The sequence below is a fragment of the Sebastes fasciatus genome, chromosome 1 (genome assembly GCF_043250625.1).
Source record: "Sebastes fasciatus isolate fSebFas1 chromosome 1, fSebFas1.pri, whole genome shotgun sequence".
NCBI lineage: Eukaryota > Metazoa > Chordata > Actinopteri > Perciformes > Sebastidae > Sebastes > Sebastes fasciatus.
Genome location: NC_133795.1, coordinates 11,733,707 through 11,844,367, shown reverse-complemented (window position 1 = coordinate 11,844,367; position 110,661 = coordinate 11,733,707). Strand labels below are relative to the sequence as shown.

The following is a 110,661-nucleotide window of genomic DNA, read 5'->3' as shown; positions in this document are numbered from 1 at the left end:
AGCATTTAAATAAGACACTAAATTAAACCAAGGCAAGGCAGCTTTATTTATATAGCACATTTCAACAACAGGGCAATTCAAAGTGCTTTACAGAAACATTCAAGAACATTGCGACAAAGTGCAAAAGATCATTAAGACATAATTAAAACAGTTATAAAAACATAAAAACATTAAAACATTACACAGAGCCTCGAACCTGCAGCTCTAATACAGAACATGATTTTCTCTTGGATGAGATCACACAGTTTTTCATTGCTCCTACTTAATACACTTTTAAACTCATCCTTTACTGTTTTGGCTTAACATGAGATATGTATCTTTGCTAATGTCAAGTAAACAAGCCTCGCCATCTGACTTGCAAGCTGTTCACTGTGTTTTAAAAGGTCAAGGTAGGAGAGTTAATATACTTTGAAAAGGGAAATATGGTGAACACCTACAGAACATGTACAGAACAAGATTACAAAGCGAGTGGCAGTATTAATCAAGTGTACACGTTAAACGCCCACTGGTGTAATTTTATATGCCTGTCATTAGTCATATATCTATGCGGAACATTTTATGGATTCCTCGTCCGTTTCTATTTCTCTCTATGGACGTCATTGGCAGTGGAGGCTTTTTATCTTTTGGCTAGTTAGAGCGTTACACTTCTCTGGTCCACTTCCACCTACAATGTGGCACCCTCTATGTTTATCAAATCTGACTCTGAAGAAAAAGAAATTGGAAAGTCTCTGGGAGGATGTGCAAGAGGCCGTTAGCTACTCTGTAAAGCTGAATATGTCTTGAGGTGCTGTGGTAGTGTTGTTGCCCCGGGGTGCATGAGGTCCTGGTTGGTGTGTAGTCCCTACGGGCTAAATGTTTTTCTGACATGAAAAGATGAATTTCCTGCCACAGGAAATTGTTAGAATATGTACAGTAAAAAAGCAGAGGAGTCAGGTCAATGATGTTTTTACACATTTCTTTATTGTAGAAATCATCAGTTACTGTGTGGGACAATGTGACAAAACAGAGATCATTAGGCATCATACTGCAGGCATGACTCCATTGACATCCACCATTGTATCAGGACGTATGGTAATTATAAGGAACTCTAAAAGATAAAAATAATAAAATAAAAAAGAGAGAGGAAAAAAGATGATAATATAAATTATATAACTAATAACTTAACAGAGAAGGTAGGTAATAAATCACATTTCTCCCCAAAATGCCTGTAGCAAATTTATTTTTGTTTATAATTTGGATGGACTCATATTACTTTTTTAATTCAATCCTGAAGGGTTCAAATGATGGGCGAGACCTCGAGAACTTGGCTTTATGGATGTGAAATTTCCCTCAATAAAACAAATTAAATGATGGTCGGCTGAATTTACTGTTTTTTGTTTTCATAGTTTAATATTACATCCTTGGCTTCCAACTTAATTGAATGATTGGTTTGAATGTCAAAATAGTCCTCAGTTTTCTTCCAGAATCCTAATGTGTACTGACATTCATAAAATATATGTTTCTTCTTTATTTTTACAGAATTAGAATGAATTTAAAATGAATTAGAGTGGAGCCTCGACATCATTTCTCTAAGTAGGGAGCGGGTCCACCATGTTGCTCCGCCATGTTTCTACAGTAGCCCAGAACGGACAAACCAAACACTGGCTCTAGAGAAAGCCTTTCCACGTTTTTACGTTACCTGAAGGCCACCGTAGTTCTCCGACGCGTTTGTGAAACTGCGGTAACGTGAGCCGCGGAGTGGAAAACCGTGGTACCGCCAGCCGTCGTCTGACTTCTGTTGCTCCTAAAGTAGTGTTATTATGGTAAGGATGCTCTCTGAGCAAGATGAATGGCGTTACCACAGTTTTACACTGTGTGGCTCACATTACCACAGTCTTTGAAAGGGAGGAGTGAGCGGAGGGGGACTCAGTTGGTTGCAATCTGCAACCACACCACTAGATGTCACCAAATCCTACACACTGTACCTTTAAGGCCTGGTGATGATGGCTTAGGAGTTTAGAGAGGCAGTCAGTCATGTTACCTTCTAAACACTCAAGAGTCAAATCTTGCAGCAAAAATGAGTTTCTCAGATGTAGTCTGGTTAAAAAAAACTTTAAATATGACAGTTACTTGTGTCTGACTGTCATGTAAAACATTTTTGACATTCTTGACTTGCACACAGAAAGTGTCATTCCCCAAGTTTGAATCCATGTCTGTTGTTTTTCTTACTTTTTCTTCTTTTTGTACATGCTTAGTGTTCTGACAACAATGTCATGGCCAGACTACAGGTAAGTGCATCCATTAGCCTGCCAGCATCAAGTACATTTACCAGAAAAAGTTTGTGTTGCTGCATCTTGGAAACATTAGTTGCAAAAAAATGAAAGTTAAGTTGAAGGAGCGTGCAGAAAAGATGAGCATAAAAACAAAGTTTGTAGAGAATGCTTTGTGTCAGCGCAATGTTTTTCATTTTCCCAGGGTGGGACCTCGGTGTTTTGGTGGTGTCACATTCTTTGACATCTGCCTTGATTGTTTTCCTTCTTGGCAGATATGATGTTTCTTCCTCCCCATCCAGCCCCCCACGCAATCTCTTTCTAGAAAGTTTGTTATGTATGCTTTTGTTCAGTTGGAAAGAAAAAAGAAAGAAAAAACACTTGTCAGAATGATTTTGAAAAAAGTTTTTTTTTTTGCTTTTTCTTTCCCTGCAGAAGAGAGTTTGTGACTGAAGAGAGTAAAGAGAGCGTGAGAAAAGCAGCCGTGTGATGGATGGTAAGGCACAGGCAATTACAGACAACATGCCAGACACTGTGCACATAGAAGATATCACACACACTCGACAACATATGCACATACGTTGAAGACACTGGCAATGTGAGATAATCTGGAGTTTCTTTCTTTCAGGAAGAGGCGAAACATTCCAGCTGAAATCCGTTTAAGGCTCTCTGCTTGGCATACTGATAAACATACTGTACAGAAAGTGCACAAACACACCAATCACCTCCAACAAACTGGCTCCCACATGCAAACACGGATGAGGCACAGCCAAGTCCAGTGCACTTGTTGTACTAGCACACAAAGGCCGGCTTCCTCATCACTCCAAGGTTTCAATTACAAACACTTACATTCAACACACACAAATGAGGCCACGCATGGCGAGGTGGCAGCCGCACTATTGGTTTTTCAGAGGTGCTCCTGAGCTGCAGAAGGGAGGGGCTGTAATGCAAAGAGACAGATTCGGGTCACTCAACTCATTGCTGGGATGAATATAGAAGGAGAAGGCGAGAAGATGCTGCATGTTGGAGAGATAGAAGAATGTGTGGGATGAAGGCGAAGGACGATGAGAAGGCAGAAGCGTCCTGCAGGAAGATGAAATGAATATGGGATGCTCTTATAGGAGAAGAGAGAGAATGCAGAAACAGGAAGACGACGAAGGGGAGCGGCATGATGGATGAAGAAGAAGCGAGTAACAGAAATGAAGTGTCAATAAAGTGAATGGATGAGAAAGGGGGGGAGACAAAAGATGAACATGAGGGCGCTTTGCATGCAGAGAGGAAGACTGTGGAATTAAAGGAAAGGAGGAGGGAGGGGAGCATGAGAAGGAGAGATGAGGAAATAGTGGGAGAAGGTGTTAGAGAGGGCGGGCGGTGCCAGAGAAAGGAGTAATGGAGGGAGATGGTAATTGACATGAAGGGAAAGTGACAAGCGAAAAGATGAGTATGTAGGGAGGAGGAGAGAAAGAGAGAATTACTATTGAATGAGGAATGTGGGGGAGAAAAAAGACTTTGGAAGACGATGCAGACAAGAGGGAGAGAACAAGCTGTCATACAGGCTGACATTCGATATTCCCGAGTATCTTGAATCATTGAACAAAATGGCCTGTGTAATAACAAGGGATTGTACTCCGCTTGCACATAATTCATGTTGCTGTCACATTTAGAGGAGCAGCCACACCCATTTAAAGTTCAGTTTTTGTGCTTCAGTTTGAGACATTTTTATGTTACAATAAAGTTGATGTGACGATCTCTCCGAGATGCCCCTCAAATATGCAGTTTATCTTTAGTGGTTGTTTTTGAAGGGCTAGAGATGTTTGCAAACGAACGAAACTTGGCACAAGCATTAAAAGTGGTAAAATATGTTATCTGATATGGTTCTTGTGCTTTAGTGTGGCACGGTGGCTCGATAGCGCCCCCTAAAACTATTCAACGAAGCAGCCCTCACGGTATGTTTCACCTAGATCTACAAAATTTGGTAAGCACATGTATCACACGTAGACTTTTAAAAGAGTCTCTTGGGGCCATGCTCTAAACCCAACAGGAAGTCGGCCATTTTTAATTTTTTGTGATTTTTTTGCATTTTTTTCGCCATTTCCAGGCTTTGTACTTTAACAAACTCCTCCTACAGATTTAACTCCATTTACTTCAGATTTGATCAGTGCAATCTGAAGACCTTTGCGATGAAAAATAATTAACAGTTTGAGCTTTCGTGAAACGGCGTTGCAGTGGCGTGTCGGAGAATTACATGATTCGCCATTAAACATCAAGCTTCTGTATTTCAACTGTACTTGGTCAAATCTGCCCCAAACTTGACCTACTTCAGAGCAGTACAGGCCTGAGGACATCTACATGACAATATTAACTCATAGTCATAACGCCCCCTACTGGTAACAGGAAGTCAGCGTTACGACAAACATCATTAGATTTACATGAAATTTACATTGTGTGGTCTACACTTGATATAGAGCAACATAATGTGCGTTTGGTGTGTGTTCTCTAGTGCCACATGGTGGAAACAGGAAGTGGTACACATTTCCAATGACATGCACTCCACGCAGTAATAACGTCTGATGGTATATGTCCACAGGGGCATTTTTTTATCGCGAGGGATCGCCTCGCTTCCAAGCATCAGACGCTTGATGGGCTGCCACTACACACAAGGCATCAGTTACCTGATTTCGCTCGTGGGCTGCTGCTCCCAACTTTCAAACTGGAAACAATATGGCGGCTCGTTTGGAAACTTTCTTCTCTTATTTCACGAAAATAGTTCATCGAAATGTGTTTCTGAAATCATTTGAGGCGAGAAATAAGCCATGCAGTTGCTGAATCAGTCTTTATTTTGGATCGACAACGCTGGGTTTAAAAGTTTCCAGAGGCGGCAAGTTGTGGCGGGCGCCCGTGATTTGCAAATTTGCACCAGATTGTATTGCACCGCTGCTTACATAGACAATGAATGGGAAGTGTGGAAAAGACGGAGCCTGTGGACACGTACTGTACCTTCACTCGTGCGCACAGAATCCAATGATCGCGGAAATGCACGGTCGCGCCAACCAGCGTCCCGCCAGTACCCCCCGATGTGCGGGAAGGTGCGAGGGCCCGTTCATCGCTGCTTGCAGCTTTAGTCTTTACTTGAGTTTTGATCTTTAGTATTCTTTTAGTTTAGACGACTTTTCAAAAGATTCACAGAGTTGGTGCACAGACGAGGCTGCACATTATTAGCTCCTCAAGTGCCTTTCCTTCCCTCTGCTCTTTTGTCTTCTGAGATGCGAGCGAGCAGAGACGATGTGCAGAGGAAACAATACAGGCCAAAGTCTCTCTCTCTGTTGCACTCACTCCCACACACTGAATATTTAAGTCAGAGAGCTTTTATGAGGATACCGCAGGTGTGCCACGCAGGGGGTCTTTGTTCAGTGGGGGGTGCATAGCAAGGCAGGTGGGCAGGAAACTCAAACACACTTTCCCATCCCAGCTAGACCAGAGTATGACTTAATAATAAGTCCCGCAGCTTGTGATCAGAGCAAAGACCTCCGATACGCACGGCGATGAGCTAACTCCTGGTGAGTTTGTGTGAGGGACGTGTTTTACAGAACAGCTCAAATGGGCAGAAGGTCACTGCTCCTTACTGATAAAACAAATGGAAAGGGATGTTTGAAATACTGGAAGCTGTGTTCATTTTGGCACCTGATTTTGTTTTATGTCTCTCGTCTCTATGACTAAAGACGTTTCAGTCTGGGTTTTGTTTCAGTGAAATTCTCACACGGTGCTCATTTCTCTCTTCTCTGCAATAATACAACAGACTGTCCTCAGAAAATACAGATGTCATTCCAAACAGGCTGTTTGAACAGAGACACTCACTTACTCTCATTCCTGCTCATTTTTTATTGCAGCTATCTGTGCTCTCTATACTGCAGAGCAGAAACTGGGTCCAGTTTTAAACTTGCTGTAATTGGAACCATTAACTTCACGATGATAACGCGGAGAAATAGGTTATTTTTTATTTGCGTTACTGAAAGGAAATGGTGTGAAGGCAGCAGGTAAGCTGACAACAAGTGATGTTAATAAATGATGACTGATTGCTGGTTATAACTAATAACCTGTTTAGCTAACAGGTCAATGCTGTTGAGATAGCAATTAGCAATGACTTTGACTTACCACTCAGCTGGTCTGTTGCTAGGTAACTAACAGTAAAGAGTTAGCTAGCTAGCTAGTTCAGTGGTTACTAAACTCTTCCATGCCAAGGCTCCTCAAATAGCATTACGTTATGGCTGGGGTCCCCCTTTGGCAAGATGTTAAAAACCCATTGATAATATTATGGCAAATATTAGAAAAATAACTAAATAAAATAAAATAAAATAAAACATGGCATAGCAAATAGTATATATTAATAAACTATATGTATTAAATATTATTATTAATACTACTATTTCTACTACTAATGATAATAATTCTATTTATATATATATATATATATATATATACTGTATATATAAATGAAAAAATATATATATAATCTATTTATTTTTTTAATTATTATTTTTAATTTTTTGTATTATTTTTTTTGTATTTTTCCCTCATCTCTCTAATTTGCTGATATACTGTATATATATATGTATATATATATACATATATATATATGTATATATGTATATATATATGTATATATATGTATATATATATATACATATATATATGTATATATGTATATATATATGTATATATATGTATATATATGTATATATACATATGTATATATATGTATGTATATATATGTATATGTATACATATATACATATATATACATATATATATGTATATATATGTATATGTATACATATATACATATATGTATATGTATACATATATACATATATATATATATACATATATATATATATATATGTATATATATATATATGTATATATATATATATGTATATATATACATATATGTGTATATATACACATATATATATATATATACATATATATATGTATATATGTATGTATATATATATATACATATATATATGTATATATATATGTATATATATATATATATATATGTATATATATACATATATATGTATATATGTATATATATATATATATACATATATATATGTATATATATATATTATTGTAAATTTTTTTATTATTATTCTTTTGCATTTTTCCCTCATCTTCTCTTCAATTTGCTGATTGACCAGCGGTGATTTCTGGAGACTGCAGCTCAAAACTTTTTGAATTTCAGGAGCTCAGTGGGACCAGAGAGGCTGAGAAGTTGAACCTAGAGCAGATTGAGGAGGACTTCGCAGTGCTTAAGACTCACACGATGGTATTCAGACAGGTGAGTACAACAACACACTACTGAACTCATGTTGTATGCATAGGCTGCAAAAGTGCCATCTATAGATGAAATTATAACCGTCAGTGTCTAGGCGTGCACAAGCGTACTTTGACGCAATTGTTTTTACACTCGCTCCCTGCTTGTACATCCCGACTCCCATAGCAGCTCCTCTTCTCTGCTCCTGTGGCAGCGTGACTCTCCTCACATCTCTCACATGTCTCTCGTGTGTGATATACAGAGATAGATACATTCAACAACCAACAATTTAAAGTAATTCCATTCAGCACTGATCCAGTACTTTACAATACATTCTGGATGCTATATTTGATTTAAATACTTGTGTACTATTTGGTAAATACTTTTTTAGATTTTCACAGCGGTTGCAGTTAGAAATTCTTAACCGGCAAGCAAACAAGTTATGTGAGAAACAAAGATGTACCTTAAAAATGATCTTGACTTTGAAGGACAAAGTTTTATTTAATCTTGTAAACTGAAAACCAGCCACACAGCCTCGAGATGATTACAGTGAAGTACTACCTGCATGGTATGATATACTGTGATTCAGCACTAGCAGGTGTATTAATCCTTCACTCTCTACCTATACGTACACAGTCATAGATCAGACAGAGTGCAAAGGCTTCAGCCATTGATTGTGACTGCGCAGAGCTGTTGGTAATTCTTTTTTCATTGCTGGATCTACCACCGGCTGCAGGTGAAGACAGAAAACAAAATCGGGCAGATACTGACTCAAATAGCTGGATCCTTTAAGTTTGATTTTATGGTCATATACTATATACACTATATACTGGAATTTGAATTCCTGTCAATTTTGAAGATCTTTTTACCAAGTTGTTGGTGTACAATTTATTTTAATAACAATTCACTAAATGTATTTATTTGTTAGAATTTGTTTTACAAAGTTGGGAAAGTAATTTTTAGGTCGAGCCTGATGTCGCCTTACACATAAAAGAATGATCCCAGTCACTTCCACACAGTGAGGCATACAGCTCATTAATTAAACACTGGTATCGGATCGGTACTCGGTATCGGATGATATCCGAAGCCCCTGGGTATCGGCACTGATATCGCCATCAGTATCGGGACTGAAAAAGTCGGATTGGTCTGATCCCTACTTGAAACAGTTGAAATGCTGTATCTGTAAATTTCACTTTAAATAGACTAAATTCTATTAATTTACATCACGTCAGCACAGGTATATACAAACTTGTACAAGTATATGCATAAAAATACACAATCTCATATACACACACATAAAGACCCTCGTATAGAGTAGCAAGTTCACAACCAATCTTCAGGTCTTTCAACGTAAAGAGAAGCATAACAAAGAAACCTGGAATTAATATGACAACAGCTCCTCTCCTGAAGAATCTCATTAATTTTAGTTGAAAAGGAAACTTTAAAAAGTTGAAAAGTCATCTTTCTTTGTCCAAAACCTTTATTTAGGCTGACGGTGCTTAATTTTTACACGACCTCTCCCGTCGCTGAATGGCACCGAGGCAGCTTTTGATCGCGACACAGGTGAACTCCCGATGAAGTGTTGTTTTAATAGAAATTATTTTTCTATTTAAGTCCGTGACATCTGCCTCCACGCAGCGTGTTTTTCCTGTGACAAGCAGACACACACACACCAACACACACACATTTCACAGACACATACCCCTGCACTTCCTCCTTTGTGTGTGTGTGTGTTCCTGTCTGTTTGGATGAAGGTGTGACCTCTGGCTTCTTCGACAGAGAGGAGGGAGAATTAGAGGAAAAGAGAGGGAGCGAGGGATGGAGAGACAGATAGAGGGCTTGATGAATAGAGCGGTGTGGAAGAAAGTGTCTCGGCAAAAGAGAAGAGGAATGAGGTCATTATCTCTGTCCTCACCTGTGGCCTCCAGTCCACACACACAAACACACACACACAGTCCACATTTCATCAGCAACGGCAACAACTCTTCCCCCCAGTCCACCGTTTTTCTTTCTTTCTCTTTCCGAGACTCTACTTTGTCCTAACTCTTCTTACTCGTATGCGGATTTCTTCTTCTCCTCGTAAGTCATGCATAATTTCTGAGTTTCTAAACTCCCTCCTGCCTGATCCATCTCTCTTTTTTCCTCCCACATGTGGAATCCAACTATCACATTCATCACAGTGATTTCTCTGCTCCTCACATCACTATTACAATCGCTCGCGCCAATTCCCCTCCCTGCCCTATTACTGTTCAATTTCTGTGCCTCCCACCCTGCCCCCCCCCCCGCCCTCTTTACAGCACAGCAGGCTGTAATCACATCCACTGGACCATGATCACCCCTCTCCTCCTCTTCCTCTTCTTCCTCCTCTTTGTCTTCTTTCCACACACACCCCCTCTTCCTCCCTCACTTTCGCGAGGCGGGTCACGCCTCTTGAGGCAGCGGAGCAGAGAAATTGCCTGTTATCGAGGGTCGATTTTTCATGCGCTTGTAAATTGCTTTGTATTGACACTCTGTCAGAGCGGGGTCGTCACACCGGCCCGGGCCACTCGCCTCCCCGCGGTCGCGCCGCTGATCTCGGGGAGCTTCCACCGGGATTGAGGGGGTCAGGAGGGGTGCCGCCTGGTGTGTGTGTGTGTGTGTGTGTGTGTGTGTTGGGGTGCTGGCTGTAATCTTTCTGAGTGCATATTGAGTGTGTGTTGGAGTGTGCACCTAGCATTCATGATTTCTCTTGGGATGGGACGAGGCGTTCATTCTGGGTCGGTGAGGAGACCTCGGGGTGGAAATTATAATACTAACGGATGGTCGCTGCCTCGTCCATGTGCTGATAATGGTTCCGATGGTGCATTTATCTTTTAAGTTTGTTGCCAACTAAGCTTCTGCAAGTGGTTGTAAGATAAAATATTCAAATATATCTCATGAATACAGTATGATTTATGTCTTTTTTCACTTCTGTACGAGTTCATCAACTTGGATATTGTTGTTGCTGGTTAAAAATGTTTGGCTCCACTACCTTTTCTGTCAATGACTTTGGCAGCGGTCCTAATGTCTTTTCCTAACCACTTTTCCTTGACCCTCGATGGAAAACGTTATGATGTCAAGGAAAGATGTGAAGGAAAATTCCAAGGAAAAGACAAGCGTGGTGTTAAGAGAATCTGACTGCACTTACGCTAGGCTCCGTAATTATGATGCGACGGTGGCAGATGTTATGACGCAGGACTGCCGTGGTGAAACCACAATGTTCCAAAGGTGGACTACAAAAGGCGTTGCTTCCCCCCGTGCGTTGTTAAATAGCTCTTTCAGTGACAGGCGCCTTCACCCACGTTGTGAGATACCGCAGGTCCTTCTGCTACTGTAACACTCCACATCAACATATAATAAAGGATGATCTTACCTAATGTGGACAACCGGTGAAAAATATCACTTCATTACCAAGGCTGGAATTGAAATTCAAAAAGGAATATATGATAAATATTGATTTAATTGTTTGAGTTATGGAGAAGGGTGTGTAGGCTGTACTTCTTCCCACTCCTTTTCGGACATGATTTATTTATTATGTTGATTAATTGTTTATTGACAGTTTGCTATACGTTTACTTTTCATTTTATTCGTTATTCTTTTTTGGGTTTTTACTTAGATATTTGTTACATGTTCGAAATAAATAAATAAATAAAAACAAAGGAAACTAAATGATTGTCACGGTCCACTCATACTTAATCAACATGAATCCCAATTAGTATATGACTGTATGAAAATACATATAATCGGCATAACGGCAGAATGGTGCGTCGCTTTAAATGTTGCGGACGCAAGGAATTGTGGGATGTCATTATCTCCTTTCCTTTCGTAAAGGATGCCCCGGGTGTATCCTACGCTAAAGGAGATAATCAAGGAAGCATTGAAGCACCCTTCCTTAGCATTTAGAGAATCCAAACAGCTCTTATCATGGCTTCTACTTCCGGGTCATTTCACTCGGTTAGGAACCTTCCTCGGCAAAAAATACTTTTTGACCGCAGCCTTTGACTCCCAGTTCTCTGTTTTGACTCTGTGGTGACCTCTTTCAGAACTGAAAAGAAGTTACATCAGTCACAAGACTTGCACTCGCTTGATCTGTTTCTAAATGAGTTGATCACGGTGTTACTAAAAAGCCTTTTTCACAACGAACAGAGTTCACAAGACGTACATCAGCAGTACCTGCTGCTTCAAGATCCTTTGTCTTTATTGCATCACTTTCACCTCTCCGTGTTTTTCTGTGTTGGCGTAAAGTTCTTCCCAAACACTTTCTCACCCATCTTATGTCTTAAGTCTCTCACCTCTCCCTTGTCATTCACGTCGTCTTCCCTTTCATCCTTCGCACCTCTTTCTCTAAGTTTTCTACTCGTTTGTTGTCACACAAACTCCTGAACCGCAACGCTGACATTTAACACGTTGCCTCTGACTGTTTCAAAACATGCTGTGAATTTTGGCTGCTAATAAGGGAACTAATGTATGTATTTTTACTTTGAGTTACCTTTCGTGTTTTCGGCGGTATTCTTGTTTGTGAGCGAGCTCTTTGGTCGCTTTCCACAATAAGGCTCGATATAGAATCAAAAAAGAGCGAGCTATGAATAAAACGCCGTCTCTGTGCACAGCGGCTCTGCACACAGGTAGAAGCTGAGCAGAGATGACTTAAAGGAATATTCCACTCAATCTATCTTTTAAGCAGGCGCAGCTCTAGACTGCTTTGAATGGGGGGGATGGTGGGGGGACAGTAAGAGATGTTGGACTAGTGTTAATATGTGTGTTCTTTAGCACTGAACAATAATCAAGTGCAGGGCTTTCCACAAGGATACGGAGTAGCCAGCCAGTGGGAAAAAGTAGTCGAAAAATGTGTTGGCCTCTGGCGCTAATGCCACTATTCCATCATAAAACACTGATCTTAATTATTGTGAATATAATATTCACAGGTTTTTTTGGGCATTTTGAGATTAATTTACAAGCCTACATGTGACAAATATCTGGTGATAGGACAACCAGCAGTATTAATGTCAGTACTTGTACGTGGGAGGCATAAAAACAGACACTAATTATTGCATATTTTAACGAGTTTGCCTACCTGATTGTAAATGTCATGAATTATAGTAAACTAGAATTAGGCTTCTTGGGGATTTTTCGCCCACACAGTCTGCAAATAGCTATTAACATTTAAAACCACTCCTATTCTTGAATTATCAGAACTTTTGTAATTGGAATCATTAATTTATTACTTTTTATTTATTTATTGTCACCTTCACTTTCCCTTTTCTTCTCTGTCGATATACTTCACAGCTGTGGGCAGTAAGCAGATTTAAGAATGAACATTACTCAATGACAGGATAGTGAAAAATGTAAACCATGGATAAAATGTATGATGTGGGGAAACATATATACTTGATCATATGCTGTATATTACTGCAGGAAGTTCCATTACATCATATTTTATAACTATGAATTTTATAACTATTTTAAACATGATTTGGGGCATCTGACATTAGTTTGTATAATTGGTCAAGGCAAAAAATACAAAGGCGTTCTTGGACATTTTAAACTATAAAATGGCAGTGTGAGGCTGAGGCATAGCCGACATATTCCTCATTACTTTGACAACATTGCCTGTTTTAGTGCGTGTTTTTGTGTGTGTGTGTGTGTATGTGTGTGTGTGTGTGTGTGTGTGTGTGTGTGTGTGTGTGTGTGTGTGTGTGTGTGTGTGTGTGTGTGTGTGTGTGTGTGTGTGTGTGTGTGTGTGTGTGTGTGTGTGTGTGTGTGTGTGTGTGTGTGTGTGTGTGGCGTATATGGAAAATGCAGTGTTTGTAGTGGACTTTTTTAATGCTTACTGCACGATCGTCAAGTTGCTGCAATTCTGTTTGACATCAATTCTTTTGCTAATATTCGTCAAACACTGCATCTCTCCGCTCTCTATCAGCAGGACACAACCTCTCAACTGAACGCGCACACACATTCATATAGAGCATGTGGGGGCGGGACTGATGTTTCTCTATAATCATGCTCTCGTTGTTTTGAAGCAGAGGATAGTGGTTGTAAAATGTATTATAATAAATTAGCCAGCTGGACGCTTATGGAAAGCTGATCAGAAAAGTGATGCTGCTCTCTCACTGCGTCTCTGTGTTTTATAGGGCCAAACCAACCAATCGGATATTAGTAAAACATATTAATTAGATGTGGCATTTTTATGATTGAATCGATGATGGCAACATAAAATACTTTTAATTTTCTAACTTTGGGGTGAAGGGAGGATAGTTGGCGTTGGTGGGGCATTGCCCTCTTGTGCCCATGCTTTGAACCAGCCTCGCTTTTAAATATGAAATACTCCCTACCTGTAGGCTTAAAGTGTCCAGCTTTCTCCTTTGCAAAGGATGGCAGCTGCAGTCGGTCTGGATTCACCGCAGGTGCAAAGGGTTACAATGGCGACCCAGAGTCACGGCAGAAATAAATGTTCTAACAATAGTTTCTCAAGTTCGTTTTTAAAGAATTGTGACCAAGATATGTACTGAGAGGGACATTTCATAGTTGAAAACAACTTGTCAGTGCTCTCTGGTGGATAAACTATGTAATGGTGTCAATGTTATGACCTCAGACACACCTTTGGCATCTCTATACTGCAATCTTATACAACTTATTGGCCAGTTTATATGCTAATACTGGTGCATTGTATCTGCTATAAGCTAAAGTACACCTGCAGCATAAATGAGCAGCTGAGGGATCCACCCTCTACTGTTGATCCTCACTACGTAACTGTAACATTACATATGCTACTTAACTATGCAATGAGGAGGTTATAGTGTGACACAAAAGCATTGTAGTTTGCTGTATTGCGGGCAGTAGTGCCTACAGTATATGATGTCATCACTTAACAGACAAGTTGACCCACCAAGTCTGACCATCTCCTGCTGTGTTATTGTGGCAGAAATGAGGACAGAACATCAGAAGGTTGGATGTGAAATAGAGTTATTCCTTCAGATTGAAGTGAACCAAAGGGATCAGGTCTTGGTTGAGTGGGTGGCAGCAGACATATATTCGTGTTTCTCTGCAGCCATTGGCTTCAATGCGGTGCCATCTCCCTGGCAAGCTGTGCCGATGTCTGTGTTTGACACCCACTCTCTTGGTAGGGTGGCACAATCTAGACTGCACTGGCACAGATCTCACGCCAAGCTCTTTCCCTGGGAAAAGATGGTTAAAACACACACAAAGAGGCGAAAAGTGGAAAGAAGGTGCCGAGGAGAGATACAGAACCATGAAAAGAATGAAAGAAAAGGATGAAGGGACTGGAGGACATATAGAGCCTGGACAGGAAGGAGAAAGAAAGGCAATGTGAGGAATCCAGCAGTGGTGTTGAAAAGGGAAAAAAAGACAGAGTGAGTCCAGATGCGGTGTGAAAACGGGAAAGAGGAAAAGGCAGAGACAGATAAATTGGTAGAGAGGAATGAGGAATGCCTGAGAGACTTTCTTTCTTCCTTCTGTTCCCTCCGATGTAGAGCCAAGCCAGCCCTCCTGGCAGACGTCTCCTCCTCCACCCCGTCCGCCCCACCTGCTTCCCCTCCCTTTATCCTCCTCCTCTGTCCTGTATGGCACACAGCTGCTCATCCACTCCCCGTGCATTAGGACTCATCTGCCACGAGTGTGTCCTGAAAGAACCCTTCAATCTGCAACTTGTCTCAAAGTGAATTAGAACTGCACCGGGCAAGACACTCTGTCACATGAAAATGCACCCCGTTTATTAATCTAACTCATAAATTAGGGCTGTAGCGGACGTCCTGTAGTCCTGGGGAAGGGGGGTGCTGAGGGGAATGCAGCCCCACCTTCTGGCACATTGAGAGACACAGTGGAAATATCATTTTACCTTTTTAAATAATCTCTGATAAATAGTTTTACAAACTTCAAGTGCTTGTGGATGCATTATTCTTTTGTGTTCAAGTATGAAAAACTTGGTAAACCTGGTAAGGAAACATATATTTGGGTCATCTACGGCAATTCTGTGACAGTGGAGAGTGGAGGCTCGTTTCTCAGTGGATTTGTCATCTATGAAACATTAAAACAGCATCATTAATGAATTCCTCGACCCAAAGAGTCCCAGAAACCATGTACTGTTCAGCATCATAGGCCAAACCATTGAAAAGATCATTTCCAACATGGCTGATGATAGCCAATTTGGATTTGGAGCTCCTACAAAGTTAGCCCGCATTTTTATGATGGGCATGGGGGCTAAATTTGTTTTTTAAACTTCATAGATGAGAAATCCACTGAGAAATGCTGTTGATGACCCAACTATATGTGGTTTCCTACTGTAGTATCCTGCCGAGTTGCTGAACATAACTGGCCATAGCAAATTAATGGTGCATATTTCTTCACTTTAAACAACCCAACTAAAAAAGGGCTGGACATATAGCCAGTTGTCCAGTAGTAGTAGGAGGGGATGTCAGCGGTTACACTCACCGGCGCGATTGCTCCTCTCTTATTGTTTCATACATAGCTTGTTGTGATATGCTACTGCAGTACATTTAAGAAAAACTCACTGGATTTAACATTATAGACATGATAGACACTGACTATCTGTGGAACAATTTAGCCACAAATTTGCAGACTGACTGTACACGGTCCAGATTTTTACTCGGTTTGGACCAATTCTTGATCTTTTCAGTTTTGCAGTTTTGAGTCAGCAGCAGCTGAGCTGGTTGTAGGTTTGAATATCCTCCATCAAGGATTTGATGCAAGTTTCAAATTTAACTACACAAAGTGTACATCTGTCAGTAGTGTTTATTCTAAACATGATTACGCGCATGCACGTTAGCTGTCGGATGGAAATACTGAAAATAGGTTACCATGTGCACGTCTGTAAATCAACCTACAATAGCCTGCATAACTGCATTAATCTCATACATGCTTGTGCCAATTCCGTCGCCATTTTTCTGTCAATATTTATCATAAATGTGGCTAGGTAGCTATATGTATGTAGGCCAATGACGTCCCCTTTCTTAATCCCACCTATCTCCTGTTGGTCGGCTATTTCTTCAGCCGGGGGAAACAGCCGTCAATGGACACAACACCCAACTCACTTATAACAATAAGCTAAAATACGTAGATTTGCAAGTGACAAATCGGACGATAATTATCTGTGGGTTCGTCGCTAGTCACCAGTTTCACTTTACATTGTTAATGTAAAAATATTGATTAGAGTAGCTTTCATTATTTTGAAATTGCATAAAAAAACAATAAATCTTTAATCTTTTTTTAATAATTTAAGAAACCAAACATTTGTTTTTATGTATCTACATCTATTGAATGTTGCTGCCAGTTATATCTGAGTGTTCTCAATGTAATTATTTTCAAATTTTCAGCTTATATCTTGCCTGTACTCAGATCCAGGTTCCAAGTGACGAACGGAAACTTCAACAGCAGAATACTTTCCCAACATTAGAGTCTGAGTGTTCGGTCTGTAGAGGGCTGCTCTCACTAACAGCTAAACATGCTGCCATGGGGATTTTTGCATAGCCAGCCTTATCAGACACTAAAATAGAGGGAATTTATTTCTGAGAGTTTAACAACACCATATTACATCATTCTTGAGTAATGAAGATATTCGAACTTTTGAGAAATTCAAACTGTTATCTCTCGCTGCCACTCGGGACTACACAATTAGGCGTGTTGAGTGTTTAAATGTATAAAAGTCACATGTTGTTTCTGTAATTCCAGAGATAAGGAACATTTTGTTACTGTGAGTTAGAAAAACGATGTCTGTTTTAGATTCTATTACCCGTGGGAAAACAAAAACATCTATCTCAAAAACTGGCAAAATACTTAACGGTGTACAAGAGTGTGTTTTTGTAATAACATGGGTCATTCTGCTGTTTGGGGCCACTGAGAGTAGAAGCTGCTGCCAGAAATGTAAAGTAGAACGTGGATGTTTCCTCTATAAGACGTGAATGCCATTTGTAAATGCAGTTTGCTCTGATTTGTTGAAAGAAACACAGTAGACACGATTGGAGAATTGAAAGTTCTACTTTAAAATGTCAAAGACATCGTCAGCAATAGACCACAAGCTCCATTTCCTGCGTGTGTGAGAGCAAAAGAAAAAGGAGGTTGTTGAAAGTCTGTAAGCGATGTCATTATTCACTCTCCACAGCAGAGTGTGCACTGTTCTGCAGCTTCCCATTACTTGTCAGTGTTATATAATACAAGAGTTAAATCTTTTAACAGATAGACGTGAGTTAAGAGACGAAACACAGAGTGGAGGTCGTATAAGGACCGAGATGAAAGGGAGACCTGAAACCGGGAAGGTTAAGAGCTTTAGTGCCACATACTGGACACTGGAAAAGAAAACATGGAAATGAATATTCTTACTTTTAATATGATGTTTTTATTAATCATAGAAGTACATGCTGTTGTCCCACTGTAGGCCTGGATTATGGTGCTACAGCTGTGATTGAAGAAAGAGAGATTGAAAAAATTTATAAGTATTGGCAGTATAGGCAAGTTATTTCCCTGGCCTTTCCTCACAGACATGTGTTCATGTTTTATTTGCGCCTCCCATGCACAATGACCAACATTTTAAACATCTGAAAACAGATCTTTAACTACCCACAGTGGATAACTTAAAAGAAAAATGTCTGTTCTTGCCTACATCAAACATTCAGCATGTAGACAGCCTTTTTTTCAATCTTGCTTAAAGTGCTATGAAGTACATTTATTTAGCTTTTTTCTAAAAGTGTTATTAAAGGACCAGTGTGTAACATTTAGGGGGATCTATTGGCAGAAATAGAATATAATATGAATAAGTGTGTTTTCTTTAGTGTATTATCACCTGAAAATTAGAATCGCTGTGTTTTCATTACCTTAGAATGAACCGTTTATATCTACATAGGGAGCGGGTCCTCTTCACGGAGCCGTCATGTTTGTACAGTAGCCCAGAACGGACAAACCAAACACTCTGTTAACTTTTCCTGCTTGGGCCAGAGTCGATAATGTTACTCTGTCTGGAGTTAACCTCCGTCACTCCACTCGGCTACTTGATATTCCCAGAGCTAAACTAACTCTTGTCTTCTGCTCTGCTAGCTCACTTGTTCGCTCACACACATTCACCACTGTTCTCTCTCTCTCGCTTCACCACTCACTTCCCAGGTACTGTACACACACACACACTGGCTCTGCTATTCTCCAAATTACCTACATTACTCTTACAACAACTGGCTCTAGATGGGGCCATTTACTTCTCCGACACGCTTAGCATACGGGAGACTGCAACCTCACTGCTAGATGCTACCAGATGTCACACACTGTACTTTTAATGCAAACACAAAATTTCAGTTGGAGGTTGTGCCCACAGAAATGACTGCGCTGCAAATTAAACCCGGGATCTTCTTGCTGAGAGGCGAGAGAGCTAATAACTGAGCCACCTGATGTTGATTAACAGGATAAATCCATGTTATATGCACACAGTACTGTAGTCATAATCTTACTTTGATTATGAGAATGCTTTGATAAAGTTGTTAACATGCATAACAAAGGAGGCTTTGATGATATGCACAATTTCATGCATGGATGAACATGCACAAAGGCGGCAGATATAGTAACAAGGCGAGCTCTGTTGGGGAAGATGCACCTTGTGAAACTTATGACGAGCCGGTTTATCAGCTCGGAGCACCCCACCAGGAGCAGCATGAGAGCCTCTGCTAGTCTTTGAGGTTGTCCATCACCTGACGGAGCCAGGTTCATTATCCTGTTCCCACAAATATGCCGAGGTGTCCTTCAGTCAGATACTTGACCTCATCCTGTTCTGTGGGTTTCAAACGTCCTGGCTGGCTATGTGTCCCAACCAGAGGAAAGAGAAAATGTTTAAATATATTCAATCAAAACAGGTGAACTTCCAAAAATGTTACAATCGTGCGCCATTGCTATCTGCATATTGTGATCTGCATAGTAATTTATTGCTCCAGAATAGATTTAAGGCCTAAAGTAAAATATTAAATATGTATTTATACTGATTATTTCAGAGATTAATTGTAGCAGCATTGTAAAAATCAATAAAAATAATGAATGTGGCAGGAGAAATCTACAGAATGTACCCCGTGGGAATTCCTATTATACAATTGCCATCCTTCTCACCTTCCTATCCCTTAAAAATATAATGCAAATTCTCATTTAGCACCGTAAAATAGCTAACAAATGGGGAGAAATCCATAATTCATGGGATGATCCACCAACAGGCCTTCTGATTGCTGTGAAAATTTGATTGAATTTAACCTATAAATCATACATAATTGTCGTGCATGTGTTGTGTTGACCTTTATTCCACCTTTTTCATTCATCAGCTCTACCACGATTTCACCGGTATTAGTTGTAATTATTGCAGATCAGTTGGATACTTTTTGCAGAAGTACCCAGAACTAATCATGATATGTCAAAAAAAATACTAAAAATAATCTTTAAATGTTAAGTGCCCAACGTTTTCTTTTGGTAGGTAAACATATGCAGTTTGTAAGCATTCCTGTTGCAGCCAATAGTCTGCAGATAGCAGGTGGTTGAACATTTTGCCTTGATATTACCAGTTTTTGCCTTTTATGAATACTGGACACAGTTGCAGGCTCTCTAAATAATGCTGGGACTTTTTGTGTTTGCAGTTCCCGCAGGGACTGATTTATCTGCAGCGGTATTGTAGCTGCATGGAGCATCAATCCAATACAACCACACAAGCGTATATTTAGGCTGGCTGATAAATTGTTCACAAGTCACCAAAATTTCCACTTTGTTTTTTAAAGGGGATATAGCATGAAAAACTAAATTTTTCAGTGCACATACAATTGGGTATGTGGAGTGCATACCAACCCACAAACTGTGAAATAAGACAACCCAGTCAGTTTTTTGTGGGCTGTCTAGATCAGAAAACATGTGATTCAACAAGCCATTCAGATTTGGCTCCCCTTCCTATGTCACATGCAGGCTCATTAGAATATACCACAGATTGAGAGGTACCTTTGCAAAGGTGCACCATATTTTTCTCGCAAGCCAATCAGAGCAGACTGAGCTTTTTCAGGAGGGGGGCACTGATTTCAGTCAAATGCGCATAAAAATTTGGGAATGGAAACACGTCTATTGAGGCAGTCTTTTTTTTCTCTCTGCCCCTGTTTGCAGAGTCACACATTGAAATTCAAAGGTTGAGTTAATTTCATTAGCCGAAGGCTAATTAACCGTGTTGTTATCAATCAAATACATCTAGAATTCTCATCATACAACAAGCTTTTATTTTTGTCTGACCTAACGAACTGCCCATCGACCGTTTTGTTTTTAATTCAAGACAGCAATAACTTCTAACTTTGCAGCCTACTGCTGCCTGTGAGAAACACTCTCTTTAGGTTGTTTCAGGTGAGCGCTCTGACATCACAATTTAGAAAATGAATGTGTCCGTGTTTGGGTCTCAAAGTGTCGAAAGATTGTGCTTTGGTCAAGCATTGCAGTTAATCAGATATACTGATGAGCAGAGAGTCACAGGTTCATCACATATTTATCTCCGCCAGGAGGTATTGAGATCGGTTATCTGTGTGCATGTGTGCATCTCTGTACTATATTAGTACTCTCTGTCTCTGTGTCTGACCACGGCTATCTTGCATTCTGCTGCACCAAACTGCATCATATTTTGGGGGCTCATTTATGGCTGCATGTTCAATAACCTCTCGCGGTTGCAATGACTTACACTTTCTCAAAACACCTTTTTATTGCTTGCTTGATACTGCCATTGATTGACTGCTGATTCCTCACTCACTACTCTTAACCGGCTCCCGGCCGGTAGGGGTAGCAGGTGAACAATAACATCGTGAAAAACACGTCTGATATACTTGCAGGTTAGCAAATTGTGGTTTGTATTCATTCAATCAAGCATTACAGCAGTGGCTGTTGCAGACACACCTGGTGGAGAATGTAGGAAGGACATCACATACAAACTTAGTAATGTAGCTACTGCAAGTTGCAGAGTTTGCATCCTGCAACCCTATCTAGACCACTAAACGTTAATTCTAAGAAAACCAGACTGAACTGAGGTCAAAGGAAAATTCCTCCCATTCCTCTTTTGAAAATACAAGTCATTTAAAAAAATGAGCCATTGTTTGATTTGAAGCCTATTGTCAAATACAAATCTTCCTTTACCAATGGAAATGTCAATATTACATATAAACTCAAAACTGATTTGTCTGTTTGTCCTCTTGATACAATATCATCTCCATGTCAGATCACCCAGCCAATGAACTTCTTGAAACTTGAGGTGGATACACACACACACACACACACACACACACACACACACACACACACACACACACACACACACACACACACAAACACACACAGGTCCCTAATGCTTTATTTATTTATATTTTCATTGCTTATGGATGCGGAAAGAGGGGTGCAGAGGGAGCGAGAGAGGTGGCGGGGAACCATGTTTTTGAACAGGTTGGCGATGATCACAGAGTCTGGGGGGCCAGTGTTAATGACTTATTCATGGACCCTTCTGGCCCCTCACGGCCCCTGGGAATACACCAAACAGATGCAAGAGGGAAAGAGAGAAGGACGGGGAGGAGGGAAGACGTAGGGAGGAGTGATGTGGCACAGAGGAGAGAAACAATGCGTTAGGACAGCGGTGGAGGGATAAGCTTTGCATAAAAAGGACAAACACAAAAGCCAGATGAAAGAGGGGGAACCGGGGTGTGGAAGGGGACAGACGGAGGGAGTCCTCACACTGGTGACCACGTCCTTACCTTGGTATCAGTCCTGGGACACAGTGAAGGCAGCCAGAGGTGCTGCAGGAGGACTAGCTGGCTGGCTGAGCAGGTGACAGACTGTAGGTCTGGATCAGCATGCTCATTTCCATCTACATCTGCATCCAAGAGAGGAAGAGAAGGGAAGGGGGGGATTGTTGCAGACTTTTATGAGCCAGTAAGATGTAGTCCCTATTGTCTCTGTTGATGTATTGAGTTCATATACAGTCCATGGAGAACTCTGCACTTCCTCCTGAATGTAAAGTGTACGGAAGAATGCTGCCTGAGAAGTAAATGGAAAGCCATACCATCGTGTACAAAAATAGCTTCCAATAATCCGAATGACATGACAGGACAATTAGCAGCGAAAGTGCTATCTAATGACAGTGAACTAAATTGCAGTTTATGGAGTGCATAGCTATATGCAGATGTTCTACTTCAAAGATGAGCGCTGACAATTAATGTGTCTGATCAACACCGTCTTGCCATCGCCTCATTAAAACATGACCCTAAAATAGTTCCAGAGTCTCGGTAGCTCTTTCATACAGGAAATGGAAGCATTTGAAATATTGATCAAAACTACTTTTGATTCGTATTTTTTTTTCATCCCCTTGTCTCAGCCTAATAAAGAGACAACTTCATTATCAAAAACATAGATGAGATTTTCGAGGCCCAGTTGATTTCTCAACTCTCCACAGAATCCGAGACCTTGTGATGTTACTGCACTTTTTGTTCAAACGCTTGTTTACAAGCCTCCGATTTCCACAATACCTCGGGTTGTTTATCCAAGCCATCAGAAATCTCTGTCTTAATCACAGTTGTGTTCAAAGGTAAGATAAGGGCTCGGCAAATCCGTCTTAACCCACCAGCGACACACTTCACAGTGATTTACAATTGTGTTGCTCATGAAAAAGAAAGTCGCAGCCTTGTCTTGATGGAGTGGCAGATATCCACAAAGAATTGTGGGTCTTTGTTTTTCACTGAAACATCAGACCTCAACATTTTTTTGAAGCGTGTGGCAAAATTTAGAACGCCTGAGATCTTTTTTGAGCGCTACAAGATGAAATCAGATGAAATGTTATTGACTGGCTTTGGCTTGAAACTTGCCCCGTTATCTGCATAATTTAGGATGATGTTGCCCCAGTTTTACAAACTATTTTTGACCTAGAGTTGAATCTGATTTCATTGCTTGTGGCAGGGTGCTCCCTCTTTTGGACAGGTTCTGAATCATCGCTGCTGTTTCCCCTTTCCTTCCTCCTTCATTGTTTTTTTTATTTCTATCCCGTAGGTTTGAGTGAGACACATCTACTGACTTCTAAATTACTGTAAATTGTGTTGTAAGTGTGTTCAGAGTCACACATGCACACACACATTGCTCCCAGAACACTACTATATATGATATCATTATAAAATATGAAATAAAGCTTTTTCGTAGACACTGAATAAGAGGTGAAATCACTCTCTACCCACAATCCTCTTCACCTCTCCATCACTGCAGCAACTTTGATGCAAATCCTTAAAAGGGCAGAACTGCCGCGTGGGTAAGCTGTGCATCGCCATGGCAATGCGGACTGGGAGAAATCCATTTTTCATAGACAGGCATTGCCGGTCGGTCTACTCGGAGTGCAATGCATGTGATATCAAGAGAAAGGAGAGCCAAGGGGGGAAAGCAAACACACTCCAACAGCCAGTAGTCTGACAGAAAGAGCTCCAAGACGAGGCTTGAAAAGGTTGTACTTTCCACTGTTTTAGGACTGTCGGTTGGCGTGTTTGGCTCACAGTATGCTGCAGTTGATAAGAGGAGGAAAGTTTGTGTGGGTACTTCTCACATATATGGAGAATACATGAATGTGCACGCACTGATGCAGACTATTGCTCTTAACGTGATCCCAAATCTGTTCGTCTAGCTCCATACTTACAGCGTGACATACTTACAGACATGAGAGTAGTATCGATCTTCTCATCTAACTCTTGGCAAGAGAGCGAATAAGCATGTTTCCCTAAATGTCAAAGTAGTCTATTTGTATCTGTAGTCAGATGCAAACAAGTAGGTATAGGGCATAATCTGGAGGCAGGAAGCAATGCTTGTTTTACTGTATTAAATAGTTACCATACACTTTACTGAATTATTTAACAGTTTTTAGTAGAACCTCTCTCCTTACACTCTCATGACCACTTAGGTGTTTTTTTTCTGGGAATTAAGGCAAACATTAAATTGTTTTGCTTAATGTTCAAATTATTTAATTTAACTAGTGAATTGGAGTTTGTGTTGGGGTTGTAATTATCAGTCCCAATGCAGGCACTTCTGCCGCCCTAGGTGAAAAACAATTACGCCGCCCCTCTATTTGCAACAGGGACGGACTGGGACTGAAAATCATCTCGGGACTTTGAGACGGGGAGGCCTTTCATGGAGGGCGCGAGCTGAACAATTTTGGGCGGTAATTTTAACACCAATACAGTTTTTATGGTATAAAGAGAATTTGATGATGCTGAATACCTCCGAGGCCCGTTATAGTGGATGACACCTCCTCCGTTTGTATAAGCACGTCGCCACTGCACTGAATCAAAACAACTATAGTCGCAGTTCACGATCTAAATGACAATGAGATTTCAACAAAAACAAGGATCAGTCCAAATTGGGAGGTGCCGCTCGTATCCCCCCCTCAATATTGAAAGTATTAGATTGGCCCAGTCTGACAGACAGCGCTCCGCTCTGTGCTGTCAGCCTGCAGTTACTGCTATTGGTTACTTTTTATTATTATATTATTATTGTTATTTTGCTCATGATGAATAGTTGGCCCGTGTAGTGAAAAGCGCTTTGAGTGGTCGGAAGACTAGAAAAGCGCTATATAAATGCAAGTCCATTTACCATTTACCATTCACAAGGTGCCTAGTTCACCGATATGGAAGTGTCGACCCTTGTCATTATCAATAAGAACAACACTTCATCAGTTTTCACTTTTTTTAGATTCGTCATTAACTTTAAAACACTTACAGAATATAAATGCAAGTGATTACTCATTGGAAAGGCTGGGGCGAAGTTGTCAGGACAGCTCTCTAAACTCTGGAAATAAAGTTGAAACCATTGTTGAGTATATTTCTAATGTATAGTTTATATCTGACCCAGCATTTTAAATTGCATTAATAAAGTTGGGGAACTTGCAAGAGACAGATTATAAAAAAGGAATAGTTAAAATCAGTGAAGCAGACAAACCCCGACTGTTAGTCCCTCGTATGAGTCAAGCTTCAAAAACGCTGGATCCTACAATTCCCATAATGCAACTCAATAGCATTTTTCATTAGGCCTTCCCTGCCTGTTAAAGGCCTTCATCTTCAAAGCTTCATACCCCCAGTATATCACTGGCTGGTATTCCCAATGACAAGTAAACTGGCCTTTTTATGTGTGTATCAGAGGAGTGCCCCTTTATAGTCGATAAATAATTTATATACATTTTACAAGCGTTATGAGATAATTCTGTTGAGGAGTGTAGAATTAAAAAGTTTGTCCTTGCCGTGAAAAAGAAGAACAAAAACATAACAAAAATATATAGTAATTCATACAGCATCTGTTCATGGTTATTACTTGTTCAGATCCAAATAATATATCTATCTATTTACATCCATACTACAAACACACCCTTTCAACAGCCTTCCACATGTTCACAAACACTACATTTGCCCCAAAATACACACACACACCTCATGTACACTCGCACACTACTGTAGCTGTTAACACCTGCTTATATACACATTAGTTTTGCATGGGTACCTGTGCAATGACTATAATCCATCATGGGCTGTGCCACCCTGGTATCACGGCGGAGCTACAACACAAGCCTGCCGATGTTGGGCGCGCTGCCAGGGCCGGAGGAGGCAGAGACGATCCACACGATCTCCCCCCACTGCTTAACAAACGCTGCCGCCTCCCCGCTCTCTTACGCACAATCAAACACACACACAGGCAGATGCAAATCACATGCACGCTTGATTACGGTCGCACGCATATATACACACACAAACACTTTCTCTATACGCACATGGGCATGCATTCACACATAAACTCATCCCCGAGACATGCAAGCTGACAATCACAGATGTGTCTTTATTATTCGTTGTTAGTTTGCCCTGTAACAATGCTGGGTCACTTTGTGCTATAAATTAGGCAAGATAACTATTTAGAACTCCGTTAGCTGTCAAACAGCATCATTTTTCAGGCAACTTGAGATGTCAAAAGCTCTTAAGACATATTTTAAATTTGTAATGGAGCAGATGGTAAAGCTATTTTTCTCCTATGTAGTTTTTGTTCATATTCCAACCCGATATCACGCCAAAGCGTGTAATAGACCCGCCTGTCCACCAGAGGATAGCGTGACAGTGTCACGTTTTGCCTCGTCGAGGTTTTAAAGGGGAACTACGCCCATTTTCAAAATTCATACATGTTATTCCTATGGTCTAAGACAGTCCAAAAAATATAAACAAACATGAACAACTCTCTCCCAAATCCCAAAACTAGGGTGCTAAAGTCAAACTTGTGATGTCATAGGGTAAGAAGCTGCTACAAAGATGATGCATTGGGAGAGATGTTTTAGATGACACTGAGACCCAGAGGATATATGGGTACATTTTCTATTTCAACTGAGAAAACTACAATAGAATAAAGCTCATTTGGGCATTAAAAAGAAAACAAACATCCAGGCTTTATCTATGACATCACAAGTTTGAGACGTACTTCTCTGGTTTCTGGCTTTGAGAGAGAATATCTCATGTTCACAAATATTGATTGTGCTTTCCTAGGCCATGGGGAAAAAAAATAGGAATTCTTAATTTAGGTGGTGTTCCCCTTTTAATATTACACACGTCTATGAAGGTGCAGTACCAGCAGGGGGCAACAAAAACCCTCACTTAGGTTTAGGCAACAAAACCACTTAGTTAGGTTTAGGAAAAACATCACAGTTGGGCTTAAAATAAGTCTGTAAACTAAGTAAAATATGTACGGAAACAAGGCTACATTGGTAGGAAAACACGTCACAAACGCCACTAACGTAACTTACAAAACAAAACACTGGTCCCGAACACAGGTCTCCTGGTTGAAAGTCCTGTCACACTTTTGCTCACTTTTTATTCTACGTCACTAGCTCTGAGTGTAGCATATTTACGTGGATGCATTTACATTGCAGTCAGTACAGACTAAATGGCATGGCATGGCAAAAGCAAGACTGGCATTCTTATTACACGTTTTTGCATTATCGTGTCATTCACACGCCTTTTCCTACAACCGGGCTGTATATTCATAGTCTACCTGGTTTGATGATATAATCACGAGTAGGCGGGAACTGATACATGTAATGAAAATGTAATTCAAACTTGAAAACTGCAGGAGGTCACAGAGTAGCTTCCCTCCTCCATGTTTCCAATCGTTATCCAGATTACATGACTCGATGTACTGATGGTATTAATTATTAAAGCACATTAACAATCAAACAAGCCTTTGTTTTAAACTACAGGAGATAGAGAAGAGGCTTCCCATCTCTTATGCATTTTCATACATAAAAGCCTGGAACACAAGTACCATCTGATGCACAGATCAAGTGCTGGCCTCCGCTCGTGGTGCATTCACACTGAAATCAAAAGGAGAGTAAAAATTTAATTGGTCTCTGTGCTCTCACTCTTTTCTCCTTCTCACCAGTTCCCTATTTTTTCATTCTCTCTCCCCTTCACATGCATGTTTATACGCATGTGTGCAGACAAGAACACACACACACACACACACACATGAACACGCAGACACACAACTAAATTTGTATTGCCACCTACCAGCAAACTGGCATCAGCTCTTCTCATGCATACTCACACATGCATACACACTTCTGTCACAATCATTTGTATGCAAAGTGGCTGGCTGTGTGATGGGTTGCTATGGTTGCTGTTACCAGGTTATGTGACAAGAAGCGGAAAGTTGCTTTACCTCTTATTTGTGGCGATGTAAAGGTGTCAGGGTGGGGACGTATAGAGCTGAAGAGGCAATAACGCAACGCAAATCGGCACACGACAGAACAATAGAGAGGGAGACGGCTTCACGGGAATAAAATACATCAAGGTTGCACAGATATGAACACTTATGGGTATGAAAAGTGTTAAAAGCACATTTAAAAACTCCAACCAACGGCAGTTACAACAAGCAAATTGTTGTCATATGGGCTATATGAACACGGAGCTGCTGGCTCCTCTGGAAAAAAAAAGGACACAGTATTGCGAGAGGGGAGGAAAACATTTGATAGCCAGCCAACATGAAGGGCTCAGCTCTGTAATTGCCTCCATGAGATTCGTTAGTATGCATGCGTGTGTGCATGCATGTGTGTATGTTTGAAGCAAAGTGAGTTCATGGGGAAGCTCCGTGTGTGTTTGTGTTTATGTCTGGAGCAGATAACACTGACAGCTTAAGGTCATGAAGAAGGGAAGGGCACAACTGAAGACAGCGTATCTTTGATCTCAACACAATGTGCGACGGTGTATATGAACCGCCGTGTTGCCGTACGCCGAGGAGATAGATGGCAGAGTCAGCATGCTGTGTGTGTGGTGGGTGTGTTTATGCGGTTCGGCATGCATGCGTGTGCATGTTTAATGCATGAACGTGTTTGTATTACATGTTTGTGTGTGTGCGCGTTAGAGAGAGAGAGAGAGAGGGAGAGAAGACATTTTTTCTTCTAGCTTTTTCAGCTTTTGGAAGATTTTTTAGTGTGTGTATAGATGTGTGTTTGTGTGTGTGTGTGTGTTCTTGTGCATAGGTGTCAGGATGTGGTGCAGACAGAGCCTAATAGGGTGAAGTCACAAGGTTACAGGTTCCCGTGGATGTCGCACAATTTATTATCTTCTACCTTCTGCACCTGCAAATTAAATGCTAAAATTCAGTTAAAGCAGCAGTGGGTAGAAACGGAGCAAATATGATTTAAAAAAAAGTTATTTTTATAAAATGGTCACTATATCCTGACAGTAGTGCATAAGACAGGTAATCCGAAAAAATCATGTGCCTCTTTGTCCTCCGGTGCTTCTAATGGCATCTGCAAGATTTCACAGACCGGAGGACAACAACCAATCAGAGCCGAGCTGGAGCCTTGCCGTCTCTGAGCAGCTGTCAATCATTTGCGACCTCCGATCAAACGGTCAAACTAGGCAGCGCTGATGAAATATGAATCAATATTCTGTTACTGTAATGCCTATTTCTTGCCTCAAATGTTTTCAGAAACATCTTGTAGTGATCTGTTTAGCTGTAAAATTCAAGTTTGTTGAGATCAGTTGAGGAAATACCAAGCACCGCCCACCAGCCGGAGCAAGCTTTCTCATTTTACAGCTAAACAGTACACTACAAGATGTTTCTGAAAACATTTGAGGCGAGAAATAATCAGTAACAGAATATTAATTCATATTTGATCAGCGCTGCCTAGTTTGACCGTTTGATCAGAGTTCGCGAGTGATCGACAGCTGCCTCAGTTCAATGAACAGCCAATAGGAACGCTCTCTCTCTGAAATGACCTGTGATTGGCCAAAGTCTCCCGTCACGGCCTAAAAACAGAACCATGAGGAGGTGCAGAAGTCTAGTTATCTCTCAGAACACTTGAATTACAATATGCTGAAAGGTTATTATGGAATTTTTGCCCAATGATGCCAAAAATATTCTGCCTACTGCAGATTTACCTCACCCAGTGTGATTGTGAAACAGATCATGGAGGGGGGGATAGATGTCATTGATAGTTTTTGAAATACCTCTCAATGCGATATTAGGACTCTTATACACGCTATAATTGCATATTACCAATCAGAAACCGTGGATTGGTGCGGATAATGGAAGGCAATCAACATGGTGTCTCTGGACAGTCTCCTAATGGAGCGTTTGACTAATTGACTGAATCTATCCGTGAACTGTCTTAGCCCCCTCCGCTTCTCCGTCACTCCTTAATTGGCTATTGTTCTGTTATTACCAGTTCTCCAGGGCAGGACCATCTGCCAGCTCCAACAGGTGAGTCGTGAGAGGCTCATGTGTGTTTAGTCTACATCTGTCTTATGGTCTGCGTGTATTTATCTGCATTCGTCGTCCGCGTCGGCTCAATTACATCTGCTTTTTTTCTGAATCTGAAAAATCGCATTTGCAACATTCTGTTAAATGCACACTTTCCTGTGCGACTACATCTTCCTATTTTTTCCAGAAAAAAAGGCGAGGGGAGACTGCAGTGGGGAGAAGGGAGAAAAGAGGAAGGAGCTGCAGAAGGAGGAGAGGGACCTGTATCATTCATCAGCAGTGCAACAGTGCATGAACCGTGCTGGCTACGGTATTATTTTAGCTCTCCCTCTCATTTACCTTATTATCTCCTTATCTATGCGCATCATTACGGTGGATGTAGCCCGTGTGATGAATAGCCTTTTTGATTAAGGATGCACGGTTCCTTTTGTTTAACATATGGAGCGTGTGCCGCCGCACTCCAGCTTCTAACACTGACTGCATCATGATAATGTATACTAATGGTGTGATCTTTAACCTTGTGGAGCAATTATTCAGAGACTGTTTATGCTTATTTCCAATGAGTTACTCCCTTTAATAAGCTATTAACATGCTGCTTTTTTTACCTTGCAGTTTTGATAGCATCTTCAACTGTCTTGTTTACTCTTCATTAGATCTGTTGTGTCAGGAAAATGCATTTAGCTACCGGGGCTTGGTTAATGTTACTCACCTGGTGTGCAACGTTCTTAATGAGGGGTGAAATTACAGCAGATGAAAAGTCAAAGTGCTGCTTGGTTGGGAGTGTTAAAAGAAAAGAAAAATGTGATCGGAATGACATGAGTGTCTGGATCCAGTAAAATAATCTGGAAGCGGTGGCCATGTTGGCGCCACATGTTCCGTCCTCGTCCCCAGGAAATGCCTGAGCAGTCTGTCTCTCCATCTTCCTGCGAGTGCTTTGTAGTCTCACATGAAACCATTTTCAATCTCTGATTCAAGTTACGCCACGCCACATGATTAAAAGTTCTTAGGAATTCCATTGGCATTTCCTCACGCCTGCAGTTTTACAGTATATTTGTTTCCTGGAGCTTCCACTGTGTGTATTGATGGATAACTTTATTAGGATTTATTAAAAAGAATGTTTAGGAAAAGGAGGTTGATCATCCCAGTCACAGACTAATGTTGTGCTGAAGCATTCCCTTGCTGACTGTACTTCATACTACACAGAGAACAAGGAGGCGATGCAACAATAGTAACGTGAGCTGGTGGTTAGGTGTCGGAAGTCAGAATGAAAAGTACGACGGCCGGAGGGCTGGATAACTTTAAATTGGTTGTTGTTCAGAGGGAAATGTGCTCACTGGAAAAATGGATCATCTAATAAGACAAGTTTGTGGAACATGCAGGCTCGAGCACATGGGGCTCAAAGTGTAACGATGTAGCATCATAGCACCATAATTTACTAAATGAACATCATGCTGTATTGAAGAAGACTTGAAACTAGTGATTGAGACCATAAACTCATGTTTACCATCTTTACTGAGGTAATAAATCAAGTGAGAAGTAGGCACCTACTACATACTACTGACAAACACAGTATGCAGTATACAGTATGTACTGTATACTGCATACTGTGTTTGTCAGTACTATGTAGTATGGAACATAAATAGATTTATTTTGTAGTACAATGGGGCCGGGTTTCGCGGGTTTGCTTTTTTGGAAAAGCGGAAGTATACAGCACGAATAATAGCAAACCTCCGCTACTTTACGTTACAAAAATGACCGAAAGTGATCGTTCCAGCGCTTTGCATTGTGGGATACAGTAGGCGAGGTAGACTGGTCCACTGCATACTTGAGATTTTTTTCCGAATCAGTATGACATCTGGGTATTTTTGGCATACTGTAGATTTTGATTTTGTTTCCATAATGTTTAATTTTGGCCCACTCTATTGCCCCCATAGTTAAAGTATGGTTCGGTTAGGTATGTTAAAATGAGGCAAAACTACTTGATTAAGGTCGATGAAAGATCTCTGTCATGGTTAAAGGAAACCAATACAGGGAAATACAGAAAATTATCCCAAGTTTTCACACCCTGACGTTTTGAACATCACTCTTACTTGGCTCTGAATGCAAACCTCATCCTTTTTTTACCTGTTTGAACAAATTACCAATCCTGTCATTTTTCTGCAGAGTACAAGAAGCGCTCCAGGGGATAAAACACACTTAATTGAAGGTGTAACTTTTCGCTGTCCTCAATCAAGTCGTAGCAACTATCTCTGTAGCAAAACTGGTGAACCTTCCCCCATAGGTATTTCCAGTTGATGCAACAATAGTGCAAGCCTTGATTCAAGGTATTTTTCAAGTGATTAAATTGATATTAACCCAATAAAAAAAAGGCTCCTTACCCTCTAAGGATGTCAGACAACTTTAATAACTGACGCAACACGAACCATTACAACCCATGGATGTCATTTTGATGAGCCTGGAATAAATGGGGGCGAACAGTGTCTATTTAGCAAAGCACTTTACTTAGCCTCTTCCAATCTGAGTCAGTTTGGAACTGCAACATGCATGCTGTGTTTCTGACAGGATACAGATGATGTGTTGGAGAGGGGCTGCGCTCACTAGCCTGACTGTAATGAGTGCTAGCCGCTAATTAGCTTGTTGCTGGATGCCAGATATGGCTGGGGCTAAAACCCCGTCACCGGAGCAGTGCAGCGAGGAGAGGAGAGAGCTACTCTAATGAGCTCTCAGTGGTGTGTTTACTGTTAACCAAAGTCATGGTTAAAAGTTTACTCTCCGTGTGTCTCCCCCCTCCATGCAGCGCTTGCGCACACATACACACACACTCTTGGATCTCAACAGCCGTGCACACACAAATCTATTTTCATAACTCGCGTGTGCAAACGCGTACACACACACACACAGGCAGGCAGGCGCGCACAAATAAGCACCTCACTGATTCAATCCTCAGTGTTCGCCAGTGATGGGGGCCTAATTAATGTGGCTACGCTGCAACTCTTCATCATATCTCTAACAAGCAATCTCCAGTCAGACATGATAGGCCTGATGTATGACGCATTAGTTAGCCGTGGATGGCTACTCCACAGAAAGAGCAAAAGGAAAACGGACGTTCTGCTTTTGGTCAATATGGAATCTATTCCCAAGTCAGCTGCGTTTTCTTTTTTTCCTCGTCTGTCCTTTTGAGCCGCGCTTCTTAACAAGGGCAGATAGACTGCTTTAAAGGACAGAGACACGTCTTTGTTTACCTATTTCTTTAAGATTGATCACCACAAGGATTGAGGGATACCGGTGTCACCACCAGGCAGGCAATTACCACTTGAGTGCGCGAGAGAGTGTACATGTGTATCTACCGATTTGCTCCGTGGGCCAATCATAACGCAGATGCACAAACACACACACATACACGTCATGTAGAGCAGGTTTGAGTATGAGTCAGTGTGTGGTTGGTTCTACCTTGAGTCATTGGCAGCAGCAGCTAGAGGACGTTTGCACAGCAGTGAGTGGAGTGCGAGCGAGTGCCTGCGATGTGGTCCCCCTACGGTTCATTAAGAATACAGACCTGACAGAGCAAACCCATTCAGGATGGATGAGCTTAACACCCACACACATAAATGCACACCACATACACTCGCCATGACTATCGACTAACTTTTTTATATTTTGCTTTCAAGAGAGCTTCTCTAATGAAAAACAAGTACTTTGAATGTGTCTATTGAGGCTGTTTGTGAAGGCTGTGGTTTGGTTGCAAAGGGCAGGCAGTTTGCATGTGCAGTTACGGTTAATGTCACTGTCTGGATGTAGAGGTTGTTTTAAGATTTCAAGTATTTGGACATTGTAGAACAAGGTATTTTGAAAGTATGACACATAGCAACATTTGTATGTGTCAAATTAGCAGCTTTTTTTTAGTCTACACACATTCACAAGTGTATTTTCAGTTCACTGTAATGTCTTGGTCATTTTAGCACATTTAGAGCACTTGATGTTTTCCTTAATTGGGATAAAGGATGACAGAAACCAAGTTACCAGATTGCTGCTGGAGAAAACTCATTTCTTGGCCATGAATATGTTTAACTGGATTTCTAACAGGGTTTTAACATGCACTCAGTGCATGATCTATGGCAGAGGTTCTCAAACTCATTACTTAAAGGTTTGCATCTGATTTTTATTCAAGGTCAGAGGTCTGGAACGATTGCCGATAACAAAATAACATCATAGCGATAGTAGTGATGGGTATCATTCGGATTTTATCGATACTAGCCTACTCCTCTTATTGATACTTCTTATCGTTGGTTTTCATTACTAAATAATGGCTTTGAATATATTATTTGAAAAAAAAAAATTGCCAAATTTTGAGATACGCGGCAAACTAACATAAACAGTTAGACTACATACAAACTTTTGTTTTAGCTTGTTTGTAATATTTTGCTATTAGCTGAGATAGTGTGGGCCTTGGTCCAGACTTTGAGAAGCCCTGATCTATGGGCGTCAGGCGGGGAATGTGTGGCTTTGATATCAGTGCAGCAGCATAACTTAACAGCAGTGGATCCTCCTGTCCTGAATAATATTGAGAATAAGTGAGGGTTTCCTGCCTTAAAGGAATAGTTTGACATTTTGGGAAATATGCTTATTTGCTTTCTTGTCGAGAGTCAGATGTGAGGATGGATTCCAATCTTACATCTGTCTGGTAAATATACAGACAGCAGCAGGTTAGCTTTTACCTTGCACGGCAGCTGGAGTCTCGCGATGTCACGAGAGCACCCAAGAATCGCGGGATTAAATATCGCACCAAAACCCATCTTGTCAGGCTTCAAATAATCCGTTTGTCGGCAAGCCAGAATACGGACCGATCAGCGTTCTGTGAGGAGCTCCTGGCAGCTATGGGAGTAGTTTATGTGTGTGTGAGGAGACACAGAGAGGCGACTGTTCGTTCTAAACAACAATGGCGGCTCCTAAAGAGGTTAGCATAGATGCAGCGATAGCATCAGTTATATCAGAACTGGAGAGTATTTCTTCACTGAAAGAAGAGCAAAGAACGGCACTGAAGATGTTTTCGCTCTTCTCCCAACTAGCTGCGGCAAAAGTTTGATTGACAGATGGTTCATCCAATCACCTGCCAAGTATTTTTTTTAAAGTGCCTGCCCTCTTTTCCAAACAGTTTCCAGTGACGGCTTCTCGGATGATTCAACCCTCTGACGGGTCAGGTTAGATTATCTTAGTTTAGCAGAAAGACTTGAAACAGAATGAAACAACCAGCACCTCTAAAGCTCACTAATTAACATATATCTCATTTGTTCAATCTGTGCAAAAAACAAAGTTAAAAACAACAAGTTGCATTTTTACAAGGTTGTGATCAAACTATTTCTTGGTGGGGAGCATTAACTTGAAAATCTTTGAAATCTCTTCTGGTTGCCAGGCAACCTCACAGTGATGACAAGACTAAAGGAACTTCAGCGCCAGGCTACCTATTTACCCGTTTGTAGTATTTATGCTAAATTTAGCGAACCAGCTGCTGGCTGTAGCTTAATTATTATTTTACCGGCAAAAATCTCTTTTACAAGAGAGAACTGACCCAGGTAGCAGCCGTACAACATTACAACACATTAAAATGCAAGATATACTGTATATATACATAGTACTACACAGATATAAGAGTGGTATCAATCTTCTCATCTAACTCTCAGCAAGACAGTAAATACATGTATTTCCCAAAACGTCTGTTGCTTAAACCTGATTACTCCCAGGAACCTGGTTGCCTTTGTGCATGTAAATGTGGTGATTCACAAAGCATGGCAGTGCAACTGGCACATCCACCGTAGCTTTTCATTTGAGTTTTTGGTACATGAATTTCACACAAAACTACATTATGACAGCAGCTCACTTTGTTAACTCCGCTGTATTTCTTTGCTGAAATGGGATGTTGGGGAAGACGTGAGTAGAAGATTAAAAACATATTGTTGTCAATGATGGAAAAGAAACTTGCAAGCTGACAGTCATTATTCATAGAATGGGGACTTTAATAAAGATAAAGAAATGCCGTTTCTTACAACACCGCATTCAAACTCATTCCTCATGTTTCTCAGACCGTCATTGTCTCCTTCAGTACATGCTCTGGATGTTAAAAGGCCAATGTAGTTTCACCTCTGCCTCCTCTGAAAAGTCTTTCACGTTTTTGGCCTTTTATTGATGCATGCTGGCCTTCACATTTGTTTCCTCCCTGCAGTGTCCCCGGGTGAGTTGGGACAGATAACAGTCCTCAGTTATTCATGGGGCTGTCGGACACGGTGACTGGTGACTTCCACAGGTCGCTACAGGAAATAAGAACTGTCCTGAACTGACTTTCACGGAGCAGGTGGATTTAAGCACTTAACAGAAAGATGAGAATTCTTGTCTGTGACATACTGTAAATAGCATTACATCACATCAATTTCTTTATGTTATTCTCAGTAGCACCTTCTATATTAGGGCTGTGTATTGGCAAGAATCTGGTGATACGATACGTATCATGATGGGTTACGATTCAATATATCAAGATGTATTGTGATACTGTAAGCAAGGTAATATATTGGGATTTTTAAAATCTCATTTCAGGAAAATTGTCATAGTATAAATAACACACGGCCATATGCGTAAAATCTGAGTAAAAAATGATTTTTTTATGCAATCAGAAAAGTGAAATCCAACATCATAGCACTACTTTGAGAGGGCACATATCTTTGCAAATTAAATGAAGTATTGACTGAGTTAATTTTTTTGCATGTAAAGTATTAATTAAGGCTGTCAATCATTAAAATATTAAAATATTTAATCGCGTTTAATTGCACGTTTGTCCAAAAACAATTGAAAATATTGTCCAGAAACCCTCACAGGTACTGCATTTAGCATAAAAAAAACTAAAAACCGCAAGTTGCGTTAATGTGTTAAAGAAATAAGAGGCGTTTAAACAAGTTTGCATTAACGCGTTATCGTGTTAACTTTGACAGCCCTAGTATTAATTCATAATTTATAGTGCTTTTGAGAATCAATACAGTATCACAAAACATAATATCGCGATATTAGATATTTCCGATATTTTCTTACATCCTTCTTCTATACCGTATGTATTCATTTTCAGTTATATAATAACATTATGACATTGTGGAACTAATCCTGCAATTGCAGGTGTGGAAGTCTCTGGTGATGTAAGCTGGTGAGAAAGGTCAGCGGCATCTGAGAGCTTTCGCTCCTTGCTGTTCTGTTCAATAGCTTTTCCCTGCACGGCTCCAGGTCTCTGCCCAGCCACTCCCCATGGCTGTATGAATGGCAGGCCTCACTGTCTGCTGCACCCGTCTACACCTCTATGTGATTCCCAGATTACTTTGTGTATGACGGTGTGTGTGAGGTGAATGTGAATATGTGTGTCCCCTTCATAACTCTGAGTGCTGCTTGCTGGCGTCCGTGTGCAGGTGGTGTAATGAAGCCTCACAGTGTGAGACTGGGAATATATGTTTTTGTTTTTCAGTTCTCAAACGTGTGTGTGTGTGTATATGATGATTCTCACATTGCTGTGTGTGTGTGTGTGTGTGTGTGTGTGTGTGTGTGTGTGTGTGTGTGTGTGTGTGTGTGTGTGTGTGTGTGTGTGTGTGTGTGTGTGTGTGTGTGTGTGTGTGTGTGTGCCTGCTGTAAAAAAAAGGCTTCATGCGTTCACATTTTGCATGCACATGTGTTTGTGTTTGTGTGTGTTCCTCTCCGGCTCAGTGTGTATCCTGCTCTACAGCTGGCGGTGTTGGACCCCCTGCGCTCCCAGCCAGGTGTGCGTGTGCACATGTATTTGTATCTGTACGTTTGTGTGTGTGTGTGTGTGTGTGTGTGTGAAAGAGAAACAGACAGACAGGACTCTACTATGGGCTCCACGCTGTCACTGAGGAAAGCCGATTATGGGACGTGCCAGGGTGTCAGGAACACCCCCCACCAACGTTATACAGACTCACAGCTTTCCACTCATCTGTATGGACGCAACCGCAAAGCTCCGTCTCCTCTGCTTCCTCATGCCATCTGGAGACCGGGCCATGTGCTTCCTCCTCAGCTTGATACCAAATTAGACGTTTGTTGCCCTCATATTTTTTAGCCTGGTTTACCAATGTTTGTTGGATATTTGTCTGAATAACAACGTAACAGGCTGGCATGATGCTAAACTGAAATCGGGTTAACTAAAATCAGGATTGTACTCTTGTTGAATCCAACATACTTGGTGCATTTTGAAAGGAAAGAATTGAAAAAAGGAGTTTGGATTAAAAAAAAAACACTTAATATGGTGTAGTTAGAGAAAGATGACTGTTTCTGCCAGCATGCCAGACGTTTTAGCAGATGTGTGTGTGTGGCTCTAAGATTTGCAGTATCAGTCAGTGTCTCTACCACTTTAGTCTTGACTGAAGTATCTCACCAACTATGGGATTGATTGCCATGAAACTATGTATAGAAATTCATGATCCCCAGTGGATGAATCCTAAAGACTTTGGTGATCCTCTGACTTTTCCTCTAGTGACACCATGAGGTTTACAGTTTGGATTTTGAGTGAAATATCTCAATAACTGCTGGATGGATTGTCATTTTGTCATCCCCTGAATTCTAGTGTTCTCATCAGGTCAAAGTTTCACTTTGTCCAATACTTTGGTTTTATGACCATAGACTGTATATAAGAAGTAGTCACCGTGACGTCACCGATTAGTTTGTGGACTGCTCTTTTGAAGCCTTGAGTTCGTCATTTTGTCCATCACCATCTTGATATTTGGCCGTCACCATCTTGGTTATTTGCAACCAGATGTGACACGAGAGGGTGGAGCTAGGTACAACCGAATGTTGAATAAGAAATTTTTAGGCGATCGAAAAGATTATAATTACCTGTCATGGACTGAAAACACACTGTGAAAGAGTTAATGTTGTAAGATGAAAACACAGACAACTCCCAGACCGGACAACGCCGTGGTAGCGACCTGTCAATCACAAGGTAGCCACGCCCTAAAGCATACCCTGCTTTATGGTCTATTTGACTCTAAATGGGACCATAATTTACTAAATGAACATCATGCTGTATTGAAGAAGACTTGAAACTAGCGATTGAGACCATAAACTCATGTTTACAAAGTTTACTGAGGTAATAAATCAAGTGAGAAGTAGGGTCATTTTCTCATAGACTTCTTTACAGTCAGAAAATCAGGAGTCGCCCCCTGCTGGCTATTAGAAAGAATGCAAGTTTAAGGCACTTCTGCATTACCTTCACTTCTCAGACCTTAGAGCTGCCCACTGTTTATGACCAAATACCTGCAAAACTAAAGACATTCCCATCAGCCTAAACTGATGTGCAAGTGTTAGCATGCTAACAAGCTAAAGATGATGATGATGGACATGGTAAACATTATACCTGCTTAAAATCAGCGTGTTATCATTGTAAGCATGTTAGCATGCTGATTGCTGACATTACAGTGGCTAAAAGCACCGTTGTGCCTAAATGTGCATTCAGTTAGTGTGGATGTCGACTATCCTGATCCCAGAAATGTCTCTCCGTCTCTATCAACTTTGTAAATCATGCAATTTGTAAAAAGACCTCGGGCTATGATTGGTAGGGATTCAACATGTGGTTTGACATTTCTCTTGGCCATCTCACCACAGTAATTTAAGAAACCATTATCACCTAATCCGACATAATGACCCACTTGAAAGACATAAATGTCGTCTGCTTTTAGCATAAGACTAAGCCCTCACTTTGAGGAACTTCGCTGGCAACAGATGTGCATATTTGTACCAGATGGATTCCTTAAAGAAAGCCTCCAAGCATGGGAGACATTTGATTCCACCATCGCCGTCTCTACCTAAAATACTGGAGATTGTAAGTGCTACAGTTTGAAGTTAGTTTAATTTTGTTTTATAGAAGCAGCTCACTTCATTAAAAGTTAGTATGTAACTACTAGAATGAGGAATACACCAATCAAGTTAAGTTTGTACTTTGGCTGTATTCCTCTTCTTCGATTTATAATGTGTCCAGCTCAAACAAGGAGGAAATCAAAGGTTTCTCATAAAAATTATCAGACATTGTTACAATAGTTCTCCAAGCCATTTCTTGCTGACGAGTTTGTCATCAAATTGTTATGACAGCCACGTCAGATGTAATTATATCGAACAGCAGAAAGTTGAAAGAAGCTAAATGGAGATGAGCAAACTAATTGCCACTATTATGAAGTGTCTGTCTTTTTTTTCACCGCACTAATTGACTCCTCTTATTGAGCGTGTTCCCCTTTGAGGACACGGCGATAGAATCTGCGAGCCCCTTTGTGTCAAACCATGTATATGTGTTTATCAGCCATCTAATGCTTTTCCAATGGAGCTTTGTATTTTTCTAAATGGTGGCAAGAAGGAACAAACAGATCTGAGCCAGGCCAAAAACCTGTTCCATACGGTGACCACACACACACACACACACTCACAAACACACACAAACACATCAGTGACACACACACTCTCATTACCAATACAGCATGGCCCACTGTCAGCTGTGTTGCCAGGGACATTTGGTGATGGAGAAAGTGACCAGGCTCCCATGAGTATCTAGTCCACCCGGGGCTCTTCAGTACCCGCTAATTATTCTTCACACCTAATCTGAGAAGGAGGAGGAGGAGAGACAGATGAGAGAGGAAGGAGAGAGAGAGAGAGAGTGAGATTGAGAGAGAGAGAGAGAAAGAGAGGGAGGGAGGAGAGATTGGCGACCAGTGGGACTTGTGCTTTCTTACAGGAACAATGAATCACGTGTAGCCACCACCTGTCCTGTGTTGTCCCTTCTGGTGCTCTCAGCATTGCCGACAGGACGACTGTGTTTGTACAGTATCGAGCCAGCCGTGTTGGTATTGGCTAGAATGCCTTTCACTGGGCATTAGGCATTAATAACAGATTGGACAGCCGTTGGCAGAACAATGTCTGTATTTACTTTTTCTGTTATTATCAGGATTTTTTTGCAGAAGAGCTCCATCTATTTATGTAGAGTTCCAAAGCAACACTTTATCACTCCTACTTCTTTTTCTTATCTTTGTACTACTTTTGACTACAGTTGCTATTCATAAATGATGCGTAATAAATAAAATAGCGTCATTATTCGTTGAAGAAAACATTTTTTTTGACTGATTGTGTTTGACTGTGTGACCCGCTCAGTTTGTAACCTCATTATGGCGGAGAGGTTAACGTAGTTTTTTCCAGGTGAGGTCACCCCAAGCCACACTGGTTTCAGGTGATGGTGCGGACAAATGATGATTCACATAGAAGTTTAATTCTATGTTCAGTTCACAAAGATTAAACTGAGCCCAGTGTGGCTGTGTTCATAACATTGACAAAAGAAACCTTGAAGCTGAACTTACAGGGTTCCAGACTTACTTTTCCACTGGTAGCACTGGTTTTACCAACTTTCTCAGTCGGTCGCACCAGCACATGATTGGGTCGCACCTTTTTTTTTTGGTACAGACCATACAGCTATAATACTGGCTCAATCGGTCTCATCAGTAGCCATCAGTCGAAATCTTCCCCACCAGCCTCTGCCTCTCTCTCCTCATTTTGCCTCCTTTTTGGAGCACAGTAACAGCTAAATGGATCGTTTCAGTCAATTGAAGTTCTATGGCGTCAAGTACACGCGCTGTGCAAAACCAGGCGTGTGCATGTGATATGAGTGCACAGAGCAGTGTCCGCGAGCAGAAAACCATGCTGGCAAGGGAGCATTTCTGCTCCGCCTGCACAAATGCGGTCCCGCGAGCACAGGGCTTTGATGAGTGCGAGTTTGACCCTTCCTACTCGCTCACAACTACCCAACACCCACTCGCTCATCAAGTTGACTTTGGAGGCAGGGATGGAGTAGACGGTGACTGATCTCGCTCCGGCGGGGGAACCAGTGATAATGGTCATCATGCACTCGCATGAATGCGACCATGTGAAATTTAAACTCGCACGCTCACAAAAAATGACCGCCTATGCGACCATTTTGGTCCCAGTCTGGAGCCCTAACTTATCCATATTTCTCCAGTATATGAAAAATGGATCAAATGACTGTGTGTAATGTGAGAGGGGGTCGCTTCTAGTGATGAACTTACAGAGATCCCTCACTGGTGAGCATGGCCATGTTCAGCGCTATTGTGATATACTTTGTCACTCATGATGCCACAACTCTTGCAGACAGCTGGTTGCTCAGCTATTAAAGGCTCCTACACACCCTCGGCCCACCCACACAGGTGTTGTCACTTATTCTGCCTGATTAGTCCTCTTCTCAGGACTGTGTGCTTGATTGACAGCTCCCTCACTCCCTTGTTAGTCTACTTGCACCTGTTGGGGCGGAGCAACACCTTTACCAGTTTTATTACCTCTGCTAAAAGAGGTCATGTTTTAGGTCGGTTTGTTTTGTCTGTCAGCAGGATAACAGAAAAGCTATTGGCCCAAATTTTATGAAACTTGGTGGAAGGGTGTAGCATGGGCCAGTGAAGAACTCATTACATTTTGGAGCAGATACAATTTTTTTTCACTTTCATTAACATCATGACATAAGGCATGGCTCCGAGTGCCCATCTGGTCTTGATATATGTAGATTTTGGTGTCCAGCTCCACCCAATTTCAACCTGAGCAGAAGTGAAAACAGTGCTTGTATAAACATAGTTTTGTACTGAACTCAACAAAACAAGCAACAGACTGAACAGAAACTGCGCCATAATATCCTGGATTGAGTTGTTATTCCGAAACCGTTGTATTGGTAGTGTTGGAGTGTTTCATGATTAACTCGTATGTGTGTGTTTGGTCAAATACCCTTTATATCTTTATTTATCTCTGATGTCTCTGAAATGGCATTGACTCATTACATAAAGCAGCTTGTCACCGGCACACTGAAGGAAATGTCAAGTGTGTTTTTGAATGTCAAGATGCTTAAATCCCGACTCTCGATATATCTGAATGTCATTAGTCTGATGTTGCTATCATCAGAAGCTTCAGCGCCATTGAGTTGTGCAGTGTCAAAATATTGACTCCATTTTCAGAGGATGTAGAGGAGAAAGTTACACTATCACCACCCAGCTGTCTGTGTCATTGGGTGGTTGATTAGGATGTCATATTTTAGTCGGTGCTCGTAACTGCTTAATTCCTGATTTGCTTTCTGGCAAACGGAGTCAGGCAGCCGTGATGCCTCTCCCACTATTCCTCTGTGTCTGTGTGTCGGTCTTCGTCACTCCGCTCAACCTTGGACAACATCCTGAGGCATCGGGGAGACTTGGCCAAGGTGAAAATTCCTTTTGGAGATTCCCACCATCCCAGCAGCATATGGACACATGCATACACTCCACCTCTCCCATCATCCCTCATTCCAGCCCATCCTCAATCACACCCCTCCTACCTCCACCCTCTGACTCCTGAGGAGGGCTCAAAGCACGACTGTAATTACAATCAAACACACACCCTTTGCTCTGTCACGCGCCGCCCTAGCCCGAGCGCCAAAGTCCCCGCGCACAGGCGTCTCCATTCATTTTCTGGCTGCTCTAGATTGATCTCCTCCTGCAGCATATTAAAATCCCAGTGACATGCTCACACTCACCCGCGCCTGGTTCTACCTCCATCTAGCGGGCAGGCAGAATCGAGCAGTGGGCGTGGGGGTTTTAAGGCAGCAGGAGACGACAGAGATGAAGGTTGGTGGCTCGGGATGGCTGGATGTATCGCTCCAGCATTAATTAAACTGGAGCAGGTTCTGTAATCTGTGGACATTAGCTAGCACTGATGCTGCTGCAAGCTGCTCCTGGCTATGGTCGGCGTACATGAGCAGCTGATGACTGTATGGTGCTGGCTGTGCAGGGCTCCACGGCGTTGCTATAATTGGCAGTGTGAGATACAGTGCTGTATGTGGAGCTCTGGCGGTTACTCACAACACAAATGTGAATGAATATGATTAGATTTATGGTGAAAATGTGAACAACTTGACAAATTGATAGTAAATTGATAGCAGGGTAATGCCTCGCTCCCCGAGCTCAAGCATGAATCAGATGTCATTTGGATTCCTAATGCAGCCAGATGGTGTGTGTTTAAGTCACTGTGCTCTGCCATCTGATGGTGATTGTAAGCATGTTTTACTGCGCATGTATACTGCACGTCCATGTGTGTGTGTGTGTGTGTGTGTGTGTTTTCCTGCATTTGACTGAAGGAGATAAGGTGACAAGTACAGTAAGTTTTTCTTTGAAAGCCTCTACAGTACACTGTGCTCCTTCATGCAGAAGTTGTAGTTTGGATGGCACGCTGCAAGAATTTTAATGCATCTCCAAAGATCCAGCTATCTCAAAATTCACAAAATATTCTGGCTTCTTATCCTTATTCCCTTTTTTTCTTTATATCTAAGGGAGAAGCTACCCAACCTGGCACACACTGTGGCTTTCTGATGTACAGCATGGTATGAAAACACAAGGCAGCAGTACATAAATCCAATCTAGCTCCATCCAGCAGCGGAGCCAGTCTCTACTGTACACAGACTTCTGTATTTTTTTACAAGGGGAGGAAAAACGCTGTGGTTTATGCTGACCCAGGTCTGATCAGAAATGATGTATAGCAGGCGCAACTAGCAGAGAACTATAATCGCCTGCCCCGGGCTTTTAATACTGTTTCTCCCTTTCAATTCGGAGGTCAATTACAGGCAGGTTAAAGACATCATTAAACTGGTGTTTCCTGAAGTGCCTCTTGCTCCCTGTCAAAATAACTTATGATGCATTGACAGGATTGATTTTAAATGGAGACCAACAGCGTGCCCGGAAAGCCTCGGCGCAGGCATTTATTTTCATTATGCATCACGTTGCGTCTCCAACAAATCTTTCTCTCTCCTTGGACCGAACGTTGGTGATTTGTCATTGTGGCTTTTTTCCCCTTGTTTTCTTTCATACATTTTTCACAATCCGGAGGCTCATTGGTGGACTAGGCTGGAATTCAGCTGGCACAGAATCTTTGACTTAGATGAAGGTTTCCTGCCCAATTATCTGTTGGTTATGTGTGTGTGTGTGTGTGTGTGTGTGTGTGTGCTTGAATTTGTCTCTGCATGTGTCTTTCTGTGTGTCTGCGTGTGTGTTTATCTATGTCTGTGTGCAAGAATTAGCCAAGCCATTAAAGGCCTATCTGAATGTGGACCTTACTGTGCTGGGCTGACATTAGATTGCACTGACGGACTGACCCATAATCGGTCCATCTCTACTGGGTCAGCCATGATGACCTGGATGTGGCAGTCATGCTTATGAAAGGTTGTCTGTGCCATAGACTGTATATAAAGATGAACGACATGACGGCTCCCCAAAAGTGGAGCCAAAACATATTGATCGCCCCCTGGTGGCTGGCTGGTTATAGCTCATAACCAGGCCCCCAGGAAGAGCGCCGGTCGTTGATCCCAATTTTCATAGTGGCCAAACGGCGGTACTGCAACTACCGTGTCCGTCATGTGATGCCATTGGGCCAAAAAAAAGACTTCTTCCCATAGACATACATTGGGAAAGAGATGTCTGTAACTCAGCGGATAATTATTTTTGAGGTGAATCAACTTCCCAGTTTGAACACTCTAATAGTTCTTATTTAAATCATTAGGTCCTAAAAGTTGTAAAACGCACTAATAGCCGAATCCAGAGTATTTTCCTTCCTCCGTTCATGTGAATGAGACCGAGGCTGAAGCGAGGGCTGGGAGGCGGACTTAGCAAGCTGTGATGACGCAGTGACGGTTGTGACCCCCTGACCGAGCCATGTGACCAAGTGGACGCTACTGTGCCTGCTCCATGGGCCCAATGGATGCAGAAGATCGCCGGAAGATCTGGGTACTTTTCAAGACAGAAGTTGAGCCATTTTGGCATCATGCGTCACTGAGCAACTTTCACAGGAACGAACTGGGCCCCGCCCCCAACACTGTATCCAGTTCTCTTAATACATCCATGGTCATAAATCCCGCCCCCTCCATGTTAGCGGATGGGAAATAGGCCAAACTAAAAAGTCAACGTACACGTCAAATACATTTTTCCAAGGATCAATGGTTCATTTTTCCAATAAGTTTGGTTTTAATTAGTTATTTGATGCTATAAAAAGGGGTTGAGATGTCATGATTGGCAGCTGTGAGTCTCTCTCGCTGACTATCACTACTGTGCAGACTCTGGCTCCAAATTATGTCAAAATCTCAAGATGGCAGTACGGATGTGAAGGTGTGAGCGCTTATTTTGATCTTTACCATTGAATGGTAAAGATCAAAATAAGTTTTTGTATTCCACTTCTGTACAGTGGGAGAAAGTAGAGACGCGTCGTCCATCTTTATATACAGTCTATGGTCTGTGCAGGTGTCATATTCTCGTCTCTCCTCCTCTATATACAGTATATTCGCTGCTTCCTGGATGTATAATAGACTCGGCTGCAGCTCCACACAGTCAGTTAATAAGATGGATTTTTGGTGTTTAGAAGCACAGTGTCACATCTTAAATTACTGCTTCTGTTTAGTTAGTTTGAGGTCATATTTATTTTAGTATGCTTGGTTAAATCCTGATGCATAAGACCCCCTTTAGCTCTTTTCCATAATCCAACCAAGACTCTGGTTTGGCCTTCCTATCAGAAAAGAAAACATTTTAGATACGCCTGAAGCAATTTGCTCCCAGATTTAAGATGGAATAAAGGTGCAAATAAAGGTATTTTATACCCGTTATACAGGTGCGACCCAAAGCAGTTATTAGTTTTGTATGTTTTTGGTATTTAATTAAATTTGTAGACAGATAAAGGGCCCGTAGGATTAACATCTCCGTGAGACTTTGGTACTGGAAATTTAGTTATCTTTTTCTTTATGCAGGACAGATGGAACCGGTCCTCATTAAAAATGGCCACGCGTGGCAGTGCATGCTGGGAGCTGTTCCGATCGCAAGCATTGATCCTTGACACTGGCGATATAGAATAGGGCTTAATGAATTCACAGAACAAAGTGGTTGAGATTAGAGAGCAGAAGAGAGAGAGAGAGAGAGAGAGAGAGAGAGAGAGAGAGAGCATTTTTTTTCCCAAAACCTCTTTATTAAAGCGAGAGAGAGAGTCGGGGAGGTTTATGGGAGCAGAAAGGATGGGGCTATTAAAGAGAGGGATGAAATGGTATTGTTCCCCTTTCCTTTTGGGAATTTTTGTGTCTTTGTGAAGCTATGCCAGATCGCTGAGCCCGAACCATGTGCTGTGGGGGCGAGTTTGTGTGTGTGTGTATGTGGAAAAGATGGCAAAAGAGAGAGAGAGAGGGAGGGAAAGTCTAGGCGAAAAGCGTAAGATGCAGAAATGTTTGAGGGGAGAATAATTCCTCTTTGTGTGCATGTGTCAGAGGACAACCTTAATTATAATTGCATAGCAGCTCAAAGCAGGAACTCGCGCCAAGCCCGAGCCAAGCCATGCTGAACTAGACTAAACCAAGCTTGGACCTACTCCGCTCAACATGCTTTGCGCTTTAAGCCCTGGCTAATTGGGCCAAAGGCAAGCAAAAGCCCCTTCCCAGCTGTGACGGGCACTGGACTGGGAAAAGAGAGGGATGGAGAAAAGGAAGAAGAGAGCAAGGGGGAGAGACAGAGAGATTACTTCCCCCCCATTCCTCCTCCATCCATTTACATGAACCCCCATTGGATCAATACCATTTTGTATTCTTCCCTTTTTTTGAACACTCTCTCCATTCCGTATGCACAACCTTTTTTATTGGCTCAGCTGGTAGGAAAGCCCAGATGTTGCGTTCGTCTGGCTGCTCTCTCAGAGTTAAAAGTGATGTCTAGAGACTATCAACAACCAGGCAATCTGGCCAACTAAATAGGCGGGCCGTGTGGAGAGGCCTGCACTGGTTATTGCAGCGTGTATTTCTGCCCGTCTATCAATTTGAGGATAGGGATTGAATGTCTCAAGTCCACCTACCAGCTGTTTTTAGCAGCAGGGGGCCCCCTAGCCTTGCCACGAGGATGGCAGAGTATCAGATGCAAAATAATTACATCTCTGCCCTGCAGTACCATCGATGTCATCATCCTGTTGGCTGTTTGTGGTTCTCTTTCTCATCTTCTTTTCTGACCCTGATTTGTGATCTTTGTGTTCTTGCTATAGTGAGACACTCATATATTATGTAGCGCTAGCATGCACTATGCAATACTTACATTACTATTAAATGAGATTTGTCTATCAGGCAGTGAGTTTTATTGCATCATAGAACATTTTAGAAATAAAAAGAGAGAAAATACACTCAGATACCGAAGAGGCAAGTTGTTACAGCTGATTGCATGATGTGTGCGTATATGATATACTGTATATGCATGTGTGTGTGTGTGTGGCTGAAGAAGGGGGAAGGCTGTGCCCTCAAGGCTAATCTTCAGCATGCAGACAGATAGGCCAGGAAACACACACACATTCACACACACACACGTATGTATTCACTGCAGCCCCCCTGCCTCTCACTGGCTGAGTGACAGCATGACTACTGCATGCAGTCTCTCCATTATTCAACAGCATTAGAGGGAAAGAGGAGAGAGCACAGATGAGAAGAAACAGAAGAGAGAGAGAGAGAGAGAGAGAGGGGAGGAGAAGAATAGGCTGTTTGTTTCAAAATAATGGAGGAATCTGTCTATGTAGGCCGAAGATGCAATTTGCTTGGCAAAAAGAAAAAAAGAAAAAGGAAGAGACAAATGAGAGAGGGAGCATTACAAGGGAGAGCAGACAATGATAAAAAAGAGAGCAAAATAGACACACAGAACAAAACAATTTACAAAGAGGAGCAGTATCAGTCACAGACTACAAGTCACACGGATATTAGGGTCAGGAAGGTCTGGTATGAATTAAAGAGGGAAAGCGTCGGCTGAACATGTGTGAGTAACTGAATTTGCCTCAAAATTTCTCCAATTATCAATCTTCACGTGTCTCTTGAGAGTTTGAGTTATCTCTGACCTCAACTCAGGATATGTTTCGGATTGGAGACCTGGAGACATTGCGTGTATGATGAGAAAAAGGCTCTGTATCGGCGTCATCTGATATCCTGTCTCAAATGAAAGATAAGCTAGGGTGATATCCTCCTCCTGTTGCTGATCTGGATGATTAAAAGCTTGTTTTTGATGAGCTGCCTGTAGATAAACCTTTGCATTTCCACCCTGGGGGCAACGTTGTGCGTGTGTTTTTTTTACAACCGTTGCCCTAATCTTTGTTTCTTTGCTAGGAGCTAAGAAAAGGAAAGATGGAGAGGTTTGGCCATTTAGAAAGAAGCGCCATTCAAACTATTGCCAGAGCCACTGTTTAGAAATCTGTAAGAGTATTTAGCATCATCAACACCTCCGCTCTCCACCTGTCAAGTGTTGTCCCCTGTTGCTTCTCGAGTATTGTCACTGATTAGCACACACGTGAAAAATCCATGTTACACGAGGCGGACTGATAATGCCTGAGAGTGGATGATATTATGGACATTCTACCTTTTTGTTTTATCTCCCCATGCAACACCACAATGCTGGGCGCCCCTCCAGTGTTCAGGATGGGGAGTGATTTGGCATGCCAGTTGTGGCTCCCTGAGTCACTCGGGGACTCTGCGGTTCCTGAGCTGCAGCTCACATAGAAGCAGACACTACTTTGACGGTGTGGAAACTAGATAAGGACTTCAAAAACATGCTATCAGCGCGCGCTGCATCTGTCGGCCGTCGATCAGAGGATGTGAAAACAGATTAGCGGCCGGTAAAGGTGCCATTAGAGACTGGAAGCATCAACATTTCTTTTAAGCTTTCACTATTTGAGATTCCTCAGTGTTTAAGGCAGTTATTGAGTATGCAGGTACATTTAGAATACTATTTACACTGCTTGTTCAGGCAACCTTATCAGATAATGTGAAACCTACTGTAAAGGACAATTCCAGTGTATTTGCATGTTTTAACTGACTACTGACTAATGTTGTACTCGAGATCGGTCTTGGTCTCGAGACCAGTTTCAAGACCACTTTTTGAAGGTCTCAGTCTCGGCGCGGAATCTAATGCATTTTTACTTATGGACAAAGAGTACTCTGGATTTTACTTCAAGACCACAACTGCGGAGATATCACTGAATTGCCTGTTTATTGCCTGATGTATTTGTTATAATAATTACTGTGATTGCTGATAGAAAACAAAGGAAAATTCCTACACATAAATTTCGCCTCTGCAATGACTTTTGATTATTTTATCAAGACATTTCTCATGGTACACTTATACATACACACAGTATATATGACACTAAAAGAGGTGAATGGAGAGGAATCTTCATTTGTTTTCTGTGGGTGTTTTTTATGGGAATGTGGATTTTTCAGATTAATTTCAGGAGTGCTTCAGTGGTTATCATGATCCACACAAGTGTGTCATGCAGTGAGGGATTCACACTGGTCTTGACTTGGTCTCGACCTGTCAAAGTCTTGGTCTTGTCTCAATCTTGATACACTCTGGTCTTAGTCTTGACTTGGTTTCAACCCTTCAAAGTATTGGTCTTGTCTCAGTCTCCTGATCCAGGCAGCCATTGGTTTCCATTCATAGTCATACATCAATTATTACTAAACTTGCTTGAGTAGTTTAGTAAGATTAGCCAAAACACACACTACAGTCTGGCCATTTTATCCACTAAAAATGTCTTATAGATTTATTTTAGAAAATGTTTTATGTCATGGTATATATTGACATTGTGATATAAAATTACATATGATTGCTATTCTTTCCATATCGCCCATCTCTATGCAGTTGAGGTACAGATTGATTTGAAAAGCCCTGTAATGTGCTGCATTACCTTATAGCAATAATAAAACTTTGACAAAAAATATGCACACTTTATGTAACTGGATTTCACAACCCAAGCAAGTTTCAAGAGTCTGCTAATTGATTTTCATACTGTATGAAAATGAATGGAAACCAACGGCTGAGTGGAATGATAGAGAAATTTCTTTCACATCTCTAAAACTCAGTTTGCATAACAGTTAGCTGTGATACAAAGTATACATTATTTGTGGTGCTAAAACATGTAAAACTGCTGGTATGCTCCTTTAAAAGCATCTATTACCTTGCTTGCTTGCAGAGACTTGTATTCTCCTTAAAAGACCTCAAATATATATTAAAACACAGTCTCCGCTAAACTTATGGTGATAAGTTTTCTTGTAGACTTTTTCTATTTTTTCCCCTTGTTTATCTTCTCCCCCTCATCATTCACTGTATCCTCACCATTATTCTCCCGGTTAGCGCTATAAAACAACCACAAACCATTTCTGCTGAACAATGTTAGCCTAAAATAGGCTTTTGTGTCTCTGAAAGGCCAGTCTGTAATTGTGCATAATTGAGAACACTGTACACAATACATTTGTGTGATTTCGTATTAGTCCCCTTGAATACACAAAGCTCCAAGTCTGAGTGGTTTAGATTGAATCGCAACAATAAGCCCTACTCTACAGCGCTGTAATTATGCAAATACAATGCATGTTTCAATCAAATCGTGTACATAAAGCACACTCATAATGATTTGAATTAATCACAAGGCATTTAAGAAACTTACCACAAATGATTGAGTGCCATGAAGAACAGTTTGGGTGATGTTATGAGGAATAGTTTGGCTGGTATAATCAAAGCAACAAAACAATGCAGCGAAATTAGTTAACAAGCAATAAATCTCGTCTGCCTGATTTCACCTTATCCTCTTATCTCATGAAAACTCGGATTATGATACAAGTGGTCCAACTTTGTTAGTACTGTGTGGAACGTCAACAACTTAGTGCCTTAACTTTTACTCATTCTGCAGAATGACAAAGTAACACAAAATATCAAGCTTTAGATCATCTAAGCATTTTAGGTACTTGCAAACATGTGCTGATGATAGCTCGCTTTTCATCCGTAGTCTTTAGGAAAGGTGGCAACATACACAAAAAACACATCTACAAAGCGTTGAAAACAGTCTCGCACAAGCTGTTCAGTCGAGACTGGCAAGCTGTCGTCACAACTCAGACAGAAAAGACGGTTTTCTCAGAGGAAAACCCGCTATTCACCTGAGCCCGCTGAAGCTGCAATGATGAGGCTGGAATCTGAGGCCCAGCGTGTGGCTGAAGCTAATAGGGCTGCCCACAGGGACCTTAGCAACAAAGCTAATGCTAATAGATATGCATTAATATTCATTTATGTTTATTCTGTTATTTATGTCTGTGTTAATGGTGGAGGATACCAGCTGTGCAGTTCAGCAGCACGCGATGTGGATTGTATAATTGATAAAATATACATGAACAAACCTGCACCGACTCTTCAAGGTTCATGTGATAATAATTTTGGCGGCATTTGGAGGCATTAGAAAGATGCTATAAACACATAATATCAGCTTTTAAATGAATATGGCTAACTTAAACTGTGGCTTATACATGTACGCAGCGACATTAGCATTCATTTGGAGTCATGTTTATGTCCACCTTGTGAATCTAAGTCCAATATTCGCTCTCCTTTTAGCTCTGAATTTGATAAAAAAAAATGTTGGTATTGTACGTTTCTGCAAACCACGGGATCCGATGAATGTTGGCGTTTCTGAACCAAAAACACGTTTCATAAATATTTATCATATCAGCCTCGTATCAGGCTTGCAGAAACGCACAATGCCACGTGGTTAATGTTGTGAAACGATGGGTTAGGTTTAGGCAACAAAACTGCTTGGCTAAGGTTAGAAAAAACATCATAGTTTGTGTTAAAATAACAACGTAACAACCATGGCAACGTGACTAGCATAAATAAATAACAACTGCCTTTAGCGGGCTCTTACGTAATGTTACGTAACAAACGTACAGTCAGTGTTTACTTTTGGTTTCACACGGGACAACAGCGGTCATCTGGGCGAAAGTCCTATGTAACAACGTAACGTAACAACGTAACGTAACAACGTAACGTAACAACGTAACGTAACAACGTAACGTAACAACCTACTACTACGTAACTAGTAAAAATAAATAAATAACTCTCCGTAGTGGACTTTCTTATGTAACATTACGTACCATGCGTAAGAACGTTACTTAACAAGCGTATAGTCAATGTTTACTTTTGGTTTCAAACGGAACAGAGATCTCCTGGATGAAAATATTGTCTTTGTTTGACCCATCCACTAGACCTCCCACCCACCCTTAATGCACTATCTCGCTTGCTATACTCGTAATCATAACTTTCAATAACGATTGCTCGTTGTACTATGTCACTTGCTCTGGCCAAATGCAAAAACGTCGACGTTCAACGTATTCGTGGTTTGCTGAAATGTACAATGCCAACATTTTCCCGCCAAGAGATTTCTGTGGTTTATTCATAATATTTACATTTATTAATCAGAGCATTCACAATAATCACTCAAAATCAGCAGGGGGAGGCACATAGAACAGCTGTTTATGCTGTTTTGTATCCCTTGACTGTCCCTCTCCGTTTCAGTATTAAGGACAGTGCAACCCCTTATTTAGCCATCACTCATTTCACCATTCCACAGCACAAACGCCCACTTGCTTAGCTGTGGTGCTTACAGTAATCAAATGCCAAAAATATTTAGACACCAAAAAGCATTAAACCACTTGCCAGCATACAGTGCATCTACCGGCAGGCTATATGTGGGGCGGAATATGGAACACTGTTGATTCATTAGTCGAGGTGTTGGTAGCGGCAGCATGAGTTTGTGATCTCAGAATCTGAGGCTGGAATGTGCACAAACCTGTCTGTTGCTTGCTGCTTCAGTGCAAGCCCTGTCCGCGGCATAATTGTGTGAAATTTAAAATTCAGAGGTGTGTTAACGTAGGCAGGCTTGTGAACCTTACATCTATATCCCATGAGCTGAATATCTCGCCTTGGGTTTAACACAGACTGACATTTGAACTGTCGCGGAGCGGGTACCGTGTATGTACATGCGTGTCAGGGGTGTTGCAGTAGAAATTTTAACTGTGGCGACCGGCACATTAATGGGAAACCCTAAAGGTCAGAGCACCCGCACTGAAAAGTCGAGCAACCCAATAGCACCAACAAGAAAATCGCTGGTGCTGCCACTCGACTGGGCTGGTGCTTTAGCTGTCGCTTGGTGCTTGCAAAGTAGTGTACAGTGGGTTTTTAGAGCTTTTTCACTGAAAACAGCTGATTGCTGCATCTGGAAAGATGAATATTGACTACCGCAGCTTTAACTATATACAATTAATGTTACAAAATTGGTGACAAAGGTGGGTCATACTGGGTGCTTATCTTGTATATTGTTAAATATCCGTCATGTTCCTGTAGGTTAGATTCAAATTGTGACTGCTGTTTCTCTTTGCCAACTCCATTTAGCAGCGTTTATGTCATTTTTTTTATCTTTATTTTATCTTTATTAAACCAGTCAGTAAGTAAATAAGTCAATTGACAACCAATTCTCATTAACAATGACGACCTCGCCAAGAGGCAGCGACAGAAGGCGTCAACACAAGACATTAGAACATAGATACAACTAGTGCAATAAAACAACATTAGACAAAATTAAAACATCACAATATACTGTATACAGTATATACAACAATAGAGATCTATGTACTGTGTTCCAGAGAAGCAAATTCAAAAGCAGTGATCAGAAAGTATTGCTTGTAAATAGTTATTAAAGGAGGGTAATGGAGGATGTGGAGTTTTTTCATCTTTTGCAACTCATTCCAGTCACTAGTCATGCTTTTTTAGATGATATATTGAATTATTCTGCAGTTTTTTGACCAATGCACAAGCCTTGCAAAGTCAGCCTGAATTAATCTCATGTACTTGGTTTCCCTACAAGATTTTAGTCTAGAAAACATCCTCTGACAACAGATTGAGCCTGGCAGCTGAAAGCTGGTCTAATCAGCAAACTATTGGGAGTGGTATAGATGATGACGTGACTCACCACCTCTCAAAACCCCTGGCCCTCCTGACAACTATTTAAAGTAGGGATGCAAATTTAAAATGAAGTATGATCTTCAAAACTGCATGGCTTATGTGTTGCTTCAAATTTATTCAGAAGACAGTTTGGACGGACAGTTTTAGGAGGAGGTTGACAACATTTCCAGAACAGAGGCCGTGGTTTTTCATGCCGCTCCAAAATGTCCTGCAAAAGGATTAAAATAAATTTAACTCAGTGTTTCAGGGAGGAAGAACGCTGTCAGTCGTTTACCGCACAGTCTGCTTGTAATGATGTCTGCCCCAAGCAGATGCCTTTTGAGCTTTGCCAGACCACAACTTGCAAAGCTTCTGCGTTTTGTTCACACATCATTTGGCTTTGGATTTCTGTTTGTTGTCGCGTTTTCCTTAAAAACTCATCAACTAGTTGAATGTCAGACCTCCTTTGCAGCTGACAGCTACAGTTTTTAATTGTGATTAAGCCCCTTTAAAGTCCTAGTTACTGTATCACCTTTTCCATGAGATGTTTGCATTATGTTGTCCAAGCAAAACCCATTGTGGTTCCAATGTCACAAGAAAATATGGGAGGAGGAGAAAGCATTTCAACAGCCTGACCCTCAGGGAGAAATTAAAGGAGTAAATCCCACATTCCTTCCTTGCTATCTTATCTCACAAGTTTCCCCTCTAACTAGATCAAAATCCAATATTGTATATCATGGCCACACATCACAGAAATGCCGATTTCAGATACGGTGTGTAGGCAGCTTTAGTTCATCATTTAATCCTACGTGTCTGTTGCAGAACATGATTTCCTCCAAGGGTAAAGCAGTTCAAATTGTCAGCTTTAACCTATAGTTGTCATCAATTGTCAAGCTTTTCACACTTTTTCATGGTGACATTATGAAAAAGTGGAATGAAGTGAAAAGTCAAACCTCTCGTTGGTTTGCGTCGCCTAACCAACTCCTGAAAGAATTACATAATGAAAACATTTTACAATGAAAATATGTCAACTGCCGCTGAGTGTCGAGTGATTTACGATTAAAAAATGCCGTAATTAGTTTTGTGATAACAATCTGTGTGTCTCCACAGAACGCACATCTGTCTGTGAGTCTTTTTTCCTAATGAAAAGCGCAGCAAAGCCATTTCAAACATGACTCCTTCCTGAGCTGAAATCCTGGCGCGCTATGATTGGGTGACACATAAAGCTGGTGTCTCAACCCCTGATGTGTAATTTATGGAAAAGGCAGAAATCCTTTATGCACTCAGGTGTCTAGCTGTGTGTACTAATCAAAAGATGTGCGGTGACAGAATGGAGCAGGACGAGGCACTTGATGTTTTGTCAGTTGGAGTGGCGCTGGGAGACGCAGGAATGCTGTACGATTCATCATTTAGGTGCTTTTATCAAAGAGAAAATACACTGGTGCTTCAGCGAGAAAGAGAGAGAGAGGGAGCAACAGAGAGATAGAGCAAGTGTGTGTGTGTGTGTGTGTGTGTGTGTGTGTGTGTGTGTGTGTGTGTGTGTGTGTGTGTGTGTGTGTGTGTGTGTGTGTGTGTGTGTGTGTGTGTGTGTGTGTGTGCGTGCGCGTGTGTGTGTGTGTGTGTGTGTGTGTGTGTGTGTTATGTAAGCACCACTTTTGAAACATCCACAGGGAGTAAAAGTTGGGGAAGTTTTCTCTTTGAGTGTGATGGAATGATGGAAAGGTTAATGGGTGTTTCAGCGGCCCTTTACTGAGCTGTGGTCGCCGTGACGGCCAGACACAGATGTGCTCATCAATGCCCTTATGAGTCACCCGCTATAACAAAATGCAATGATGACTCATTGATTTTCTTTGGTACATGAATCAAGGATAATCATCTGGGTGGTTTTGCTTTTAATTAAGACTCTGATGGAGTGTTTCCAGTCACGGTGGGAGAAAATGGAAAATGAGATGAGAGAGCAAAGGTAGAGATATCTGGGTGTCATATTTAGTTCAGAATCTACAGTCGGCTCCTCCTTTTACCTTTTTAGTTGAACATAAAACTTTACTATTGAAAATCCATAACCTGACATTTTCAAATGACGCATTTATAAATGTGTATTTAAGTTTGAAAATGTGTAACAGATTTCCTCCAGTTTCCATTTTACTTTCAATTTGCACACCAGAGATATGTCTTGAACTGTATTTTTATTGTATTACATACACTTCAGGTATCTATCCATCTATCCATCTATCCAACTATCCATCCATTCATGCATCCATACACTTAAACCAGCATTCAGCTATTTGTCAATCAAAAATCACAGGATAACATATCACACAAAAATCCATCTTTCCAGGCTTCAAGTAATGCGTTTGTGTCCGGCAAGCCAGAGCACGGACAAATCGGCATCCTGTGAGGAGCTACTGGCAGCTACGGGTGTGGTTTATGTGTGTGAGGCGATACAGAGAGGCGACTGTTTGTTCTAAAAAAATAATGACGGCTCCTGAAGAGGCTGCAATAGCATCAGTTTTATCAGAAATGGAGATTATTTCTGCAGTGAAAGAAGAGCAAAGAACGGCACTGAAGGATTTTCTCGATAGAAAAGATGTTTTCACTCTTCTCCCGACTGGCTTCGGCAAGACTTTGATTGACAGATGGTTCATCCAATCACCTGCCAAGTATTCTTTTGAAAGTGCCTGCCCTTTTCCAAACAGTTTCCAATGACGGCTTCTCAGATGGTTCTGTGTAAAAAAACATCTGGTGGATCAGGTTGCAACTGTACCAAGTTCTGTTGAAATGAATCAAAGACTCCCACCTGAATTTGGCAACAGCTAACCAAATATACCAAAATCTTGAGACAAACCGCATCAGCTCTGGTAAAAACTTTGCAATGAACACAGCTATAAAAAAAAAACATCCTCAAACTCCATGTCACCACAATTTTCAAATTCCCAAACCCAGCTACTAGAAGACAACTCTACTGTATTACTAACCGCCCAACCCCCATTTTAAATGACGGTACCTTTATTAGAGACACACCTGGAGGATGTTATTGACTTTAATTCGACTTAAGCCTTCTGAGGGATACAGTATTTACCCTCGCAGACACAAACAGATGAGCTCATGCAGAAGTATTTCATTAGAAACGTGGATGTGAATCTTTCAGTTTGTGCAAGTATTCTTAATACCAGCTGCTCTGGAATCAATGTGCTTAATAAATAGCAGCTTACAGAGCCTGACCTCAAGGTCTAAGCTGATGAGTGCATTTGTCTGAGTGACGAGGCAGACAAAGGGAAAAGCTAATCTCACTATCATCATCAGCGCATGGAATCAGATAGAGAAAGCGAGTGAGAGAGGCAGAGAGAGGCAGAGGAAATGAAGAAAGAAGACCATGGGTATTTTGGTCATTATTTACACCAACTGCAAATAAAGAAAGAGAGATGAATGCTGCCATGGTAGAGTGACCATAGATAATACATTTTCTTTTCATGCTCAGTCATGTCAGCGGCAATATACTGCAAAAACAAAGGTTGTCATTGTGAAGATAATGAAATCAACGCAGTATATCTTTAGTAAATGTTCAAATGGAAATTGGCCGTATCTCCAGTCTCTCTTTAAGGCTCTCCAAGGTAACATCAAGGTAATTTGTTTGAAGATTGGCCAAAAATGTGATTCAGCCAAAAGCAGTAGAGAGTCTCTATAATCTAGGTGGATCATATCCCTGAAGGAGCATACTGACATCATAAAGTTTTAGCTTTCACACTAGCTTTTCACAGTTTCACATAATTTGTCTGTTTAGTAGCCTAGGGGTTGTCTTAACTAACTTAACCCAAACCAGACTTCAAATGAGTATTCTGCAGACATATGAAAGCATGGTTTGACAACTCTAATAGATGAAAAGAGTTGTGTCAAATGTTTTGAGGGGTTCAGGCCTATGTTCCCTCAGCATCATCCCTGGCCTAACTTTTTGAGATATCACGCTAACAACATCTTATAACAGACAGACAGTGTGGCTAGTACTCATTGCCTTCGTTGGTTGGGTTGGTTAGGTGTAGGGCTAAACGATTATGGCCGAAATGGTAATCACGATTATTCATTGTTTTTAGGGACAACATTTTTTTATTACAATTTCACATTTTAAATAAACAGAGCGCTGCTTTGACTTCCATTTCGTGCTTCATTCCAACCGTCAAAAATTGTTGTTCCAAATGCTTTAATGATGTTCCTCCACGGCTTATTTTGGACTTACAGTTGTAACAAATTGCAGCTTTATGTCTTCTTCAATCACGCTGAAGAACTTCCACACCGCCGTCATGTTGTGTATGTCTGTGTGTTTGTGTGTGTGTGTGTGTGTGTGTGTGTGTGTGTGTGTGCGAGACGTTACTGACTGTGCCGCTGCGCTGCCAACGTAAAACTATCATGTGGCGGCTGCACATGTCTGTCTGACCGGCAAAAAAAAATTGGATATATGAATATGAGGCTGCTGAAAAGCGGCCGGCTTTGATCGGCTGTTGATTGATGATGCATCTCTAGCTGTTAGTTTAGGAAGCGCTTGATTTATGCAACAGAGTTTTCTACGAGCGGAGCATTTTAAACGTCAATATCGCAGTCGATCATGTTCATTTAATTGTGGTAAGCCAAAATCGTGATCGCGATTAATATTTCATTAATTGTGCAACCCTAGTTAGGTGTAGGCATGACTGAGATTGGTTAGGGTAAGAATATCAGGGTAAGCCAATCAGAGGGTCAGGGTTATAGGCCATAGTAAAAAATATTGTGACTGTGACACAGCTAGCGTCTAGCTGGTGAGCACAGTGGAGTATATAGCGATTAAAGTGTCTAATATTCCCCTCAGGGGCTGGTGGAGACCAAAACAGAGCTCAAAGGAGGGTGAATATTTGTCAAGTGGCCAGAGACACAACTCCAAATGAATGCGGATGTTGCTTTGTGTCTGCTGGATGCGTTTGCCAACAAGTTTACCATTAGAACAATGTGTCATGTCCTGATTATATAACAGTTTCATCAAAGAATCTTATCTTGTCTCTTAGTTTGCCCATTAGCAATGATGGCTTTAGTGAAATTTTGACATAAACCCATTCTTGTTGATTACATAAGAACAGTTAGGCTCCATAAAGTCACCATAAAAACTGTAATTATATATCAGTGGGTTAAAATATCCACCTGAAGTTGTCCACATACAAGGTAATGGTACTGAAAATCTAGGAAATTCAACCGCAGCATCTGGCTAATCGATAATCATGTAAACATAAACCAGTTGTAAACAAGCAAAGGGCCAGTTAGTGCCAATGAGGCGGCACAGACAGGCAGCCTAGTCAAGGTGAGATGCCAAGAACGCAGCATTTGCATTACACCTTTCATTGAACAGAGTACTGCTACAATAGACAGGTTAAGTGCTCCAGGCCTGGTGGTTTCTCCACCATATTATTGATGCCAGCAGTAGAAAAATCTGACTTGGATCTGAGCTGAAAGATTTTCTATTCCTCTCCAGATCTCCCTCTCTACTCTCAGGCATTTGAAGTTCTTATGCATGTTCCCTCTCCAATCATTGAAGTGAATATGTATTTCAAACACCTGTCAGTTTACATCCCTAGCCACCACTGCAGGCTTCCAGTTTTAATGCTAGCCCTTAGAAATGCCCTACATCTGCCCTCAGGTACTTCTTACACTCAGCCAGCTAGCCCCCCCCACCTCCTCTGAGACCCATTCATCTGTGTGAGTAATCAAGTGTTTGCACGGCAATGACTTTTGTGATTGGGATGAATTTTGAAAGATAAATCAATTTTCAAAGTTTAATATTTAAGAACAGAGAGAGCGCGGGGCGTCGTTGAATAATGCATTTGGTTATTTAGAGTTGGAGACAGAGGGAGAGTCTGGACCGGCTCCACGCCGGAGGATATGAGAGCTCCAAAACAGTCTGCTAATGAAAAGGAGACATATTCCTCTGCCCTCTCCTTTTGAATTTCATAACTCAGAAATGCGCCTTGTTGCTTTAAACACTCTCTCTCTTTCTTCTTCACAGTCAAACACGCACACATTTTCCTATAAACCAGGCTTCTATTTCCACTGCACCTGACTCGCTCATTTTAAACAACTTCCTTTCAAGTTTGGCTTCTCCTGGGAAAGCAGTTTTTGGAATAAAATATGCACCACTAACAACTATAGTTTGACTTCGTAGTGTCATTTAGAGCCCAGTTACCAAAATCAATATACAATCAGGTATTTCTTATGTATTATACTGATGTGTTGATTACAGATAACTGCCTCTCATCTGTGATGTAAATTGCTTCAATCCTATCTCCCGTTAATACTGTAATTTGTTTTGCCATTTATGTATTCAGGGTAATGTAATTGCTGCCAGGATTAAGTTTAGTGGGAACCTTTTTTTTTCCAGGGAAACAAGTGTTTATATAACGCACGGAAATCACGTAAACGGTTGGGTGGTGTATGGTGAGCGTACTACATGCAGGAATTTGACTCCAGAGACCGGGGTTTGCATCCATATTTTCACGTGTGTTTAGGTTTAGGTAAGGAGAAGATTGTGGGTTTGTTTAAATGTTAATAGAGTAAACACAGTGCCCATAGATGTGGAGAGAGCATAGATAAGTTTCACTTTCAGTTCAGTTCCCTGTCGGAAAGGGCTGTCTGATGACAGGATAAAGTGGTGAAAACATTCTAAATATAGCGTACACATTTTAACATGGGGGTCTGTGGGGATTGACTCACTTTTGGAGACAGCCTCAAGTGGCCATTTGAGGAACTGCAGTTTTTGGCACTTTGTGTTGGCTTAATTTCTCAGCACCGGAGGTCGCCGCTTGGTAGAGCCTGCTTCAAGTCACTGTTGATTTTTTCAATATTCAACCAAGACCACGATCTTACCCTAACCTTAACCTTAACCATAAGTTAAGAATGTTTAATCGTGCTTTAATTGATACGGTATTGCAAGCTCTGATATTGTAGGAGAACAAATGATATGTATCATTCCATTTCAATTTTTTTTTATATTTATTTATAGCATCAAATCATAACAGAAGTTATCTCGAGACGCTTTCATCACTGAACATTTTGCAGGTGTGTTCGGTATCAACATTTTGCGACTTGTGATATACTTTAATTAACAAAGTTTCCTCATTATGTTGATAAAAAAGGTTATCTGGGACCTCAAATCGTATTTGCTGTTGCAAATTACTCGTATTTAAATGTCATTTCTAGGAGACAGATTTGGCTTGTTACTGCTTTGCTGGAGAGACCCGATCATCCTCTCCTACTGTAGCTATGTTCAAATAATTCCTGAAACTCACTTGCTTCCGTTTTAAATGGCGTGTTCTTGATAAGTAATCATTAAATGAGAGATTAGTAAAGATTAAAAGGTTAGGTTATGGTTATTTATTCCCCAACACTGCAGTGGAATACACCTGAATAATATATAAATTCACAGAATGTGTTCTCACACAGTATCATAGAAAGCAAGTTGGAAGAAGCAGAACACAAAATGTAACAGAGAATATTACAGTATCATTGTATCATATTTGCAAAGCTCCCCATCTCTCTGAAGAGCATATTGTCATGTGAGTAGAGCTCGGTTTTGTTTCTCAGCATGTATCTTCGCCTCTCATTTCTGTCCTTTCACTGTATCTCTCTCTGCTGATCCCACTGTGCAATCAGATACGCGATTGTTACTGTTTCTTTAGACAAAAACATGTTTTGAACGAAGGCGGCTTGCTGAAGACGAGTCCCCAGAAAATTAAGCAATCATGTTTTAATTGCTTCTCTTCTGCTCCAGCACCATATACTACTCCTCTCCTTTATAATTCGTCTACCCCTCCCTCTTAATACAGAAGAAGAATAGAGGCAAAAAAAAATGAAAGCAATGTACTTTGACCCTCTTTCCTCTGTCCTTTCCTCACTGCAACTAATGCAGTTTAATAGGTTTGATTCACCATGACATTATAGGCTCGGTCTGCATGTGTCTGTGTCCATGGGCATGGTACAATTTGTGTAGCTAAGATAAATCCACAGTGTTGTTAGCTCAGTTTCTGTGGGATCATCTATTTTAGACTTTATGTCCTGTTGGTTCTTTTGTGCCGTCCGGTGGGCCTGGTTAAACTAAAGCCTGTGGAAAATCAATACAAGCCTTGGGGAAACCCTGCAGGGAAAATTTTGCAGTCTTGGGACAGGAGAGTGAAACATTGGGAAACAAGAATAATTTTATATGTGGCTCTCTAGACATATTGTTTGTCACTCAGTTGATATCTGTTGCTCAATACTCAAAATATATCCGGTTATCATTCAATAAGTCTCAAATATAGTGGATTAGATGCTAAAGTAGGACTTTGTTTGCAGCCTGGTCTCCTCCTTGTTTGTACTAAATCTAACCAAGTAGTTTTGTTGAGTTTTTGATTTGTTGCGACCGTAATCCGGGAGAAAATATGTTTCCCTCGCAACGCAATTGAAAATGCAGTTTAGTTGTATGGGAACGTCATTTCGTTGGAGACAGGGTTGTTGTATGAACAGCGGAAGGAAGTTATCATATTTTTGCTTCAAAGCTTGTACTTTTCTGTGAAACTCTGTCACTTAAAGGTGCTCTATACAATATCCAGAGCATTAATATAGCATCAAACAACCATTTGCTATGTAAAGATATAGAGGAGTAATGTCTACCTGAGCAGAGAATGAAGTCACTCTCACTCTGTGTGTGTTGTAATCAGAGCTTCTCCTCGCTTTGTTGACATAGTCAGGCCAACTGCACATGCCTTTTAGTGCATGTTTGTGCATGTGAGCGTTCCCCACTGGCTAGCTCATTGCTGCCACTCTGCACTGTTCTCATACGCCGGTTACAGCTGATAACCTTCCCGACCGATAGCGCCTTTGCGGAAGCACCCACCCTCAGGTTATCACTGTTAGCTCTGTCAGCAGTGTTGCCTTTGTTTTCACTGTAAGCGCTGTTAGCACTGTTAGCTATGAGCCGCCGGCTCAGCTGTCACCATGTTGAGAGCCGTGCAGAGGCAATAGAAATGATCCCAATCTTACATTTAGCACCTTTTAAACACTGTCACTTTATTATTCTAGGCTTCTTTTGATACCACCCTTCAGAGATTTTGTTACTTTTATTGAGGTCAGGGGTCAGTAAACAACTTAACTAAACAACTGATCAACACCATTGAAGCTGGAAGGGATTCATTGTTTTGCTCAAAGACATTTCAGCAGAGCGACCACCGACAGTCACAGGGTCTTAGGGCCCAGTCACACGCAGGCATTTATAGACGCCTCCAATTTCTGTATGTTTTCTTAAATATATATAACGTAAAAGTACTTATTATGCAGATGATGTCATATTTTTATATGTTATATTTTAGGATTCTTATTACTGATGCATTCATGTGTAAGGAGCATTTTACTGTTGTAGCTAGTTGTGGTTCAGCTAAGTTTACCTGTGTTATATTCAGTTTAGTTGTTTAATTGACTCTATAACAATGTTTCACACTTTACAATTCACAATTAATGTCACCATAGGTTTTCAAAATCTTGATCTACAAAGTGACTACAGATAAATGTAAAAAGTAAAAAAGTATTGCACCTGCCTATGAAATGTAGTATAAGTATAATGAAGCATTAAATTGACATACTTATGCACATAATTACTGTACTTTATGTAATTGTAGTTACTTTCCACCCCTGTTTTCCGGTGTAACTCTGCTAACTGTGGCAACCTGCTGTACTGTGTAGGTGTTTTATTCCCTGTGGCTATGAATTGTCTCACCCAGGCTCTTCCTCCAGCGTTAGATAGACATCACTCATATGTGTAAAATAACCACGGTTTGCATGCACCGTTAGAGACATGCATCCATCTTCTATCTGTGTCGTCACATGTCTCTCTCTGTGTGTAGCGGGTTACTGAAGACTGCAGACAGTGAAAACACACAGAGATTGCTCTTCTCCCAGCTTGACTGATCAGAAACTCCCTGGTGGATGCTGCTAGATAAAGTGAAGAGGAGGATATAAGGGAGTGGGAGTTAGACTGGCTGCCGATGGATTAGCAGCCATGTTTACATAGTGGCTGATTTAGTCTGCTGGAGCTGCCCAGGAATGATTTATTGATACTGAGGGAGATGGGGAGAGTATTAGAAAGTGTGATGTAGAGGATATAGAGAGACACAAAGAGAGAGAGGAAAGGGAAAATCAGGTGTAACTGCGTGTGAGAGACATAAGGTGAAGGATCCTGTACAACAGCTATACATTCTTTGGTTGCATGTATTAATAACTCTATGCTTTAAAGTCAGGACAGATATTTACATTTCTTCATAAATGTAAATATGACCTCTGACTCGTAAGCCTGTAAGGAGGCCGCTGCTTGCTCCTCTGCAGCAAGAGACACAGGAGCTCCAGAGGAGGTGACTGGAAAAAGTCAACCCAGATCTGTCATAAATACACCGCATTTCCCATCCTTCAGTGCACCTTCAGGGGGAACGGAGCAGGAGAGGGATGATGGGGGAGGATGAATGGAGCAAAAGAAGGTGCACACACCTCTCAGGTGGCTGCCATTCTGACTTCTGTCGACTGACTTCACTGTGGAGAGCAGGTGACGGGCTTTAAAGCACGACAGACAGAGAATCTGAGTGGTTGGTAATTGGCAATTGAAGGATTGAGGAATGCAGTATAATGAATTGAGAGATGATCCAGAAGCTCGTTCACCAGAAGCATGTGTTGGACCATAACTCCAAACACCCTAAAGGTGAATTCACTAAAAGATGACGTCCAAGCAATAATATGCTTTTGGTTTTAGACAAGCTCCGGAAGAATACGTAACTCGCCTTTGTGTGATTAAATTTGGAATTTGGCCCTAAATGAAGAGAGAGAGTCTTTAGCCTCATTTCATTATTCAACTTAAAAGCTGATGATATGTTACATTATGTTATTGCAAAAAAAAAATCATGTTATTTTTTGTGCCATAGCAAAGTCCAGTCAATGTTTGTGAATCTACGCATTCCTTCCTAAAGCAAGAAAACTCACCAACCCTGTCAAAACAAAATTACGTTCCCTTACAACTAAATTGCACTCTCGATTACATTTTGAGGGAAACAGGAAGCAGCTTTCAACAGTTTTAAACTGTCTTAAACTGTGATTAACGTTGTTAATTGAAACAATACAACACATAAAAACACAACACCACTATTTCTTTAGGTTTAGGCAACAAAACTACTTGATTAGGTTTAGTCAAAAACATCATGGTTTGGCTTAAAATGACTACGCAAGTGAACGTTGATTTTTAGTTTCACACGGGACACAAGAAGCGGTCTCCTGGGGGAAAGTCATGTGTTTGACATATCCACCAGCCCACCTGCCCGTCAGTAGTGAACTGTCTCGCTTGTTATACTCGTTATTATATGCATAACTTGCAATAATGATATTATTCCATGTAACATTCACTAACGGTTGCTCAATATACTGCGTCACCTGCCCTGCACGTCGCTCGTTGTACTACGTCACTCGCTGTGGCCTTCCACAGACTATTTGTGATGTGTCAAAGACAAACGTAATCCACGACAAAATACTTTTCCTTCCATACGTAATTGAGAATGCAGTTTAGTTGTATGCTGTATGTATAATTTATTTTTAATTTTATTTGTTAATTTATCATGTCACTAGAATGTAAAATCAGGTATTTCTCTATAAATTTGGAGAAACATTAGTTTTGTTTTTGCTTTGCTCAGACCAAACACAAATATTTCCTCAAAGATATAAACCAGAATTTAAGTCATTCATTATCTATTGATGATAAGAAAAAAAGATTCGTGGTCTCATCTCTTGAAGTGTTTGAATGTTAATTTGCCCCTTTGTTTAATAGAGCAACATACAAAACAGCGATGGCAGTGTGGGACAGACATTGATTAACAAGAGATGGAGGAAAGAAAATGATCGGACAGCGATCCTGTAATTATGTCGCCGGTGTTATTTATTTCTCTGAAGGATTATTTTCGTCACATGCTGATACTGCCTCATTGTAGCTCCCAGGAGACCACACACACACATACACACAAAGGGCACCTGCATGTATTAGCATTATCCTCAAAGATGTCTATGATGAATATGTGCACTGCCAACAGTTTGCAAAGTGCTGATTATCTGTCTTTCTATCTTGATTTATTTCCTCCTACTTCTCTTATTTCTGTCCATCCTCACGGTGTTGGAGGAGACGGAAGCGGAGGAGAGGGAAGAGAGGATGCTGGACAGATGGAGGGGAGGAATGAGGAAGATGCATACGTATAAGCTGGAGCCCTTTGCACTAACACCACCTGATATAGAATATATTCCAGGCTCTACACACACACACACACACACACACACACACGCACACACACACATGAATCATTCTGAGTGGAGATCTCTTTATTATTAAAATGTCTAGCGGTGCCCTCTAGGCCCTTCTCCATCACATCACCTGGCAGCCCGCACCCTCACACCCCGGATGCTATGACTAGTCCTCATTAGTTGTACTAATATACCACACTCACACACACTCACACACACTCTCTCTCTATTGGGCAACTGAACATAGTGTGAAAAGCCTTTGCTCCGTTGGTGCTGTGTATCTCCTGCTGATTGATATGCTAAAACATACTGCTGCTAAAAGCTCACTGGCAGAGCACTAATTACCTTCCAGAGACCAGTGTCCACTTTACACCGGGTATGGATCTGGTATCTGGGTTTTGATCTGATGTAGCTGACATTAAATGTTATCTGCCTGCTTGAACCAAAACACAGATTGCAGCACAAGTAATATTTACATCTTCATAACTGCTTATTATTAAGATTTTCCTGCTATTGCCCTTTTTTTTCCCGACCGTGTTCTTGAAGCAATTTAATGTATAATGGTTTTGCATACGCTTGTCAAACTTCTCTCCAAGGGCCTTTTTAACAACAGACATTTTGAATAGACATGTTTTTTTTCTTATTAATAGGAAAAGCACAAGTGTTACTAATAACATAAACAAATCCTCGTAAAACCATGACAGTGTGACAATGAGTCAGCATGAACAATAGCAGGACCTGTATTGTCCTCAATGAAAACAAAATATTGTTTGTGGTTTGGTTAGCTGTTATTGTGTAACATGTACTGTATATGTACAAACAAGAAATTTAAGAAGTAAATTACACAGATTGAGCTGCACATTTTGGCAAAGTGCTAATGGCTACTTATCTCTTGTTGTTGGAGAACATGAGGGGCTATCTCAAGTATGATTAGGCTATTTTTGTGTCATTGCAGCAGCCCCCATTACTACCATTCACAGAAATATGATCAAGATTTAGGGAAAACAGGATTTGAGACATTTGAAATCAGGAATTGACTAATTTGTTTAATAACAGTAAAGTTCAGTATGTTTAAGTTCAGCCTGAGGATTTTTTTTTTTTGTGTTCCGCTTAACAACATTGGACTTTTTTGAGGAATGAACTTTTCTGAATTTAAAATGTCTAAAAACTACAAGACCTATATATATTTTGTTGAGTTGTGTACTTAAATTATCCCAAATGTTTCTTCTGTAACTTCTGGGAAAACATAGGAAACGTCAAATTATACATCAGAGAGTGAGGAAGGAAATCGGCGAGCCAAGTTTACTATTGTTTGTATTGTTATTATTATAGTTGACTCATCTAATAGAAAGTCAGCAAATGAATGTTACGTTAGCTAGTATTACATGCGGCTATTTCATTTGAATGAAATGACTAAACGTGACAAAATGTGACTAAACGTAACGTGAATAAAACTTTAATACATTACCTCGTCCGTGAACGTGATTTCTGCCTCAGTCACATCAGATAGTTTTTCATCGGTAATGGTGGTTGTTTAGCAATGAAAACAACAACTCCCATGAACCCACGCTACTTCATGACTTCATCAAAGTCCGTCTTTTGTTATTATTTGGATTGAGAGACCCCTCGCGGAAGAAATGACACACTGTGCGTTTAAATTATTAGTATTTGTAGAAGAAAATATATTAAATTTTGATGTCAGAAGTGTATAAGTTGGAATTGATTATCTTGAAATATTTAGCTGAGCACACACCACGGTGAATCTCACTGACCTCAAACACAAACAATGTTTGAACTGTCTGTTGCTGGTTTCGTACACAATAATGAATCTTTCAGCCTTACAATAGAGTTTGCGGGAAATAAATCATTCCTATAAAACACAAATGCACGTGTCATGTTCCCCGTAACACCTCATTTAAAAAACACACAGCTTTACTCACATTTATCATCTTCAAATGCACCTGGGGCGTTTTGTTGTTGCTGTGCGTTTCAGCTGGCTCCAGCGCCAACCTCCTTCTCACACCCCTTTTAGCAAATTAGACCGTTTAATTAGGAAAAGCTCATTTGTATCAAATCATTTACATGGTGCAGCCAGCCTTTGCCAGGATATTCTAATTGATTATTGTTGCCTGAGGTGCTGCCGGCGTGCGTGGATGTGCCTGCGTGCGAGTGTGTATTCTTGTAAACGAGTAAATGACTTTGTGGTAATGATATAAGGAGAGAAACTTTATCACTGGGGCGATTGCTCCGATCATGCATCCATGTACAACAATGTAAAATCAGCCTACTTACTTTTAATTTGAATAGGCATATGCTATTAAACCAATATTTTCATACTTTGTGGCAAATATTTTCAGTACTTCTAAGAGCAACCCTTCCTGTTGTTAATTTTTCTTTTATTTCCATAAGTAATTGATCACATCTGTGCTCTGAAGTGCCTCTTAGCACACTTTTGTGGTGACATACTCAATTCAATGACCTCTACAGGCGCCACCCACCAATAGGAAACAAAGTTCCTTGATTTGATTGTACCCTTTCATAAAGCTCCATTTGGGAATAAAAACCCTTTCCAGGGTCCCTCCAAAATGCTTCTGTTGAGCAGGGCCCCATTAAGGAAAGAAGCAAACCTACTTCCCCATTGAAACTCATAAATGACCCTTTGATGAGGCTGCTCTTTGACCCTTTTTACAAAGCTGAGTGAACGAGGCAGAGCCGAGTGCGTCGGGGTTTGAAGGATACAAGATAAAGAACATAAAAAAAGAGACGACAGATTATTAGAATTCATCCAGCGGTGCAATGAACTTCCTTTCAGCGGCGAGTTCCTCTTTCTATTCAGCAGCTGCACAACAAAGAGACATTAAATTATAACCAAAATGGTTACCATGGCACCCCGTGTGAGTAAATGTTTCAAATCTCTCTTCTCTTTCTTTGCATCTCTGGAGGCTTTTTTTTTTAGGGAGCATCCTTATAATTACAGCCAGAGAGGAAGAGAGAAGTTCAAAGGTGGCACTAGTAAAAGGGGCAGAGACAACTTTTCTCCAGCAGAAAAAGCATAAATGGACACTAAACAGCTGGAATATCATGCAGGGACACTTAAAATGTACTGGGAAAGAGGAGAAAAATATTCTTTTACCTGTAATTAACATTTATCTTAGAAAGACTGTAAGAGCCCCTCGCAGCTTTTAAACGGGCTCTATGTAAGAATCACTGTTAAAAGTGACACCTGTAGCCGTTAAGTCAAGAACAGTCAGCGTCCTGTTGCTCGCGCTTGTGCTCGCACTACGTAGAAGCAAGCGAGCATCGTTCAAAAAAGTTAGCTGATACACACGAGACTGAACGTGATTGACAGCTAAAACCACAATATCACTGTATATGTCACATACTTGGCAGTAATGTTAGCTTACCTGTCCAAAAGGAATTATGCCAGCTCGGGGTTCGTTTCGATTCCCAAAACCAAACGAAAGTCCCTCCATGAATCGAAGGCCCGGTCCATGTTGATCCTAGTTTTTCCCCCCCTGACGTCGGTCACATTCCTGTTTGTCAAGATGGGCTTCACTAGATATAACTCTAGTTTTTTTGTGTGTCTATGGAGTCTGAGTTGTGGTGGGGGCTGGTTGTTTGTTGGCGTTAGCAGACTCGGTTCTAACCGAACGTTAGCTATGGTTGCACACTTTTAGCCCTGCGGAGCTAAAGGCAGTCGCGAGCGCATATGACGTCACATCCATTGGATTTTCCCGGAAAAAACGGCCCACATTCTTCACATTAAAAGCAGTCTACAGGCTGATAGAGGAAACCCAGAAAGTCGCGGAAGGTCTAATTTTTTAGGTTAGATACGACCTCTTCATACATTGGCAATAAAAAACATTTATACCTGTAAAAATGTACATACAGTCCCTTTTAAAGACATCCAACCTAAACCGAAAGACAATTTCTTGATCTAAATAAAGGTGAACATTATTATAGAGTAAAGAAAGGATTAGCCTAGCTTCACATAAAGAATGGAAACAGCACCTCTAGCTCACTAATTAACATGTTGTAACTTATTTGTTTTCCACAAACAGAACTGTAAAAATGGTTTGGGGAGTTACCTGATGCAACTATGTCTTGGAGAAGTGAATGGGCAAAGTGACTTCCTGTCAAGTTATAAAAAGTAACTTCCTGTATAACCACAACATGTGTTTTTTACTTCTCAATTTGTATATGGAATAAACAAATGAGATACGTGTTAATAAATGAGCTTTGGAGGAGCTGTTAGGTGTATTTTTTAACTTTGGACAGAAAGAAGCTAGCTGCTTCCCCTTGCATTCAATCCTCTAAGCTAATCACCTCCAGGCTCTAGCTCTATAGTGGGTGATAGTATCAATCTTCTCATCTCACTCATGAAAGTGAATAATGTTTCCCAAAATGTCATTTAAAACCTTATAAAGCTTATCTTTATTTGGCTCTATTGGACTTTTTTTTTGGTAGCCTAAAGCTTCATTAGCCATAACTACAACAAAAAGACCCAGGTTGTAAAATACATGAATATTCATTTATACGCTGCATGCATCACTGCTGTGTGAACACACTGTATTCAGATAGGACGACACGCTGCTTTGCCCATGTGTGTTTAGACCATGGGAACTGATTTTATGCTGCGGAACAAGGAATAATTCCACATCTCTCCCAGCAAATCGGGGAGATGACAACACGACCAATTTCACTTTGCCTCTGGACACTCGGATTTACATGCAAACAGAAAATATTTGAAAATGCATGAATATTTCAGTCTGAAAATGCATGGTTCAGTTTAGAGAACTGCCCTATTAGGAGAGGCCAAAATGTCATTCAGGGTAGGGGAAAGGGAAAGGTTGGAGGGGGAGAGAGTGAGGGGGAGAGGGAGAGAGTATTTTTAGTCTCATTAGTTTTTGCAGCTGACAGATTCTTGAGCAAACTGGCAAATATGTGTGTGTGTGTGCGTGGGGAGATGTGATGCTGGAGATCTCATAAAGAGATGCCATGTCACATCACATAGACTAACATGTTATGATCTACTAGGTTTTGGCCAAATTGACCCATCCATCAACAACAAGCAGCCAGGTGGTGCAGAGAGAGAGAGAGAGGGAGGGGGAAGAGAGACAAAGACAGTTTATGAAAGAGCATAAATGCAAATCATGAATAAGAAAAATATGATGTGACTATTGAACCTTTAATACAATTTCAATTTATGTCTGCATTTTACATACACACCCTTACCTCCAAAGCTGTACAAGTTAGCCCTCCTTTGTTTCTTACTCTCAGAAACCTTGCTGTGAATCAGACTTAGCTCGTCTCTGACAGAACCAACAGGCTCCTTTTTCTGTTTCGCTTTTGATCAGATTATTTGGACCAGAGACGGATGGAACAAAGCACCTCTTCCCATCTCTGATGTATCTTTGTCTCTTGTTGTCTCAAAATGCCAGAGCCAGTGTGTCGACAAATCCATTTCTTTTTTTTTTTCCCTCTGTGATCCAAACCAGATACATCTGTAGTCAGATCAGTGAGAGTGGGGGACTGTGGGTAGAGAGAGGTGTTTGAGGTTCCTTTCTCTTTTGGTAATGAATTGGGTGAAGATTAAGGGAATGTGGACAGAGATAACAGCACTGTTGTTAAGGTTTTATGAAGACAGATGGCAAATAGTCAAACATCAGTAATGGAAGCATGTTGACTCACAATGTAAATACAAAGTTTATTAGCCTCAATATCAAAGGCAATACAAGCTTCCTGATAAATACGTATCCACTAATTGAATTCTGTTGCAATGTGGTAAGTTTGCAAAGTAATGAGAAAGTAACCCGTAGACAAATTAGATCAATTAAATACATTAATGTTCAATGCAGTTTAGCGTTTTTTGAGTGCAATAAAAACAGAAAAGATGCAAAATCCATCTGTATTACAAGCATATTTACAAATATTGTTATTTAAACAGACTAATGACTTTTTTGACCTATTTGCTTCGGACAAATAAGAATAAATAAGTGGCATAAAATCATAATTGTTGACAATTGCTCATTTTGGGTTAGGTTTGCCTGGCTGCAGACTGTCTAAATAGGTTCCATGTTTTGACAATCAAGTGAAAGAGGAAGTTCCTTGTAAAACCAATACACAATATGTTAATATTGTATGTGCCACAGGCAACATTAAATATATGAAACCTGCAAGAACCCTTTAATCTTCCATTCAAACTGGATAAAACTTATTAAAACCATTGAACCATTAAAGCTAATGTACTGTATATACACACTGGCAACAGATAAGACGAGGAAGCCTCCTGCACACTGGCGACCCTCTGTTACCATGGACACGCCCCCAACACCGAAGCCCTTCCAACACATCACGACAAAAATAACAATGCCAGGAAAACTGAAAGGAGTTAACACCTCTATGCGTAAAAATAAATCCAATGCTATGAATCAAATTACATTTAACAGTTGTCAGCCAGCATGTTAATACATACCTTGCTTTTGATACTAATCATTAAAACCCATTGGCCTAGCGCTTTAAACCTGCATTAAACTCTTTTCCCATCTGGGAGTATGCAACAAGCTGTAAACACAACACTGACATTTTATTACCATATAAAGATGATATGGCAAGTGTGTTAGCTGACAGTGGCTAATTTACACATCCAGCAGAGAGACGCAGAGCGACATTAGCATTCAGTTGGAGTCGTGTATGTTTCCACCTGGTGAATGTAAAACCAATATCCATTCTCATTTTAGCTCTGTTTAGTTCTCCACCAACTCCTGAGGGAAATATTTGACTTTTTTAGTTGCTGAACGCTCTACTGTGTTCACCAGCTAGTTTCTAACTTTGTCTGTCATTTGACAGCTGCCTGCTGCGGCTGGAAATGAGGCAGATGAGGCACCGGAGTGAGTAAAAAGAGTAAAGTTGCAAGCTGTAAAAACCAAAGCTATGATTTAAAAGCTGCTAAAAAAAAAATCCTGAAATAGAGCTGTTGGAGAGTTGGTCTCTGCAGAGTTGGATGATGATTCTCTGTGGGTTTGTCGCTACAAGTGACCCCTTTCACACTGCCATTTGATCCCTTGTTAACATAGGAATATTTAGAGCAGCTTTAAACCGATTTAAATGTTTAATTTCATGTTTAAGTCATTAATAGAAACAATAACCAGTTAGGAGCAAAGGTCTTGTGCACACATAATAAAAAAACAAGATACATGGTTGTCATCTTTGGCTTGTGGTTAAGTTAAAGGGCCAGTGTGTAGGATTTAGACTGATTTATTGGCAGAAATGGAATATAATATTCATAAAGATGTTTTCTGTGTTTTCATTAGCTCAGAATGAGTCTTTCATATTTAAATAGGGAGTGGGTAAACACTGGCTCTAGAGAGAGCCTTTCGCATTTTTATGTTACCCAAAGGCCACCGTAGTTCTCCAACATGCTTTGAAAGGTAGGGGTGAACGGAGGGCTATTCTGTTGGTTGCAATCTGCAACCTCGATACTGCCGCTAAATCCTACACACTGGTCCTTTTACGGTGTGTAATGACAAGCAGAAACCTTTTAAAGGTGCTAAATTTGAAATTCAGAGCACATATCTATTGCCTCCATACAGCTTTCAACATGGCGATGGCTGGGCCGGGCAGTTCGCAGCTAACGGGGCGTTACGCTTCTGTGACGTCGACGGTCAAGACGTGTTATCTGCTGTAACCGCTGTATTAGAGCAGTGCAGAGAGGTGGTCATGGGCTCGCCATTGAGGCACGCTCACATGCACTAACATGCACTAAAAGGCACAGAGAAGCTCTGATTACAAAACACACACAGAGGGATTGTGACTTCATTCTCTGCTCAGGTTGACATTACTCCTCTATATCTTTACGTAGCAAATAGTTGTTTGTTGCTATATTATTAGTCTGAATATCTTATAGAGTACCTTTAAAACGTGTTTCAAGACTACATGCACAGCAAGAAATGCATTAAATTGAAGCACCAGTTCAGTGAAGACAGAACAAAGCAAAGCAGGTGTTGTAATATTTCACAAATTTGCTCCAATAGACTTAAACATAAATCTATTATTTTTGTTTAAATTAGCACCACAGGGAAGTGCATCAGTTTGAGTTTGAGAGGAATGCCTCAACAATTTGGAGAAAATAAAACAGCTAGTCACCTGCTGTAGAATTACACTGCATTTCCGACCAGTCAAATTGCTACCACTTTGCGAGCAGTGTCAATCACTGTCATACAACAGGTCATACAAACTGTTATTGAACTAATAAGCAGCCTCTCTAACCAACCCGCTGCTTTCAGAGCACATAGTTATCAGCAGAAGGATTTCCAATAGAAGCTGCTAAAAGATCTTCCGGCTGACTATCCACACACCAAGGTTGCTGTCAGTGATGAGGCGAGCGGAGAGATAAGAGGAGCTAACTGACCAGATAATCAGGACTTAGTTTTTCCGCATTTCCACTCCCATACTGCAGCAGCTGGCCTTTGGAGCTCAGCGGAGCAGACAACCTGAGCTCACAGGTTGGAAGAAGAGAGAAGAGAAAGTCAATACCTCTTACTGCCCTGGGAACCCCCTAAGAAGCCGAGCAGAAAAAAATAAATAAACAGACCCGGGGATGACAAGAAATCTACAGAGGCACGTACAGATACGCACTGCGAGACATGATCGATCAATCAGCCAAATTACAGCATTGCTACAACATCAGTTGCATACAATAAATCGTCCTTAACATGCTTTCACAGTCCACATCCACAGATCCAGTGGAGTTTGCAGAAGTACTCAAACAAAACAAATCACTTGGACCATTTGTTTTCTGTCCTCTTGTCTCATTACTGTCTGTATATCTCTATACAGCCCGGTCTCACCAAATGGCGTGTGAATGACACGTCAGTTAGTAAGTCATTTCGTGTGCAATAACAACGGCGTTCTTGCTTTTGGCGTGTCATTTCACGCCGTGTAATCTGGACTGACTGCAATGTAAACCCATCCGTGTGAATATGCTAGCGACGCTCAGAGCAAGTGATGTGGTATAAAAAGTGAGAAAGACTGCTTATGATGGGCGGGAGTGGAGGGGAATGGGTCAAACAAACACAGGACTTTCAATCAGGAGGCCGGTGATCGAGAACGGTATTTGTGTCACAAAGTGTTGTTGAGGTATTTTCATTTTTTTAAGTGACGTTTGTGTGTTTTCCGTACTTATGTTACATTGTTTTCATACGTATTGGACTTAGTTAACGTACTTATTTTAAGCCCAACCATGATGTTTTTTACTAAACCTAACTAAGTGGTTTTGTTGCCTAAACCTAACCGCAACCATTTCACAGTAACAACATGGCATTAAAGCTGATGTCGGCGAGATTGGAGCAAATATGATTAAAAAATGTAGTTTTATAAAACGGTAGCTATATCGTGACAGTAATACATGAAACAGGTAACATGAAAAAATTCCTGTGCCTCTGTGTCCTCCGGTGCTCTTAACGGCATCTGCAAGATTTCACATACCGGATAAAAACAAGCAGTAAGAGCTGATCTGAGGTCCGCTGTCCAGCTGCTGTCTATGAGAGCCCGGCTGTCAATCACTTGCAAACTCAGACCAAACGATCAAACTAGGCAACGCTGATCAAATATGAATCAATATTATGTTACGTTAATGCCTATTTCTCTCCTCAAATGTTTTCAGAATCATCTTGTAGTGCACGGTTTAGCTGTAAAATGAGAAAGTTTGTGACGCCGCCGCAATTGTGAAATCTGGTGAAGGAACGCCAAGTTCTGGTCACATGACCGGAGCACAGCCAATAGGAACGCTCTCTCAATGAAATGTCCTGTGTTTGGTCAAAGTCTCCCGTCACGGGCTAGATTTTTTAAAGCCTGAAAACAGAGCCATGAGGAGGTGCAGAAGTTTAGTTATCTCTCAGAACACTTTAATTATAATATGCTGAAAGGTTATTATGGAATTTTTGCCCAATGATGCCAAAAATATACTGCCTACAGCCACTTTAAATGACACATGAAAAGCTGTTTCACAACATTAACCCTGTGGTGTGAAAAGACATGCGAAAAGCCTAAAATGCGTTATCATGATATGCGAAATGTCCTTAAAATGTCTTGCTGTTTATACACCTTCCCATGAGATCAGGTTACTGAGTCTATACCATGGCTTTCAGGTGCAGAAAAAAGCTGTGTATTGTTTTTTTTTGTAAGGATGGAAAATGAGGTATAGAGAAAAATCTATACGCCTCTCTGTGTCTGATCCCCATTCTCAACTAAGGCATTATTTTTAAGAAGAGCTGGCTTCAAGCGCCTCCTGAGCCTCGACGGTTTGATACTCAAACATGCAACAGGTGTGCTTTCCCTTCCAATCCTTCCCTCTCTCACTGCATCTTTCTCATGCACCGAGAGCGGTACAGGTGATTCTCTCCTCATTGCCATTCGGCAGTCAGCCGTGTATGAAGGTCAATACTTTGAAGGAGGGCATGAGAGGAACAAGCCAATCAGAGGAGAGAGATGAGACGAAGGTGTGATTGACTAGCTTGGGGGGGATGAGGTGGCCAAAAGGGGGGGCGGGGGGGTGGGTGAAGGCGCCAAACGGAATATGCATACCCAATGAGGAATCAGGAGATGAAAGGGCCTTGTTGCTACGGCAACACACCTGCCGTGGTGGAATATCGGTGTGGCTTCATTGATATGAGGGCTACATGCTTTTAGGCCACGGGGGTTTGAGTGAGGTTGGGTGGAGAGCTCACACGATTATGTGTGTGTGTGTGTGTGTGTGTGTGTGTGTGTGTGTGTGTGTGTGTGTGTGTGTGTGTGTGTGTGTGTGTGTGTGTGTGTGTGTGTGTGTGTGTGTGTGTGTGTGTGTGTGTGTGTGTGTTGATCACCTACTTGTATACTTGCACATGTGCAAACAACCTGCCACATACTGACTTGTAATGCACCTGTGAAAACATTGCCTGCATCGGTTTCTCTGCTACCTCTTTGCTCCTGATGATACATATACCAAACATTTAGAATTCGATTACATTTTTATCTCCCTCTTTGTTTTCATAAATCCATATATCTAGTCAGTAAAATATCTGGTATCTTTTATGCTTAAGGCTTCAATATCATCAATCGCATTTTATGACATAGTGTTTAAATTTGGGCTCTCAATCTATTAAAATAGTTAACCCCGATTAATCGCAAATTAATTGCACATTTTTTATCTGTTCAAAATTTACCTTAAAGGGAGATTTTTCAAGTATTCAATACTCTTATCAACATGGGAGTGGACAAAAATGCTTGTTTTATGCAAATATATGTATATATTTATTATTGGAAATCAATTAACAACACAAAACAATGACAAATATTGTTCAGAAACCCTCACAGGTACTGCATTTAGCATCAAAAATATGCTCAAATCATAACATGACAAACTCAAACCCAACAGGCAACAACAGCTGTCAGTGTGTCAGTGTGCTGACTTGACTATGACTTGCCCCAAACTGCATGTGATTATCATAAATTGTCTGTAAAGGGGAGACTTGTCGGTACCCATAGAACCCATTTTCATTCACATATCTTGAGGTCAGTGTGTTAAGGGACCCCTTTGAAAATGGCCATGCCATTTTTTTCGTTTCAAGTTTGGAGCATTATTTAACCTCCTTCGACAAGTTAGTATGACATGCTTCCTTATGGTACCAATGGATTCCTTATGTTTTCTAGTTTCACATGATGCCAGTATCTTCACTCTAGCTTTAAAACTGAGCCCGCTACAACCTCAAAATTGCATTAATGCATTAAATAAATTAGTGGTGTTAAAACAAATTAACACCACTATAACGGGTTATCGTGTTAACTTTGACAGCCCTAGTTTAGATCTATGAAAACGTCATAAAAACATTGCAGATGCTCATATAGTTTCACAAGCCCACTTTTATCAGACCGCCTCCAAAGACTGACCTGAGGGCTGAACAGATTGTCCTCTCACGGTCCTGAGTCTGCTAAATAATTGGTCAAATTATCAGAATTGAGTTGTCATTTCCCTGATGCTCCGAGGGTCGTAGCCCTTTAGCTGATAAAGGAACACAGATAGCGCTGATCAAGGATGTATAATACAACTTATCATACAGCAAATCCCACATGCTTTAAAACTGATAAAGAAATGATATATTTGTTTGGCTTTTTGCTGTGGCCATTTTTCAATTTCCCGGCACACTAGCATCATATGTACTGTATGAAAAGATAAGATCACCTGTCACAGAAATTTATTATACTGACTGTATAGTGGAAGATAACCTTGGTAGACTGCTTCCATGTATGATGCAGAAAATTGTCATATTTTGAAATCTTAAGGGTCTTTGAAGGATCTTGGGTGCACATAAATTTCATTTTTTTTAACCATTTTAATTTTTTTGCTGCTGAATCTTGTCAAAAGTGTATCAATAGAAGGACAATTGATAACAATAGTATGGTCACCACTAGTATGGATGGATAAAGGGCAGAAAAGAAGAGAAGACTTTTCACTGCCATGAGACAGAAACAGAGCGAGGCCATATGGAGAAAAGGTCTTGTCCTCCTCCTCCTCCATGTCTCTTCTCCTCTCTCCCTCTCATTTATTTCAATTTGTCATGCTTTACTTTTCCCTTAAGAGAGCACGCTTGCTGGTGAGCGGCCCCATATAGGCCGCGAAATTGTGTCTGCGCCTAGCCTGTAATGAAACATTTAGATGCAGGGGAGAGTGATGGTTGCGCATTAATACAAGTGGTGGTGTTGCCAATGCAAGCCTCGGCTCCAAGCTGCCGGCTCGGCTTGCCACTCCAAACAGCATGGTGGTGAGAGATGTCTCGCCTCTCAAGTCAACACAGTTTTTTTTTTTCCCCGAGGAGGAGGTCAAGGGTTTTCCAGTGGTGCATGATGGTTTGAGAGCGTTTGTTGACATGTGATGAGGTGATAATGGCATCGTGGAAAGAAGGTCCTGAATTCACATCAGTACAGGTCAAAACATTATTCATATTGTCAATAGTGTAATGCTGAGCACGACTGTAATTATGCTGATACGAGATAGAAATGATTGATTTAACTGAACCGTTTTGTGCACAGCAGCTATTCATGTAAAATATATGTAAAAATTACACTTTGTTTAGTGTAAGAACATTTGTATATTACTATTGATTTCCACATGAAATGACTCTTCCAGGTTCTGTAATTTCTAGGGTTGTCGAAATTAACGTGATAATAACGTTAGCGCAAATTTGTTTTAACGCCACAAATTTCTTTAACGCATTAATGCAACTTGCGATTTCACAATTGTAGCGGGCTCAGTTTTAAAGCTAGAGAGAAGATACTGGTATCTTATGAAACTAGAAAAACCTAAGGGGGCCATTTGTACCAATCATGTCATACTAGCTTGTCTTGAAGGAGGCGAAAAAACGCTCCAAACTTACACTAAATTTCAGCGAGGAAAAACTTGCATGGCCATATTCATGGGGGTCCCTTGACCTCTGACCTCAAGATATGTGAATGAAAATAGGTTCTATGGGTACCCACGAGTCTCCCCTTTACAGACATGCCCACTTTATGATAATCACATGCAGTTTGGGGCAAGTCATAGTCAAGTCAGCACACTGACACACTGACAGCTGTTGTTGCCTGTTGGGCTGCAGTTTGCCATGTTATGATTTGAGTTTATTTTTAATGCTAAATGCAGTACCTGTGAGGGTTTCTGGACAATAGTTGTCATTGTTTTGTCTTGTTAATTGATTTCCAGTAATAAATATATACATACATTTGCATAATGCAAGCCCACTCCCATGTTGTTGAGAGTATTAAATATTTGACAAATCTCCCTTTTAAGGTACATTTGGAAAAGATATAAAAATGTGATTTTTGAAACTGATTAATTTGCAACGAATTGCGATTAGATTTTTTAATTGATTGACAGCCCTAATATATAACTATTGAATTCTACATGAAGTGACTCTATAATTTCTGTACATGTATAATATCTCCTTATATCTGCTGTAGATACGTGCATATCCATATATGCTGAGTTGTATTGAGGTCCTTTACTTAGTAAAAGCAGCAATACTGCAGTATAGAAAAGTGCTCTGTTAAAGGTAAAAGTCCTGTATTGAAAATGCACATAAGTATGTATAAGTATTATCAACAAAATGTACTTAAAGTATCAAAAGTAAGTGCTTACAATTCAGAAAAATAGCCACTGCATGCAAATGTTATGCTATTATATAATATAATATTAGATTATTATTACTGATGCATTATGTGTAAGTGGCATCGTACTGTTGTAGTTTGTTGAGGTGGAGCTCATTTTAACTTTTCTATATACTGTTGGGTAGTTTAATCTATAACAGTGTAACTTATTTTATATGCTCATCATATGTTTCCCTCTGAATTTCAGTGGAGTAAAAGTATAAAGTAGCATGAAATGGAAATATTTGAGTAAAGTACAAGTACCTAAAATGTGTACTTAAGTACAGTACTTTACTAATTAATTCAAATTCTTTCTTTTTACTAATTTACATTAATATATACATCATATGTTATCAGTTAATTGTTTATGCAATCATTATAGCAACCCTTAATGAAACACAAAACACATGATCAAAAACAGATGTGTAGCTATTCTATTTTTTAACAGCTGTGAAAAATGAGAAAATAAATGTGTCACTAAGTGAATTTTGCTGGAGGTTAATTAACCTGCTCCAGAGTATAATTTCTCAACCCGTGTAGACAAATTATACTCAAACCCCTCCGTAGTCAACACTCCACCACATGTTGCTGCATACCTTCGCTGTTAGCTTTGTGGGTTTTTAAAATGTTAAAGCAATGCATAATTTTCCTTCAAAAACATTAGTATTCATCTGCATGCATAAACCTGCCAAGGGGCTAACCCTTGCCTTGGGTCGCTAACTAAAAGAAAAGCAACAGACACAGCACATACTTACTTATGTATGAGTGCTGTACACGTTTCGCCTCATGCAAATAGCCCCTCTCATCTTGCCGTGTAGATCAATTGGAACTGCACTGTTAATATGTGGATTTCAAAATGTTTAACATGCACATCACATTGTATGAGAAATGTATTATATATGAAACATTTGTTGACATAGACTGCTCATCTCAGCACATCAGAGCTTTAAGTAAAATCATTGCAACACACCTGTTTTCATCTTCTTCTATGATCGTAAACTGTTACGCCCACCTTGTTTTTAACCTAAAGCATGCAACAGCTACAAAACCATTCAAATTCACTATATTTAAATGCATTTGTCCACATCTTCATACAGCACTCACTTTGATATAATAACAGATTTTCCATATTGCCATCCTCCATCCAACATTTTTGAAATAAAATAAAACCAAAGGAATATCCAGTGAAGTTGACAGTTTCCTTTTTTCCGTTGGCTTCAGGCACACACTCTCTCTTCATTACATGCATAGCTCCGATGAGACTTTGTACATTTTCAGAAGAGAGATCGTTTGTGTGTGTATGTGTGTTTTTCAGAAGCCGGTTAAGGGTTTGACATTGTATGACAATGAGAATACACTTGTGTTAGTGCGAGATCAAAGGGAGGCATGTCTGGGTGAATTCTTACATCTCTCTGCTATTGAAGCCAATAGGCAGACTGATACTGTGGTCTATTGAATGCCACTCTGAGCTTTGCAAGAACGTGTATGTTTTGTATGTGTGAGAGAGACAGAGAGACAGAGAGAGAGAGAGAGAGAGAGAGAAAAAGACTGGCAAAGAAAGAGAAATCATCCACAGGATCCTCAAAAAAGCAAAGGTTTATATTGAATGCTCATATTTCTACCACCTGGTTCACAAAAATGACTCATCAAAACAACTCTCTCTATCTCTCTCTCTCTCATTTTTTTTTAGAGTTTATATAGGCTTATGGTAATGTCATTAGTTTTGCAAGTATCTTGTCATTAGATATAAAGTCAGATTATCAGCAGAGTTGAGTGTCTGTACCTAATCTCATGGAAATCCATCCAATAGTAGTCAAGACATTTCACTCAAAACCACAAATGTCAACCTAATGTTAGCACTAGAAGAAAAGTCGGGGTATCAGCAAAACCAGTAATTGTTCTACAGATTCCTCAAGAAATCATGAATGTCTGTACAAAATTTCAGGCCAATCCATCCACCAGTTGTTGAGATATTTCGGACCACAATGGTGGACCGACAGATCGACATTAGCATCCCTAGAGCCACACTGCTAGGGCCGTGCTAAAAAGCACATACATGGCTCAGAGAAAACACAAGGGAGAAAAGAAATCATGCTATGTATAATTCTACAATTTCATTTAGCAGACGCTTTTGTCCAAAGCGACATACATCTGAGAGTTTGTACAACACAAGCAAGGATCTAGATAGGAAGGAACAATAAGTAAGTGCCAATAACTGCTTCAAGTCTGATTGGACACAGGTGTCGACAGGCAGTGCACAGAGGCAATGCACAGAGTGTGTAGAAGCATTTCTTTTTTGTCATCGTCAACATTAACGTTATCAACAACGTCATCATCATCATGAATATCCTAATCAACATCAGCAACATCGTCAATATCCTCAATAGCATCAGTGTCATTAGGTTTATACTGTATACAGCATAGCTGTACAGTATATATACACATGTTCTACTGTATAGCTTAGAGGCAGAACACACAAGTTGTCACTCCTGGAGATAGAGGCTGTAGCAGATGAAGACGAGGTCAAGCGCCAGTAAAAACACACTGTCTACTGAGTCCTCACGTTGCTCACAAAAAAGAGTATCTTAATGAAAGGATGGCAAAAAAGCAAAATCAGTAAGGGGGAAAAAAGGGACAGAGGTTGAATTGGCCTTTTTTTTAATAAAAGACATCAGAAATGAGTTTCTAAGACTTTCATTCTTTCACATGATTAATATCTTGTTAGTGGGACCAGCCTGTATGACCATAGCTTGTGTCAGTGTCATAACCTCGAGCCATAGCATAACTTATGGGCTTATACATTTCCCTTATAGGTTCCCAGAACCAATTTAAAAATGGCTCAAATACTCCCCAGTAAGTCCATCCATTTGCACTGTGCAAGCAGCACGACGGACTTATGACATAACCGTCGTGGCTAATGTAATTAGTCTATAGTTATAAAAAGAAAGGCGGTAATGAATTGTTTAATTCTGGAAGCGAGAGTAATCCGTTTTCCTGCTTAAAAGTTCTATTATCTCATTGTAACACATCCTGTCTGAGAGGAGATGTTAGACTTGCTTGTTGAACACTAAGTGTATGTAGCGCACACTATGATGGACAAATCCTGCATTAACACATGAACGCACAGTGGCAACTGGTAATAACTCTCACAATCATGCACATGCACACTTGGAGCATCATAACTCCCTGTCCCGTTGGCCCTGTCAGTCTGATCTTCCCCTCAGGCAACGAGGGGAGCAGAGGTGGAGGGACTCTGGGTTGGAGTGCCTCGGGTCTTTTACAGAGGGGCCCATATAGACTCTCCTGTCCGCTGGAGGGTGAAATGAGCCCAGGTAGAGCATACTGAGCAGTGGCTGGTGTAGCGAGACTAGATAGAAGGCTCTTCCACCTTTAGCCCTCCTGCATGTTTTCCAGCTGATAAATTGCATATCTGGTCTGGGAGTGTGGAGCGGGGACGGTCCGTCAGTTTTTTGAGTTGAGAGGCGCTCAGCTTGTGAGTGTGTAGGATAATGGTGAGGCTATTGGTGGCTGTGGAGGTGTCAGCTAAAAAATTCACTGATTCACTTGCCGCTGTTTGCTTGGCTGGCCATGAGTGGCTCAAAATCAATCAATCAATGAAGCTCAACACAGTACCACGAATTAAACTCACCCTAACCACTAAGATAAGCTTTTTTTATGACTGGCTATCCGTAACAGATATTGGACATGTATTGTGTCTGCTACACAGAGAGCATTGTAATTTTGCTAGTAAATGTAATCTAAACGTAAATATAGCTATTTTAGAAAATGTGAAGTCCTCTTATTGAGACTACTCCACAACAAACTGTACAACCCAGTGCTGTTAACAACCCAATGCATCTCCTCTACCCAAGAGCAAAAACCAACAACTTTCATCAGATTGATTTAGATGCAAATGTTGTACTCACACATGGTGGAAAATGACACTTGTTTCCTATTTTCTTATTTTTCCCCCCTCTGTGCACTGCTTTGCAAATTAAGTGGAGTGTTTGTGACAGCTTGATGCTGGCGGAAGCAACAGCAAGCAGAGCTTTGGATTGCAAATGTTCCCTGAGGGGGCCAGACCTGGTTTGATATACTTAATAAACTTCAAATCCGACAGGCTGGCAGAGGCAGCACGCTGCTGCTTATTTCTCTCCCTTCCCACAGTGAGATATGGGGCCCTGTGGAAATGGGAATGGGGAAAGTTTAGACACTTTTCTAGAAAGGATCAGCTAAGAAAGGTGTGTGTATGTTTGTGTGTGTCTGTGTGCATGTTTGTGCACACAATTGTGTCATGGAAGACTGAACAATATACTGTAGAAGTAAGGGAGTGTGTATATGTGCAGGGCTGGCACAGTGTTTTTTATCAAATAAAGAAGTATCTACAGGGGTGGACACAATGATATGGAAACCCTTAGAATAGAATGCAACCCAATGCAAAAGCCCTGAAAAATCCTACCTTCATGAAGTTTATATGTTATATATTGTTGTTTAATATTTGTTGAGACTTGTGCTTTGAGAGGTGCTGATTCAACCCCATGGTATTTTTCAAGGTGGTGTCATATTATATGTGTTCTTATTTTTATATCCGACACCTGTATTTGCCTGCTTGTGCAAATGTTCGTACATGTATGAATATGTGTATATGTTTGTATTTTGATTATTTCAAATTTAACAAGACTAGGACACTGCAGCCAGCTCTGTGAGGCTATACTTACGCACAGCAGTGTTTTTAGCTAAACGTCATCATGCTAACATTTGCTAATTAGTTAATTAGTACAGCTGATGCTGACAGGAATGTCATTAGTTTTACAAATATTTAGTCATAAGCCAACGTATTGGACACATTTCCAAATGTCATTGTTGTTGAGACATTTCACTCAAAACCAAAGCCAAAAATGTTAACCTGCAGGTGGCACTAGTAGAAAAGTCAGTAGGTTTCATCCTCTGGGGAACATGAATATCTGCACAACATTTTGTGCCAATCCATCCAATAGTTGTTGAGATATTTAGGTCTCGACTAAAGTAATGGACTGACCAACCGACAGATCAACATTGCCATACATAGGGGCTAAAAAGGCAAAATATATGCACATTTAATCTGTCATGATTTTACATGTTTACTGGTTACATTACTTTTGCCCTAATTGTGGCAGTCAGTCAATCTGTCCATCTGTCCAGCTTTCTGGTGTATTAACAAGATATCCCGGTAACCTAATTGTCATATTACGTATTATTTGTGTTGCTGAGAGGATAAATCGTGTTTTTGGTGACCACCTGACCTAATATTCAAATCGAATTGCAACGAGATGTACTGAGCATATTCATGCTCCCTAAAGGATGAACCCATTCATTCATTTTGTACTTTCCATCAGCTTTTCTCCAGCACAACCATTAGGTCAAAATGTCAACTTGGAACATTGCATAATATCAGTGTGCAAACTCCTTCATTTATGTTATTATCAATGAACCATCAATGAAACTCTCATTATTCATTAATAAGTTTGTTGATGTTTGGTATTAGTAAAGTTATATACCAATATAGAAATTAAAAGCAGAGTACATTGCCTGGTTGTGTTTCCAGCTGTAAAAGCTATCAGCATGGCCCATTCGAAGAACAAGTAAAAACTTACGAGCAGGAAAGTGCCATAGCATAATCCTGCACCATCTCTCAGGAGTTGCTTTTAATCCTCCCCTAGTAAATTAAAGTGAGGAATTGAATTAGAAGCTTTTCTTGTCCAATAATACAGATTTAGAACAAAGTATCTGATAGAGAGCAAATACGGTAGTCTCTTCTATTCTGACATATCCTCAGAAGTCTAATCTCTCACGTACATGCAGTGTTTGATGTCCAATTAACCAGAATGCACACAACTGAATATCCTATTTAAACCCCATTATCTAGACAAGGGAAATGCTCACAGCTTTTTCTTGTCAAAATGGCCATGATGTGAATTTCCAATAATGCCAGCTATTTCCAGATTTAAATAATAGCTAAGGAAGAGTGGCAAGGAGAGAAAATAATTCTGGCAGAAAAGATTTACATAAAACGTACCAATCAAATCAAAATTCAGAGCATTAATATAACAACAAACAACAATTTGCTATATAAGGATATAGTGGAGTAATGTCGTCCTGAGCAGAGAATGAGGTCACACTTCCTCTGTGTGATGTAATCCAAGCTTCTCTGTGCTTTGTTTATGTAGCTGGTCCGGCCGCGAGTGCATGTTGATGTGCATGTGAATGTGCCCCACTGACTAGCTAATCGTCACCGCTCATACGGCGGTCTTAACCACAGCGTGGTCGCGGAAATGTAACGCCCACCCTCCAGTATGACTTTTTTCGACATACTATACTATGATTTTTTTCAACATACTGTATTTCTACTTTTTTCGTCATACTATACTATGACTTTTTTTGACATACTATACTATGACTTTTTTCGACATACTATAATATTACTTTTTTCGACATTGTATTCTATGACTTTTTTCGGCAAACTATACTATGACTTTTTTATGGCTTTTTTCGACATACTATACTATGACTTATTTCGACATACTATACTATAATTTTTCATGACTTTTTTGACCAACTATATTATGACTTTTTCCGAAATACTATGCTATGACCTTTTTGTGACTTTTTTCGACATACCATACTATGACTTTTTTCGACATGCTATACTATGACCTTTTGATGACTTTTTTCAACATACTACAATATGACTTTTTTATGACCCTTTTCAACATACTACACTATGACTTTTTTGATAACTTTTTTCGACATACTATACTATTATTTTTTTATTATTTTTTTCTTCATACTATATTATGACCTTTTTCGACATGCTATACTATGTTTTTTTATTCGACATACTATACTAGGACTTTTTCGACATGTTATACTATGACATTTTTTTACTTTTTCGACATACTATACCGTGACTTTTTTCAAAATACTATACTATGATTTTTTTTGTAATACTATACTATAACCTTTATATGACTTTTTTCGACATGCTATACTATGACTTTTTTGACTTTTTTCGACATGTTATACCATGACAATTTGTTTTACTTTTTTGACATACTGTACTATGACCTTTTCATGACTTTTTTCGACATACTATACTACGACTTTTTTTATGACTTTTTTTGACATACATACAATGACTGTTTTTGACATGCTAAACTATGACTTTTTTATGACTTTTTCGACATGTTATACTATGTCTTTTTTATATAACATACTATGAACTTTTTATTACTTTTTTCGACATACTATACTATGACTTTTTTGGACGTACTATACTATGAGCTTTTTTATGACTTTTTTCGAAATGTTATACTATGACTATTTTACTTTTTTCGACATACTGTACTACTACTTTTTTTTTAACTTTTTTTGACATACTATACTACGACCCTTTGATGACTTTTTTCGACGTACTATACTAGGAGCTTTTTTATGACTTTTTTCGAAATGTTATACTATGACATTTTTTTACTTTTTCGACATACTGTAATACTACTTTTTATGATTTTTTTTCAACACACTACACTATGACTTTTTATGACTTTTTTTTACATACCATACTATGACTTTTTAATGACTCTTTTCAACATACTACACTATGACTTTTTTCGACATACTATACAATGTTTTTTTTCGACATACTATACAATTACTTTTTAATGACTTTTTTCTACAAACTATACTATGACTTTTTTCGACATACTATGCTATGACTTTTTTATGACTTTTTTCGACCTACTTTACTCTGACTTTTTTTGAGAAACTATGCTATGACTTTTTTCCACATACTCTAAAATGACTTTTTATACTTTGATGGACTGGGCTGGTGTTTCGGGGTGAATGCTGGTGCATTATGGAAATCATCAGCAGGGTTTACTGTGACTGCTTCATATAAATGTTTAATTTATTCACAAATTTGCAATTTTACTTGCAAACTGAACTGAATTAAGGTAAAACTTTGTTCTGATTGGTTGTTTCATTTTAGATCTCTGCTGTGTTACGGATGAAAACATGAGACTCCAGAGATGTTGAAGCTTTTTATTGCAGATAAAGTATCAGAATAATGAGCTGTGGTAGAGTGCAGGACATTCATTTGTAACTGTATTTTCACATCTTTGTACTGGAACAACAGTGTCACAACTGCAAAAGTCTGAATCTTAAGACAGTGAATACATGAAAGTCAGAACGTGGAACAAACAGGATCATCTTCAAGCTGCTGTTTCTGTCTTTTATGTGATTTATTGATTTAAAAAACAGTCATACATTCATATTTTAAGCATATATTTGCCGGTATCCTCCGCAACCTTCTTCATCGCAGCTGCAGTCAAGTTCAGTCTTCCCACGACACCCACGGATAACTGCAAACACACAAAGTATAGTATGTCATAATACATTCTTTCGAAAACAAGTCATAAAAAAGTCAGAATATAGTATGTCGAAAAAAGTCATAGTGTAGTATGTTGAAAAAAGTCATGGTATAGTATGTTGAAAAGTCATTTAAAAAAGTCATAGTATGTTTAAAAAAGTCATAGTACAGTATGTCGAAACAAATCATGAAAAAGTCTTAATATAGTATGTCGAAAAAGGTCATAAAAAAAGTCATAGTATAGCGTGGCGAAAAAAATCATGAAAAACTCTTAGTATAGTATGTCAAAAAAGAAATCAAATAGTATGTCAAAAAATGTCATAAAAAAGTCATAGTATAGCATGTCGTAAAAAATCATAGTATAGTGTGTTAAAAAAAGTCATAGTATAGCATGTCGTAAAAAATCATAGTATAGTGTGTTAAAAAAAGTAATAGTATAGCATGTCGAAAAAAGTCATATGGTAGAGTGGGCGCCCATATAACAAGGCTGAGTCCTAACCGCGGCGGCCCGGGTTTAAATCCGACCTGCAGCCATTTCTGCAACTCGCCCCCCTCTCTCTCCCATTTTCTAGACTTTCCACTTTCCTGTCAATAAAGGCTTGAAATGCCTAAAAAATAATCTTAAAAAAATAATCATCACTGTCAATAAAGGCTTGAAATGCCCAAAAAATAATCTTAAAAAAAAAGTCATGGTATATTGTGTTAAAAAAAAGTCATATTATAGTATGTAAAAAATAAAAGGCATAAAAAAGTCATAGTATAGAAAGTAAAAAAAAATCATTGTATAGTATGTCAACAAAGTCATAGTTGGTATGTCGAAAAAAGTCATAGTACACTATGTTGAAAAAAGTCATAAAAAATGGCAAAGTATAGTATGTCGAAAAAAAATCATAAAAAAGCCGTAATATGGTATGTTGAAAAAAGCCATAAAAAAAGTCATAGTATGTTGAAAAAAGTCATAGTATAGCATGTCGAAAAAATCATAGTATAGTATGTTTAAAAAAGTCATAGTATAGTATGTCGGAAAAAATCATGAAAAAGTCATAGTATAGTATGTCTAAAAAAGTCATGATATAGTATGTTGAAAAAAAGTCACAGAATAGTTTGTCGAAAATAGTCATAGTATAGTAGGTAAAAAGAAAAGTCAGTGTATGTCGAAAAAAGTTAAAAAAAAAAAACGTCATAGTATAGTATGTCGAAAAAAGTCATAAAATAGTATGTCGAAAAAAGTCATTGTATAATGAGTTGAATAAGTCATAAACACGTCATAATATAGTATGTCAAAGAAAGTCACTATTATTTTATTATAGTATGTCGAAAAGAAGTGGTAGTACAGTTTGTCGAAAAAGTAAAAAGCCTTCATAGTATAATATGTCGAAAAAAGTCACAGTACAGTATGTAAAAAAAAAGTTAAACTATATTATGTAAAAAAAAAAAAAAGCCCTAAAAAAGTCATAGTATCCATCCATTATCTGCAACCGCTTATCCTATTCAGAGTCATGGCGGGGCTGGAGCCGATCCCAGCTGACATCGGGCGAAGGCGGGATACACCCTGGACAGGCCGCCAGATTATCACAGGGCTGACACATAGACACAGACAACCATACACGCTCACATTCACACCTACGGGCAATTTAGAGCCAACAATTAACCTAACCTGCATGTCTTTGGACTGTGGGAGGAAACCGGAGAACATGGAGAAAACCCACGCTAACACGGGGAGAACATTCAAACTCCAAACAGTAGAGCTCAAAGCCGGATTCGAATGGTATCTGGTTGTCGGACTCTGCAGGGGTCTAGTGTCAACAAGAATGTACAAACAATGCAGAATCGACGTTAATTACAACAGCTGCCAAAGCGTTTTCCCCCCCTGCATGTGCATGCACCCAGTAATGTTTGTATACGAGAAACCTGTCTATATAACAAAGAAGATTTACACTTGGGAGGGGCCAAATGATGTGCTTTCAACATGTACTGAAAGGCATTAACACCGGTAGCTCACCGGGTAGAGCGCTTCGAGATTCCATGATAACAAATTTTGTCAACTATGACAGATATCCACAGATTTTGCCATCTGTTAAGCCTAACAAGATGCTGACAGGTTGCTCTTTCTTCATATACACTAAAAAAATGATGGCCATGTATGTGGATTCCACTTTATGATAAGAATCTTTGAAAACAGAATTTCAAACAAGCCAGTGACCTTTCTGCTCAATGCTGCAGAGCCACTGCAGTGAGGATGTGTCTGAAATCCGGGTGACGTGAGCCTGGTAGTCGTGAACCTCTCTCCCCTTTCTCTGCTGGCTGTTGTGAGGGGAACCAGCGAGCGTTTGCTGAGGTTGTGAGAAGCCCTACCATTCCCTCTAATAAGCCCCTGTGGGACCTGCATGAACACTGCTGCAAGTACACGCAAGCCGTCTGCAAAGTGAGAGCGCTAGCTACTTTTAAGGGGGGTGCACTTAACAAGGCAAGTGTGAACATTCACGGTTATAGAATAATGACCTAATATCGCACTTCGCTCAGTGACAGGTTATTGCCATACGCAGTGGGGTTACAATAAGATGTCGGATTCAATTATGGTTCGGCGCTCAGTCCAACACAAAATGCTTCCTTTTACGAGGGCTGGATTTGTGTGATTTTGTTTCTATTTGTGTGATGTAAGGATATCGGTAAAAATGCTGGTCTTGCACACAACTTCCCTCAGCTTCTGGGAATTATACGTCATTGAATTACCGCAGAGCAGAGCTGCCCACTTCTTCAAAGTTGACATCAATGTCAGACTGTATTGTTTACGCTAGAGCAGCAAGATTGTACATAGCCTACTGTAGTATGTTTAAAAAAAGTCATGGTACAGTGTGTATTACTGAGAGTAAATATATTGATGCATTCAATTAAAAAAATTAAGTATAATTTATGAATGATATATGCTCATGTAGAGGAAAGAAAAACAATAAAGATTCACTGATGATCAATTTCCGTTTTTCACAATCATGTTGTGCAAGTTCCTGCACTCTTGATTTCTCCAAAATGAGATTTCTACTTAACCCTGTCTGTCGACACACAAAGCTCCAAGACAGCTTGTTGTGGTCTCCAACTAAGGCACTCGATGAAGGCGAGCAGAATGTCAGCAGGTGCTGAAGATGGCGGCGTGGGGGCATCAGTGTAATTAATTTTCTGGGAGCCTTGGCCCCAGAGCTCCAGAGCCTCTTCCTTTCATTTTATATCAGGTCTGAGGATCTCCCCCTCTCGCAGCTCGTGGTTCTGCTGTAGGGGTCTCCAGCCTTATCTGCAGCCCCGTCTTATCTCTAGCTTGTCCCTGCAACCTGACTGTGGGAAGATTAGCTTTGCACCTCTTGTCAGCTCCTGATTTTTCCTTCACTGAAGACAGAAAGGAGCCCAACGTAAGCCAGGATTAAGCTAGTACTGTCGGTGTGCTAACCATGTTTTTCTGGAGGTCTTCTAGAGCTGTGGTGGCTAGGGTAAACGTCAGACCTGTTTAGTTTAAGCCTTCACTTTTACAGAGTAATTACACAGGGAAGAGAAGGAAGAAAGTTCACAGTAGTTCCTTATAGAACCCCGTATATATCCCACTCATAATTCCTTTCTCTGCATTTGAAGCTCAGACCATCCCTAATGTATATTTCATAGAGATTCCCGATGTCGGGTTCTAATAAAAATACAATACAGGGAATTGTGTTCTGTTTAAAGCTCAGTTATGACCAGCCGTACAGTAGATCTGGGTCAGTTGCTGGCCCTAAGCTGTCACAGGAAGAGGGCTAAAAGCAGGCAGTTGAAGGCTCTGATGATGGGACCTTGTGGGAGAGATCACAAGCTCAGCCAATTAGCTGCTGAAAGGCTGGTGTGAACTTTGACCCTGCTTGCTGTACTTTCATTCTACAGAGTGATCTGATTTTGTTCATTAAGCCCGGTGTGGTATATTCTCTGCTGTCTACAGCTTACTATTACACAAGCATCAGAGGCAGGGCAGGGCCACAAGTGGTCCAATTACAATTTCACTTCAGCATTTTGACATACAGGAGAAGAAGAGGGGCTTTGTAGTGGAAAAAATAAGATTATATATTCTCTTAGAGAGATAAAAAATCCAGACAAATCTCTGACCTTTTACCCTCCGTGCTCCAAAATGAGTATTATATTGTTGCCATGTTGTGGATTGAATGATTTTAAGTCTATAGAGGACATGGGATTTTCAAGTGTCTGATTTAAGGAATAGTTTGTCAAGGATTTACCAAAACTTTTATTCCAAAGACAAATGGCAAAGCCTCATTTATGATTAAACCCTGACAGAATTCAGCTGGAAGCCTTTTTTGGAGGGATATTATTGTGCATGTGTGTCAATTGAAAGAAAACCCAAAGCAGTCTGCCTCTTTTCGAACCAAGAAAAGAAAAATCAAAGCACTACCTCCCGCTCCCATCATAAATAACTGCTGGTGTTTAGTAAATAAACATGCTGAGGCAAATTCCACTACATTAAGCTGCCGCTTGAATTTTTAATTATCTCCATCCCCCAAAATGCCGTTTGAGAATCTCTCAGTTGATTGGGTTGGGTTTTTTCTATGAGAAAAATGTATGTAACACAAAAACAGCACAATATGTTATGTGTGAGACTTTTTCTCTTGTATTTCCCTCTGAGACATAGTTCAACTGTAGATACATAACAACTGTGAGGGCATGTGTAAGCTCTGTTACAGTTTATGATGGGCATTAGTGACTTTATGAAAACATTTGTTGTTTTAGTAAGTTACAATAGGAATAAATATTCATGCAATGACAAAATTCAACTTTCATGCTGTAATTATTTTAGTCAGAAATCAAACTGCCAGACTTAAAGTTGCAATAAAGTGTTTGCAAAACCCTGCCCCCATTAGTTACTGTTGCAATGCCTGTCACGCTTTCCACTTTACAGAAGTGGTGGCAGAGTTACAACTTGAAATTTGCAATAATTTTCGAAGGAATCAGACTTCAATTTTACGTAGAAGGATTTTGTCGGCTGAAATGACGACAGTCTCTAGCCGATTTTATGAGTTGTAGCAAGCCACCGTAGCTTAAGCTAATGCTAAAGCTAAGACTATTTGGATGACTGGCTTTTCAATGTTTTAAGTGGATTCTATTTAAAACGAGAAGCCATTAAAAGAGGTCTTAAATATGCAGGTTGGCTACATACAGTACATGATATAATGCTAAATGACTGAAGCTAAAGCTATGTGTCTTAGGCAAAAAGTCAGCATCCTCACCACCTGATAATCCATGTGGAAGGCATGGAAAAAACAACGCTGTCTCCCACTAAATTAAATACATACAACTAAACTGCATTCTCAATTAAGTTTCGAGGGAAAGATATGTTTTCCCTGATTACGGTCACGGTTTTAAACACGTGGTTAACGTTGTAAACTGAAACAAAACAAAACAAAAATTGCAACAACACTACTTAGTTAGGTTTAGGCAACAAACTACTGTGTTAGGTTTAGAAAAAAAACATCATAGTTTGATCTAAAATGACTACAACATTGAAACAGAACAATCGAAACTGTAACAAAACTAATTTGTTAGGTTTAGTTAAAAAAACAAACTATTATGGTTTGGCTTAAAATGACTACGTTTCACATGGGACACGAACAGCGATCTGGGGGAAAGTCCGGTGTCTGTTTGCCTTGCCTTGTTTGGTAAGCTGTGACCATAGACTGTATATAAAGATGGAAGAAATGACAACTCTCCAAAGGTGAAGCCGAAACATCTCGATCGCCCCCTGGTGGCTGGCTGCAGTGAAGGCTATAAAGCCCACCCCCCCCATGTTAGCGGATGGAACATGGGACAAACTAAAAAAATCAAAGTACATGTCAAATAAATTTTTCCCAAAGATGGTTTCTGTCATATTGTTCTTCTTACGCTGATGTATGTTCAGGTGTTCATTTTTACAAGTTTGGTTTTAATTAGTTGTTTGATGCTATAAAAAGAGGGTGAGACGTCATGATTGGCAGCTGTGATTCCCTCACGCTATCAAGCGGGTGTATGGGCGGGACCTCAACGCAGACTCCAAATGACGTCAAAAGCACAAGCTGGCAGCGCCCCCATATCCAGGACGAAGTGGAGACACGCCATCCATTTTTATATACAGTCTATGGCTGTGGCCGACAGTCAATCCTTGGGGCCGGGTTTAGTGAAACAGTCAATTAGATCCTGACCAGTATGCTCTGAGTTATTGCATTATGTTATCATATAAAAATAACTGAACACGGAAGTGTTATCATCAGACATTCGTTTCATTAGCTAGTTTATGAGAGTTGTCCCCCTCTCCACCTTATATTTACCGCGTATAGCTCCGCTGTGTATTTGATCTGGCAGAGTCTCACTTGTTTGCACAGCACATGTGTGGCTCTGTGTTTGCGTGTGCATGTACTGAGCACACAAGGATATGCACAATCCTGTCATCGCTATTTAAATTGGGTCTCTCTTGCATCATTTCAAAATGCTTGACCATCTGCAGGTGTTCTCAACCGCCCTCAGAGGGACTTGGACAGCATGGCAGTGGCTAACAGTGAGCCCACTGTGTTTGCACAGGAACACAGTGTGAAATCTGTCATGGCCTCTGTTTATACTCAGGCACTAATTCTTATCTCACCCTGCTGACGAGTGTGGGTCTCAGTCTGGCCTGCTCCTTTTGTTGGGGGGATTTTTTAATACTATTCTAGTGTCTCTGTGGTGTCATTGTCCTTCAGCAAATTAAGTTCCCATTTGGCCCTACACAACCACTGAAATACAGAGATTAGCTAATATGTGCTTTTTCTGTAGATCCTGAATCCTAAAATAGTTCATTTCCTTTTAGTCATAGGCTAAATGAGTACAAATGAACAGCTGCAGAAAGAAACATATTGTGGGGCTTAAAGCAAGTGACATATTTTGAAAATGGATATTTTGCAATACCCATTTGTATTGTTTCTAGTTTACATGGTGTTTAGTGTGGGCACATATAAACTTTTCATTCTTTCAATGGACTAGGGATGTCACGAAAACCAATGCCAAAGTTTTAAAAAAGTGACAGTACTCTTTTTGTACAGTACCGAAGGTACAGTACGATTCCTTTAATGGTCATTGGTAGGGATGTGACTGAGGACATTTTTTCCCACCGGTTAATAAACTTGTGACAACACCGGTGTTACCGATTACACCGGACATTTTACAAGAAAAGATGACGGTCGATATGTGCAGAGCGCTGACTCTGATCTTTACTGTCGGGTAGCGGTGTGTCTGTCCTCTCCGGTAGCGCTTTTGCTGCGGGGCTACGCTGCGGGTGTCTACCTGGCGCCGCTGCTCCGTGCACACCGGATGTGACGGCTCCATCCACCTCGCGGCGATTACCTCATTAACGTTATGGTTCCCTTATAGCATTGAGATTAAACGTGAAATATTGCCAAATAGGTGCGTTTGCTTTTCGCTTCAACATAAATCCTCTGCCTCCTGTTTCTACTACTCTGAGCTGATGGACCAGATGCATTAACGGTCAGTATGTAGCGTCCGTCGTCTGACCATCGATTGATAGCATGCTGCTGATACGCAAAAATTAACAAAATGGGTCAATTATTTTTATTTATTACTTAAAGGCTACATGCGCCTGTTTTTTGTAATGTTCAAATGTTTTTAATAAAGGAATGCGTGTTGAATTACATGGGATTTATTGTTGTTGTTCATTTACCGTGGTATCGCATTGGTATCGAGAATCATGGAAATTCACTGGTATTGGTATTGACTACTAGATTTCTTGTACCGTGACATCCCTACAATGGACACATTAAACGTTTTCTGTGGGTCAAAGTCATTAAGCTAAAAAAAGAGAAGAAAATGAAACATTTATCCCTCGCTGCCACTGAAGGCCACCAACCAGTGCAGGCAGCTTTACACATGTGGTTCTATTTTGAGAGATAGAGACAACTTTGGGATGATTGACAAGCAACAGCTGGGAAGGAGGATAACACAACTCTGGAATACAGTGTCACAGGAACACAGGTGTCAGTCACAACAGCTAATTACAACAAAGCCAGCAGTGTTAATGAGAAATGATGAGTGAATGTGCTGCAGCTCTCATTTCTGTCTCAGTTTACCTTTGACAAACTTATCAGCAAAGTACGACTCGGTGATCTCAAGAAAGTTCGTAGACAAAGGGGAATGAATTGCCTGAGATAAACACTCTCCTCACTCTTACACACATGCAGAGTGTTGTTGGATTAGTAGGGAGTGTAACCACATTTCATGACTACAAAACCTCAGATTTGCAACATGAAATCCTGATTTTTATTTTCCGACTCATTTATATGCCTGTTTCAAGCTTGGACAACAAAGAACATGCTGAATAACTAAAAGCGGAATTTGTTTTTGACATGAAAGCTCCTCTGCACTCCACGCACTGAGTGCCATTTCCCATGCAATGCAGGTTGCCTTTGATATAGGAAGAGAATAGCAAAACCTCATTTTATAATTCAAATTAACCAATTAAGTTTAGCTCAATAACAACTTTTCTGTATTTATCTATGCAGGGACTCTTTTTGGGAAATGCTTGGTCTATAGAAACTATCATGAGCCACACCCCTACAGTCAATCTACTTCACCTCATTGAGAGGGATCAAAGGAAGCTCATCCGATACAGATGAGTTGTTGTTGTTTTGCACTGTACCTCTGATACTAACAGTGTTTCTTAACACTACCCATACAATGTGTTGTGTGACTGACACTGCTATACTGGAGGAGACAACAGTTTGGTTAACCATCAGAATTGAGTAGACATTTCTTAAGAGGATATGAGTCAAATCTAAACCACAAAAATAGTCTTAGCTAAGATTTAATCCATTTCACTTCATCTCTTCTGCGGCAATGATTGATGTGATAACAGGAACTATCGTTTTAGACAAGACATTTTCAGAATTGCTGATCCTCGTACTAAGGAAATTTATTTATATTGTAAGGTTTCTATTAAAAAACTCAAATGGAAATTAGACTTAACTACATGCAATTTCACAGCAATATTACAGTTTTGAATAAATGTTTATTTAAACCTGCATTCGTAATATTTTGGCCTCTTGGCATCAGCGCAACAAACTTTAAACAAAACATTGATATATTATCACCTTTTAAAGTTAATATGGTAAATGTGTGAGCAAGCGGTTGCTTATCTACTAGGGCTGTCAAAGTTAACGCAATAATAACGTATTAACACAAATTTGTTTTCACGCCACTAATTTCTTTACTGAATTAAAGCAATGTACAGTTTTTAGGCTATAGCGGGCTCAGTTTTAAAGCTAGAGTGAAGATCCTGGTATCATATGAGATTAGAAAACGAATCCAACGAATCCATTGGTACCAACCATGTCATACTAGATTGTTGCGAAGGAGGGTAAATAACGCTCCAAACTTACACCAAATTTTGGCGAGAAAAAACTGGCATGGCAAATTTCCCTTTAAGGTACATTTGAACAGATAAAAAATGTGCGATTAATCACGATTAACTATGGGCAATCATGCTATTAATCACAATTAAATATTTTAATCGATTGACAGCCCTATTATTTACACATCCAGGAGAAATGGAACAACATTAGCATTTATCTGAAGTTGTGTTTGTGTCCACCTATTCACTTTAGCTCTGTTTTGGTGTCCACCAACTACTGAGAGAAATATCTGGCTTTTTAGCTGCTACTACTATTACTGTGTTAACCAGCTAATCAGTAACTTTGTCTGTCTTCTATTCGGTGCTGGGCAGGTAGCGTATACGGCACATGTTTGTCAAAGCTTTTTTACTTAAACCGCTTCCTGCTGTGGCTGGAAACTACACTGATGAGAACCGTGAGCCAAAAAAAGTAAATTTGCGGGCCATAAAACCAGAACAATGAGCTACAAAGCTCCGTAGACAAGAACTGCAGAGTTGGGTGATAATTCTCTGTGGGTTTGTTACAGTAATAAAATTGACCTATATCACATACAGATAATCATTTAATCCATTGTTAATATAAAAACATTGACTGTAACAGCTTTAAAGCTGTGGTCTTCAACTAGGAGTATGTAACTACTTTAGGGCCACGAAGGGAAAGCAGGGGAATGTGAATACTAATATTTTAAAGGTACTATTGATAAGATTTTTATGTAGACAAATATCTTTTTCTTTAATAATACATCCACAGTACCTTTAGAAAGGTGCTGAATAAAAGTATGGCTTTTCTGTAAAAAAATGTATTATGATTGTGAATTAATCATATATAAAATGTTGGCGGGTCCAAAATGAATGTTTTGTTTATCTCTGTGGAAGACATCTGATGTTTGGTCCCCACTTCTAACAAGGCTTGTGAGCCAATAGTAAAACGACGTTGGTATGACGTGGTATCTCTGGGTCGGCAGTTAAAGTGGAAAAAAACTGGTAAATGGCTGAGATTGAAGGTAAGTGTCTGGCAACGAGTTCTTTCAACTGCTACAAAAAGGTTTTAGCAATAAAATGTAACTGATTGGAATTGGGGCTACACGGTGGTGCAGTGGTTAGCACCGTCACCTCACAGCAAGAGGGTCGCAAACCTGGCTTGGGGCCCTTCTGTGTGGAGTTTGCATGTTCTCCCTGTGTTAGCGGGGGTTTTCTCCAGGTTCTCCGGTTTCCTCCCACAGTCCAAAGACATGCAGGTTAGGTTAATTGTGGACTCTAAATTGCCTGTAGGTGTGAATGTGAGCGTGAATGGTTGTCTGTCTCTATGTGTCAGCCCTGTGATAGTCTGGCGACCTGTCCGGGGTGAACCCCGCATTCGCCCATTGTCAGCTGGGATCGGCTCAAGACCCGCCACGACCCCGAATGGGAAAAGCGGTTACAACTAATGAATGAATGATTGCAATTGTTCAGCACTACTTGACAACCCAAAAATATATAACATCACATCACAATATGGTAGATATTGGCCCTGTATGAGCCTGAGGTTCCACAATGTAAAAATAGTTGAAGTCTACTCACATGAGTGTGGTCTGCACATGAACATCAGCTGTAGTCGTTATCCTCTGAAAGCGAAGAATTCCTCCACGGAACCAGACCCAGACTCCTGGTCATCCTCTCCTGTTATAAAGGGATGGGCTTGATATTCCCTCAGTAGTCTTCTCAGCAGGTCCTTGCAGCAGGAACATGACTGGGTTGAATTCTGTAGATACTGGTCACACTGGAACACGTCTGCTATCATGGAGCTGCTGAAAGGAAACTGGTCTGCATCTTCTTTTGAATAAACTGGCAAAAACAAAAAAACAGAAATTGCGGGTTATGATTGCAAAACGTTCCACCATGGAAACATATTGCAATATGTGTGGTGGCTTATCTTACGTTTGTAAGACAATATAGTGTTGTTCAAAACTTACAGGCAAGGCGCAGGGAGATATTGAGAGTGGCTTGAAGGATGCACAACACTCCTAAAGTCAAAATCCCAATTCTGAGAAGTTTACTCTTTGCGGGTGAAGCACCTGCACGCACACACACACACACACATACACACACATACACAGTACAGGCAATTCTGTTGTTTTAGGTTGATGATCTGAGCAACAAATCCGATCATTGTTGAGTGTTCCCTGAGACTTTATCATTAAAACATTAAGAGTAAATTTCCTTGATGAACAGTGCTGTTTTGCTTTATACTTCAATTGAATCTCTTAATAAATTATTCTTTACTTATATGTGCTCTTCTTACCTGACTGCTCAATGCCACGGTGGTTTGTTTTAGTTCCCTGAAGCTCATGTATGGTGGCGTAGTCTTCAGAAAGCTCCATCTCTTGTGCCATGGTGAGCTACTGTGAGAAAGTTTGGGCTCAAATTCACTGCTGTTCTCTACACACTGTCTGACATGTCGCTGCTCTGAGGGTTTTTTCTCATGTCTTTCAAAGGAAGGAAGTTGATTTTTGGTTTGAGAAAATACAGAATTAGATCTCGTGACGAGTCAGACAGACTACATTTAGATATAATAGAGGGTACATTTCTGCACACGTAGTTAATCAGTCACCTTTCACTGTATATATAAAGTAATTATAGGTAAATTTACATCCTTTTCATGGCTAATCTTTATGCAGTTCCAAATTGTCACAAACTGAAAAGAGAACCAATTTATTAAGGTCTTGAACCAGGTTGGTCAAATTTGTATTTTCCCTAATATACTTGTTGCAAATTGGAACTGTATGTTTTGTTGTATGAAAATTATAGGCTGCATCCTGCTCTTTGTTTTTATCTGACCACAGGAGCTCACTGACATCACAGGCAACCGTCTCTTTGACCAAACAGCCTGGCACGATGAACCCAGCCCTCTGATATGCTTCAGCAGCTACATCACCACATGCTTCCTCCATTGCTTGTATGGACTCATGGGGATTGCATTCATATACATGTACCTTCCAACATCAACCTTTTAATGGAGAGCCCACCTTTGGCCTTTTATTCCTGAAGCCTTGATTGCTAATTGCAAAGCAACAGGTGCTTTGCCCATGTGCGGAGTCAATGGTGTAATTGGCGGGTTGTATTTAGCATCCTGAATGGTGTCTTTTTATGTGAATGCATGCGTTTCGCAACCATTCTGTACTAATATACAGTATAACTGCCATTATTTTAATAAGGCATTGGAAAATGTTAATTTCACAGACCCTTTAAAATACACAAACACAAAAATGTGACACGGAATAAATTAGTTAATCATTTTGTCATGAAAAATGTCTTTATTTTACCATAACTCAGCATATATGTAAGGTATAATGTACAGCGAGCGGGTCATTGAAGGGGTTTATTTCACAACAATGACATTATCCTGCTTATTATACGGCTTCTTACTTAAAGCTGAAGTAGGCGAGATTGGATCAAATATGATTTAAAAAAAGTTATTTTTATAAAACGGTCGCTATATCATGAGAGTAGTACACGAAACAGGTAACCTGAAAAAAATCATGTGCCTCTGTGTCCTCCGGTGCTCCTAATGGCATCTGCAAGATTTCACAGACCGGAGGAAAACAAGCAGTAAAAGCTGATCTGTGGTCCGCTGTCTATGAGAGCCGGCTGTCAATCACTCGCGAACTCCGACCAATCTGTCAAACTAGGCAGCGCTGATCAAATATGAATCGATATTATGTTACGTTAATGCCTATTTCCCGCCTCAAATGTTTTCAGAATCATCTTGTAGTGCACGGTTTAGCTGTAAAATGCGAACGTTTGTGACGCCGCCGCCATTGTGAAATCTGGTGAAGGAACGGCGAGTTCTGGTCATATGACCAGAGCACAGCCAATAGGAACACTCTCTCAATGAAATGACCTGCGATTGGTCAAAGTCTCCCGTCACGGGCTAGATATTTTAAAGCCCGTAAACAGAGCCAGGATGAGGTGCAGAAGTCTAGTTTTCTCTCAGAACATTTGAATGGCAATATGCTGAAAGGTTATTATGGAATGTTTGCCCAATGATGCCAAAAAATATACTGCCTACTGCCACTTTAAGAAATCAATAATTTGACACAAAAATGGTCTGCCAGAGTCCAACGTTAGAACTGTGTCCATAGTAATGGTCCTTTATACATAGCAGCTGTCTGCTATAAAAGAATAACAGATTGTAGAACGCTGTGATTGACCAATCAGAATCGAGTATTCAACAAAGCCGTGTAATAAGGAGGAATAACCTCATGTACTGTGGAGATATCGTGACTAAAATGGAACAACCTTGACTTGACTTCAGTAATCAACAATCTGAGTGCTACAAATTTAGGTACTGTCCCTAAAAATGAACAATATGCTCATGTATCACGGCAAGCTGATCTGAAACGAACACTGGAAACTAATAATTTATAGATATATTTTAACTAAATGGAATTATTAAATTTGCTGAATGTTACAACACGGTGCAGCACATTCAGAGCCAATTCACAATTTATTACTTGCACAAACACTTTGCCCTGCAAGAAGAGGAGGAAACTGACAATAGCGACAGCTGGCTGTCGAACGCTTGGTGACAGGTATCAACTAACACATGCAGGATGTGATAAAAGGAGAATGCATATGTATGCAAACGGGTGTCAACCTTACAGTTAAGATGGAACCATGAACATGTGGATTATACATGTGATAAGGCTCCGACATACACCGATCCCTGTTCAGTTTACATTTATGTATGAACTCTGATCCACCCCATTTAATATTTTTCCCTAGAGGTGAAATTCAGGGGAAGAAGATGTTAATACCTGTCACCTGAGCAGGCGGCAAAACTTTATCAGTTCAAATTAAAGCTTCGGTGGTGCAAATGATACAAATACTGATGCTACTGTACCACTCCCATATCGTAACAACCACCGGGGAGCCGTGCATGATAGAGTTGTGGAGATGAGTGAAATTAATGGGTGTGTTCGGCTAAAAAAAAGAGGAGCTGCTTCAAGACACCGAGGTGGATTACAGGGTGCAACAGTGCATTCTAGTGGCCAAAAGGGAAATCACTGGAAGCATTTGAAAAGTGTGCTCAGGTTAAAATATTTTTTGTGGGGCTTTCATAGCCAGTTTGAATGTTGAAAACTCTTTTAAAAAAAAGATGAAATTCTGCAAATGATCTCAATGTGACCTGAGGCCTTTTCATTTCTGATGCTACAGTTTTAGATAAAGCTTGTTTAAAGTTGCATATTGCCTTTTTGCCTTGGGGGTAACCATCATGATTGGCGGCCCAGTTTATTAACACCACAAACGACTTAATAATGCTCCGTTAATGCTGCTAAAGTTTCAGCCAAACGGACAAAACCAATTTGTAATGCCAGTGGTGTAGTGGTATACAACAAGTGAAGCTCCTGAAAAGAGACTACAAAAGAGATGAGATTTGGGGCTGTGTGGTTTAGAAGATATGATATAGTATATATACAGTATTTATAGCTGAGTCCATCCATGCAGAAAAAACAATCCCAAACTCCGAGGCACACACATACCTGCACACGCTGCACACATTCACTAGAAAACACTCAGCCATTCATGCCCACAGCCCCTCTCACACTATTCCATATCATGCACCCGTGCACACACATTCACATTCAATTACATGAATTCAGATGCACTCATGCAGGAGACGCACACACACGCACACAAACACCCAGCTGCATGCATACAGGTATTTTAGGTTTGTATGTATGTGTGTGCATCGACATGTGAGAGCTCAGTTTCTAAAAACAATACATAAATCATGGAGACAATGGCAGCAGTCAATGGTGTGCATGTGTGTGGATGTGGACGCTACAATGCTGCCAAACAGGCCATGATGTCACTTTTCTGGCAGGGATCACTATCAAGATCTTTTAAGAATTATTTTTAGAAAAGCTGGCGGCATGGCTCTAGGGACGGCAGCGTCAGCCTGTTGGTCCATCCACCTCTTTGATCCACACTGAGATATCTCAACAAATATTGAATGGATTTCCACAACATATTGTAAATTCTACTGTCTGGGTTACAGACATGGTGAACATGATAAACATTACACCTACAATTCTACAATTTCATTTAGCAGACGCTTTTGTCCAAAACGACGTACATCTGTGAAATCGTACAACACAAGCAAGGATCTAGATAGGAGGGAGCAACGTGAGTAAGTGCCAACAACAGTTTCAAATCCGATCGGACACAGGTCATCATCATTAACAATATTAACAACGTCATCATCATCATGAATATCCTAATCAACATCAACAACATCCTCATCATCAATATCATCGTCATCAACATCATCAATAGCATCAATGTCATTTGGTGCAGAGGTGTTGATGAAGGAGCTGGGTCTTTAGCTTTTTCTTAAAGGTGAAAAGTGACTCTGCGGATCAAATGGAGTTCGGTAACTCCTTCCACCACCGCGGGACTGCAGAGAAGAGTCTAGCTATAGCGACTTAATACACTTTATATCAGCATGCATAACGTTGTTGTTGTGGCATGTTAGTATGCTGATATTAGTATTTTGCTCAAAGCACCACTGTGCCCAAGTACAACCTCACAGAGGCATGGTTGTAGACTCTTTTAGTCTTGTTAAAGTCCACATCAAAAAGGGAGTTACTCTCCCCCGCAGAAACACTGCTCCTGAACTGCCTGAAATCCCTTGCTTGAAGTCCAGCCTTTTCTTCCGTAACGTGGTGATGTCACAGAGCGTTTCAGACAGCGGGAGAAAAGAGAAGCTGCAGTACAGCCGGTATGAGACATACTGTAATAAGCGTTTTTTGAACATTAAAGCCTGTAAACATGTTCTAGTAGAAACCCCAAATACAAGTATGCACCTGAAAATGAGCATAATAGGTCCTCTTTAATATTTCATGTTAACTTTAATACTAACACTGCCCCAACTTAAAGAACCCATTGTTTACACTCTGAACTTATCTTGTCCTCACATAGAGTCAAAATTGCCTTTGTATTGCCACAGTTTATTACTTTACTGCTACGGTATTCAAAGTTCTTGACAGCCAACAACATCCTTTCTTGCATTACATCATCTACAGTATGGTCAGTGTGCAGAGCCACTAACTGAATACAGAGGCTCCTCCTTAGGAGGAAATGAGCCAGATGTGGCATGTTGTTTCTCATTAGTGACATGCAGCTCACTCTTTTCCCCGTTAAAACAAATACTCTGCCTTGACTTTGTGTATGACAGCTGGAGATGAGCACTCTGTTAAGTGGAGGAAAATAAATCAAAGCACTTGCCATCTTTTTGTGATGATTTTGTCTAATTCTTGTCTGGTATGTCAAAAGGGAGGGGGACAGGGAGGGGAAGAGATAAAGAGGGTGTTGGGGAATGAGGAGATGGTGTGTGAGAGAAAGGGAGAGGGAGAGACAGAGGGAAAGTGTGTTTGGACCAGCTGCACAGCAAATCTGTTTATTCTGCACAATTTGGCATCAAACACAACAGACTGCTGAGTGCCTGCTACTGCTTGTGGTGCCCCATTAAAATGGAATTTATTGCTGCCTTAAGAGCAAGCCCGGATTACACATATTTCCCCTCTACGTTCCGTCCTCCTCCCTCTCTCTCTCTCTCTCTCTCTCTCACTTATTTGCACTTTTTCTTTTTCTCCGGCTGTGGTTTTCCACTTCTAGCAGCAGCTGTCAGACAAGTCGTCAGAACGGCTCATTACAGACCCAAACGGGCAAGAATGGCTGGCATGCCCACCTTCTATCTGTCAGCCATCTCTGCCATCTCAACTGTCACTTGAGTGAGTGGCGCTCAGACATCAAATTGTAAAGAGCCGTCCGTGAATGTGGTGGCATCTCGTGCACTCAGCACACCCTACGTATGCCGAACCATTTCAGGGTGTTTTATTGAGGCCAGTTTTTGGGCTGAAAGGTGTGTCATCACAAGTATGAAGACATTCTTGTCATCTGAAGGCCACATATGTTGTGTGGGTATTTTTAGAGAACAGTTTAATGTCACATCTTTATGTCAGTCGTGACAGTGACTGAAATAATCACGTCCCTGTTTAAGAACTAGGACTCATAGCATCATGAGCCCGACAACCTGTTTCCCATTTAGTTTACACTAATTTGTAACCAGACTTTGAACTTCTGCTGTAAAGAGAGCATGAACTCGGGGCCCACATCTCGCTCCATAAATCTCCTCAGCCAATGATAAATTCATATTTAATGACCATGGCCATCGTCTGGGAAGGAGGAGCATTCTTTCATTATTGCCTCTTTCCCCTGCTTCTCGCTCGAGATAATTGATTTCTCTGTGGTAACAAGGTATCGACCACGCATGGTAGCCGGCTAAGACGGCGCTTCGATTCAAAGGAGGGGTGGAGAGGGGAGGTGAAAAACAAAACAGAAAGAGCGAGGGAAGAAGAGACAGAGTGAGAGAGCAAGAGCATTGAAAGCCAACAAGCCATACAATTATTTGCAGTTAAAAAACTCACTGGCTTTAGGTGGGTGTAGATTGGACAATGACTCTTGTCTTGTTTTTCCGGGGCTTTTACAGGCCTCGCGCAGCAACACAGTTTGGTATTTCAGTGTTGTATGTTTAATTCACCAAATGGAAAGCATATTGATCACACAATCTGTCACATAATTCACTGGAAACCGTGTCAGAAACAAATCTGGAGGACCACTTTTCAAGCACATGCTTAGCCTGCTAAGGAAGCGGTATATATTGGTCCTCATGTTTATAAATTTGCTGAATTTCTAAACCTGACAAACTGCTCCTTCTCCCCCTGCCCATTTTGATGTGGTTTGAAAAGCAAATCTGCATGATGCCTAGCCTAATCCAGCAGTAAATCATCCAAAAATAGTGAGCAGGTTCTACAACAGCACAGCGGGAACACAGAAATGCCCCTCAGCAAGTGACAAAATATGTAAAACACTGTTTTATGTAGCATACACCAATAGTCAAGCACAAGACATGCAAGAACAATTTGTCTGCTTGTTAACATTTTTGCTTTAACAAACGTATTGATTAGATACATGATCAGCTGGGTGGATTTGACTGGCAGTTATTGAGTTGATATCTCTGAGGTGCTGACATTATTGACCCCGATCTCAAGCAGGCAACGCTGCAGACACCCACTAGAGCTTGACACTGTGTTTTCAATGAGTCAATAACCAAACTAAAGCTTTTGATTTGAATCAAGTATTGACGATTGTATTCAGCTTCCAGAGATTGTCATATTCTGTGGGTTCTTTTTGGCATCGCTGCCTGCAGGTCATTCTATAAATAGAAGAATTAAATAGTGCTGTTGTTGTTGTGTGTTTACCAGCTTACATTGTAATTTATTTAAGAGCTCTTAATTGGACTAGTTACTCATTTGGCCCTCGTCAGTCCCACAGCAGAGTGGAGCTCCATCACTGCACACTGGGGCATGCTGGAATATGGAGCTACAGAGACTCACTGTACACAGCCAGCTGTTTGATGTCTGCAGCCGCCGAGCGTATGCCGCACCGTACAGCATAAATAAACACACAATCCCCCGATGAGAGGACACATCGACACACAGGAGACCTTATTTCAGGCTAATGAACTATTAATGCTGATTTGAAATTCAAACATTTTCCGAGGGTCTTCTCCGCAGTCGTTCACGGCTCTTTGTGTGCACGAGAGAAAGGAAGGAATATAGAGAGAACAGACTCATTTGGATGAACTCTGCACACACCATATTTTCATTTCTCCCCCATAACAGCTGGGCTCAGATCTCAAAAGGGGGCCTCATGTGTTGTTGAAGCTCTGTATTGAATGAGGCCATACAAAATGTATGTCAATGGGTTCAGCCTGGCTTAGCACTCTCCAAAGTAACTGTTAATGGAATAACTATAAGATGTATAAATGATCCCTGCTTTAATTCATAATAATGTTGGACCTCATCGCCTGCCCACTCAGCCCAATAGATTATGGAAATAGCTGTAATGACTATTGGAACAATGAGCCAAATTGCATTATCATTCAGTGCCACATCAGCTTTGGAATAACTGACGCCGTGCTTTCGCTCTTTCACTGAAGATCTTGAATAACAATGGCCGACATTCAATTTCCTTCAGGAAGATGAAGATGAAGGAGGATTTAGGCTGCGTGAATTAGGCGTTAATAACATATTCACAGTTAATAGGGTAACGCTAATCCATGTCCAGGTGTAAGAGGCTTTTTTTTTTTTTTTTGGTTGAATTGCTGGTAACAAAACCCACACATGTATGCCTCACATGCTCTAAGGGAGAACAGAACAAGTGATAAACTGTACAATTAACCCAAATAGTGAACGCAATAACTGCTGGAAGTTTGTATGAAACAACCAATTTGGATGAATTTTGAGCAATTATTTCCTGTGATTATTGCATCAGTAATGAGTTTTCCTCTTATTGTTTGGGACTTTTATACAATTGTCTGTATTGTGTAGGCTTCTTTTTTTGGACAAATTAAGTGTTTACTTCTCCTTCACACTTGGCCATTGTTCCATTAGCTCTTTGGTTGTTTTAACTGCGTACTTTTCTAATGCAGGACGAGACTTTTTAGCAGAGAGGGAAGGCTCTGTGAATATAGCGTACCATGCCCTGATCCTGTGAAATTTGTTTTAAATTTATATATAAGCCCACCAAAAGCTGTTACTCCATCGGTGCAACAATCAGCATAGCGTTCTCCGCGTCGTCTCCATACTTTGACCCTGCCATCCAACTTTTGCAGACAGAACCTGGACTCATCACTGAACATGACATTCCCCCACATGTTCAGGTTCCATTGTCGGTGTTGTTGACACCAGTGCAAACAGGCCTGACGGTGAAGGACAGTCACTGCAGGCTTCCTGGTAGCTTTATGACAATACACTGTTTACCATTGGCAGAGCGTTTTGGCAAATTTTTCTTGGGCGCTACCCACATAATCAGCTGTGCTGCTCATCCCACAAATGCATGATCCTTACAAGTTGGACATCATTGTGAAGGTAAATAAACAGGCTTTCCAACCATGTATAATACAATGACCATTAGTATTGTAACAGAGAAATAATCGACCAAATTTTTTTTTTTCGACCAGTTTATCTTAAATAATAATCCAAACTTTGAAAATAACAATTTAATTTAGTTTTCTTCACAGAAATGAATGA

The 110,661-nt window shown here is 40.4% G+C and overlaps 2 long non-coding RNA genes across 2 annotated transcripts; one reads left to right on the top strand and one right to left on the bottom strand.

Annotated features, from left to right (window-relative positions):
* The first annotated feature begins 6,006 nt into the window (after nucleotides 1–6,006).
* LOC141764317 (uncharacterized) lies at nucleotides 6,007–102,815 on the top strand. Its single transcript, XR_012593250.1, has 3 exons — nucleotides 6,007–6,283; nucleotides 7,501–7,596; nucleotides 102,346–102,815. It is a non-coding gene; the product is annotated as an uncharacterized LOC141764317 (long non-coding RNA).
* LOC141777142 (uncharacterized) lies at nucleotides 21,453–26,386 on the bottom strand. Its single transcript, XR_012595856.1, has 3 exons — nucleotides 26,116–26,386; nucleotides 22,347–22,465; nucleotides 21,453–22,116 (listed from the first exon to the last, which is right to left on the bottom strand). It is a non-coding gene; the product is annotated as an uncharacterized LOC141777142 (long non-coding RNA).
* Nucleotides 102,816–110,661: the final 7,846 nt, after the last annotated feature.